At 40.6% G+C, this 144,179-nt stretch overlaps 1 protein-coding gene and 1 non-coding gene across 2 annotated transcripts; one reads left to right on the top strand and one right to left on the bottom strand.

Moving 5' to 3' along the window:
- Window positions 1-34,709: 34,709 nt before the first annotated feature.
- On the top strand, window positions 34,710-89,439 carry STMN2 (stathmin 2). The gene is made up of 5 exons (XM_020891171.2): window positions 34,710-34,819; window positions 63,734-63,829; window positions 68,532-68,704; window positions 79,896-80,087; window positions 89,197-89,439. The coding sequence occupies exons 1-5, from the start codon at window positions 34,801-34,803 to the stop codon at window positions 89,254-89,256; spliced, it is 540 nt and encodes a 179-aa protein (XP_020746830.1). The 5' UTR covers window positions 34,710-34,800; the 3' UTR covers window positions 89,257-89,439.
- Window positions 89,440-103,639: 14,200 nt separating this feature from the next.
- Window positions 103,640-103,711, bottom strand: TRNAC-ACA (transfer RNA cysteine (anticodon ACA)). The gene has a single exon. It is a non-coding gene; the product is annotated as a tRNA-Cys (tRNA).
- Between the last annotated feature and the right edge of the window lie 40,468 nt (window positions 103,712-144,179).

Raw genomic sequence — 144,179 nt, forward strand, 5'->3', positions numbered from 1 at the left:
CACCAGACTCCTCTGTTCATGGGATTTTCCCAGCAAGAATACTGGGAGTGGGGTACCATTTCCTCCTCCAGGAGATCTTTCCGACCCAGGGATAGAACCCAAGTCTCCTGCATCTCCTGTATTGCCAGGCAGTTTCTTTACCACTGCACCACCTAGGAAGCTATATATACCCCCCAGTATATATAGCATCACAAATAGAGCACAGCTCTGTAGGTCATGAGCAGGCTGGATTTCATGCCCCACTCTTTCAGCCACTGCCCTTATCTATTGAACAGGCTACACAGTAATTGTATGCAGTGGCCTTGAAGGAAGGACTGTAGAGAAATTGGGGTAGGGGGTAGCATAGTGCTAGGTCTCTTCCAAATGCCTGACCATAGATCCCTCTGGAACTTTTTTTTTCCCATTTATTTTTATTAGTTGGAGGCTAGTTACTTTACAGTATTGTAGTGGTTTTTGTCATACATTGACATGAATCGGCCATGGATTTACATGTATTCCCCATCCCGATCCCCCCTCCCACCTCCCTCTCTACCCGATCCCTCTGGGTCTTCCCAGTGCACCAGGCCTGAGCACTTGTCTCATGCACCCAACCTGGGCTGGTGATCTGTTTCACCCTTGATAATATACATGTTTCAATGCTGTTCTCTCAAAACATCCCACCCTCGCCTTCTCCCACAGAGTCCAAAAGTCTGTTCTGTGCATCTGTGTCTCTTTTTCTGTTTTGCATATAGGGTTATCATTACCATCTTTCTAAATTCCATATATATATGTATTAGTATACTGTAATGGTCTTTATCTTTCTGGTTTACTTCACTCTGTATAATGGGCTCCAGTTTCATCCATCTCATTAGAACTGATTCAAATGAATTCTTTTTAATGGCTGAGTAATATTCCATGGTGTATATGTACCTAATGCAGCTTGTTCTAAGGCTTTCTGCAGTCATCCATGTGATGGCATTGGGTCTGCCCTGAACCTGAGCTGATGCTAGGGCAAATTTCAAAGCTGGCAGGTCTGAGCAGGATGAAAGATGGCAAAAGAGATGCAGAAAGTGAATACAAACAGAAGGAAAGTGAACTGAAAATTAAATTATAGAAGATGGTAGTAACGGTGTCAAGAAGAAATACAGATGTAATGAGGAAAAAAATTCAATTTCAAAAATATTGGGGTTTTATCAAAGAGAGGAGTTTTGCATTGGAGAGATTCAAAATAGAATAAATCTAACCTATACATCAACAAAGCAAGAGACTCACACAAAGAAGACGTCAAACTTCCAAAGATTCAGAGAAGAAAAGAATTGGGAAAAATGTCCTTTTCCTGAAGATTATTTTGCTTTTTTTATAAAGTGGAAATTTTCCTCAGGCTTTCATAGTTCTAAAATTACAGTTTTACTTGTATTTCAATATTCATGAACTAAAATGACTTTAGAGCGAACTCTGTGCATGGTATTAATTACTAAATATATTTTATTTTTCCAAAATAATAACTACTTTTCAAGTACCTACCATATGCTAGGCTAAGAATTTTATAAACATTGCCTCAATTAATCTTTCCACCTCTGGAAAGTAATAATTAATATGCACATTTTATACAGAAGAAAATTAAGATGTCAGGATATCAGATCAAGCTCCAAGGGCCTCCATTCTATTGCATATTGTGAACCATGCTTCCCAGGAGCTACACAACCTGGTCGTGTGCAATAACTTGCCCAAGTCCACCCTTATAACTAGAAGAGGAAGTCTCGTTTCTGCCACTCTTTGTACTGCACCAAAAAGCAAATTTCCACTGCTTCAAAGTTTTAGGAAATTTTGCAATTGTGACTTGAGTAGCAGTTTATAGAGTTACACAATCATTAGGTATTTATTGAACCCTCCCTGTTACTAAGCACAGTATTTGGTGTTCTGCATGTTATTTTCATTTAATCTTCACAGCTTTCTGATGTAGATCCTAGCATTACCCTCATTTCACACACAAGGATACTGAGATGGAAGGTTAATCATCCTGCTCACAATAGTCAGCTGGGAAGTGATGGATTGAAGATTGAACCCAGGTATCCTTGACTCATTGTGCAAAGGTAATCACAACATACTCCTCAGATTGACTTCCCCACAATGGTTAATCTGAAAGTAACTTCCATTTATCTCTTTCCATATAAACTGTCAGGCTATTTTACAATGATTTATCACCACATATCAGATTTTATAGTCACCTCCATACAAACCAGTGGTTGATTAATTAACTAAAATTGGAAGACATTTTGATGATGAAAAGCACTAACTATTCCTATGAATAATAATTAGTATGGGACTGCAACTAAATTATGTATGTCAGTATTGGGAATCAATCAGAGAGGGAGGGTGAGACCTCAGACTCCAGAACTAGGTAAGATGGATTAGTCAGGGCAACACAGATGACTAAAGCAGATATTAGCAGCAAAAAAGCAAACTTACTAGACTGCTAGTATGTGCCAGGCACCACTCGGGACCCTAGAGATACAATGCTGAACAAGATAGAAGCCAACTCTGCCATCAGGGGTCTTACATATCGCTACCATCAGGGGTCTTACAGTCCAGAACAGAGCAGACTTCAGAGGTGGCCCCATCACAAGGGAGCATATCATCAAGGAAATCTTGCTTGGTCAGCAAGCTGACCAGTAGGAAGCAAGTACATGGCCAAGGTGGCTGCGATTTAGGGGCTGCACTCCAGTCCCTGGGAGGGTTGAGATGGTGTGAGGCAAGGCTGCAGTATCAGAAGAGAACGAGGATGGATGAGACTATGTGAGTGGGACTTGGCTACTGAAATAAGGCAGGGACCTGCCCACAGGAAGTCAGCAAAAGCTTGGTGTCTGGAAAAAAATCAGGGCCCGCCCATCAGTGAGGTGAAAGTAAAGTTGGTCTTCAGGACTAGAATTTCATAAATCTTCCTGCAACCTTCTGGAAACAGAAATGATCCCAGAGGCTAAGGTACACATGAGCCTCTGTTTTGTGGTACAGAACTGGAGAGCTTGTGAAAGGAGGACTCCAAATCATCCATCTCCCTCTCCCAGAGGGAGCTTTTTTCTCTCTCAGATGGCTCACAACATTTATGTAGCTGTAATGAGAGATCTAGAGCAGGAAAAGGTAACCCACTCTAGTATTCTTGCCTGGAGAATCCCATGGACAGAGGCGCCTGGCGGGCTACAGCCCATGGGGTTGCAAAGAGTCAGAGGAGGCTCAGTAACTAAACAGCAACAACAAGAGATCACACCACTAAGTCCCAAACCAGAAGCTGCCAAATAGTAGGCTCACATAGGACTTTCCTCCTTCCCTACTTAAGAGATGCTTTTTCTAAGCATCAACTAGAAAGATGGCCCACAAGCTTTCTTGCCCAGTAATTCCACTCAGAAGCAATGATGGTCTTCTTTTCTGCAAGCTGGACTCCCATCTTGAAATGGAGCAGGACCCTGGTACTCCTGGGCATAAAAGTTTTTCTGTGCACACGCTCCCCTCCCCTTCCCATTTTCTTGCTTTCAGGGTAAGCTTCATTCAGCCTCCAGGACTTCCCTTGAGTTCCAATGGGCAATTCAAATAGTTGCTAATTAGGGAAGAGGTGCAGAAACAGGGGAGGAATGATCAAGAAACAATAGTTCTGCCTTGGAGCAAGATTCTGGTTCCCCTCAAGTGATATGTATGAAATGAAATGAAAGTGAAGTGGCTCAGTTGGGTCGACTCTGCGACCCCATGGACTGTAGCCTGGCAGGCTCCCCTGTCCATGGGATTTTCCAGCAAAAATATTGGAGTGGGTTGCCATTTCCCTCTCCAGGGGATCTTCCCGATCCAGGGATCAAACCCAGGTCTCCCGCATTGCAGGCACACTCTACCATCTGAGCCACCAGGGAATCCCATGTGTAATAATACATATCTTTGAGCTGTTTTGAAGGCACTGAAACCCCAACCAGGTGGAAGAAGTTAACAATATGCCGCCCACAAGCAGACGACCCCAGACTGGTTGGAACAAGGAGGTTGATGATGCTGACTCCCACTTACCTCACCACCAACCAATCAGAAGAATGTCCCCGAGCTGAGCACATAGACAGTCTCTTTGGGTCATTTATTATGAAACTCCCAACAAGAACCCCTGGGTCAGGACTCACAGTTTAGAGCACATTAGCCCACTGTAGCCCCCCTTTGCCTGGAAAAGCAATAAGGTTCTTTTTTCTACTTCACCCAAAACTCCACAGATGAGATTTAATTCAGTGTCAGAGTACAAAGGGTGGACTCAGCTTAAGTCTTTGCTCTAAGTGATAAACTTGCTTTAAAAAATGAAGCAGTCCTGGTCTCTGGAGCCTTACCACCAAGAAGGGTGTTAAGAGCTCGACCCCACAGCCCCACAGCCAGAAACATCACCTGCCTGCAATACTGATTTGAAATGAAAATATCTCCTACCATATTAATACACAAGAAATGTCACAGCTATCAGTGATTTCTGGTCTCCAAATGTGAATGAGGGATCCCAAAACTGCAATCCAGCAGATGCCGCCAACCTCCCCCCTTGGTAATTGCTGAGGAGCTCAGGGTATACAGGAATCAGTCATCTGCCACTCCATAAGGTGAACAAGGAAATAGGATTTGGCCCCAGATAGCTGAGGTGCATATTGAAAGGAAAGAATTCAGTGAGCGAAGAGACTTGCATCTTCCCACACAGAGAAGGCTAAATTCCTTAACTTGATACCTGATCATTGTTATTCAGACTGCCTGTTCCCTTTGTTGCAAACTTGTATATAGCCTGACTCCCCCTCCTGCCGCCTTGAAGCAATTTTCTTACAGGTAGCTCAGCTGGTAAAGAAGCTGCCTGCAATGCAGGAGACCCAGGTTCGATTCCTGGGTCAGGAAGATCTCCTGGAGAAGAGTTAAGCTTCCTTCTCCAGTGTTCTTGGGTTTCCCTGGTGCCTCAGACAGTAAACAATCCGCCTGCAATGCAGGGGACCTGGGTTCGATCTCTGGGTTGGGAAGATCTCCTGGATCTTCCCTGGAAACCCACTCCAGTATTCTTGCCTGGAGAATCTCCATGGACAGAGGAGCCTGGTGGGCTGCATCCATGGAGTAGGAAAGAGTCAGACATGACTGAGCAACTAACCATATCACTGAGATGCTATCTCCTGGAATTGGAGTCCTAAACTTTCCCAACTCTCTACTTTCAAGTTGTGACTATATTTTTTAGTCGACACTGATGTGCCATTCAGAAAACTAAGATCATGGCATCCGGTCCCATCACTTCATGGCAAATAGATGGGGAAACAGTGGAAACAGTAGCTGACTTTATTTTTCTGGGCTCCAAAATCACTGCAGATGGTGGCTGCAGCCATGAAATTAAAAGACACTTACTCCTTGGAAGGAAAGTTATGACCAACCTAGACAGCATATTAAAAAGCAGAGACATTACTTTGTCAACGAAGGTCCATCTAGTGGAGACTATGGTTTTTCCAGTAGTCATGTATGGATGTGAGAGCTGGACTCTAAAGAAAGCTGAGCACAGAAGAATTGATGCTTTTGAACTGTGGTGCTGGAGAAGACCTTGGACTACAAGGAGATCCAACCAGTCCATCCTAAAGGAGCTTAGACCTGAATGTTCATTGGAAGGACTGATGTTGAAGTTGAAACTCCAATAGTTTGGCTACCTGATGCGAAGAGCTGACTCATTGGAAAAGACCCTGATTCTGGGAAAGATTGAGGGCAGGAGGAGAAGAGAATGACAGAGGATGAGATGGTTGGATGGCATCACCGACTCAATGGACATGGGTTTGGGTGGACTCCGGGAGTTGGCGATAGACAGGGAAGCCTTGCATGCTGTGGTTCATGGGGTCGCCAAGAGTCAGACATGACTGAGCGACTGAACTGAACCAAACTGATGTGCCCAATATTGCTGAAGAGCTGCATAGCATCACCACAGGGCAGGGCCCAGCCCACACCAGAGAGCTACACTGAGTTGGTGTCCAGCCTATTGGTCTGGGCTCCCAACTCTTCCACAGCTGAGACCCTAGAACCCCACTCCCAGTTCCCTTCAGACCCAGGAGTCCAACACCACATCCTCTCCCCTCAAGATCTAGCAGTCCAGGTCCCCCAGCCCCCTGGCCCCCCAGAACTAGGTGGCAAGGTCCTCAACACCTCCCCACCTTCAACAGAACAGACCTCTCCCCTCGCCTTTCCCTGGGACCAGTCTGCCCCAGGTTCCTGCTCCCTCAGGACCCAGGAGTATGGGGGAAGGCATGGAGCAGGACGCTGTCCTGAAGCAAGAGCTCAAGCCCACTGCCCCTTTTCCCTCCAGGCCTGCCTTCCCACCGCAGTCTCCTCTTCCCTAACAATCAAATGTCCTGGAAGGAAGCTCCCCACCCCCAGTCTCCTTCTATCCCTGAAGGCAGGACTCCAGGCACCTCAGCCTCTCTCAGGACTCATGAGCACACAGCTCCGTCTTCATTCAGTGTTGGTCACCCAATCGTGTCCGACTCTTTGCCAACCCATGAACTGTAGCCCACCAGTCTCCTCTGTCCACGGGATTCTCCAGGCAAGAATACTGGAGTGGGTAGGCATTCCTTTCTCCAGGGGATCTTCCCCACCCGGGGATGGAACCGAAATCTCCTGCTTTGCAGGCAGATTCTTTACTATCTGAGTCACCAAGGAAGCCCGTGTTCATTCAGATAGCTGAAATTCCAGCCTCCAGTTCCATCTCTGCGAATCCAGAATTCTGCCCACTGCCCCCACCCTACCCCCATCGGGGCCACCTCCACCTCCAGAAGTACCTGGTCCAGGCGTCTGGACTAGCTGCAACAGGTTCCCCAGAAGCTGGAGTGGTATGGAAGGGGGAACAGGGGTAAGGGGCCCCCGAGTCCGGGTGCTCTGGGCACCCTAAGCCCGCCAGGCTAGCGCCTTAACAGGACCAACAACAGCCACACTGCCATGCTGGTGATCATCATGCCCTTGATGCCTGCGCTTCATGGCCTCTATTTGATTCCCTTGGGGTCTTAGGTGGAACAGGGGCGGAGACTGAGGATGGGAGGGGTGGGCACCTGTGAGATGCTCATTCTGTAATTCCTCAACTCAAAGTCCCTCTGTGTTTGTCATTCAGTCATGTCCAACTCTTTGTGACCCCATGGACTGTAGCCCACCAGGCTCCTTTGACCATGGGATTGTCCAGGCAAGAATACTGGAGTGGGTTGCCATTTCCAAAGTCCCTAGCCCTATCATTATTCTGCTTGGCTGCTCCTGGCCTCTGTGTGTGTGTGTGTGTGTGTGTGTGTGTGCCTCAGCCTGTTGTCACTCAGTCATGTCCAACTCTTTGTGACCCCATGGACTGTAGCCCACCAGGCTCCTTTGACCATGGGATTGTCCAGGCAAGAATACTGGAGTGGGTTGCCATTTCCAAAGTCCCTAGCCCTATCATTATTCTGCTTGGCTGCTCCTGGCCTCTGTGTGTGTGTGTGTGTGTGTGTGCCTCAGCCTGTTTGGCATTATCTTTGCATTGCATAACTGAGCAGAGCCCTGGCAGCCTTAATGCATTAGCACTTCCGTGTCAGCACACCTGGTCAACAGATGCAGCCTCGTGAACCCCTATCACCTTTGGGTCCATTTTACCTGGCCTGTGGCTGTGCATTGCTGAATTTCCTGGACACTTCTGAGCACATGACCACTGAATGCGCTACTTTGTACTTCTGATTCCTAAATACAACCTGAATCCTAAATACATTTCTTAAAACAACAAAGAAGTGAGGCAGGCCTGACAAAGACGTATACCCAGATGTGCGCTGTCTTGCTTTGCAGAGGGCCTTCCCTAAGACCTACTCAGTTCTCTGATTTGAATTCTCATCAGGAAGTCAGTTTCTTCAAAGGCTCCATTTCAGTCTCTTCCAATTCTGTGATTAGTCCCCTTTCCCGCTACAGAGGAAACAGCCTCTCTGCTTTGACCTTACTCTCCATTCATTTTTCAAATACAATAAGGGAGTAATTCTCCTTCACTGATGCTATGTGTATATCTATAGGCTACAACCTCTGACAGTGAAAGACACAAATTGCATTTATTTGATCCAACAAGTTAGAACTATTATCTTTTGCAAAGAGATGCAATGCTTTTCCAAAACATAGGATTTTAAAATAGGATGTTTAAGCTGTCACTTACCCCATTTTCTTTAAAGGCGTGTCTTCTCAAGAGAGTAATTAGAAGCTCTCAACTCATTTGCATCTAAGCCTGGACCTATACATTGCCAGAGCTGTCAAATATTTCACAATAAGTGTTTGTAAATATTTCCATTTAACATATATATTAAAAGTCTAAGTGACTTTTCCATGAGCACATGGTAAATATTCAAGAGTCAAATAATCTGCATAACCCTGGATGACTTAGCCAATAGCTTCCGAAGTTTTTTCATATTTCCAATTATGTTATGCTTGAAACAGAGCAGTTATGAAGAACTGGCAGTGACATCTCCTGTAAGACGCATGGAGTGTCTATAGTCAGAGTGACTGTACCTCAGATCTCCTGGCTGAGTTCAATGTACCTCACTCAGGTGTCCTATGCTCAAAACCTGTTATCGTTTGTCAATATGTTCCTATCCTTTGAGGAAACTATGCTATATTCTGAATTTTTAATAAATTTTTTCCTATGGAAGCTTTATTGGAGAAATAAATAAGTGACAGCTGAGTTGTCACTTTTTATGACACACTTACAGGCAAAGCACAATTTATAGTCCATCTTAGTCTGTTCAGGCAGCTATAACAGAACACCACAGACTGGGTGGCTTATAAACAACAGAAATTTATTTCCCATGGTTCTGGAGGCTGGGAAGCTCCAGGTCAAGGCGCCAACATGATCACATTCTGATAAAGTTTCTCTTCCTGTTTCTTTCATGATGGCGCCTTCTCACAGCATCCTCACTCGGAGGAAACGGAGGATTTCTCTGAAGCGTTTTATAAGAGCACTGATTTCAATCATAAGGATTCTGCCTCCTGACCTAATCATCTTCCAAAGAACCCACCTCCTAATATCATGGCCTTTGGGAGCTAGGCCCATTTGTTCATTCAACAAATGAATCGGGAGTCGGGGGGCTAGGATACTGAACATGAACTTAAGCAAACTCCTGGAGATGGTGAGGGACAAGGAAGCATGGCATGCTACAGTCCATGGGGTCCCAAAGAGTTGGACACAACTTGGCGATTGAACAACAAGCTAGGATACATTCAGACCACAGCATAGTTCTTTGCAGTCTTCTTGCTAGGCTTTTTTTTTTTTTTTTTAACATTTATTTGGCTGCGCTCGGCCAGTCTTAGTTGCCTGTGGCACACAGAATCTTCAATCTTCATTGCTGTGTTCATTTTGGCATATGGGATCTAGTTCTCTGATGAAGGATTGAACCCAGGCCCCCTGCATTGGGAGCACAGAGCCTCAGCCACTGGACGACCAGGGAAGCTCCTTGCTAGGCTTTTTAATGTCTTTCGTATGTGGACCTCCATATTACCATGAGAGAATTTGAGAGACAACCAGATTTATAGGCTTGGGTAAAATGCAGATTTGTACAAGAAGTTACTTATATTTAAATAGAGAAAGAGCATGGCAGCGAGATAAATTGCTGCTATCCTTAGCGTGGCTAAGGAAATTGAGGCTGTCTCTGGGTAAACCAGGTCTTGAAAATACTGAATCCTTTTCAAGAATGTTCAGTCGGTTACCTTTTTTCTAACTTGGAAATTTTTAAATGAAAATAGATTCTTGAGGACACCCCAAGGTAGACTGAAAGTCTTATTTTTTCCCCTCTAGGCTGATCAAATCCCTCAGGCAAAGCTGGTAAAGAATCAGATAATGTATGTATAGAGGCCATGAAATATCATGCAGAAAAAGCAACCCAGTTTTCTCCTTTATATATTATACTATAAATGATGGGGAAGGGAGATTATCTGTTAAATGATATTAATAATTAAATATCTACCAAGTAATTATGAATATCAGGTACTACTGCTCTTTGAGTTTTACTCTGAATTATCACATTTAATTCTCACACTTTGAGATAGGTACTGTTATCTCAATTTTGCAGATGACTAAACTACATACAATGTGGTTAGGAAGGTAGCTCAAAGTCACAGTTACTATATGATGTTGTCTGGATTTGAACCTAGTCAGTATAGCTCCAGAGGCCAGACTCCTAACCACTAGACCACCTGCTCCTCACTGATAAGGCAGCACACACAGACACCCACATACAAGGTGATTTCTACATGCCCATCACCACGGTCAGGACTTTTACATGTTATCTCACTGTGTCACCATAATGAATGAGGCACAATTTCATTATTTCCTTGTTCTATTTCTGTATATAAATTTCCTAATGGTTTCCTAATGTTTCAGAAATACAAGTTTGAGATGTATTGAATTCCCACTTTTCTAGTAGGTAAGATGAATTATTTAAATTGGGTAAATAATTAGGCATTTTTAAAGAGCAAAAAGTGAAATTGCCCAAAGGAATAAAAAGAGATGAGAATAAACACCTCACAATGAAGGAACTTTCATACCTCCAAAGGTAGTAGAGGAGAGTAACTCAAGACACTAGAAAGATGAAGTTATAGAGGCAGTTTTCATCAGGAAATTAAGGAATAAATACACAACACGGCAAAAGGCTTTGTCATAAACTTCAGAGAAAATAAATCTACAAGTAACTGCATTTACAAGCTCTAAAGTGTGAATATTTTGAAGAAGCAGATTGCTGAATTTCTTTTAAAAATCAGAGACAAACTCAGATGCTGAGTGATAGTCAATGGAAGCCTCGACTTTGCAAATCTAAAGTAATAGTAAAAAATCATCATTCTGTCTTGCTCTTCCATCTCTCTCTCTCACACACACATACACACTCACAACACACACACATTTTCTACTATGTGCACAAGTGAGTGTCAACCTGCTAAGGAGAAGGAAATGAAGGAGCCAAGAGAGACAAAGAGAAAGAGCAGAGATACCACGTAAACCCAAGGGAGGGAGACAGAGCAAGGATGGAGTGGACGAAAATGACTTTCCACTTCCGGTGTGGTGTCTGACTTCACTTCATTACTGTGGTTGCTGTTCAGTTCAGTTCAGTCGGACAAAAAGTCATGTCCGACCCTTTGTGACCCATGAAACTGCAGCACACCAGGCTTCCCTGTCCTTCATTTCTCCCAGAGTTTTCTCAAACTCATGTCCATTGACTTAGTGATGTCAACCAACCATCTCATCCCCTGTCGTTCCCTTCTCCTCCTTCCCTCAATCTTTCCCAGCATCACGGTGTTTTCCCATGAGTCAGCTCTTCACAGCAGGTGGCCAAAAGTTTTGGAGCTTCAGCTTTAGCATCAGTTCTTTCAATGGATAATCAGGGTTGATTTCCTTTAGGATTGACTGGTTTGAGATCAAACCCATCAAACCAGTCAGTCCTCTCACTGGGTCACTGTACCTTTTTAACATATTTCAATTTTTGCTTAAATTAATTTTAGTGGGTTTTGGTAAGTGGCAGGCACCATTCATGAGTCTTAGAATAAGACTACAAAAAACAAAATTATGAACTTTTCTACAGATTGGTCTTAGTACATAAGCATGATGAACAACATTGATTCCACAGGAAATTGTGTACTAGGTCCCTAGTAACCAACTTACGAGGGTTTCCCTGGTGGCTCAGATAGTAAAGAATCTACCTGCAATGCAGGAGACCTGGGTTCCATCCCTGGGTCAGGATGATTCCCCTGGAGAAGGGAATGGCTACCCACTCCAGTATCCTTGCCTGGAGAATCCCAAGGACAGAGGAGCCTGGTGGGCTACAGTCTATGGGATCGAAAAGAGTCAGACACGACTGAGTGACTAACACATACACATACAAGCAACTTATAACATGCAACAATCCCATTAGTCAGCTAAGGAATTTTTATATATCTCTATAACTATGCATATATTAATAGTAATTTCTCAGTTGAACATTTACTATCCCATTTATTCATCCATACACACATAGCTAAATAAATCTTATAATCCACACTCTGTACCACAGAAACTGGTGTCCAGAACTCAAATTCCTGGTCACGACCTCTTCTCATTCTTCCCGAAGATATCACAACAAATTCCTTATATTTTAAGTCTAAAATAAAGTTCTAAATCTAAAATAGTTTTAGATTTCCATATAAAGCATAGTCCTAAGGACATGTGTTTTGAAATCAGACAGACCGGTGTCCAAATCTTAGCTCTGTTACTTTGCACATAGTATTAAACTCTCCTAGCCCATAGATTTCACATCTGTAAAAGGAGGATAATCGTCTCTATCATATAGGATTAACATGAGGGTTAAATAAAATTAAGTAATATATAGATTAAGCCCATCTCTCCTAGTACAAAGTGAGCATTCAAAACTTATTAATGTAAAGTAGTCACATGTATGCACGTGCACACACAGGCTTAGTCTCTTAGTCATGTCTGATTCTTTGCGACCTCACAGACTATATAGCACAACAGGCTCCTCTGTCCATGAGATTCTCCAGGCAAGAATACTGTGGTGGGTTGCCATTCTCTTCTCCAGGGGATCTTCCCGACCCAGGGATTGAGCCCAGGTCTCCTGAATTGCAGGTGGATCCTTTACTGTCTGAGCCATCAAGGAAGCCTATAAAGTGGCTACGCTTTACTATTTGTTGAGCTAAACATCAAAAGAATTAGTTGACTTGGAAGCCCTTGAGAAACAATAAGCTTCTGTGTCCTCTTCTGATGAGAATATATCAGAAAGCGAAAGTAGACAAGTCCTATTTTGTAGCTAAGTAGCCAACTTTATTTTTCTTTCCACTCTAATTCTCATGATTTTATTTCATCCCATGATATGTGGGATATTCTCACTTTTCTCCTCTACCATATTTTAAGGAAGCAAATACAGTAATTCCATGAATACAAATACAACATCAACCTGGGAGATCAGCCAAACTGCAAAAGAAGAGCTGAAAGTGATATTTTTTTTTAATTAAACCTCTAAATCCATCTTACCAAACCTAGGGGGCAGATGTGGCTACAAATGATGTATGAATTGTCATATAGCTCCTCCCCGTAAATAATCCCCTTACAGGACCTGGAAACGACACTGATTGAGATGACATGCTATTTCCCACTTATGGCCATTAACAAAGACACCTCTTTAACAAGCCTCACTTTCACCTCTCTCCCCAGGGCAGCATTTCAGTATACAATGCTAGTCTGGAATTGGCATATGTTCTGAAGGAGAAATTCATTTACCTGCAGCTCTTCCGGAACAACCTCTACATTAAGGAAGCAAGCTCATATCCTTCCTTCAGTTAGCTTCCAGAAATCCGTCCTTCAGTTAGCTTCCTCAGCCTCTGACAAATAAGGAAAAGTTTTTCTAATCATTCAAATGCCAAGCAAGAGGAATAAAATTGATCTTTAATTGACCTTCTTAGTAGAAAATTATAACTACCCTTTCCCAATAATGAAAGTCCTCTTAAACCTTCAAAAGTGGAGGAGGGGTCAATTAAAAGTCAAAAAGTGCAGGCAGAAAGCAAGTCCAGGTGACCACATGATTAGAAGCTATTCCATCTAGCTATTCCATTTCAGGTCCTGGAGCTGACGATTCACCAAAGGGTAGAAACCTCTGCCTAGGTGGGAAAACATTCAGATACAGAAGGAATTCAGTTTCTCTGTTTTCAAAAAGCACCCTGGCCTTGAATATGAAATGCAGAGTTTCTTCTTCACCAGAACCCACAGAATTTATCAACCCTGTGTTTTGCCTTTCACACCAGTAATTTTTTCTTATTTGCATATTGTTCTTAATCACTGAATAACTCAATCAGTCTGTTAGGGCTATTTTGAAAATATGAACAAATAAGATCAATAATAATCAAGGAGTAGGCATAAAATAAATACAATTGTTTTGTCTTCATAGTTTCTTTACATCTTGTTTTTGAAAACTCCAAGTCCACATATATTAATACATCTTTGCAAACGCTTTGGGCTTCCCTGGTGGCTTAGACTGTAAAGAATCTGCCCATAATGCAGGAGGCCAAGGTTCGATCCCTGGGTCAGGAAGATCCTCTTGTTAGGTAGTTGGAATAGGATAAAGGAGTCCACAATGGCGGTGGCTAAAAGACAAGGCATGGAAAAATCCGCAAAAATAGAACCAAGCAAAGTCCAAGGAGACCTCAGGTAAAACAAACAGCACTCCTGGCTAGCCCAATTTACATAAGGCAGGCCCAGGGGGAGGAGAAAAAACATTTAAAAAGAGGAGCCAAAGGGCTGTGGGGGGAGGTCTCTCTCTCTCTTTCTCTCTCTCTCTCCTCTTCGAGTCTTTTGGGTCAGCATGCCCTCACGCCTCAAGGCTGTAGTCCTTTATTTTCTAAATAAAACTGAGCTATAACAGGGAGCAGTAGTGCTGTTCCATCTGACAGCTGTAACACTGGTCCGTCTGAGGGCTGTAACACTTTAATTTTTTGTTGTAATGAGACAGAACCAAGGAAATTACACCTCCTCCACTCCCCCATCCCCCCAACAATCAGAAGGAGGGCATGGCTACCCATTCCAGTATTTTTGCCTGGAGAATCCCATGGACAGAGGAGCCTGGCAGGCTACTACAATTCATGGAGTCACAAAGAGTCAGACACAACTGAAGCAACTTAGCACACATGACACAAATGCATTATATGGAAAAATACATTGAAACAGTCTTTTTGCATATCCATCTCTCTTATTAAACTATAAGCTCCTAATTACAAAGTCCAGGCCTTAAACATCTTTGTAGTAGGGTGTAGGATAACATCTTGGAAATTTTGCTTCTGTTTTTAATCTATTTGCATTTAAATAAGCCAAATTTAAGGATGAGTTTGAGTTGAACTTATTTGAATAGAAGACATATTTTTAAACAGAACACCTAGCTTTGATACCAGAAAAGTTTGTATAAACTTTTGACCCTTAAAAGTATATATGATAAAGGTGGCACTGCAAATTTGTGAGGAAAAGATAGACATTTTTATGTAGTGTTGGAACAAAAGACAAACATTTGGAAAAAGATAAAATTGGATTTTCATTTCACACTCACACCAAATAAATTAAAGATCTAAAATATAAGAATTAATTTTAAAATTATATCATATAGAAATAAAATAAGGATGAACTTCTTTACAATTTGGAAGTTGGGAAAACATTCAAAATTCAGAAATAATAAAAGAAATAATGTTTGCACTAAAATATGAGATTTGTGTTTGACTGCACTAAAATATGAGATTTGTATTGAAAAGATATTGTAAACAATGGCAAAATATATACTAAGAAAACACATATGATTTACAAAAGGATGACAGTTCACAGTACAAAGATATTCTAAAAATTGAAGCAAAACAACCACAACCAGATAGAAACAAGGGCAAAAGATGTGAACAAACAGTACATAGAAGAATGAAACATATGAGTTTATCAACATAATCATAAACCAAATTTTATTATGATATCACTTCTCACCTATAAGACTGGCAAAAATCCAAAAATTTTATCCTATATTCTTTTATTGTGACACAGCAACTCCTTGACAGTGAGAATACAGAAAGAGGTAACACTGATATAAGAGAACTTGGCAGTAACTAGAATTATTTATGCTTTCTTTTTGACTCAGCAATTCCACTTATAGAATGGAAAGAAATGGCAAAATTAAGAATTTTTTATATACAAAACTACTCATTGCAGAATTATTTTTAATACCAAAACATCAATTGTTATCAGACAACTCAAATGGTCATCAGTAGGGACTGATTACATAAATTATGGCAAATTAAATATTACATAGTCTTGAACAGGATTGAAGAAGATTGTATCATACACTGATACACTGATACATAACATACACTGACACGTACACTAATATATTACTAGGTGGAAACTTAAAATGCAGAATAACATAGATGGTATGCTATCTTTTATATAAGAAAATAATTCATATTTATTTGGCAAACTGCATTTGAAGTAAGAATTTGTTATGGTAAACTTGTAATGAGCAACAATTTAAAAAAGAGAGAGAAGGTAGAGGATCAATGAAATTAGAATTGAAGTAAGAGCACTTAAATATGAAAAAAAGTGACAGTATCAATCTAACTGTACATCAAGCTAGAGACACAAGAAAACACCAAAGAAATTGCTTTCCACATTTTTTAAAACTTTTCATATTTAGTTGAGTATATTTTGAAAAGAACATATTTTGAAAAGAAATCTGAACAGTAGTACATTTACTGGTAGTTTTATTTTTAAATTATATATGTATATGTAAATATGTACTTAAATTTGATAGTATTACATAGTAAAATACTTCTTGTAACAGAAAAAGTACAAGTACAAAATCAAAAAAGTTAAATTATTTCAATGTTTGATCTGAATTTGAAAAATCATTATAAACTCCTGATTTTTCCCTACTTTGGAAAATGCAAATTTCCTGGCTCTGTTCACTGAGGAGGCCTAGAACCAACAGAACTGAAGAGGCCTAGACCCAACAGAACCAAATAGAACTGAAGACAGTTAACAACTAGATTATGGTTCCTAAATGCCATTTGCTATTAAAACATCTTAGCAGCTTCAGAGAAATAGCTGATTCTAAATGTGAATCTGGAAACATACAAGATGAAAATTTTACTGTGCCAAAAAGCAAGGAAATTATCAAAGAATCATTTCCAAAAGTCAAGGAGCCAACATGAAGGAGTGGCTACCGGCCAAATTTGAGATGATTTGATTAGTTAATATAACAATGAGCGTAACTGTTCAAAACATATTGAATATAGATGTATTTTAAACAAGTAAATAATAATAAAGTGCAAAAATGAAACTTAGTTAATATATAGCATTTAAAAAATCCCTACTTCATTGTGATATGTATATACAATGGAATAATAGTCAGCCATAAAAAGGGACAAATTTGTGCCAGTTATAGTGAGGTGGATGAACCTAGAGCCTCTTATACAGAGTGAAGTAAACCAAGAAGAGAGAAACAAATATTGTACATGAATGCATATATGTGGAATCTAGAAAAAGGGTACTGATGAACCTATTTGCAGGGCAGGAATAGAGACACAAACAAAGAGAAAGGACTTGTGGACACAGTGAGGAAAAGAGAGGGTAGGACAAATTGAGAAAGTAGCATATATACACTACTGTATATAAACAGATAGTCAGCAGCAAGCAGCTGTACTGTCCAGGGAGCCCAGCTCAGTGCTCTGTGATGACCTAGGGGGGTGGCATGGGGGTCGCGGGGGAGGCTCAAGAAGGCGGGGATACACGTATACTTATAGTGGTTCACAGTGTTGTACAACAGAAACCAGCATGGCATTGTAAAGCAATTGTCCTATAATTAAAAATAAATTTTAAAAAACAAAAAATAAATACTGCAAAAAATTTCAGTTGAAAATTATAGAATTAAGTTCCATCTTGCCTCCACTCTACTAAGTATACTTCAAGGATTCAAAATCTTCCCTCTTAATGAGACAAAGTTCTCTTTTATGGAATAGTGTGGATGAAAGTATAGAACTGTGATATAGAAAGTATGTATGTGTGTGCTCAGTCGCTCATTCGTATCCTGCTCCTTGTGACTCCATGGACTGCAGCCTGCCAGGCTCCTCTGTCCATGGGATTCTCCAGGCAAGAATACTGGAGTGGGTTGCCATGCCCTCCTCAATATAGAAAGTAGAGAATTCTTTAAATGATGTTTTATGACTCCAGTGAAATAACTCATTCAAACATCATCAACAGATGAAATCATTGGATGACAAGGACCTTTACAAGGAGGGATCAGGCTACCACCACCCAAAACCCACTGATCAATCTTAGCATCACAAAAACTTAGACAATCCATGTACCCTAATGTGTTGTGACGTGGGACACACAGCACTATCCCTGAGGAATTCTTACAAAAAGTTTGAGGGAATCATTATGAAGGGAAGGAGGCATTCCTGGCTTAACTATGATGGAGACACCAAAAGCAGATGTCCAGCAGCCATTACCCAGAAATCTACATACCACACACATTCCACAGTCACAGTGTATTTTGAAAATAGCTAAAAATGCCTTCCTGATAACTGCCAGTCAGCTCCAGGGCAGGTAGCCTTTCCTGAGGTCTGCAGTCAAGCAGAAGGAAGGAAATAATAAGGGGGAAAAGTACAAATCAATGAGATATGAAGCAGAAAATACTATAGAGAAAATAAATGAAACCAACAATCAGAATGATTAAGTAAAAAAAAAGGAGCAAAGACACAAATTACCAATGTCAAGAATGAAACATAAAACTTAAATATAAATCCTACAGACTTTATAAGGATAATAAGGGAGTAATATAAACATTCACATCACTTGAAAAACAAAAAGCTCTAATTATTTGTACAACTGAGTAAAGGCACTGACAAGAATATGCAGTTGGAATTGGATTTATTGCTTCTGGGTTGTCTGAAGATTCAGGACCTCCTGAAAAGTCTGAAATTCTCTAATGCATGATTTTTTTCTCCTCTCTTCAGAAAAGAAATAGGAATCCCATAGAAATACACAGAAAGAACCAAATCAAGATATAAAGAAAGCATTTCATGCCAACAACAAAATGTTAGTAAAACTTAAAGTTGAGCTACCCCTTGCTTAGTTCAGAGAAAGAGTAATAATGAAAGAGGAAAAATCCCAATTTTTTCTGAGAATGCAATAAGGTTTTTCCATTGAGTGAGTATGAAGTACTTTCGAAAAAAATATACTGGTATACCTTTGTCCTTTCCAGAGAATATTAATAAGCTAGATTATAAATTCACAGAGTTTGATAGATCTTATTCCGTGATTGGCTTATAAAGGCTCAATTCAGTTCAGTCACACAGTTGTGTCCAACTCAACTCCTGGAGCTTGCTCAAACTCAAGTCCATCGAGTCGGTGATGCCATCAAACCATCTCATCCTCTATCATCCCCTTCAGTCAAATGCTGCTCGAATCTAAATCCAGCTACCTCACTTTCCCTTCTTGGTAAAGGTGAATTCCATGAATATTTAACCATTGTCCAATACTTTATTATATACTTGAAATTTGGTAAGAGATTAGATCTTAAATGTTCTCACCACCATAGAACCAAACTAAAATGACAAACACTTATGACAGGAACGCAATGGAGATGGTCAACACAAACACATAATGGAATCTTAAACAAACTTTACAGGAATTTATAACTCTTCTCGGAAATCATCAGAGGACAGCAATCAGTTTCCAAACACCAAATCTTTTCTTTTTTCATTTATTTTTATTAGTTGGAGGCTAATTACTTTACCAAATTGTAGTGGTTTTTGTCATACACTGACATGAATCAGCCACAGAGTTACATGTATTCCCCATCCCCATCTCCCCCTCCCACCTCCCTCTCCACCCGATCCCTCTAGGTCTTCCCAGTGCATCAGCCCCGAGCACTTGTCTCATGCATCCAACCTGGGCTGGTGATCTGTTTCACCCTTGATAATATACATGTTTCGATGCTGTTCTCTCTAAACATTCCACCCTCGCCTTCTCCCACAGAGTCCAAAAGTCTGTTCTGTACATCTGTGTCTCTTTTTCTGTTTTGCATATAGGGTTATCATTAACATCTTTCTAAATTCCATATATATGCGTTAGTATACTGTATTGGTCTTTATCTTTCTGGCTTACTTCACTCTGTATAATAGGCTCCAGTTTCATCCATCTCATTAGAACTGATTCAAATGAATTCTTTTTACTGGCTGAGTAATATTCCATGGTGTATATGTACCACAGTTTCCTTATCCATTCATCTGCTGATGGACATCTAGGTTGCTTCCATGTCCTGGCTATTATAAACAGTGCTGCGATGAACATTGGAGTGCACGTGTCTCTTTCAGATCTGGTTTCCTCGATGCAAACACCAAATCTTTTCACACCATCTTGTAACTTCCTTGTTCTCCTCACCCAGCTATCCTGATTCAAATAGGGAAGAAAACCACTAGGGAACTAATTAGCTGAAAAAGCCAAATAAATTCCATGCTTACCTTGCAAAAACTCCTGAATCTGTGAGTATCTTGGAATTCATTGCTACCACAGCACTGAGTTTCCTGACTCACAGGTAGAAAGTCTTTCAATAGACTTTCAACTTTATTCAGTATGCAGAGTTGGGTTTTTGATACTACAAAAAAGAAATGGTAATTAAATTATGTGATGCCAGGGAGGTGTTCCCTAACACTTTGTGGTAGTAATCATCTTATATATCAAATCAATAAACTGAACACTAAACTTACACAATTTATACATCAATTATATCTCAACAAACCTGGCAGAAAAAAGAAATCAAAATTAGCAGTTGTTCATAATGAGATCCTGTTGTGACTAATGTTCTCACAGAAGCCCCAATATATTATTTGTTGATGACACTGCTCAAGAATCTATACAAGATTCTTACTCTAAAACAAAACTTGACCTATAAGCCTCAAAGCCCTGGAGAAGTAAAATGAATGAGTGATATTTTTAATTTTTTACATTTTTATATTTTTTAAATCCAAATTCATAGCAAAGAACTATTCAATTAATTTCTGCTCAATTAATTCCTATATACCCTATACCAACATTCACTAATTGTTAACATTTTACACATTGCTTTCTCTCTTTTCTTTAATAATTACTAATGCTGGTCCATTTGAAAGTTAGTTGCAGATATCATGACCCATTATTCTTTAATAATTCTGTGTTTATCCCCTAAGAATAAGAACATTCTTTTACATAACCACAATATAGTCATCACATTTAGAAAACCCGATATTCATATGATATCACAATACAACATATTAATTATCTCCTAATGTGGTGCTAGTGGTAAAGAACCTGCTGCCAATGAAAGAGATGTAAGAAACACATGTTTAATCCCTGGGTAGGGAAAACCCCTTGGAGAGGAAAATGGCAACCCACCCCAGTATTCTTGCCTGGGAAATCCCACAGTCAGAGGAGCCTGGTGAGCTGCAGTCTATGGGGTCACAAAAGAGTCAGACACAGCTTAAAGCGACTACACAGTCGTATGCTAAGCACTCATTCAAGCTCGTGCTCAGTCAGTAAGCACTATTATCAGACAATCAATCCTTCACATATTATTTTCCTGATCCAGAATTCAATCTAGAATCACTTGTTACAATTAGTTGTAGTGTGTCTTTAGTTTCTGTTTAGTTTCCTTAGAGCAGTTTCTCACCTGTGTTTGTCTTTATGACATTAATATTTGTTAAGAATGCAGGTAGTTGTTTTATGAACTCAGGCTTTTTGATGTTTTGTCACAATTAATTTCTCCATGCTTGTCAGGAATACAAAAGTAACCCATGTCGTGTCTTCAGTGCAACACATCAAGAATCACAGGATATTAGTTTATCACATTACTAATGATGTTAACTGGGTTCAGATGGCATCAACAAGGTTTCTCCATGTAAAATTATCGATATTCCCTTTGTACTTAATAAGTGATCTGTGGGGAAATACTCTGATGCAGTTTAGTTATCTGGTCCCCATCACACTTTCACCTCGTGATGTTAGCATTTATTAATGACTCTTGCCTAAATCAATTATCACTATGGTAGTTGCAGATTGGTGATTTTTTTCCCAACTCTATAACACTCTATGGTAAAGAAGAGCTTTTTATTTAATAAGTTCTTATCTAATACTGATATATTTGTGTTGATAAGTGTGTCCCATCAAGAGCCCCTCAAACTGGCTCCAGAGTCCTTTTTACAATGTTCATTTCTTTTTAAAACTTTCTCAGTTTTTGACACAATGAAGTACTTCGGACTCATCTCAAATTTTTTCTGTCCCAGCCGTGGAGTCAACCATATTTCTAAGATCTTCAGAAACCATTACATGGTTTGTTTAACTCTACCTAGAATGTTTGTTCTCTACAATATTGATAAAGTCACGTCCCCTCAATGTGAACCCTTAGGGAATATTTTTGCCCATGTATCTAGATTGCACTCTCATGCTGACTACACGAAAAGGTGAGCTTGACAAGATCATGCTGCACTAGTTCCTTTTAGTGGAGAATTATTTTTCAAAACCAAAATCCAGGTAGTATTACACAGGGATATAATTGCTTCTAAGCTCATTCAGTGGATAGAACGAAGAAATACGGATTTTCATCATAAATGTAGTATATTTCAAATCATGAATTAGTATAAATTCATTTATACTATGAACTCTTATATCCCTAATTCCAATCTGGGGGCTTCCCTGGTGGTTCAGATGGTAAAGAGTCTGCCTGCAATGTGGGAGAATCTTACACCACAGTATTCTTCTCTACCTTCTCTAATTCTGCATTTGTATCTCCTTTTTCCTACAAAGACAAGCCTGACTCCAACAATAGTACATTTAGTTAGCTTTTCAATCTTATTGTATATACAAAGGGATTCCAGGATTTTCACACTCTTACTACACTTAAAAGAAACAGTGTATTCAAAGTTCAAGGTTTGAAGGGTTTTTTTACTTTCTTTGGTGGGAGGGCTTTGGGGGGGAGGGGGAGTTTTGTTGTCTTTAAATTAAAGATATATAATCATATCACTATATTTTAAAGTTTTGGACTAATAGTATTTAAACTCAGAACAGTTAATATGCACAGAAGGGTTTAATCCTCCTTATCCTAAAGTTCTATCCTAGTCTTTTTTTTAAATAGTACCACTATATATTACAATTATTTTTAAGTAGATAAATTGCAAGTTTTAGTTGGAATTTCAATATCAAACTCTCAAAAATTAATAGAGTGAATGTACAGAGAAGTAGAAGTGTATGGAAGACCTATGAACCAGTTCAACCTAATGAAGATTTGTACAATTTTTAAAGCAACAAAGGATTTGTAGAATACGCATTCTGTTTAAGTTCCCATAGACAGTAAATTAGGAGACACTGGGACATATCCAGGGACATAAAACAAGGTGTAAAAATTTTATGGTGTAAAGGTATTGTAGTCATAGAGTCTGTTCTCTTCTCACTGTGGAATTATGTTAAGAGATCAATATCAAAAGGTATTTGGAAATAATCCACATATCTTCAAGTGCAATGTGACATTTACCAAGAGAAATCTTTGACTTAGCCAATGAAATCAATAAAGTTATAAGACTGAAAACCACAGATGATTGCAGAGAAGAACGCATTTAAATGAGAAAATATCTGAATGAGAAATTGATATCAAAGATACTTTAAAAATCTCATGTATTTGGAAATCAAGTGTCCACTTTTAAATGATGGCTGTATCTAAGTGGCAAAAACAAGTAAAATTAGAAAGTATTTTTAATAGACTAAAAATGAAAAGAGAATTTATCAGAATTTTTTGCATGCCTATCCTAGTCTTAATTATGGTATAATCTACTTTACAAAACCCCCCATAAACTCTCACATTTTTGCAGACTATACATCCTGATATTTTCCACTGTTTTTAAAACCTTATATCCTATGTAGAGTCACACCCAATAGGTACAGACTGCTTTTCCTAAAGAGATTCCAGTGAATACACACCTGAGCTGAGCTGAAGTTGCTCAGTCGTGTCTGACTCTTTGTGACCCCATGGACTGTAGACCCCAGGCTCCTCGGCCCATGGGATTTTCCGGGCATGAATACTGGAGTGGGTTGCCATTTCCTTCTCCAGGGGATCTTCCCAACCCAGGGATCAAACCCGGTTCTCCCACATTGTAGGCAGACACTTTACCGTCTGAGCCGCCAGGGAAGCCCAAATACACACCAGCAGGCTTTAATTATTGCACAATGAGTAGACTGAGTTATATAGAGAAAGACAGCAATGAAAGTTAGTCTTAAAACTATATTGAAAGGGACCTTTTCAAGTGTTTCTCATCACTAATGCTGTTCTTAAACTCCCAAACACACAACCCATGGATTTATATTTCTCAACACATATGTACTACGGACCTTGCTGCTAACTCACTTTAGTCGTGTCCGACTCTGTGCGACCCCATCCCTGGGATTCTCCAGGCAAGAACACTGCAGTGGGTTGCCATTTCCTTCTCCAATGCATAAAAGTGAAAAGTGAAAGTGAAGTCGCTCAGTCATGTCTGACTCTTCACGACCCCATGGACTGCAGCCTACCAGGCTCCTCCGTCCACGGGATTTTCCAGGCAAGAGTACTGGAGTGGGGTGCCATTGCCTTCTCCACTAAGGACCTTACGATCTGAATATCCATTCCCATTAGAGATCAAATCGTGGACTCCCTAAAACATCTCCAGAAACAGGAAATTTGCAGAAATAAACAGACAATTGCCACAGCTGCCAACATGGCCAATTGTGGAAACTCTTACCTGGCCCAGACCCTTCTAAAAAGTGTTAACACACATGCTCCAATTGAACTCAAGTGAAGGTCGTTCAGTCCTGTCCAACTCTTTGTGACCCCATGGACTATAACCCACCAGGCAACTCTGTCCATGGAATTCTCCAGGCAAGAATACTGGAGCGGGTAGCCATTCCCTTCTCCAGGGGGTCTTCCCAACCCAGGGATCAAACCCTGGTCTCCTGCATTGCAGGCGGATTCTTTACCAGCTGAGCCACCAGGGAAGAAGTGAACTCTAGGTCTCCCACAGCTACTGCCGTCACAGATATCCAGACCTCAAAGTCACCCACGGGACGTAACAATGCAAGTTATGATTCTACTATTCTGTCAGAAACTAATTCAGAACCATCACATGGCTTGTTTAAATCTACTGAGAATGCTTGTTCTTTGCAATTAGACTAATTGCAATCAAGCAGCAACTGATATGAACTGATTTATCTTTAAATCCTCTTAAAAGTCCCAGGGACAGAGAAGCCTGGCAGACTACAGCGACTTAGCACCTAAACAACAACAACAATATACATCCAAGGGATTACTTTCCCTCTGTAATTAGATGGACCTCAAAAAAGATCTACACTTTGACAAAATCATATTGCCTTTCTTGGGATTCTAAACAAATCCCTCTTCTCATATTTTTGATGTGGAGCTTCACATGGTAACTCATCAGAAAAGATTGAGACACCAGACATCATGAGGATTTCTTCCTCAGACTGAAATGTGTGATCCATGAAAGTGGAATAACTAGTTTTGAGGGGGGGAATAGGCACATGCCTAAACTGATCCATGAGCCTTACACTCCTGGTTGGTTCTAGGCCAATTAAAATCTAAGTACAAATAGTGGGATTCCAAATATTCCTTTTGATAGTTAGGATTCACCTTGCCTTTTCAAGTGAATGATATGCAGGTGCCTAGAAATTACCACAGTGTCACTATGCCAGGCTGACACTCAGCCGATCCTACTCTATCAAAAAGACTGAACCCATTATGGCTCATTCAGGTAACTTTGACCAAATGGAGGACCAAGTTACTCTAATAGAGAAATGGTGCGGTCTTACCTTAACGATAAAGGAGAGTTCAGCAGAAGTCCAGCCAAGAGTTCAGCAGTAGCCATATGACACGCCACTTTCAGTCACAGAACTTCTCAGAAAACTCATAAATAACTAAAATGGCCTTCACTGGTAACTGCCAGTCCCTGATGAAGGCTGCCTTGCTTCAAGGAAAATGTTCCCCCCAATAAATATTAACTAATCACTTTGCCTAAGGGCCAAAAATAATATTTTATTTTCAGATGCTGTGTTTTTTTTTTTTAAATAAACCATTCCTGGGACTTCCCTGGTGAGCCACTGGCTAAGATTCCATGCTCCCAATGTAGGGGACCTTGGTTCAATCTTTGATCAGGGAGTTGACTCCCACATGCCACAACTAATAACTCACAGGCATAAACTATAAGATCAAAGATCCCACATGTTGTAACTAAGACCTGGCTCAGCCAAATAGCGTTGTCTCCATGATTGATCTGCATCACATATGAGTAAATATCATCTATGCTTTTAATTAAACTGAATACATATGAGTTATTCTTTAGCAAGATGATCCTCAATCTAATCAAGACCCAAAAGTTGACTTCCATTTACAGAAAGCTCAGGAAAAAGTTAAGTGACTACATAGCAGCAAAGAGGTATATCCAGAATGGAAAATAGTTCATAGGACAATTAACCCAGTTTCTGTAATAACTCAAAGACTTTCTTAAATGAAGGGAGGGTTGCTCCAGATTAAAAGAGATTTGAGAAACTTGAAACTGAATAGAATGCATGTACCATAGATCCCATTTCAAGCAAATAAACTATAAAAAGGCATTTTCAAAGCAAACATGAAAATGTAATTCTTAGCCGTGTATTACATGTTACCAATAAATCATTACAATTAAGTGTGGTATTAGAATTGCATTTATCTAAAAAAAGGTTCATATGTTTAAGAGAGATATCTACTTAGGTATGCAAGAGAAAATTTAAATGATGTCTATTTTCTCTTAAAGATTCCAACAAAGGTGGAAAAAATAAAGAAAAATAATAGAAGCAAGGAAATTCTGACCATTTTTAACCTGATTGACAGGAGTTCATTAATTGCTCTCTCTTCTTTTGTGTCCATTTGAAATTGTTCATCACAAAAATATTCTTAACTTTGAAATCCTTTTTGAAATCCTTTTTTCCAAAAGAGGACATTTCCTGCATTTTCTAAATAAACTCAAAGAGCAAAACTGTGGGAAATGTTTTTTTCTGCCACAACAGGCACCATTTGCTACCTAAACCTGCACATTTCTCCCTTGTCACTGACCTGAATTCCTGAAAAGTTAGATGTAATTACTTACCTTATGATTGAGGAAGCAGTTGCAAGGGGAACAAAAGGACGACTCCATCAAGACGTAAAAAGATGAGAAAATACAGAATGAGATTCTACTGTCTATATGAGAACTCAAGGTTAATGTTACAGTCAAATTGAATTCTTAATGAAATCACTTTTAAAAATTCTATGTCTATTAATTCAATTCCATCTGATAACAAAGCAGGATGGGGTGGGGGAAGTTCAGAGGATAAGAGAATGAGTTAATAAATGATTAGTGGAAAAGTATCTTTGTCTTTTTGTTTTTTTTTTAATTAAACTTTTCATTTTATATTGGAGTATAGCCAATTAACAATGTTGTGATAGTTTCAGGCAGACAGCAAAGGGACTCAGCCGTGGACAAACTCCCTTCCCATTCAGCCTGCCATATAGCATTGAGCAGAGTTCCCTGTGCTATACAGTAGGACCTTGCAGTTATCGATTTTAAATACAGCAGTGTATACATGTCGATCCCAAACTCCCTAACTATCCCTTCTGGAAAAGTATCTTCAGAAGGCAGTACAGTAAATTGCTTTTTCTTTTCTCTTTCCTAATTCCCCCTCCCCCTCCTTCCAGATGTGATTTAAATAAGACCAAGTTCTTAGGCAACCAAGGTTACCTATATGTATAGTGCAATGCCTATGATGAGGTTTCTATTTAAAAAGTAAAATAAAAATGAGGCCTGTGGGATAAATGGAGTGAGTCATACTTCTCCTAGATTTCTCTTCCAGGCACTTCAATATTGTCTCCGCTGTGTTCTCACTAGTATTGTAAGCTAAAATGCTGAGTGGGATCCCAAGAGGAATCAATTTCCCAGCTTCAGTGGTATTCTACTAATGTTCTCCTTGAACTCAAATTGTAAATCAGCTCACAGAAAGAAGGAAAGCAATACAGTAGTTGCTGTCAAGATAGCAAATAATTTTCAACACTATCAATTTAATGTAAAAATTCAACTTATTAAATTTATATTAAGTCCTTCTTACAATCAAAGTAAACTCATGTCCAAAAAAATTCTATTATAAAATTATCAATAAGACATTAATTTCAATAAGTCGCTTTGCTTCTGGGTAAATTATTCTAATTACTAATATGTGTCAGTCCCATTTGGACATAAAAAAAAATCATAGGTACAAAAAAGGAGATAATAATTAACTAAGCATTCTTCTTTTTCCCTGTTTTGGCCACACCGTGCAGCATGTGAGATCCTAGTTCCCTAACCAGGCGTCAAACCCATGCCCCCTGCACTGGAAGTGCAGAGTTTTCACCACTTGCCAGGCAAGTCCCAGCATTCTCCATTTTCAATAACCAATCTAAGAGGAAAATAATAAGGTATGTTAACTCACCACTGCAGAATCAACTATAACTCACCAAACAATATAGATTTCATTGAATGAAAATATATATTTTCATTAATGAAAAAAATATATATTTTCATTAATAAGGAGCATAAACTCCCTCCTTGGAATGACTTTCCCTTTAAATAAACCATATCGATGGTTCTTTTAAAGGACATCACTACAAACAATAAATGCTGGAGAGGATGTGGAGAAAAGGGAACCCTCTTACCCTGTTGGTGGGGATGTAAGTTGGTATAACCTCTACTGAGAATAGTATAGAAGTCCTTTAAAAAGTTAGAAATAAAGCTCCCATATGACCCAGCAATCCACTTCCTTGGCATATATCTGGAGAAGAACATCATTTGAAAGTATACAAGTACCCCAGTGTTCACTGTGGTACTGTTTACAATAGCGAAGACAGAAAAGCAACCTAAATGTCCACTGACAGATGAATGATAAAGAAGATGTGGTACACGTGTACAATGGAATATTACTCATCACTGAAAGGAATGGAATAATGCCATTTGCTGCAACATGATGGACCTAGAGATTATCATAAAAAAGTATGTTAGAGAAAGACAAACATCATATGATATCACTTATATGCAAAGTCTTAAAAAATTCATATAAATGAAGTAACTTACAAAACAGACTCACAGACTTAGAGAACAAATTTATGGTAACCAGGGGGGAAGGATGAAGGGAGGGATAGACTAGGAGTTGGAAATGATGTAAGCACACTGCTATGTTTAAACAGATAATCAATAAGGACTTACTGTGTAGCACAGGGAACTTTGCTTAATATTTTGTAATAACCAAATAGGAAAAGAACTTGAAAAGGAATATGATGGTGGTTTAGTTGCTAAGTCGTGTCCGACTCTTGTGACCCCATGGACTGTAGCCCGCCGGGTTCCTCTGTTCATGGGATTTCCCAGGCAAGAATACTGGAGTGGATTGCCATTTCCTTCTCCAGGGCATCTTCCTGACCCAGAGAATGAACCCAGGTCTCCTACATTGCAAGCAGGCTCTTTACCAACTAAGCCACCAGGGAAGCCTGGAAAAAAATAGATACATGTATACATATAATTGAATCACTTTGCTGTGCCCCTGAAACTAATATAACATTGTAAACCAACTATACTCCAATATAAAATAAAAAATAAGGGACTTTCCTTGGTGGTCCACTGGTTAAGACTCTGGGCTTTCACTATAAGGGACACAAGTTCAATTCCTGGTCAGGGAACTGGATCCCACATGCTGTAACTAAGAGTTAGATTGCCTCAACTAGAGATTCCACAAGCCATAACTAGGACCCAGTATTGCCAAATAAATAAATAAAAACATTTTTTAAAAAACAAAGCAAAAAATAATAAAGGATGTCAAATCTTTTTCATTTTTCATTAATCTACAAGGATATGGCAAAATCATCAAAATGTTAGCCAATTAACTTTTTTCATATGTTACTATTTTAGGTACATCTCTAGATATTTTCAGCTTTAACTGAATTTCCAACCACCTAAAAAAATTCTATGATTTTTTTCATAAGTTTTCTTTGTAATCAACTGAATTTCAATCAAAATAATTAACTCCATTCTCACAATATTTTTCCTATCTCACTCACTTTTAATAATTACTTTAAGATTCTTTCCCAGACAGCTTATTCTTAGCAGAAAATCACCTGAGTATACTAGATGACATCAGTTAAATATTCCAAAGAAACTGTTCTCTTCAGTTTGGAAAGATATCAACACCTCAGGCCTCCTTGAAGAGATAATACACAATACACCAAAACCCACAGTAATTAAATCTCTGTTAGCATGCCTTTGATTTTCACAACTTCCTCTGACTACTGCTAAAGATTTTAAAAATTACCAAGGATCTTTTATTAACATGAGCTTTATCCCTCTATGTCCATTTGGGAGTGGGGCAGGATATGAATAAAGATACAATAGTAAACAGCTTAGTACCTGCCCCCTAGATGAGCTAAGCAACGAAAGGTGGTTGAAAGCATTGCTACAGCTTCACTGGGTTTAATCATCTTGATTTATTTTCAACAGTGTTGAAAACTGTTATTTCACAAACATTTATTGACTATCTACCCATGCTGCAGTCCATGGGGTCGCAAAGAGTTGGACATAACTGAGTGACCAAACTGAACTGAACATGTGAATCACAAAGCCAAGCACTAAAAGGGATCTAAAGATACACACTCAGTTCAGTTCAGTCACTCAGTCGTGTCCAACTCTTTGTGACCCCATGAATCGCAGCACGCCAGGCCTCCCTGTCCATCACAAACTCCCGGAGTTTACTCAAACTCATGCCCATCGAGTTGGTGATGCCATCCAGCCATCTCATCCTCTGTCGTCCCCTTCTCCTCCTGCCCCCAATCCTTCCCAACATCAGGGTCTTTTCCAATAAGTCAACTCTTCGCATGAGGTGGCCAAAGTACTGGAGTTTCAGCTTCAGCATCAGTCCTTCCAATGAACACCCAGGACTGATCTCCTTTAGGATGGACTGGTTGGATCTCCGTGAAGTCCAAGGGACTCTCAAGAGTCTTCTCCAACACCACAGTTCAAAAGCATCAATTCTTCGGCGCTCAGCTTTCTTCACACTCCAACTCTCACATCCATACATGACTACTGGAAAAACCATAGCGTTGACCAGACAGACCTTTGTTGGCAAAGTAATGTCTCTACCCAGTACTTAACCTTAAAAGTTTAAATGTATTGAAAACTAAAACATAGTAACTGTAACTTATTAAATATCCATGGTAGTTTAGGCAGCTGACATATGGCTACCCTTCAATTTACTCCAAACGCTGTAACATAAGAATTGTTGTCTTTATCTGCATGGCATAGATCTAGTACCTATTGTTTCATTTGGTATCCATCCATCCCCATCTAGGGCTTCCATGGTGGCTCAGTAGTAAAGAACCTGCCTGCCAATGCAGGAGATGCACGTTCAGTCCCTGAGTCAGGAGGATTCCCTGGAGAAGGCAATGGCAATCCACTCCAGTATTCTTGCCTGGGAAATACCATGGACAGAGTAGCCTGGTGGGCTACAGTTCATAGGGTTACAAAAGAGTTGGACATGACTTAGCAACTAAACAACAAAAACATCCCCATCAAAACCATTTGCTTCCAGGAAAACTGATTCTCATCTTCTGACCTCTGAGACCCACTCAGTCTCTTTAGTTAGATGAGCCAACCAATCCCCTTTTATTATCAAAGTCAGTTTGCATTTTTTTTTCCTATTCTTTGCAGCCAAAAGAATTCTAACTGATACACAGGATAACAATCATCCTCCAAAATTAGTAACATTTTCTTAAAGAGATGACAGTTAATTTATTTCATAATTTTTATATATTTTATAATTTTTAGACAATAAGGAGAAAATTAGCTGATTTCAGAATATAAAAGCCTGAAATTTCATTAAATATTTGCTGAATGAATTAGCAGAACAAAAGAGTGAGTAATGACTGAACTAGTGATTATGAGATAATTTCTCTGTTCCTTTTTTGCCCCTATCCTCTCAGGCTATGATGTGTTATGTTAAAACATTATTATGACAGTGTTATGCTAAAAAAAAATACAAAACAATAATTGATGCAACTCGGCTCTTTTAACTTAGTTAAAAGATGATGATGGTCTCCTATCTTTATATTCTACAGTGCTGTGTGCTGCACAGTGCCAAGTCACTTCAGTTGTGTCTGACTCTTTTTGACCCTGTGGACTACAGTCTGCCAGGCTCCTCTGTCCATAGGATTCTCTGGGCAAGAATACTGGAGCAGTTGCCATTTCCTTCTCCAAGGGATCTTCCCAACCCAGGGGTCTAACGCACGTCTCCTGCATTCGAAGGTAGATTCTTTACCACTAGTGCCACCTGGGAAGCCCATATTCTATAGTAAGTCATATTAACCTACTACCTCGCCTGCTTGACATTATTTGAAAATAATACATAACTTTAGGTTAAGTACCTAGCACCTGGAAAGTCAGAAATAGAAAAGATTTACACATTTGACACTTGTCTCTGTGTATATTGACCTCCATCTCACATTCCTACCCATCAGTAGGTAAAGTTCATCAGAGATTGAGAGATTGGACTGTACAATGAGTGTTTTATTTTGTGTTATTGATAGTGATCAAAAGTGCAGTAGATCTTGTTCAGCTGCTAGTGGTCATTGTTAAAGGCATTAACACCATGATTTAGGGACCTTTTCTCCAAGGATTTTAATAATGGGTAGGGATGACACACAGTCTAAGGGGAAAGGGTGTGGTGGAAAGAAGAGAACACTTTAAAGATATTAATCATACAGAGCTACTGAAATCCCTTATCTCATGACTAGTAACTATTTCTCTGAGAAGGAATCAGCTCTCACATTTAAAATGGGAGATGACTATAAAGAAGGAGAAAAAGGTTACTTATTTCCAGACACTGCCAACTTCCATATTGCTCTCTTGCTGTGTCATAGTCACAGACCTGTACAGTGACAGGAAGAATAACTTCTAATCTTCCTGTTCAAAAAATGATTTTATTGATCTCTACTCTATCTTTTATTTTCCTTATGATTCAGCAGGTCAGAACTGCACGTGCTCCTGTAGCTTTCTATCATTCAGCAAGATATCCATAGAGTTAAAAATAGGAGAGGAAGAAATTTATTTCAGCACCAAGGAGAGTACCCTATTAGTTTCAAATGGTGTTATGCATTCAAAACTGCATATTATTCATGAAGGCTAGAAAGAAATTGAAAGGTGGTTTGATAGAAAGCTGCTAAAAACTTATCTCATAAGATAGCTTATGAGAAAAATTCTAACCATTTCTATAAAATTTAAAACTTGCCAAAGTTTTGTACGTGTATCTGATTTCAACAATGCACTAATCTTTTAGCTTTAAAATACAACAGAATTAGAGATTATTTGTCTATTTTTCAAAACCACAGACTCTTGATGGATTTAGGTTTAAGGAAGTTTCAGTGAAGTCACAGAAGAGTTAAATTAACCATAATTAAAAACTCCATGATGCAATGAGAGATTATCATCCTAAGTGAAGTCAGTCAGAAAAACAAAGTAAAAACCATGATAGGAATCCAATGAACCCATCTATGAAACAGAAACAAAATCAGGGACATAGAGAATAAGACTGGTGGTTGCTGAGGGGGAGATGGGTGGGAGAGGGTAGGAGAGAGGGCTTGGGATTAGCAGATGCAAAATGGTATATATAAGGTGGATAAACAACAAGGTCCTACTGTATAGCACAGGGAACTATATTCAATATGCTGTGATAAACCATAAAGAAAATCATATTAAAAATGTATATATATATACATGTGTGTATACATATATAGCTGTATATATATACACACATATAACTGAGTTTCTTTGTTGCACAACAGTAATAAGCCCAACACTGCAATTCAACTATACTTCAATAAATTTAAAAAAAAAAAAAAAAAGGTCCATGAGGTCCATGTGAACAAGTCCTAAAATCTTGCTCACCGCTGTGTCCTCAGAGCTTGGTACATGGTAAATGCTCAATGAATATTCATGGGAGTCAAGTGAGAAAGAATGAATTAATGAATGGCATTCATTTAGTGAGTAGGAAGGAATTAATGAATATCTGGCTCATAATCAAAAGTCACTGTCTGCACGTGGTCTCAGAGGTCCTCACACTGCTCAGCCTGAAACATGGATGCACCTTTCTCTGCCCTGTATCAACAGCGACTCTGGATCTCAGGGAAAAAATCTTGCTCCAGATCACACTTTTCAACTCCACTAAGCTTTCAGTATAAAGGGTTCTCCTTAGAGCCCTGGAAAGGTCACTGAGGTTTCAACCGGTGTAATCCTGTATCTTCAGGGCACCATAGCATCCACCCACCTGTGGCTACTCCAATGCTCAAGTCAGCCCGTCAACCTGGGTCTGCCCTGTTACCCGCTGGACAGGACGTTAACTCGCATCTTCTTCCCAAAGTCCCCATGGAGAGGATGACTACTTGTCCCTACTCCCTAGCAACCCAGCAGCCCTCTCTTGGTGCCAAAAGTAGAAAGCAGCAGGCCTTGCCCTGCTGAGAGATCCCCAGGAGTCCAGGGACATTTAAGTTCAGCTGCTGGGAGACAAATGACAATCGTGCCTTTCTGCTTTAAGTTGTCACCACAGCCAGACATGGGGTCACCCTGAGACTAGAATCTACCAAAGACATGGCCAAAGGTGAAAGAGAAAACAGGAGCAAGTAAAAACAACGTTTAAACAGACTTTTCCAACAGTCAGCATGTTGTGCAGACTTCTCAGGCCTCTGAAACCCTTTCCTTTTTCCTGTGTCTATTTGTGCAATGAAACAAGTGAGATCAAGTCAAGCCTCCTGGCTCCTAGGTAGGTACAGCCCAGTTCTTAGCTCCTAGAAGGATTCTGGGCTAAGGCTCCACTCTACTTGGACTGTACTATCAAGCCCCCAAAATGGGGGGAGCTGCCTGGGAAGGACTGATTTCCATTTCAAACTGCATTCTGGTACTTTGTACTCCAGCACCATTGGCCGATCAATATTTAATGCTTGGAGATTCTGACTCTGCGGGAGTCATGTCAGGGGACCTTGGGAGCCAATCTGCTTGAGCTTCTGAGTGATAATTATTCATGGGCTCCTGCCTCTTGCTCTTTCTCTCGCACGGCCCCACTCTGCAGACTCAGTGCCTTATTCAGTCTTCTCTCTCGCTCTCTGCGCTGCTGTAGCCGGACCCTCCGCCTTCGCCACCGCTCAGCATCTGCACATCCCTACAATGGCTAAAACAGCAATGGGTAAGGCATCGCGCCTCGTTCTTCCTCGGCTCCACCTGAAGCCCACCTCTTACCTTTTCCCGTAGAGCTTGGAAGGCATTCGGAGATATTTTCTAGAAGAAAAGACATTATTGGTAACATAGGAATTGGGAAGGATGGAGGCAGCTCCGGGGTTTGAGGGAGGTTAAAGAGGGGATCTTTGAAAATCTAAAGCTAAGGATATGTTTTTTTTTTTTTAAGGTGGAAGCAGGTAAGTTGCCGTCCCATGGGGAGTGAATGTATTCTGTTTCCATATTTTAAATTAAGGCTTAGCCGTTGGGGGAGGGGGCTACCTCAACTATATGCCTTAAATGGGGTTAAGGGACATTTTGGAAAGTGCTTTGTAACGTCCTTTATTTCTTCTCTAGTTAAAAGATTAAGAAAGTAAGAAAATAGGGAAGAGGAAAGGGGATGGGAGAAAGGAAAAAGAAAAATGTAAAGTCCAAGTGGTCCCATCTAGGCTGTTTGAAAGATGGGTGGAGACGAGGGGAGGCGGGTGAAGAACCGGGCATATTTTATGGTATTGTCTGGTGGCAAAAACCGCTAGTCCTGGGGCGCGGTGTGGGGAGGTAAGGGCGCGGGGCGGGGTTGCGGGGAGACCTACACTCCTTTGTTTTAGGGAGAGGGAGGGGATGGAGAGAGGAAGTCGGGAGGGCAAAGAGGGCGCGGGTGGGCAGCTGCAGGGGCGGGGAAGCGCGCGGTTAGGGAGGGACCGCGGTTTCGCAGGCGCTGGGGTGGGGTTTCTTTGTGTGAAGACGAGCCGTCCCGCGGGGGTGGGGGGAAGGCACCTGCGGCGCGGGGCGCACAATGCGGACTGCCCCACCCTGAGCGAGCCGCGCCGGCGCCCTCCCCCCGCCCCGGGTGCAGCGTCTCCGGCTTAAAGGGGGGCTCGGGTGCGGAGCGCAGCGCGGAGCCCGGAGCCCAGCCCTGGGTAGACAGCGACGCCACGCCCCGCGCCTCGCGCTCCCGACTCCCAGCCTCGGCTTCCGAGCGAGACCTGACCATTGCCCCCGCCCTCCCCACCCTGGCCTCATTGTTCTGTTTGTAGACAGAGAGGAGAAAAGTGGGTTAAACATTTTTCTTTTCAAAACCACATCACCTAGGGTTGATTAGACTTAAACGCGATAGATTCTTCTTTCACGCATTTGATCGGTGGGGGGAAAACCTTTTGGAAGCTAGATATAAGTACACATAATAATACATATACAAAAGAGGTCAAGGTCTTTAACTGAGCCAAGTGATATAACAGTTTTGTAGGTCAAACAGGGCCAAACAACCGCAATTTTCATAGGCTCAGCCGGTATCAAGAGACAGATACCAAACGAGGTTCCGGATCCAAGGCCTCCAACCCCAACCCCTGGGTCTTGCGCCTCCTGGGCCCCTCGGTGGCCCCCGGGGACAGGCAGGGAGGGGCTGGAGCTCGGGCGGCGGCTGGAAGCACCCCTCCCCCGGAGCGGGATGCGGAGAAGGGAAAAGAGGCGAAAGAGGTTTGCTCTGGACCACTCCGCCCTGCCCCACCCTCCCAGGCGGAGCCGGGGAGACCTCCGGCTCAGATTCTTGCCAAAGGGGAGGGGGGCTGGGGAGGGGGGCCCTAGAGCTATCTGCAGTCCTAGAGCCCTCTTTTCCAGCCCGGCCGTCTAGAACAGACAGGACGCCCCTCGATATGCGCAGACTTCGGGCGTTGCTCGGAGTCCGGGCTCGGAGCCGCTCCCAGCCCACCGAGTGTCTCTGCAGAGAGGCCGCCTCGAGCCCCGCCCGGCCACACAAAGGCGCGGCCCCACCCCAGCCGGCCGCGGGGCCGCAGAGGTGACCCCTTCCCAGGAGTGCGGGGGGCGCTTCTCTTGCCCTCCGACAGTCCAGGGAGCCTGAGATTGCTTCCCCCAGCCGAAGCACACGATTCGCGCCCTGTTCAGGTGGAGACCCCTTGGGTGGTCTTGGTGCGAGAGACCCTCGCTCCTGGAGCGAGGGCTCGGCCCCACCCTTCCCAGCTGGGGCGCAGACCCGACAGCGGCTGGCCGGGTGGGGGCGCACTTGGCGAGCAGGCGCGTGGATCGCAGCCAGCCCTGCAGAGCCCCGCGCCGCGCCCTGCGCGCCCCTCCCCGGAGCTGGGCGCTCGCCCCCGCGGGTGCAGCCCAGGAGACCGGTTTCTACGCAGTGTCCTGAACTACCCCAGCTCCCCACAGTCATGCTTCGCCCTCGAGTCGGGAAAGGGTCTGAGAATGGGGGATGGGGGCGATCTGGCTCTGCGCTCTGCACCCCCACCGAGAGGTTTCTGCTGCAGGAGGGCTTCTGCAAACTCATCACCGTCATCAGTATTACTGCTGTTATTTCAAATTATTATTGTTTGATGACTCAGGTGCCATATTTGTTCAAACGGTTTGAATGATCGCATTTCAATGAGGATTAACCCTTGCTGCGCTAGCTTTTCTTCCTCCTATTCCCACCACCCCCTCCCCCAGAAAAGAATGCATTTCTTCTTTAATTATACTTTATAAAACAAGTAAATGTTTGGTTGCTGTAGGGATTTTGTATGTTCACAAGTGAAAGTACTTGCTAAGGGCAGGGCTTGTGTGCCAAAGACTGCTGGAATATTCTCCGCAGAAAATTGTTTGTGGCTACAATATGCATATATAATTGAAATATTATGATATTAGCGCTTGTATTCCTATGTATTATAGGCCATATCTATAAACATTGCAACGTAGGTTATGCACAGAATTTTAATTGTTTCTTTTTTGTTTTCGAAACTCTTCAATTTTGCACAGAAACGTGGGTTGTAAAACGGTAGCCATCGTTCCATTAATAAAAATTCCACCCCAAACACGACAAATGCAAGGGCCCTTTCTGCCATGAGTAAGCAAATCAGGAAAAGAAGTACAACCTCTGCATTATTAAAATAATGGATTTTTGAAATCATTCCAGTTGCAACGCATAATCAATTAATCACCAGGGCGGATGCTTTCTCCTGATTGATTAAACAATTATTGTATTCAGCATGATTGTACTAGGTGCATATAAAACTCCCTGTTATCTTCTCTAATGAAGTGGACACCTTCTAAATGGATACATAAATAACTGGAGGTGGAAAGAGGAGGATTTGGTCAAAATTTCAGGATAAGATGGAAAGAGAAATAGCAGTAGCTTATCATTAAATCTTATATGTATAGTTCATACCAGGCGAGTAAGCTGAGCCTGCAGTAAGCATTACTGACCCAGTGTAGCCAAAGGCAACTAGCTTGTTTAATGATATAAATTAATACATTTGCTGGTGGTTGTCTTACCTGAAAGAAAATAAATTTTTCAGTGATAATTAAGATTGGATGGTTTGGCATATTAAAATCTACAACTTTTAAATTAAAGTTAATTAAAATTAACCATGCTTTTGTGGTGTGACTCACAGATTTGTACTAAATTATCCTAAGGAGAAAAGGAGTGTTTTTATTGTTAGAGCAATTGTCTCTGCCCTTAATCATTAACATTTTGAGCTGAGTTGTATTGTTACATTCAAAATGCGTTTGCTTGCTTTTATATTTTTTAATTATTAATGGATAGATCATGGAATAAGCATTTGACAGATTATGTCTTCCATCAAATAACTCGTTCTCAGTGGTGAAATGCTGCAAAAGGTTACATTTTCCCCTGATTCAGGAAATGTCCTCTCCCAGTGTCATAAAGCCGGTTCATGCAGTGAAATAGTTTTCCTCTCTGTAATTTAGGATCAAAATAATTACTCAATTCTGTGATTATCTAGTTGTAGCTATCAAGCAGAATTTGTAAGCTAAATCTGTAAAATTAAAAATGAAGTGGAAGATAAATCAATTGCATAATTAAATGAGGATTTTTGTCATTGATAAATCCAAACCATTTTTAAGAAAATGCCTGACTTATCAATAACTGTGTTTTTTATTCCAGCCAACTATACATCCTCCCCACCCCAGCCCCACTCCCCCCAGCTCATCGCTCAGAGGCTGGAGGACGCTGGCCTCGGAGCCCAGGGCTACCTTTCTTGGGTGTGGTCACCCCAGGCAGCTGATATTTAACTCCAATTCACTCTAGTTTCCCTTGTGGTCTTAGACAAACACATATTATTCTGTTGTCACACAACCTGTGCCTTATATGAAAAACGCAAGAAATTTTCAAAAAATTTTTAAAAAATACAGAATTAGCCAGCGACCCAGATGTTTCCAGAACCAAGGCTCTTTGCTGGTTCTTTGAACTGGAAAAGCTTGGCGCCTGCATTAACTTTTCACACCACTAGAGGGCAATCATGTTCTCAAAAAAGTAGATTTGCTTATTTAAGCCCTGTTTCAAAAACTTGCTATTTATTATAAAAGCATTCACTTGCTTATTGGATAAGTTAATGCCATGCTTAACCTAGTGAATGAAAAGGGTTTGTGCACTTTTTCAAGGAGACATGAAATGAGCCATCTTAACAATCTGAAAGTAGGTGTTCAGTTCAGGAAGTAGGTATAGGTCCTGGTTAATTCTCTAATGATTTTACTCTTCTAGTATCATTACATTGTTATTGTAATGCTATTTATATTATTTGGGGAGTGGATACATACTAGACAGTGGTCAGTAGTAATATCAAGATTATATAGGTACAGAATGTTTCAATGTTTAAATAAATTAATTAAACAAAAATATTGTTTAGTTATTCATTTATTTAAAATGTGCTCATTGTTGTGGATTCATTTGAATGTCACTCTCCACCTTCAGGGATCTTGCAAGTTAGTGACTAAAGCAGACAGGTGCAATGTGATACTGAGCGAGCTCCACCCCGCAACCCCACCCCCACCCCCCACAATTGGCTGTTCCCTACTTTTTCAGCTTTTTTTCCATTTAAAGGATATCTCTTTTAAATAAATCCAGTGTGATTTCAGCTCGAATATTTAAGTCTAATATTTTGTCAGCTTTCAATAATTATTGAGTACTCCCTTGTAGTAATTTTATTAGTTTAGTAGAAAATTGATGTTAATTTTAATGAAATAAGAAGAAGCAGATAAGCATAAGCTGATTTTTAGGATTATCAAAATTGGATTTTTTTTAAATGTTTGCATTGGTAGGGAATTCTTTTTCTCTTATATTTCATGTAACTATAATCCAACCATAAAATATTTAATTGGTTCATATTACTATGCTCCCAGATTTAATGTGCTTGTGAATTACCCCTGACTTTCATTAAAATGCAAATTTTAATGTGGTATGTCTGGTTGAAGCCAGATATTCTGCATTCCTAACAAGTTCCCAGAAGATGCTGATTCTAACCACCAAATACATTGATTTAAGAAATATAAAACTGTGATATATGTGTACCTTCCACAGTAAGCTCTGACATTATGTCTTAAAATTTTCAAGTCTATGGCAATCTTTACAAAATATTTCACCTCCAATCTCATACACTTAGGGATTTTATTCCTCTGGGAGTTATGTGTTCTGTGCCATCATTTTCTTTTAATTGGACTTTTAAAATATATTCGGATTGCAGGATTCAGCAGAAGACCGTCAGGAGAATGTGGAAGTAAGAATTTGTGCATGTGTGTGTACCTCTCTGTGTATAAGAATGGAAGGTGACTTGTGGTACAGCTAAGAAGGATGACAAATCAATAATGCTCATTCCTGTCATTCCCAAAACAATATGCAGAAAAAAAATTTCAATTCAGAACCTTTTACTTGTGGAATGTAGTGCAAAAGTCTGTAACCCCATTTACCACATTGACTAATTCACTGTCAGTACTCCACACACTAAAGAAATGAACAAAGAGGATCTAGCAGCACTGAAATTGTCTCAATGCAGCCTGCATTTATCACCAAACTATCTAAGAGCATTTCTTCCTGGATACCATATTAGCAAATTATTAATAATCTTTTGAGTATGGATAGATATTTGAAAACAAATTATGTGTGTGTTATCTGCCCATGTAAACTAGTAAGGGACTTTGGTACTGACTTTCTAAAAAGGTGACCTAGAGGTAAAGAAATGTGCCATCAAGGAATATCATCAAAGATACCCCATGTCAATCCTTCTACACAGTGGGTTGCTGACCATGCAAACATTACCACATCTCTGGAAATGCTACCCTGATACTATGCATGAAATACTATGCATAGAAATGATACTACGCATGAAATATCTCAGATTTTAGCTTTACTATTTCCCAAATAGAACATTAAAAATATGGTCTCAAAATAAAGCTGACCAGAGATATAGTACAAGATACTGTCTTTCTCCATGAAATTGGAGTAAGCCTCAAGGTTATCCATTCCTTTGTTCCTCCTGTCATTTCAGGGTCTCTCAAAAGCGAGGAAACTTTCAATTTTTGCAACTCATAGTACATTTCAGAAGGAAGAAGACAGCATTATTAAAGTAATATGTGCTTTAAACATTTAATCCTAGCAGTCTTGATAGCTGTATGTGTGCTTCATCAGGACATAACAAAAAAATCTGAACTAGTGGCTCTTGAAGACTGAGCCAAAAAAAACTTCCTGCTTGGTCCTTCAATCAATAGTTTTCCCATGATACTGGTTGTTTCCAAGAGTCATTCTTCTGGCATAGAAGTAAATTTCAGAGTGTCTCTAAGAAATTACCTTAGTCTATTGATTTCATCCTTACATAGCATATGTAACATGCTGGCCACTATGCACTTCACACATTTCACTATCCAGGCATCCTCAAAAGTCAGTACCATTACAGATGAGGAAACTGAGGCCCAGGGAAGAGGAATGACTTTCCCGAGGCCACATAGTTACTCAGACCCGGAATTCAAACCCGGGTGTTCTGGCTCCAGAATCTTCATCTTTAATGAGTAACCTTACCTGTCAGAGGTTTTCTCATCATGGGGTTTGAACCAGTGATGCCACCATTTTGTTTAACAGGCCCAATGGTCTCATCCTTTGTGAGCACAGAAGCACCTTGAAGATGAAACACCTTCAAATTAATGACTCGTTATAATAGCTAACCTGGGGCTTATTACAGTAATTGCCACGATTCAGGCTTTTGGAGAAAGAGAGCTATGAGACCATGGGGGCTGTAACACATGAAACCACCTGGCTTTCTGAAGGCTCAGCTAAGAGCGCAGCAGGGAGTTCTCATGTGGACACAGTGATTTTTTTTCTGGAAAAAAAATCTTAATCTAATCAGTATCATCCTGGTTGACACATTTCAAATGCACTCTCAGCTGTCTCCATAGGCCCTATAAGTATAATTTTAATATTTTGTATTATAAAATAAGTCTAGAGCTAAAAGAGAGATACAGCAGTGGTATCCACATTTAGTATAACCATTAGACATTACTTGAAGACTTCTCCATCCTGTTATCTCAAAAGCAGGCAGGCAGGCAGGAATGATCTCTGAGAAGGTTCTGAATCCCCTGTGAGACATTTTTAATTATCTTTTAATAAAAGAATCAGGTCTTGTCATTTGTCAAGGAGACATTTGCAGTAGTAAAATCTGTGTTTATATAGCCCATTTTTATTAGTCGTGATTAAAGATAACAATTTGTGTTCATTTGTTCTTGCAAAACACTTTTATGTGAATGTAAAGGTTAATTAATGCATCTCAGCAAACAATTTGCTAGTCATCTTGAAATATAGCTTCTCGAGGAATTGTTCTTAAGAAAAGAAGCCACACACTATACCATAAAACCATAACCAAAATTTTAAGGTTTTTCTCATTTGTAATTTTGTTGACCTGCAGTTTAAAATATTTAATACTTTGAAAAATTATAAGATTCCAAAAATTTGTTTTTATGACCAAAAATAGATAGTTATAGTTCTTATACAGTACATTAAATGTAATGCTTTCCGGAATTGATTTTTTAAATTATAAAGTGGTGGCTATAAGAATGCTTATTTAGCAGTTATTCTTCTGGAATAATTGTACTCTGGATGTCAGATTGTTTATCATTCGTTAGCACAAGTAATTAGTATAATAATAAATCATCAGTGATATGAATCTGTCAATCTTTTGGTTGTATGTCTATATCAGTATAAAAAGAAATTGATGAAATTCATCTAGACTTAGTTCCACAAATACTTGTACAAGAAAGTATTTTAAAGTTTAGATTTTCATTCTACTCCCTATCTTGGAAGATTTTTTTTCCCTTTAACAGCAACAATAATGGAGCCAATTTTGTTCCACTGAACAAAACTGATTACAGTAAGCCTAATAACAGTCTTTCAGTTTGGGCTTTCTAGTAAATAGAAGCCTAACTCACATGATAAAGTTCAATCTATAAAGTACTGACTGTTTCAGAACTGAGATGAGAAGATGAGAATATCATATCAAGATGTTACCTCTTAACAGTTCTAGACTCTAACGAGGAGGGGCACCGATCATGTCAAGCAATTGGAGGGAGGCTATGCAGCTGCCTTGGAACCCTGCTTCAGAACATTCAGGCTTGTCTTTACTACTCCTGGTTCTTTTCTTTCCTAACACACTAATGTCTACCGTTATTTAAGTCTCAGCTTTATCTGAGCAGTGTCAGTTAGCATCCTTCTCGCTGTAGTTGTTCAAACATGTGAAACATCACGAGTGGATTCTAGTCTTTTGATGTCCAGGTTACATGATCCAAGACTCCTGTCACTTTAAAAATCATCTGTTCATTCTACTTCTGACCTACTTTTTCCTTTTAGAATTAAAAAAAGAAGCAGATAAACATAGAAGATTGAAAATGTTCAAAAGAAGAATTAGCATGACCTATCAATATGGGACCTTGCGGTTCTCAGAAGATATTCCCAAGCTCCATCCTTTTTAACTTGCAAATAGTCCCTATGAAATGAGCATAACATACAGGTTACTCTGTTTAAAAATGCTCAAAAGATTTACTTAAGCAAGTTTACATATGATAAGTTTTAGAGATAGAGACAGAACACATTGCACTATATATGTAATAGTATATATAGCATATATATCTGGCATATATAATATACATATCTTTATTATACATATTTATATGTCTAAATAAAGATATGAATATATCTTTATTAGACCTTTATGTACATATCTCTTTATTAGAACACAGGTCTAGTAAAAATACACATCTTTATTAGACCTGTATATGATTTTACTGATATATGAAATCTACAAAACAAAATAGAAATTCATAGATAGGTGAGGGGGTGCAGGATTGGGCAAAATAGGTGAGAAACATTAAGTACAAATTTTCAGTTATAAAATAAACAAGGCACAAGGATATAATGTACAGCATAGGTAATATAGTCAATAATATTGTAATAACTTTGTTGTACATGATGACAGATGGTAACTAAACTTATTGTGGGAATCATTTTATAATGTATAAAAATATTGAATCAATATGTTGTTCACCTGACATTAATATAATATTAAAGTCAATTATACTTCAAAAAAAGATGTAGATATCTAATATACATTGTATATCTTAATATTATATGTATTAGGTAGAATTAGATATGATATCTATGATATATATCATATATATTACATCTATATAAGATATATTATGATAATATATGATTAAATAAGCTAATAAAGTTTAGCACTTTCTCCTGTCCAATAATGAAATATGCACAAGTGAAGAAAGGCAGGTATTGAGTGGGTTTGCTTTCAGTCTAAAGTTATTAATGGTTAATGGCATTAATTGAAATAGATTCAAGCACCCACTCCATTCTGAAACCTATGCTAGGTGTTGTGAAAATATAAATAATCATGGTCCTCACCCTTGCAGAATTTAGTCTTTTGAAGAAAACAGACCCCTGAACATACAAAAAAAAACAATAACCAGTAATAATAGCTTATAACTATAAATAGAAGCGTCCACCATTTTAACAATTTTACTATACTACCCTGCAATATTATTACAAGACAGTACATGATACACTAAGACCATCAATTAGGAAGCACAGAGATCCACCCAAAAGCTGTTAAGACACTTCTGGCAGATCAGAAGTGGATATGGGGGTTAGATGGGCATAGCTTTAAATCTTGCCCCATCTATTCACTATCTGATAATCTTTGAGTGAATTATCATCTCTATACTGCCATTTTCCCAATTATATCACACAATATATCTCAGGGAAAAATAATACCACCTAAGTTACGGCTGTTGTCAGACAGAAAAAGGCAAATACTGTATGATATCAGTTATATGTGAAATCTAAAAAAAGTACAAATGATAAATGATATTTTTTGCATATATGCAAAACAGAAACAAACTCAGACATAGAAGGCAAGGTCATCGTTACCAAAGGAGAAAGGGGAGAGTGCAGGGACAAATTAGGGATATGGGATGAACAGATATAAATGACTGTGTATAAAATAGGTAAGCAACAAGGATATACTGTACAGCACAAGGGATTATAGCCATTATCTTATAACCTGTAATGGAGCATAATATGAAAAAATACTGAATCCCTATACTGGACACCCGAAACTATTGCAATGTTGGAAATCAGCTATACTTTGATTTTTAGAAAATCACATGGTTGTTGAGAGGATTAAGTAAACAATTCAGTATTAAGCACTTCATAATCCAGATCCACCACAGGCTTCCCTGGTGGCTTGCCCAGACAGTAAAGAATCTACCTGCAATGCTAGAGACCTGAGTTCGATCCCCTAGAGAAGGGAATGGCTACACATTCCAGCATTCTTGCCTGGAGAATTCCATGGACAGAGGAGCCTGGCAGGCCACAGTCCACGGGGTTGCAGAGAATCGGACACGACTAAATGACTTTCACTTCCCAATCCAAATAGTAATCCCCTTCCCTGACACCTTAAATGGATGATGAAAACAGTAAACAAAAATATTAATTTAAACAACTAAATTCTTTTACTTTGTAAATTTTACATATAATAACAAATCTACTAGAATTACTTGGAATTTAGGAAATGATCATTACTCAATAGTTCTTTGTGGTAGAGGGAGAACTGATAACAATATTTATGAAAAAGATGCCAATATCATATATCTCTAAGATAAATCCATTCCAGGAAATGCCAGAATCAAAAGTATTGGGTTGGCCAAAAAGTTCATCCAGGTTTTCCCATAAGATGTTAGAGAAAACCTGAGCAAACTTTTTGGCCAATCCAGTACATTTCTTTTGAATTTATTTCTCATCTCATGTTTCCCTGTTATATTTCATATCTCATCCTCCTTCAAATATACATATAGCATCAATAAAACTAACCCTCTTGCCTACCTAGTAAGGCTCATCAACATAAATTATCATATTCAGCAGAAATAAAAACTGATTCCAGAAACATTAAAATGTAGAGGTCTTCACTGAATTTTCTTGGAGAGCAGTTTCTTGTTCTTAAAAAGGCTATTAACCTATCAGTTTGGGGGGAAATCATATCACGTTCCACACTCAGACACAGACACAGAGTCTCTTGTTCTTAAAGTCTTATCAGCCCATCAATTTTATCCAAATCTGACATCACTTGACTCTTTCATAATCTCTCTTTCCTGTTTCTTCAATTTCCACCCTACCTGGAACTCTCCTGCTGTCTTCCATTTTCAACACCCATCCTTCAGCTAGATCTCTTCTTTCAGGAATAACCAAATATTTCTTATCTGGACCAATTTAGCCTTCCTACTCTCCACCCATTAGTAAATAAGCACAACAAAAATAACTAGAGCCAACAGTAAAAACAGAATACTCCTTAGATAACTGGTAGGGAAAAAGATACAGAAATGTACAGTTTAGTATTGTTCTCCAAGTCATTCATGAAAATGATACCTTTCCAATCAGTAGCTTTCCAAGTGCTGATCAGTAAAACACTGTAAAATATTAGTGGAATGTTATTATTTAAATAATTAAGATAAATAAGTAAGATTAGCATTCATCTGACATCTGATGTTATAGAGACTTAAGGGATCATAATTGACTACTGACTTAAAGGGGCACTATTTTGTTTTGCCTCCAAACCATCAATTCATAGAAATATATGGTACATAAACCTGGAATTATATTTATGACATAATTGCAGGCATATTAATAGAAATATGTTTACACTTACAAGTGTAGTATAGTCCTTTTACAAATTAGATACTGTTGATGATTACCATATACATATAAAAATACCCCATATTGTTCACATTTATAGGCCATAAAATGCAGATGATAAAATATACTCCTACCTTCTCATAAACAAGAAATAATGACAAAGGAGGAGCTTTATATGAAAGCATCAATACAATTTAAACACTCGCGAGGTCATAATATATTACACTGAGTAGAAAAGTTCAGCTGTAAAGAAAATGTAGATATTCTCTCACCTTAAAAAGTCAGTTCCAAATGCTTAACCAAAACACGAAAGTACAGAGAAAAGACCTATATCTCTTCCATTAACAGAACACTTGGTTTTAAAAAGAGCTTAGTAGTAGAACAAATAAAAGAAAATGCAATTCAGTATCTAGGATGAAAATTTTTTATAAGCTCAGCATTAACATTGAAGAAATATTGAATCAAGCTGCTTTGAAAAAATTGGATTCCATCTGCTGTAATTTTTCTTAAAATGAATTTTTTTAAGCACACGCAGTAGCAGTCTGTATTGGTTTTGAGTTGCAGGAAGCTACATTCCAACATATGCAAGAGAAGAGTCACAGAAAAATGTAACTTGGGAGAGAACAGTGAATTTTATGACCTGCTTGCAGAGCTGAAAAGAATGAACGCATACCCACTTTTGCTGCTGTGGGTTTGTTGAGGTTTCCCTGGTGTCTCAGATGGTAAAGAATCTGCCTGCAATTCAAGAGGCGTGGATTCAGTCTCTGGGTCATGTAGATCCGCTGAAGAAGGAAATGGCAGCACATTCCAGTATTCTTGCCTGGAGAGTTCCATGGACAGAGGAGACTGGCAGGCTACAATCCATGGGGTTGCAAAGAGTTGGACATGACTGAGTGACTGACGCACTTACACACATTCATTGTCAGTAAAAGAACTGCAAAAAAATATATAAATTGGGAGAGAGCAATGAATTTTATGACTTGCTTACATAGCTGAAAAGAATAAATGCCTACCCACTTTTGCTGCTACTGACAACAAATAGCCAATATTTTATCACTTTTGATAAATTTTAGAAGTGAACGCTGAATACATGGAATAAGGACCAGTCAGCTAAGTCAAATTAGATTTCTCAGAACTGCTTCTGAAAAAGAGTTTGGTCTCCTAGAAGCAAAAAGAAGTAAGCAGGCTTTGCAAATCAACTTCACATCTAGCTTTCCTTGATCTTTCTTCCTGTGAACTCGACAGGTTTACCATCTAGCAATGCGCTTGGCAATTAGCCACATTCTGACTCATAGCACCTTCTTGTGGTCATCATATTCCTTGTCACTTACTGTCTCCCTACTATGCAGAAACCAGTGACGTGTCACATACCCCCTCTGCCCTTTTCCTATTTCATTTTTATGGCAACTTTTAAACAAGTTTCATTATCCCTGCTTGACAAGGAAGGAAAGGAGAAGCCCCAGGAAGTTCTGTAACTTTGTGGAAGTCACACACATTGTTCAGGACAGAGGCAGGTTTCAGGTCTCAAGCTCTGTCTATTTGCTCCAACTGCCTTGCCAAGAAAGGTTGTTGACTTCGTGTTTTGCTACAGACATTATTTGTCTTATATGCTACTATACTAAGGGTTTCTTTTAGGCCAGAACCACATTTCATGTACCTCATCTCCCCTACCGCAGCCTCGTGGCTGGCAGTAATAATACTGTTGGCTAATGTGCATTGAGTATTTAGTGTGCTGAGTGTAGTGAAACTGTGCCAAATACCTTAAGATTATTACCATCCCCATTTCATAGGTGAGCAAAGGAGGGAGGGCAAGTCACCCACAGCTAGTAGGTGCTCGGGCTAGGATTTGAAACAAATCAATCTGACCCTGGAACCTGCGTGGGCAGCACAGCCTACAGCCTCCCTTGGATACAGCCGGGGCTCCATCTGTGTTCAGTAATTATGAGATATGGATGAAGAGAAGTCTCAGAATTACAAGAAGAAAGATGCCACAGCATTTCACTGTAGCCACACTCTGCAGGACTTCAAAAGTCAAAAAATAAAGAATAAGTTAGGATTAATCTTTATAACAACATCTTGTACTAGTTAGCACTTTGGTTTCACAAAACATCATTTAATTCGGTCTCTACAGTGATATCCTATCCTACCCCTATTTTTTGGATTAACTCATATTTAGAAGGTTTAATATATTTGTTAAAGTCAGAGAGATCCTGAACTAGAGCATAAGTCTTGAGTTCTTGCTCACATTTTTTCTATTATGCCAAGGTAATATTTATTCATCTTTAGTCAGTATTATGGGCTTCCCTGGTGGCTCAGCTGGTAAAGAGTCTGCCTGCAATGCAGGAGACCCAGGTTCAATCCCTGGGTTGGGAAGATCCCCTGGAGAAGGAAATGGCAACCCACTCCAGTATTCTTGCCTGGAAAATCCTGTGGAGTGGAGCCTGGCAGTCAGTTCTCCAGACCAGAATACTGGAGTGGGTTGCCATTCTCTTCTCCAGGGGATCTTCCCAACCCCGGGATCGAACCAGGGTCTCCCACACTGCAGGCAGATTCTTTACCAGCTGAGCCACTGGGGAAGCCCAGAAAAGCAATGGAACCCATAAATGAATGCAGAGGAAACATTTACCTACCTCTTTTTTTCTCCTTACATAGAGGGACGTGATTACCAGCTGTGAAGCTGACCTTATGAAAGACAGGCTGAGCGGGTTGCTTAAATTTTGCCTGGAAACTGAGCAATTATTGTGTTACTAACTAGCACCATTTGAAACTATCGCCATAGTTACAGCTGTGGGATAAGGGCCAAGTGACAGAAGCAGGCCACTGCAAAGCACAGCAATTCCTGTCTGTAGCATAAAAGGAAGTTAGTAAATTTACTGGAGAGAATCAGTGAGCTCAGTCTGGGTCCAACATCTGGGCTCTTAACCCCCCACTCTTCACCTTTTCTCTGTGGGGAAGCCAGCTGAGCCACAGAGAGATTGGTGGAGGGGGACAGGGGAACGGTGGGGGGGGGGGGGGGGGCTGGTGTCATTTGCAGCTGGTGGCAGCTCCTCCCTGCTCAGCCACCAAAAGGTTAGCATTTATAGAACACTAACTGCCACATCCCTGGAGGAGGAAATGGCAACCCACTCCAGTATTCTTGCCCGGAAAGTCCCAAGGTCAGAGGAGCCTGGCGGGCTACAGTCTGTAGAGTTGCAAAGAGTCGGACACACAACTGAGCAATTGAGCGCAACTGCCGCACACAACTCTACATCCACACATTAAATAAGACACCTTCTCTCACCCTCAGAACCTTAAATATGGTAGGGAAGAAATGATTAACAGCAAACACAACAGTAGAGGAATAACGCTAAGCTTTATGAAACAAGCCAGGAATATGCCTATGGCTTTCAAAGGAGAAGAGACTGAAAGCCCCTTGCAATGGAAACCATCCAGTTTGAGTCCCTCCAGTGTTTCGATGTCACAACCATTAGAGCCTTTTCAGAATTTTCACCTTAACCTAGTGTTCAGATCCTCTGTCCTGCTCTATATATTATTACTTGAGCACTTCTTTGAACTTGTGAATAATATCCCAAACCACAAGTACACTTTTTTATGAATGTGTTTAGGCTGAGCAAATCTAGAGAGAACAGAACATAAAGGAAATCCCATATTGTGCCTATAAGTATTATATTTTACCAAGCTGTGATTTTTAAAATAATATCAGCAATTTATTATGCCAAATTTCAATTCATATTTATCTATACAGGTCAAACACTTGATACCATTTTGCCTTCAGGTTTTTAATTAGGAATGTTTATGACCAAGTCAAGGGCTACTTGCTACATAAAGAAAATAAGATGCTTGTTTATTCCGATCTCACTCAACCAGTTATAATGATATGTAATCTTTCTCATATCTTAGGAATGAGTATTATGAACTCAAAAAGAACTCCAGATGACATCCAAAACTTTACATTTTATGCATCACCTAGTCTGCCTCATTGTGAAAATAGGTACATATTTAAAGCCAAAAATTGATCTTCCATGTAGTGTGGGGTAAAGTTGTTTGCTCAAATAGTTAGACAATTTGAAATTCAAACCATCAGTAGCTTTATGAATCACATTATATATAACATTTGTGTCTATCATGTAAATATTTATTATTAAATATAAAGTTTTGGTAAGAGGAAAATTTACAAAGCAAAAATATAAAGAGAAAGTTTTCCTTTTCTTTAAAAATGTAATAGCTTAAAATAATTTGTTTAAAAGAAGGTAGATAATGGAAACCCTTAGTGGAGAAAACACAAAAGAATTAATCAGCATGTAATGAGAAAGCTAATCCATTTAAAGACAAAATTGCTAAATTTGTAGAATCATACAATTCCAGAGCTTGGGAATACTAACTATCAATGAGAAGAAAAAAAAAAAATCCAGAGAAATTAAATAGCTTGTCCAAAGTCTTAACATAAAAATCTTAAGTTCTGAGACAACTTCAAAGTTCTGCTCTCCCTTCCAGTTCTGAGATGCTATGGCTAGTGATTCCAATTGCATTAAACAAAATGCAGACCTAATAATATTTATGTTGATGATCTTAAAGTAAGTTTTTGAGAAATAGTGCTCACCAATTCAAGTCAACCAGATTTCATAGAAGCAGAAAAACAATGCATAGCCAGAACATAATAATGTTTTGTTACATTATTTCCTCAGTAATAATATATTTCCTCAAAGTATGAACAAACTCCTGATCACTCAGTTATTTTTATTTGTATCTTATAGGTTAAATGTGTTGTGAAATCCACCCTTAAGAGAACATACAATTACTTTTTAAACATTTCTGGACTTTTCATGACATATATTGCTTATTTCAAATAATCAAAACCCAAATTTCAGTATCTTTAGCCTTTCTGTAGACATTTGCTTTATTACCAAAAAAAAGGGCAAAAGGATGTTTTGTCACGCAAAGAACAATTACTTAACAAAGCTACGGTTATCTTAGTATAAGCATATAAAACTTTTGTGCCACTGAAAATGACCATTTCTTAGAAGAGCTTTTATTTCCAGAAGAAACAAAAAGATGTGAAAGAAAGAAAACTTAGAAAACTTCTCTTGGACCACGTTCCCTTTTATATTTTGATCTTGTTTGTAACAGTCATGACCCAAAATTGACTGGGGAATTCAGAAGCTTCTGACATTTTACTTACTTGCTTTTTATATTGCTTTTCATCCCTTACAGAAAATTATACTTACATAAGTTCAAGTATATGATGGAAAGAATCCTATTTCAGAAAATGAGTCTTTACATGGTAAAGCTTGAGGAAGTAGCATTTGATTTTCAAAACAGAAAGCAATTTCCATGGCATATTTAGGTTAACCTCAAAATTCCTTCCACACTGTTTAGCTGCCTCGAAAATGGATGCTGAAGGTAATCACCCAGTGGAAGCTGTAGCATTAAGAGGCTTCACATTCATTTCAAATGCTCTGGTACTTAAATCCATTCCCAGAGGTATTCAAGAAGAGTATCACTCAATTATTGTCTTTTAATATTGGTAGGAGTTCTAAATTTTGATAATGTGTCTATTTTCTGTTTTTCTTTAAATATATATTTGTTTGTTCTATTCTCTATGACACAAAATGACTGTAGGACATATTACTTAAGTGTGACTAACAAGGTCACAAGATTTGTTTTCACTCGGGAAGAAATTTGCCTGACTGCCCAGTTTTTGTTCCCTACTCCAGTTACCTAGGCATTTAATACACAGTTTCTTAATGGTTGACTAGAATAGAACTCTGAGAAACTTGCTTTGAAAATCCACCTTTTAGAGCACTAGTGAGTAAATGTTACATACATTGAGACTCTAGAATTCTCCTTAAGTTTTGAGAAGCAAGCAAAATACCGGCTCCTATATGAGGCTTTTTTGGCCTTTTCCTGAAATATTGTCTATTAATCATTTATATACCATTCATTTCTGAAGAAAAATTTTAAGGAGACTGCTATAAATACAGTTTGTATACTACCCAGATAGGAATTCTAGTCAATGGAAACTTATTAAGTATTATTAAACAATACCAGTAAGTTAAATGCATCTTTTATTCTCAGTTGATGCTAGTAACTGTTACAAGTAGTAAGGACTTTTTAAGATCCACTCAAAACTAAAACAACAATATGGAACTCTTCAAATGCATAGAAACATTCCACCATTCCAAGGGAGTAGAGGTTTGTGTGAAAACTTCAAGAACTATGCTTTCAACTTCTAGCAAATTTTCAGATTGGTAGAGGAATTAAATCAGGATATAACTAACAGGGGATTTCCCAGGTGGCTCATGGCAATCCACTCCAGTATTCTTGCCTGGAGAATCCCATGGAAAGGGGAGCCTAGCAGGCTATAGTCCATAGGGTCGCAAAGAGTCAGACATGACTGAAGCGACCGAGCGCATGTGCGCGCACACACACACACAAAACTAATAGGAATTGCCCCACAAATTATTGCAGAATCCCTGCTTAATCAGATTGTTTTCTTTTTAATGTTCTGTATAAATTAGCATATTCCATTATCTGAAGATAGGCAACTCCATCTTGTAATGACAAAGAGGACTCCCTTTGAATTCATTGTATCTTCAGCATCTAAATCACTGATCAAGAGAAAAGTCAACTGGCCTATTAAGTGAGATAAAGTTATGTGAATCTTATATTAGCTTTTTTTGTCTCTCACTTGTCAGAAAAGTCTTGAATTTTTCATTTCTGAAAGTTCTTGCTTGCACTGAGACTATAATAGGAAATTCACCATATATGCAATTTTATACTTCCTTTTGCAATTCAGAAACATGAATCATAGTCAGACTTATTTCTAAAATCCATGGGAAGGGGAACCCAGAGCTTATTTTCTAGAGAAAGGCTACATGTTACAACAAAAAGAATAAAGAAACCAATATCCTCCTCATTGACGACCACAACATTTTTGATTCTAGAATTTATACCATAGTCAGTCTGCATAAGAAGTATGAGTTTTGCTGAATTAAGAATGGGTACAAAGTATTTTTCTACTCTCAGTCAAAAGTTTAAAAGTAATAGGACAAGATTTACATGAGTTGGGTGTCACATTTAGCCATTTTGGAGACACAATTTAGAGAACATCATGGCAACTCCTGAAGGGCCCTTCCCTGGTGTCTCAGATGGTAAGGAATCTGCCTGCAATGCAGGAGACCCAGGTTTGATCCCTGGGTCAGGAAGATCCTCTGCAGAGGGGTATGGCAACCCACTCCAATATTCTTGCCTGGAGAATTCCATGGACAGTGGAGCCTGGTGGGTTACAGTCCATGGGGTTGCAAAGAGTCAGACACAGCTGAGCGACTAACACTTTCTGGTTTAGGAGATCACAGGGAAGAGGAGGGGAAAAGGGAGGAAAAAACCCATTGCTCTATGAGAACTTCACTCAGTCACATGAACAGACTCTCTGTTCTTTCACTCTGGTTTTCCCTCATTTTAGTCCCAACCAATTTAGCTATCATCCTAGGCTTGTGACTACTGCTGAAGACTTAAGAAAAATATATCCTTTGATACCTAAAATTAGGCTTGGTAATAAAATCTTGACTTGCAGACAAAATAAAGTGCTTCCATTACTCTTGTGTAAACCACAGTGTAGTTTGGGCTCCATGTAAGACTACAAGAATTTCTTTCATCACGGGAAAAGATAAAAGAATAGCACCCTGCATGGTTAAATTCTCATTAAACTCAGCAGACGTTTGACTTGGAAGTAAGAGTAAGGTAAAGTTCCAAGTTGATACAATTTACTGCTTTTATTACAGTTTTGACCCCAGGGACTGATTCAGGTCACCCAGTTTCTTTTCCTTGTTACAACTGTTTGACCAGTTATCAATGGAATTGAAATTTAAGAGTCTCATATGCTTCTGTAAAATCCAATGATGCGTTGTACAGCTTTGACCTTCTTAAATGTCCCTTGATTTGATTTGATGTCTATTCCTACAGAAAAAAATATGCTTCCTTGGCTGATCAAAATATTAACCTTTCAAAACCTCTGTGACTATTATAGCTTAGGAGATCATAATTCTTATGGGGAGATGTGCATGGAATAAATACCAGCTGAATCCATATTTATTCTAAGCCAATTAGCATTACATCATCATGGCAGAAATATCTAGAACATTACCTCATATCAGAGATCTTCTGGGGTGTTAAAATAGATCTTGAAAAATCTGAGATTTCTTTTTCATGTAAATGTTAAGTTCTCAATTATGTATTCATCAAGCAAAGTTTTTTTAGGGCCCAGATAGAAGCCAATATAGTATGCAAATGTTTTAAATAAAGTCATTTTCATGCATTTCATCCTTCAAGAGGAAAATCAGTGATGGGGCTCTTGAAAGTATTTCTAAATGGGATGATAAATTTGACTTTTAGAAAATAATCTGATCTGAGGTTCTAGGACCCCAAAACAATCAGACTACCAAACGCAACACACACACATGCACACACACACAATATATAGCTAAAATCAAGTTAAAGTGAGCAGCAGGAGCTTAATTTATGACATGAATAAAGCATCAAAAAAAGAGCTTATAGGTAACTGATTCTCACCTATTTGAAGACTTAGAAAATAGGAGAGCTAGAGAGGAAGACAGTTAGGAGATCAGTGGTAGAGTGTGGGTTCAGTGTTTAATGATTGTGGGTATAAATCTTGAGTCTTTTTAGAACTGATTAGCTGAGGACCTTGTTTCTCCCTTTATGTCACTGAAACTGTGTCACCAGCACCCAGAGTATTACCAAGAATATCCTCAACTGTCACCCCCATTTTCCAGATTCTAAAGATTCCCCTACCTGGAAATGCTAGGCTTCTTTCCCCCAAAGAAAGAGGTGCTTTTAATTTACTGTTTATATGTAACAAATTGCAAAGCTTCAAATGTCAATGAGATCTCTTAGAAACCAATGAAAATATACTTGTTGTGAAACCAGTGCTAGGGAACTATATCCTACATTCTGTATATCATCTACCTTGGCCCTTTACTTTCTGCCTAGAGACCTTTCAAAAGAAGAAATTTAGGTTGACTCCAAGTTGTGTATTTTAGGACTTGCAAAAAAAAAAAAAAACCCTCTGCTGGACTAAGATGATCACAGGAAAAACGTGAGAAAGGAAGGTGCTGACAGACCCTGAGCTTCCTTCATCAGGGCCCCTGAAACACAAGTCCATAGCCAAGTGGTCAATGCCCTGAATGTCTGCTCACAGAGATGTTAAGAACACTGTTCTGTGGGGACACAGACAAGCAGCCCATTCAGCGATGATGAAGTATTTCCTCCCAAAACAGTATATAAGTGATATTTCCAGAGCATTCCATAGCTGTCTTTCATGTGTTAATAGAAGGTCTAATACATATCACTTTTTTTTTATACTCAGCATTAGCCAAAACTGAGGAGTCAAATAAAATTTTTCTCAGAATGAGCAAGCAAATGATATTTTTGTGATACTGCTGATTCCAAGTCAAATAACAAAGTGGGTATGAGAAGTCATATTGCTGGCCACTCCCACACAAGCCAGGTGAAATACAAAACTGAGCATTTTTTAAAAACTCATTTTTAATTATTTGGACCTTTCAAAAACAATGCAGTATACTGCCATGAATAATATACATCATTTTCTTGTTGAAACAATATGTATAAAATTAAGATGTATTTGAAAGTTTAAGCAAAGGGTTAGAGTCTGATATATATTTAGAAGAATGGGAGAAACAATTTTACACATATATAATATAAATGTTATGTGTTCCCAACACAGGGATTGAACCCAGGTCTCCTGCATTGCAGGCAGATTCTTTACCATCTGCTTCCTTGGTGGCTCAGATGGTAAAGAATCTGCCTGCAGTGAGGGAGACCCAGGTTTGATTCCTGGGTCAGGAAGATCCCCTGGAGAAGGAAATGGCAACCCATTCCAGTATTCTTGCCTAGGAAATCCCATGGACAGAAGAGTCAGCAGGCTACAGTCCATGGGGTCAGAAAGAGTCAGACATGACTGAAGCGACTTAGCATACACATTGCTATTATTCAGAGTTCATTGTAGCCACTTGGAAAAAATGGAAAAACTATGTGTTCATACACCATTAGGTTAAGTGGATATTGCTCTAAAATCATTATACATCGTGTGGGTTGAATTTTAAATGAATTTACTAGAGAAATACACTTACTTCAAAACATTAATAGTTAATAGCAAATGCAGCCAACAATGAAAACTATTATATGAAATTACCTGCCTCCGCCCACATCCTTACAAGCATGCACACTCTGTTTGGTGTTGAGTATAGTGAAAAGATTAATATATGCTGACTTCCAAAAACCAATGAAGGAAATGATTGTCAATTCAAAGGGTGAAATTTCAATAGTGAAATCTTAATAACATGTTTCTAATAGCATTTGCACTTGCTTGGATTTGTTTTATTGGCAATAAAAAAGTTTACCCAAATTATATATATTTCAGTACTTCAACCCATGGTCTGTTTTCTGCAAAGCCAACTTATCTTACTGGACTCAGTTTTAGCAACACTGTCTCTGGAAAGCTTCCCTTGGCTACCCAGCCATGAGGCTCTCTCACCTTCTTCCATCTACCCTTGACTCCAAATTTCTATCAATTCACCTTTCATAAAATCCCTTGCATCTTCTCTTTCCTTTTCCTCTGCATTCAGTTCAGTTCAGTTCCTCTGCATTACCATTTCCCAAAGTCACACTGCATTCTCTACTGAACTTTATTCAGTTGTTTCTTAACTTTATTCAATGTGTCTCCTGGTGTCTTTCGTGAATAAAATGGCCAAATAGATCTAAGAAGAGCCTTTATCAGGTAATTCCACTTTCAAAATGTTCAACGGCTACGTATTGCTAGGATGACTTGGAACAGACAAATTTTCCAACCGTGAAAGAGGATGTCATTAATGGGCTTAAACCAGGGTGATACAGGCAAACCAAAACTTACCGAAAATCAAACCAATGCCAACTCTGTGCTTCTCAAACTTTCTCACATAAATATTCCTAAAGTAAAAGTGAAGTCACTTAGTTGTGTCCAACTCTGTGCTACCCCATGGACAGTAGCCTGCACCAGGCTCCTCCATCCATGGAATTTTCTCGGCAAGAGTACTGGAGTGGGTTGCCATTTCCTTCTCCAGGGAATCTTCCCAACCCAGGCATCGAACCCAGGTCTCCTGCATTGCAGACAGACTTGTTTCTTAACTTTATTCAGTGCGTCTCCTTGTGTCTTTCCTCAATAAAATGGCCAAATAGATCTAAGGAGAGCTTTTCCGTCTGAGCCACAAGGGAAGTAGATATTCCTAATGGTGGGATCAAATTCTCACGTTCAAATTTATTTTTAATTTACACATTTAAAATTCTTAAAATACTAACATTTTAGTATATATTCATGTTTGTGTTAATATAAACATAATGGTTTAAGTCACAAGCATCCTTTTACATGAGCAAAAATTCAAAACATCCTACCGAAAATCCTGGCACACAACTGACCTCAAAGAAGACTTCCTATCAGGGCACAACTTCTAACACCCCTTTGTGGCAGAGTCTTTGAGACGCCATTCACAAAGATTAGGAAGTGAAAGATGCTCCCTGGAATGAGCTGAGTCATTCTTCCTTAAGTGAACTCACTGTTCCACCCATAAAAGTTTCCCATATGGTCTCTTTAGAAGACCATTTCCATGTCAACAATAATAAATTTGCCTTCTCTCTTCTTTGCCTCCCTCTTCTCTACTCAGGCTTACAGTTACAGTCCACTTGGCTCTGGCCGCCATATATTGGATTGGTCAAAAAGTTCATTTGAGAACTTGTTATGGAAAAACCCAAATAAGCTTTTTGGTGAACCCAATAAAATACAAGATAATCAGTTAAAGTTGAATTTCAGAAAAGCATAGAATGGCTTTCAGTATGTCCCATGCAATATTTGGATTAAAACTTAACTAGATGTTGGTATTTTTATTTGCTTTAAATCCGGCAACTCTAACTATAACGTCACTCCTGACCACCCTCTCCACAAACCCAGGACTTGGAGGTTCTGCTGAATTTCTAGCATGACTCACCTGTGCCTCTATTTGACACTTAGCTTATTTTGCATGTGTTTCTATCAGTTTTTAGCTTCCCTGGCGGCTCACATGGAAAGAATCTGCCTGCAATGAAGGAGACCAGGGTTCGATCCCTGGGTTGGGAAGATCCTCTGGAAAAGGGAATGGCAACCCACTCCAGTATTCTTGTCTAGAGAATTCCATGGACAGAGGAGCCTGGTGGGCTACAGTCCATGGGGTCGCAAAGAGTCAGATATGACTGAGCAACTAACACATTCAGTTTCACACTATCGCTTTTTACATCTGTGTACTTCACTTCCCTGACTTGAAAGCTCCTTAAGAATGAGGACACATATATTATATCTCTTTGTAATTTCATAATGCCTCACAGAAACTGTTGACCGTGGATAGTGACCATAAACACTTTTTAATTGAGAGACATTCAAAATCAATGAACAAAATAGCCAACAGTGATTCACAAAGCAACTGCCTTCTGTTCCATTCAGGACTATGCTGTAAATTAGTTTATAAATGAGTAAGATGTAACATTTGCCTTTAGAGAGCTTAGTTTAGTAAACAAAAAGTACACATCAAAAGTAGTAATGAGGGAGTCTTGTTCAGTTGCTAAGTCATCTCCGACTCTTTGCAACCCCATGGACTATAGCCCACCAGCATCCTCTGTCCAAAGGATTCCCCAGGCAAAGATACTGGAATGGGTTGCCATTTCCTCCCTGAGGGGATCTCTCTGACCCAGGGATCAAACCCAGTGTCTTTTATGTCTCCTGCATTGGTAGGCAGGTTATTTACCACTAGCACCACCTTGAAAGCCCAGAGTTTGCTCTAATTATGTCCACTGAGTCAGAGATGCCATCTTTATCTCATTCTCTACCACCCCATTCTCCTGCCTTCAATCTTTCCCAGCATCAGGGTCTTTTCCACTGAGTCAGCTTTTTGCATCAGGTGGCCAAAGTACTGGAGCTTCAGCTTCAGCATCAGTCCTTCCAGTGAAGGAGCCTAAGCAGTATATAATCAAGTAGAACAATATAATAAAGATTAGGTATTACAGCCTACTAAGGACAATAGGAGATCAATGTGGATAGCAGCCCTGAGAGAGGGAAACAGTGAGGAGCAGGGATCTGAGTTGAGATTCAGATCTTGGGAAGAATGTAGATGAGAGGAGAGGATTAGAAAGGGCAGTGTCACCTGGGGAAAGTGGGTAATGGAGCCAGGGAGGAAGGGACCCTTCTTCACAGTCTGCCTTTGCTACTTGGCAACCATCAGAATTTGCTTGGGCTGTGGTTTCAACTGGCGTTAAGGGATTCCCTAGGATTCAGAGCAGAGAAGGCAATGGCACCCCACTCCAGTACTCTTGCCTGGAAAATCCCATGGACGGAGAAGTCTGGTGGGCTGCAGTCCATGGGTTTGCAAAGAGTTGGACACAACTGAACGATTTCACTTTCATGCATTGGAGAAGGAAATGGCAGCCCACTCCAGTGATCTTGCCTGGAGAATCCCAGGGATGGAGGAGCCTGGTGGGCTGCCGTCTATGGAGTCACCCAGAGTCGGACACGACTGGAGCGACTTAGCAGCAGCAGGATTCAGAGCAACTATAGGAGTGAAACTCTACGCCATATTTATGGCTAGACAGAGTCAATCATGCCATATAGAGTCACAGGTCCTGATTTTTAGAAATAATCGAAGTGCACTGTCATGTGTAAAACAGATAGCTAGTGGGAACCTACTATATACAGCAGGGAGCTCATCGGTGCTCTGTGATGACCTAGATGGGGGTGAGAGGGAGGACCAAAAGGGAGGGGATATCTGTATAGATATAGCTGATTCACTTAATTTTACAGTAGAAACTAGCAACATTTTAAAGCTACTATACCCCAGAGAAAAAGAAGGATGCTAAGAAATCACCCACAAACTGGGGCTGTCCCCAGACCACCTAAGAGAACAAAGAACAAATGTTTCTATCAGTCACAGTTATACATTACACATGGGCACCAAACGTATTGGTTCCTGACAACGTGTACACCCATATCAAGTACAGTTAGAGCAGTGAGTGACCTTACTGAAAATTAGTGAATTGCATTTCCATGGAACTAAGGACTGATGGTGAGGAGTATTTTCTTTTGCAGAAAATCTTTTTCTTCTACACCTTTAATCTGTTACCACTATAAGAAAGAAAGTCTTTTTTTTTTAATTTGAAGTATAGTTGATTTGCAATATTTGTTAGTTTCAGGTATACAACAATGTGATTCCATTATATTTTTTTCACATTACTTTCCATTAGAGATTATTATAAGATATTGAATATTGTTCCCTGTGCCATTCAGCAAAGCCTTGTTGCTTATCTATCGTAGGTGTAGTAGTTTGTACCTGTTAATCCCATACTTATAATTTACACCTGCCCCCAATTCCTTTCCACTCTGGTAACTGTAAGTTTGTTTTCTATGCCTATGAGACTGTTTCTGTTTTATATATAGATTCATTTGTATTATTTTTTAAGTTCTACATATAAGTGATATCATATAATATTTGTCTTTCTCTGACTTAGTTTGATACTCTCTAGGTCCTTCTATGTTGCTGAAAATGGCAATATATCATTCTTTTTTATTATATATATAATATATATTATCAGAATAATGTAGTACATATATATATATAGTTGATGGGAACTTGGGTTGTTTCTATGCCTTGGCTATTATGAATAGTGTGGCTATGAACTTTGGGAGGCATATATCTTTCCAATTAGAGTTTTCATCTTTTCCAAATATATGCCCAGGAGAGGGATTGCTGGATCATATGGTAGTTCTTTTTTTTTTTTTTTTTTTTTTTAAGGAAACTCCATACATACCGTTTTCTACAGTGGCTGCTCTAGTTTACATCCCCACCAACAATGTAGGAGGGTTCCCTTTCCTAGACAAAATATCTTTTATTTTGGTTTTGGATTGTCCTTCCTTAATAAGGTTGATATCTTTAATATGTACTTCTAATACATGCTTAATTTTGCAAAGTATTTCAGATACCATATAGCATCCTCTTACTAAAAGACTTACAAACTACAAAGCTTTGCTGTTTGGTTTTAATCAGCTCATGGAATTACACACATTGAACCTCAGAATGTTCTCATGTGATATTTTGATTCACACTGAACATCCATGTGAAGATTGGCTTGAACCTTTATAAGGGACATAATTTTATTAACTAAATAGACACATAAGACAAAGAAATACAGTTTCAGCCTTCTAAAATTCCGAAGGCATTCAATAAAATCTCTGAGAATGGGTATTAGCAGAGCTGTTTTGGTACAAGGCAAATTGTGTTGCTTATTTTAAGGAAATAAGCTAAACAGGGAAGGAGATTCTCTTAGAGAGAGGCTCAAGGTATGTTAGTTTGAACCATATGCAACATGGCAATATTTGACCTTTGTATGCAGTTCACAGGATTTCCCTGGTGACTCAGATGGTAAAGAATCACCTGCAATGCAGGAGATCCAGGTTCGATCCCTGGTTTGGGGAGATCCCCCGGAGAAGGGAATGGCTACCCACTCCAGTATTCTTGCCTGGACAATTTCACAAGCATGTCCAGCCCTCTTAACATACTAAAGCTCATCTTGAAAGTAGAGCTAGAAACCTCTTAGCAATTTTAAGACCTTGATTTACTACATTTTATCAAGACCCCAACATGGTCACTAGTCATATATGACTTCAGCCTCTGTGGTCCATTTCTTTTGCAAAATTGATGGTAAGGTGAGTGGACAGTTGACTAAATGATCTCTTAGAACCTTCCCAACCTAAATTTGTGTATCTCTAAAGCATCCAGATATTGAATCTATTTCCTTCTGACTAACCACAGATGCGCCTGGCAATAATGCCCAAACAATCTTCTGCTAGTTCTCACCTTCCCAAGGCACTCGTTTCCCATGGGATGCATAACCATCAGAAGACCCTGCCAAGAGGCACTAGGTCCCTGTGAAGTTCAATATGTTAGGACCTCACCATCTGTTTATATGTTCTCATAAGTTAGTGAACAAAATCTCTCTATGACTCTTCTTTCATTTTCCTTAATTGATTATTCTTGAGAATTAAGAATCAACAAAGGTTAGAGAATCCCACCTCCTTATCCCCGTCTGTTGTCTCAGTGATGGCCAACAGTGATAAGAGGCCCCCATGGTCACCTAGGCAGAAGGCTTCTTGAGAGGAAAAGGGGAAAATGAAATATCGGTTGGGAGGGGTTAAGGAGGAAGGAGGTCTGAATCCCTGCAGCTGCTTGGCATCCAAACTGAGTGTGCAGAGAGGAAGGGAGATCCTTATCAGATCTCCGGTCCAAGTTTGTTGTTGTTTGGAAAGAGGAAGATAAATGAAACTGCACTTGGGGATGTAGAGAAGGCAGCACACTGGTCCCTGGAAGATGTATTTGTGTATCAGTTATCCTGATGAGTTCTCTGCCTCTTCCCAAATGAATGTGGCCATTCAGATTTAACAAAACATACCTCCTAAAACTGACTTACATACAACAGACATGTGCACACATGTATATAATGAACCTATCTCTCTATTTCGTCTGTTTCCGTTTCCTCCATATCTTTCCTGTCTCTCCCTCCTACCTTGCTGGATCTCAATTCCTTCTACCTTCCTTTCTTTCTCTAGCTCCCTTCCCCTCACTTCTTACCTAACCTGCAGTAATTTGCATTTTATGTCCTCTGTAATAAGAAATATGCACCCCAGAGTTCTGTTTCCATCAAATTTGTGAAAGAGAGTCCCTGCCAACTTTCATTCTACAAGAGGCTATAACAATGATTCAGGTGAAATGAAGCATTCAGAGGAAATTCAGGAAATGAGACATGCTAATCTTGAGCTGTTTGTTTCAGCCTACAAGGAAAAAATGAAGGAACTGTCCATGCTGTCCTTGATCTGCTCTTGCTTCTACCCGGAACCTCGCAACATCAACATCTATACTTACGATGGTGAGTTGCCTACAAAATGCCCCCGCTGGCTGAACCAGCCTAAAAAGCTTGGATGTGGTTGGATGTGGTTGCTTCTCTCTCACAGCTCCTCATATAATGAAATCAATATTTTGTAGATCTTGCTATTGACTTGCCGGGTCTAGCTAATGGGTCTTATTGATTGCTATTTGCTGAAAACAGTATGAGTTTGATGCTAATAACAGCACACTAATGTCTTTTAAGAAAGATGGCTGAGCTGTTATTAGCCATCTTATCCAGCATATCAACATCCACAATATGTTCAAAGCTTCTCTTTGCAAATAACATAATACACTAAGCTATAATTAGAGAAGATCACAGTTTGCAAGAAAATGCTTTATAGTTAGAAAACTCAGAAAAGAAAATCAGCCATCAACAGTTTATGCTTTAATGTAGTCTTTATAAAGGTTTCTCAGGTGGCACTCATGCCAATGCAGGAGACATAAGAGACATGGGTTTGATTTCTGGGTTGGGAAAATCCCCTGGAGAAGGACATGGCAACTCACTCCAGTATTATTACCTGGAGTATTATTGCTCCTCTGGCCATGGAAATCCCGTGGACAGAGGAGCCTTGTGGTCTACAGTCCACGGCATTGCAAAGAGTCAGACACGACAGAAACAACTTAGTACACACAGTCTTTATAAAATCCCCATATTTTCTGTATGCATCTCAACAACCTAATACGTTTCAGTAATAAAACTGACTTATGACTGAAGTTCAGATAAAGAGGATTTTAAATGAAAATCCTGAATGATTGACATAGCTGTGAACCTTATTTTGCAGTGAAAACCTTTTGGTTTGATTTATCCTGGTTCATTCTGCTTAGTTTGATGACCATCCTGGTTCTGCCACTATCTGCCTGACCTTGGGCAGGTGACTCAGATCCTTTGAGCTTTATTTAACTCTAGTATCTTCCTACCAGTGTTTTTGTGGAGTTTAAATAATTTAATGCAAGTTTGTGGCATTTAAATGATTTCACGTTTAGCACAGAGCCTGTCCTCTTGTAAGCATTCAGAATGGTAGTCATTATTATCAAGAATACCATCTTCACTTGATGTGATGTATATGTGCTCAGTGCAGTCATGTCCCACTCTTTGTGACCCCATGGACCATAGCCCATCAGGCTCCTCTGTCCATGGGATTTCCCAGGCAAGAATACTGGAGTGGGCTGCCATTTCCTTTTCCAGGGGATCTTCCTGATCCAGGGATCAAACCCACGTCTCTTGCATCTCCTGCATTAGCAGACTAGCACCACCCGGGAAACCCATCTTCACTTAATTCTGTCCACTTATCAAAATGTTTGGTGCTGTTATATGTGTAGTAAAAATGAGGGATGTTTGGCTACCTGTTTGGCTCATGACAATTTTTTCTTTTCCATGTGTGTAAGGAAATACATTACAGGTAAGGTGAAGGGATCTATGGCAGTTAACTGCTTCTCTGCCTTTAAAATATTCCAAGACTCAAAGGAGTTTTTCTTCCAAATTGATTCTATCATGGCATAACCATAATGAATATGAATGAACTGTTTCACAAAGGAATGCCTTTCATGAAAATAAGATTCAGTTTCCAACCAAAATTCTCATTAGAATGCAGGCCCATGCTTACTTTGTATAAGTTCATACAGTCAACAAATACACTGGACTGCTCTTCTGAGACACTAATGGGTCACCATGTGTTGTCACTGAGGCTTCAATGATGACTATGGCTCAGGAAGGCACCAGTGACAAATACAGCTAACGCCTCTTCCAGGCACTCATGGCCTTGGAGAGGAGAATTACAACATGCAGATAGCCAGTGAGTGGAGCACAGTGCGGTTAAGACAGAGGTTATACAAATTTACTGGTAGGACACAGAAGATAGTGATGGTGTCTGCCTTCTTAGGAACTGGAGAGGGGGAAATGAAAATCAGAAGTTGTGTATAACCTGAGTCTTAGAAGTCAGAAAGACAATTTACCATAGCTCATGCACTATTTCCTTAAAGAATTGGTAGAGAATTTCAAATTCCCAAAGTCTTTAACCTTGTCTTGTGTTTCTGTATTGGATAATATTTATTGTAGACAACATTATAACAAGCATTTACTGGAGACCAACATTATAATAAGAATTAATACTAATAGTAATAATTGCTTACATTTATAAAGCCTGTGCTTTACGTTTAGTATCCTTTATAAATCTTTTTGGAACAGGTTCACAATTTATTTATTTTAACTGCTATGTTGAAGTAACATACAAACGTCTGCACATATTTAATGTATGTAATTTGATTAATTTGGACAAGTATCCTTTATCTTTTAATTTCACCATGGTCTTGTGAGAAAGGTGCTTTTCATCTGCATCCTTTAGATGAGGAAATGAAAACTTAAGGAAGTGAATTCATCTTCCCAGTATCACATGCTTACTAGTAAGAAGGGCTTACTACTAGTAGTAGTAGTGTTAGTCACTCAGTCTTGTCCAACTCTTTGCAATCCCACAGACTGTAGCCTGCCAGGCTCCTCTGTCCATGGGATTCTCTAAGCAAGAATACTGGAGTGGACTGCCATTCCCTTCTCCAGAGGATCTTCCTGACCCAGGGATCGCTATATGGATGCAAATTCAGGCAGTTCTGATTTTGGAGTCTCTAACTCTATCCATTTAAAATCCCATCACTTTATCAAACAGTGATTTTTGTTTGCCGCTGTTCTCTTGAAGTCCTTTTCCATAAGTTTACATATTTTTTATAGAATTGTACTTAAAGTATAAATACAAATTTGGATGCCTTCACAAAGATTTTGAATATTTTTATAATTGTGAAAAAACCCACATCATTTTTATTATACTTATTGAATTGACTTTGTCTATATGAGCACACTTCCCAGGTGGTGCTTGTGGTAGAGACATGCCTTCCAATGCAGAAGATGCAGGAGATGCAGGTTCAATCCCTGGATCAAGAAGATCCCCTGGAGAAGGAAATGGCAACCCACTCCAGTAATTTTGCCTGGAAAATCCCGTGGACAGAGGAGCCTGGTGGGCTACAGTCCATGGGGTCACAAAGAGATGATTAGCGACTGAGCACACACATATGATCTGTTAACATTCATAGATGTAAATAAGTTCAGCTCCTGTTCACCTGGGGTCACTCTAGACCACAATCTCAAAATACACTCATCAGATTGCTAAAAGAATTAAAGGAAGCTAATAGTCACATCAAGAGAAGTGATATTTCTTCTTTGCTCTGCTCTAGTTAGAACTTGCCTGGAAACCTGGCCAGCTTGGTTGCCACAATTCTCAAGGGACATTAATAAGTTAGCAAGCCCTGTGAGGTTAGGGAGTGATGTAGCAATAAGGATCTAAAAACAGTATCATTTGGGGGCACTGAGGATGTTTTAACCTGGGGAAAAAATTGAAATGGGAGATCATAGCTATTTTCAAATACTTGAAAGATGGTGATGCACAACAGAGACTAGCCTAAATTTGGGTGGGTTCAGAGGACAGAACAAGAAATAGGGGGCTGAAATGAGAGGGGTGCAGTCTGGGGATGAAAATCAAAAACACTCATCTAAAAAAAAGAGAGTTGTCTAATAAGCTTTTAAAAATCAGTATATTTCCCTAAGCTGTGAGCTGTGTAATTGCACTAATGTCCTAGGAGATGCTAGCTGTCACTCTATTTTATTTTATAAATTATATTTTTATATTTTAAATCATATTTAAGACATTTAGACATTAAGACATTTATTTTCAGGTTTTTTCCCTTTGAATTATTATGCATATTATGCAGTTATTGAATGTAGATATTGTTTAAAAGTACAGAGTGTATAAATTAGATAACCACCACAATGCCTCTTCCCCCACCAGCTCAAATCTACAGCTGGGGAGTGATGAAGGCATTCTAAGTAGCAACCAAGTACAAACAAAGGCATTACTGTGGGACTCCGCCTTACTGTCTTCATTAGACTGTAAGCACCTTGAAGACAGGGGCTCCCATCACAGTGTCCTCCCCAGGGCTGGCATTGTGCTACTTGATGACTCAGATCAGCAGACGCACTAGAAGGCAAAACAGGAACCAGCAGAAAACCTTGCACGTTAGTCTTGGAATGGGTTGAATATGGTGCTGGCCAAAATGTTTGTTCTGCATTTTCAGTAACATCTTACAGAAAATCCCAAACAAACTTTTTGGCCAACCCAGTATTTCCAGCCATTCAGGGAGCTACATTGGCTGTAACCAGCTCCTGTGATTCCCAACCATAGGATTAGGAGTGAGAACTGGAGGACTTTGCTATTTTCCTCATTAATTAGTATGCAAACGTTTCCAACTATGGTGGTTTCCAAAAAAAATAAATAAACCTTAATCTGTGCTACTTGATTTTCACATGAGGCTCATGTTTATTCAAGAGGAAAATAAAGCTGAATCTAAAATTGAGTCAGGCTAACTGTTTTCTGGGCATGCCTACCATGATTTAATTCCCTATGGACATTGTGGAATTTCCTAACACTGTAAATATTAATTCAGTTAAAATAGATCCATAAATATACTAAAGAAAGAGGTCTTATATGTTCAAAACAAGGTAGAGCAAATGATCACATGTAGCATTTTATTCATCTTCATCAGAATAACAAGGCTACTTTAAATCGCCAGAGTGCAAATTATTTAAGTAAATGTGTGCCTGTGTTCAGTAGGCTTAACCTTCTCAAATATTCATCTCTCAGATATGGAAGTGAAGCAAATCAACAAGCGTGCCTCCGGCCAGGCTTTTGAGCTGATCTTAAAACCACCATCTCCCATCTCAGAAGCTCCACGAACTTTAGCTTCTCCCAAGAAGAAAGACCTGTCCCTGGAGGAGATCCAGAAAAAACTGGAGGCTGCAGAGGAAAGAAGAAAGGTAAGTTTTCCATAGGTCTTTTTGTTTGTGTTTTAAATTATGAAAGCATAATAACACATTTATAGGAGACTCGGGAAATAGAGGGCTTCCCTGGTGGCTCAGGCAGTTAAGAATCTGCCTGCAATGCAGGAGACCCAGGTTCAATCCCTGGGTCAAGAAGATCCCCTGGAGAAGGGCATGGCTGCCTGCTCCAGTATTCTTGCCTGGGAAATCTCATGGACAGAGGAACCTGGAGGTTTATAGGCTGTTGGATCACAAAGTGTTGGACACGACTGAGTGAACTTATTTAACACTGGAAAATACAGAACAAAGTTACATGTAGTTCTGCTATCTATTGCAATCACTTTTTAAGTAGATAAATTAAGATTTAGTTGGAGCTTCAATATCCACAGGTTTTTATATTCTGCTCTCCCTTCTTGCCTTCCCTCTCTACTCTTCTCTTTCCCTTCCCCGCCCCCTCCCTTTTTCACACACACACACACACACACACACACACACACACACACACACTTCTAGCAGAAGCTCCAAGAGACAGTGATGCCTGAACCTGCACTATTCCAACACATGTAGGTCTTCTAGACATAGATCCAGACTGATTCAAGTAAAATCTGCTGCTTTGAGGGTAGTTAAAACCAAAGGTCTCAGACACCGAATTTCAATGCTTTAGTGCCCTTTTCCTATCTTGGGTCCCTTTTGATAAAAGCCTCCCTGCCTTAGCCTATCCTCACTGTCAGGAAAGCACAGCCTTAGATAAGGTGCCTCCAGGGGTTGCATGGGGCGAGGGGCCAAAGTGGTGAGCCCTCCCTCTTGGAGTCTGTGTGGTGGATGGTTTTCCTCAGAAACAAAACGTACCAGATACCCCCGCTGAGATGTTTCCTGCCCAGAAATGCTGTTCACCCCAGGGGCTTGCCCCTGTCCCCTAGGCTAGGACAGCCCCTGTCCTTGAAGTTGGTTCATCCTAGATCAGTACCCTCTCTGGAATCTATGAGTATCTTCTTGCACTCATATCTAAGCCTTGATGGCATTTTTTCTCTTTTTTCCATTGGTCTTTATTTGTATCCAAGAGCTTTTTCTTACAGAACTAAATCTTTAATTTTCCACAATCAGCTGAATAAAAAAAGCCAAGGGTATTAAAAATGGAAGACATTGAGAAACCCCAAGGACTATGTACATAGAGACGGAAATTATGCTTGAATATGGGTGGACCAGTTTTGTGATTATGGAAGTCCATCCCATCAAGATGCTCTTGATTAATTCAAATGAAATTACTATGTTGTACTTTTCACTGACTTTTCATGGTACATTTTTAGAACCACATCACTAAGAATATGGTACATTCATGACCTTATGATGTGACTGGGAATGGCATTTATAATAATTTTAAATTTCATTTAGATGTTTGTAAAAAGTCAGCCAATAAATTAAACACTTCTGTGTTGGATACCTACAAAGCAAATGAAGATAGCACTTTTCCTAAAACCTGAATTCTCTAACAGGGAGTGCAGAGCAAATCCAAATGTTGTGTGTGTGTTTGTGTGCTTATATATACCTACATATACACACAATCACACAAATGCACACACCTGTGCATGCGTGCTAAGTCGCTTCAGTTGTATCAGACCCTTTGAGACTCTATGGACTATAAGCCATCCGGGCTCCTCTGTCCATGGAGTTCTCCAGGCAGGAGTATGGAGTGGGTTGCCATATATCATCAAATAATAAGACTTAAAGATTGTAAATCCTTGATTAAATTGACTGAACCCAAAACTACTTTTTGTCTTAACCTTTATAGTTGGAAAGTCTTCCTATATTGCATCAATCCTGATCACAATTTCAGTTTTTACTCCTGAAGTTCTCTTAACATCCAATGAGTATTTTACATATTATTTATCGTATTTGACCAATTGCTGTTGTTATACAGCTGGATTTCAAAAGGAGGAAACTAAGCTACTAACCCAAATGTATATATACAGGAAGTTGTTTTAGAAAAATTTATCAGATTTTTTGCTGTCATTTATAACTTTGTTCTCACAGTAAAACTGAATTAAAGTATTGAGTTGCAGTCCTTCAAGTCTGTCTCCAACAGATATTAATAACTAACTACAGTAGTAGAGAACATGTTACAGTAAAGTTAATTTAAAGTTCTCCAAAGCATTGGCACCTTACAGGTAACAGGTATAGTTATAGGATATAGGTTGAAATATAGGGATGCTGTGACTTGATTAGAATTCAAAGTCACTCACTGAGCTGAAATTGAAAATTAGAGATGAAAATTCAACATCATGGTTTAAGGTGTTGCTGGCATATTTAATTAGAAGGAAAATATTAAAAGAAAAATAACACAGAGATGACCAAAATTAACTGGATATTCTCATAAAATTCCCTGAGTTAAGTAATTACTGATTATGGTAAAATTCATGTACCCTGATGATAATAAATTATCAACACTTTTACATTTAAATAATTAAATTGAACTAGAAATTGGCTGAGTGACTAGAAGACATCTACAAATGTAATCTTTCAGCATTGTGACACCCAGGAAAAATGTTCTTTGGAACCCTTTAAACATCAGTATTCCTTCACATTTCTGCTCTTATTAAAATTTGCAAGTAAAAAAATTATTATATAGATCATATCCTGGTAATGGAAATTAGAAGAAAATGTAACTAATAAACAGAAAGTGCCAACTTAAGAAATCACTAATTGATTTTTTTTTCTATTGGGTTGTGCTCACTTAATTAGCACTCATTTGAAGAACTTCTAATTCTCTTCAAAAAGCAAGTGCATATATCTCAGTAACTAAGATCAAACATATAACCAAACACCAACTAGCCAAAGCAGAAGAGAGTATGGGACTAAAAACCAGCTTGATCCAGGAGATTGATATTTCTTTTTACATTTTTCTTTTCTTTCTGCAACTAATTGGTTTCAATATCAAGGAATTTTTGTTTCAGTCAGTCCCAAATTATTTTTCTCACAAATCAGCAACTCCAGCAGAAAGAGAGCTTTCCTTATAGTTCTAACAAAAGTTATAGAACTGAGTCTCAGTGACCTGTCTTGGGTCACATGCCCAACCCAATAAGGTGGTACTAAATAATGGAGGACAGAGGGGAATTGTAGTTCTGTGGTGAAAAGTGCTCTTCATATGAGGTGGTCAGAAAAGGCCTCTTGAATATGAGAACATTTGAAAGGAACCATGAAGGGAGTGAGGGAGAACATTTGATAAAAGGCAGGAAGGTAAGGAATAGACCACATGACTCTTCTCTGGGGGCAGAATTTGAAGTAAAGAGAAGAGCAAGTGCAAAGGTTCTGAGGTAGCAATCTGCTAGGACTGTTCTGGAAATAACACAGAGGACAGAATGCAGAGCAGAAGGAGCAAGGGGAGATGGTAGAAATTGAGGTCAGAAGGTAGCATTTTTAAAGACTGACTTCAAATGAAAAAGGAGGTCATTAGAAAGATAAAAACCAGTTCATTCCTTGTGAATCACAGCATCTTTACAAAGAAATGTCTATTTTTAAAACCTGAGTGACTAGAAAAATAGTTTTAGATAAATAGAGAAGACATGAAAGCATTCTAGATGTAAAGAATGGTTCCAGAACTAAGGATACCCAGAGGTGAGAGTGCAGAACGTCTGTTTTCAGGGCAGTGGGTAGACCTAATAGTTTGAGCTAGTGGACTTGGGTTAGGAGTCGGAGAGTAGTGAGGTGAGATTGTGGAGGGCCTTGAATGCCAAGTTAGGTGCTCAAACTCCATTGTATCTGAGAAATGAGGAGTCACTGAAAGCTTTCAAAAATACACAGATGTCCAACCAGCTAGTGACCAGCAACATTTGTTTTGCCCTAGTTCATTTCCCTTCGTGCAAGCTAAAAGTTTGTAAAGATTCCACCGGCCAAACAGGACGTTTAAATAGGTATTAAACAATTTCTTTTGTCATGGTTATGATCAAAGCGATCTATCAGTTCAGTTCAGTCACTCAGTCATGTCCGACTCTTCGTGACCCCATGAACTGCAGCACGCCAGGCTTCCTTGTCCATCAACAATTCCCAGAGCTTGCTCAAACTTATGTCCATCGAGTCGGTGATGCCATCCAACCATCTCATCCTCTGTTGTCCCCTTCTCCTCCTGCCTTCAATCTATAACTACCAATTAATATTACTGAATATCATAAAATAAGCATTAACTCACTACACTGACATAATTCTATCTCAAAGTAAATATAGACACAAAGGTGAAATATGATTTTTGATATGGCCTTTAAAACAAAAAGGCTATGAGACCTCTCTCCCTCCACTGGGCTTCCTTGGTGGCTCAGATAGTAAAGAATCTGCCTGCAGGAGACCCAGATTTGATCCCTGGGTGGAGAAGATCTCCAACCCACTCCAATAATCTTGCCTGGAAAATCCCATGGACAAAGGAGCCTGGAAAGTTATAGTCCATGGGGTCACGAAGAGTTGGACACGACTGATCTATTAACATTGATCCTCAATGGTACTCCCCCTCCATTGGTACTCTTGAAAGATTTGCTCCTGGGACCTGAGTCAAGGGATCGCATCTGGGAAGCGGTGACCTAGGCTGTGCTTCTGGAGACTGCTGGATTTAGAGCTGGAGGGCTGCCTCTGGGGCATCTCCCTGTGGGCTTAAATTCACTTTGTGTTCAATGCTTTGGCAGTTTCCCCAACTCCTCCCTCCATCTGTTGATAATATGGCAGCACTGACCATCTGGACACTACACTAAACACTCCTTCCATCAGGTTCCTCTGAACCAGAATTAATGCTCCATTGGTGAGCTGATAGAAGGTTATTATAAAGGGAAGAAGTCCTTTTCCTGATTTTTTTCTTCCTTCTTTGATTATCTCTGAGAATCAGTCTTCATCTCCATCAGACCACATTACCTCACGAAGTCAACATAAAGCTCATTATTTGAAGTTAAATATTCCATCCAGCAGCTTACCCACATGGATGAAATGATATGAACACTTCAGTCATCCATCCATCCATCCATTTATTTATTTACACAGCAAACATTTATTTAGTGAAAGGCAACAGAGCTAGGTCAACCTTATGTCCCAGTTGGCCCAGGACAACTCCAGCTTATTCCTGCTGTGCAGACATCAATATTATCTCAGTTGCATAAGGATCTCAATTTAAACAATAAATTACATGATTATTGTAAGCCAAGCATAGTGTTTAAGAATATCTTTAAAAACATCATGGTTAAGAACACATGGTTAAGAGAATGCCTTTGATCAAAGCCTGGTTTCACCACCTACTAGTTGTGTGACCTTGGGCAAGTCACTAACCTCTCTCTGTTTTATTTTGTCCATCTGTAAAATGAGACTAACAATAGGACCTACATTCTGGAGTTACTGTGTGATTTAGAAGAGTTACTCCACATAAAGGCATATCACAAGCACTGTGAAAGTGTGAGATACTTTTGTGTAAAAACATATCTAGTTCCAGCCTCACAGAGATGACAATCTAGTAAGCTCATGATTTTATAAATTTTCTCATTTACACAGATATTGAAATGTTACATAAATTTCGTGAATATTTTTAAACATTATAAAACACCAGTTATCAAGCTATAAGAACAGTTTGAAAGGTAAACATATATAAATAGTTCAGCCTAACTAAAAGTAGCTTGAAAAAGATTAATATCATAAAAAAATGATGAACATTTAAGGAATTGGATGACATTATAAAATCTCATGACAACATAGATTAAATTACAAAGAATGCTTCTCAGCCACTCCAGTAAGCTATAACTGGCACACCAACGATATCGGCATTATCAACTCCAAAGTCACTGAACCTCTGAAAGAAAGTCGTGTTGCTTATTCTTAATAATATGGCCTCAAAGTGGATCATTTGTCACCAAATCTGATAGGCTTGCCTCTTCTGTCTGTGGGCATCTCACCTTGCAGACAGCAATTCAAGTCGAAGTCACAAAAAGAGGGGGTGCTTTGTATAGCAATGGATTGTGAGTCAAAGGATTAGATTATTCACAATTCAACATTTAGGAAGCATTCTTCTCTTTAGAGAACATGACACGTGGCCTACAGACTCTTCATGCATGTTATCCCCTCCATGTAGAGTGCCCCCCTCCCCACCTTCTGTGATTCTTTTCCTGGGAGTTAACCACAGTGGATGCATTGCAGAGTCTGGCAGAGGGCTCATTCTAAAGGTCTTTGGATTTTAATCATTTCAAATTTCATCTGATACATCTGATTCTTCAACACAAAGTGAATAATAAACTCTTGTTTTACATAATTATATTCAATCATCATATTTAACCAGGCTTTATTTGTGACTTTAGCTGGGTTAGTACTGTTTTTTCATTGTTAATAGGAAAGCAAATAATTAGATGCACATCTTCTAACCTACCAGCACAAACGCACTTAAGAACTAGGAGATCTAATGTCTGATAAATGGTTCTGGAAGGCAAGGAATAGTAATATAGCTCAATGATGCAAGGGAACAGGAACATAATGAGTTAGAATATGTTTACTTCAGAACATTAGAGATAGACACTAGCATTCTCTAAACTATAGCCTTAAATCTCCTCTGTGTACACAAAGTAAAATGAGTTTTATTATACCACTTAACTCAAATTTATCTTTCATTTCATTTATGTAGTAATTAAATGCTTATACTCAGTAATATAAGAAATGGTAATGAACCTCTTTGGAAAATTATATAGTTAAAGTGTTCCTAAATGTACAATAACTCTGCTCACTATCTCATTATTTTTCCCTTCACATACCTCTCTTGTAATTATTTCAGTGGTACCGAGTTCAGTGTGAGGAAGTTTATGCCTTGAATAGGCCGTTCATCATTAACGAGCCTCCACTATTACAATAGCAATACGGAGACCATCCGTCCCTTCATCTCCCAGAATGTCATGCTGCATGTCTTAGTTCTATAAATACTTTGCCTTGACATTTGCATTATACCAGCTGATCATTATCATGCCCTCATTTTCTATTTCCAAATTTCTATGACCTTCAACATTAGGTACATGCTACTCAGAAATGTTTCTCCAGGGTCAGATCTTTTTTCCTTAAGCAATTTATTTTTAACAACTTTCAACAAATCCCACTTCTCCAGCTTCCCCATCAGGCAATCAAGATTCCTTTCTGCTAATGTGCTCAAGCGAGAAATGAAACAAGAATACCCACTCAACTAGGGCTTCCCAGGGGCACCAGTGGTAAACAGCCCACCTGCCAATGCAGGAGACATGAGACGTGGGTTCGATCCCTGGGCTGGGAAGATGGGTTGCCATTCCTTCCTCCACGAGGAATGGCAACCCATTCCAGTATTCTTGCCTAGTGAATCCCCATGGACAGAGGAGCCTGGTGGGGTATAGTCCATAGGGTTGCAAAGAGTGGGACATGACTGAAGTGACCGAGCACGCACACACACACTCAACCATGTAGCAAAATCCTCACTTCTACTGAAATTAAGGAAAATGCTTCCACTTCTGTGTACTCGGTCCTCACACACATTTCATGTCATGTTTTAGGGCAGTTCTCTGGACTAAATGCTTGTTTTCTCCTTGATAGAAATATTAGGATCAGAACCAGCAAGGCTGTGACTGAGAGATTAAGCTTTATTCATGAGAGAAGCTATTTATCCCCAGGAGTAAAGTTAGAGAAGTTATAGGCAGTGATATCTGAATGCCGGGCTTTGTAAGAAGGAAGAATTATGACTTTCTGCAGCAATGCAGTTCTAGAAATCTTAGAAACTGAGCTTGAGGCCCTCAGGTCTGTTAGCTCCGTGGAAGAATTTAAGAGTTGAGTATTTACGAGGAAGGATCAAAATAGGGAGGAAGACATTTTCTCAGTGAGGAATTCTCTCCGTAATCATCTCATCCTATATTTGAAACACATATAATTATGAGGTCCTACGAACACCTCAGCGGAGGCAATGGTGGCTATAACAACCCCTCCAAGGGCGTCAGGAACGGCCCCACAGAAGTGAGCCGGCCTGAAGGGTCGCCTGGCCCAGCTTGGCAGGTCTCCATTTAGCAGCGGCCTCACATGAGAACGCTCTATTCCACCTTCTGTTGCTGCTTCACCCCATTAATTGAACTAAAGAAACGCACTTGACGCCTAGGCTGGGCAATCTCATTTAGCCCCAAGGACTGCAAAAGCACTAACACTGTTAATGGAGGCATTTCAGACTGAGCCAAATGCCACACTCCTCTCAGGGCAATAAGCCTCCCTCCATTACTGTTCATGGGCCCCGTGGGAAAGCGTGTTCACACAGACCAAATGTGTCCCATTCCGGTAACAGAGTTGAAGAGGAATGTGTTGCTGTACTAGCCTTTTAATGCCAAAGCCTTCCCTTCTCCATCCTATTCCCCCGCTGTCTCCTGGCTGCTTTAACTCTTTCATAATAGAAAAGTAGAAGTGCAACTATAAACCTCAACCTACAATGCAATTTTTCCAAGTTCCAAATTTAAGCATCTGAAATTTAAAAATGACACAATTGCCTCTTGATAACTGTTTATGGTAACTCTCTCTGTGAGAAATGGACACAAAGTCCAGGTAGACCCTCTCTGGGCAGCGCTGGAAGCTCTGATCTATGGGAGGAGGTGGAGGGGAAAGGGACTTACTAACTCACTGAGCAGAAGGTTCACATATCTACTGCCTTCAGCAGCCTTGGCTGATAGACTTTGTTGTCAGAGAAAACAATCTAAAAGCACTGCTGTGGCAGATTTTGAAAAGTTAAGCTTTATTTTGCTTTATCGTGATTGATTTGGTTTCCTTTGGTTTCCTGAAGCTGCCACATGGTTTTCTGCCCCATACAAGAGAAATGTGAGGCCCTAAACTTATCTCTAATTCTTGGATACATCGCACCCTAGTTTTGTGATAACCCAGACTTCTTTCCCTCTACAAGATTTTCCGGACTGGAGGTTATATAGATTGAATGAACTTTCTAAAATGAAAAATCCAAGTCATTTCCTCTCACTTTTTTGTGGTGTTTCCTTAACTGTGACAATTCCTATCAACGCAGCCCCGTTCAGCATACTGCAGACAAAGGAGTCAGGGAAGGGCTGACTGGCACCGTGAGGACGCTGACTCCACTAACTGGTGATAACCAAGGGAATTCGAACAAATATCCTGCACGTGTGAGATGACCGAGATTCTACCTTTGAGTTTAGTTGTAGCAGGAAGCTCAGCTGCCATCAGCTCCAGTCACAAGTGTGTTTTGAGTTTTACTTTCAATAATAATGGCTGCCATGTGCTCGGCACTAACTTACTCGATATGAGACACTGTGCTGAATACTTTGCAAACACTATTTCATTTGATGCTGGCAAAGAGTCCTATGAAATAGGTACTATCTTTACCAGTGTGCAAAAATAATAATAATAATAATCCCATGAAGACTTTTCTCAGAGAGAAACTTGAAACACACACGTTTAGCCAGTCTCCCTTGCCCTTGCCCCATGTCACAATTCAGTAATCCTGGTGGCAAGAGATAAGCAAAATCAATGCAGGATGTTTTACCAGTAGTCCCACCTAGAGGCAGGAGGATGAATAAACTAGAAAATATTTTTTGTTTCTTCCAGAAGGGTTCCATTAGATCTTGAATTTCTATTCATATTTTTATCACTTTTCATATTAGATTTTTGCAAGCTGTAACAAAGAAAGAATGAAATTGGGTCTACTGAAGATGTCAATGAAACTACTATGGGGTTACAACAAAAAGAAGGGGGGCTAGTCCCAAAACTGTCTGTTTAATCTCCAGTGAGTCACTAGATATATTCCTGGTAAATGTCAGAATAAACACATCCACAGAGACTCCTAAGGTTATATGATTTTACTATTCCTGTAGAATTTTATCTAAAGAGAAGTTTCTTCCCCTCTCAGACTTCAAATTTTTTATACATCAAGATCTCTCCAGTAAGGTCCCACAACCACTCCCATCAACTGAAATATCTATTAATGTTTTTAATGGTAATCAGTACTTAGCCCATGGAATATTTTTGATCTACCATTGTTTAGATATTCACATGTACAATTATTCCTATGAAGGCTCACCTCAGAGGACCAGCTGATCCCAAGGAATTATCCCAGAATGATGGATGTGTAATAATTTAATCTTAAACCTGGATAGTTCAGTCTTGGGTAAGGCTTCTCTTAGCTGCTTGATTGTGGAGGAAAGATGAATGTGGAAAGATGTTAATATATCCAGGGCAACCAACACAGGACTTAAACACGGGCCTGACACCAAAGCCCATGCCAGTGTGTTTTTCAAAAAGTAGACTGAACTGCCCGTGTTACAATCATAGGGGATGCTTATCAAAAATATAGATCCCTGGGTCTCACCAAAGAACCACAGAGTTAGAATCTCGCGGTGGATACTAGGCCTCTTTATTTACCAAGCATCCCTGTGATTGTTAACATACAGAACCATTCCACTTCCTGATGCTGCAGGAGAATAACAGTGCACAGAATATGGGGAGTGTGTGGGAATGGGGTGCACAGGGATCTGATGATTCTTCTGTAATCCCTGAGCAATCTCAGGGTTTCAAAGATGACCCGCGTCGCCTTGGCGCATTCAAGACGGGTCCATAACAGGACTTTCTGTTATCTGTGGTCACGTGGCCATGAAGTTTGCAGTATTCACAAGTCTCCAAAGACAATATGGCGCAGGGGAGGAAAGGGTGGAGGTAGGCATGGAATAAAAAAGAAAGTGAATTTGACAATTTTATTGGAGAAAGTTAAAGGCTCGTTGCAGGGTGGAGCCTGCAACTGATCAAAAACAGTGAGGCAGGGAAAAGATGGGAACTTGCCCCAATCCTTGCCTAGTTTCCTCGGGCTTTCATGAATGTTGTCATCCACTGATTGATTACTGTATTCCCTGTTGTATAAATGCTTAGCAGCAGCTCATTAAAACAAAACAAGAACTCTTCCAGCAGGGTTAAATGCTTCTTTAAAAGTCTGTCCAAAAGATTCACAGCTGAAAATGCAGCTCACCACTTTTCCCAACTCACATATTCTATAGAAAACTCAAAGGCATGAAGATGAGAAGGGAAGTGACAATAACGCTCAAGGCTAGAAGTACTATTCATTTGAAAAGAATGCTCTTTTCAATCAGTGGACCGTTGTTCCGCCAGGTTTCTGTCTGGGTGGTTCTGAGATGGCTGTGATGGTTCTGAGGTGGATGTCTCTCTCCCCCAGTCTCAGGAGGCTCAGGTGCTGAAACAACTGGCGGAGAAGCGGGAACATGAGCGAGAGGTCCTCCAGAAGGCTTTGGAGGAGAACAACAACTTCAGCAAGATGGCGGAGGAGAAGCTGATCCTGAAGATGGAACAAATCAAGGAAAACCGTGAGGCGAATCTAGCTGCTATTATTGAACGTCTGCAGGAAAAGGTAATCGTAACAGAGAACCAAGCAGATGCACACTCATATGCAACACACAGCGAGTGAATTCTCAGATACCTGGCAGCAGAGACTTAATCAAACTGCTGCAGGTGCGGAAGGCACCTAACCCCATAGGCAGGGTCTCCCGCTCTGCAGTGTGGTTGAGGAATATAAGTGTCTTACAGCTGGAATTCTCTCAGGTTTTCCAGTACTGAATAAACTGAGGGAGGCTGATCACTGCTTTTCAAATGTATAAAAGGCTTCAGTACAAATCTTTGAAACTCACCTACTGGAAAAATATTAAATTGGAAATGTTAACTATTTCATATAAACAATAATACATAATAATATGATGAATATTTTAAATAATAATATTATTATAAAAATAATAATATAAAATAATGTATTTAATATTTTTTCTAATGTTTAATTAATATATAATATTAAATATGTAGCTTATGGTCAATATATATTTGGACATGTTTCCCTACATTTGGAAAAATATATTTGTCAAAAGAGGACAGAATATGTATGAATAGTGGAAAGCCCATGTAGGAAAATCTATGTGGAAAACTGGGCTTCCCTTGTGGCTCAGTTGGTAAAGAATCCACCTGCAATGTGGAGACCTGGGTTGGATCCCTCGGTTGGGAAGATCCCCTGGAGGAGGGAAAGGCTACTCACTCCAGTATTCTGGTCTGAAGAATTCCATGGGAGCGATAGTCCATGGGGTCGCAAAGAGTTGGACACGACTGAGCGACTTTCAAAAAAAAAAAAAAAAAAACATGGAAAACTAGTAGAGAAAGTTCATTACCTACAGACTGGCACCCTGGTACTTTTCTTCTCATCAGTCTGAATATATGATTGCCATCCCCATGAGTCAGGATGAGCAGTACTGAAGAGCTTCTGGAAATTGTTCTCTTAGAACTATAATATCTTTTATTCAGGATAATTGTGAATCAACTTTCATCTCTCATCCTAGGCCCTAAAAAAATAAAATAAAATGGCATTGCTAGGAATGGGGCATGCTGATCTTATCCAGGATTGGCGATTAGACCTCTGATCTCCAGTGCAAGATTTATCTCACTCCACGACAATCCAGGAGCATTACTGTTTTTTTAAAATTACACACACTCAAACACCCAGCACATCCTTCTTGATTTCAATTGTAAAAGAGGTCATAAAATTTGCATATTTAACTAGTATTTCCAGAAGTGTTGATTTTTAATGGGCAATTTATTTTTCTCTGCGTATTTATCTTCACCCACCCACCCCCTTCCACCAGCTCCTTTTTCTCTCTTACCACTCTCACCCAGAATCAGGCTCCTCCATACATACATACGTATGTTCATATATATATGCAAGAATACATACAATTTGTCCTATAAATATTAAGCCCATGGAATTCTTAATATTTACATCAAGCTGCAGAATCTCCATAGGTGGGACTCAAGCAACCATATATTTTTTAACTCTCCAGATGATTCTAGTACAAAGCCAGGTCTGAGAACTAGTGGTTTGTAGTCTGTTCTGATATGAATCTCAGCTGACAGCTGTCTATCTTGTGCTGAATTATGCAGCTCACATCATCTGTAGGGCCACATTTTCCCTTATTCCACAGCTAGTGACACTTTTCAAATCTAATAGAACCTCTGACCAGTGACAGCCAAGATCTGTTATCTTCTCAGTAAAGTGGAGATACTCCTTAGAGAATACCAAATTTACTCCCATTTGATGTATTTTAAATACACTGTTTTTTGTTTGCATATGGTGTATATGTTTGTATATACTAAAACTACTTTCATTATGGCCAAAAGCTAGCCTTTTGTCTGAATGAAATTACTACAGTGAAGTTAGAATTAAAAAGAGGGTCAATAATAATACTGAAAGTGTATGAAACTACCAAAATAACATAAGCTCTTCTGGAATCTCCCACATCAAAAGATGGTCATTACTGAAATGGCACCTCTTAGTAAGTTGTCATGAAGTGACCACACTAAGTGCCTTTTATACATTTTAATTCCCCACCGTTTTGACAGTCTTCCCTGGCCCTACCAATTAGCCAAGAGACATGATAAAATTCCACATGAGGTTTTGCAACAATCTGCCTCCCACCCAGCCTTCAGCCCCCTCCTCCTTAGTGAAGTGAGCTGAGTATATAAACAGAGCCTGTCCCTCGGGGTGACTACAATGGTGTCCTCCGTGTTATTCGCTCATGAATTCCCACAAACCTCTCAGAGTCCCAGCCACGTTAGCTCAGAGCCTTTATGAAGCTCATGTTCAATTGCTCAGTTGTGTCCGACTCTTTGCAACTCCATGGACTGTAGCCTGCCAGGCTCCTCTGTCCATGGGATTTTCCAAGCAAGAATATTGGAGTGGGTTTCCATTTCCCTCTCCAGGTGATCTTCCTGAGCAAGGGATCCAACTCATGTCTCTTGCATCTCCTGCATTGGCAGGAGGATTATTTACCACTAGGGAAGCCCCTCAAAGCCTTTAGCTGAAAGCCTAAAACAAAAGCAGTTCGAGTTGCACCTTAGAACCTCCTGAAGAGCTCTTTTAAATGAGAGCTTCTGATGTAATCATCTGGGGCAGAACCCAGAGATCAGCATTATTTTCAAAGCTTACCAGAAGACACTGGTTGGATGGCATCACCAATTCAATGGACATGAGCAAACTCTGGGAGACAGTGAAAGACAGGGAAGCCTGGCCTGCTGCAATCCATGGGGTCGCAAAGAGTCAGGCATGACTTAGCATCTGAACAACAAAGTAGACACTTGCATTTAGCCAGAGTTAAGAAACTCTGAGTTAAAGGCTTCTTAAATGTTTTATTTTGTTGTCATAAGTTATCTTGAAATATTTTCATCTTTGTTCCATAAAAGTGTTCTTTCTTCCTTCAAAGAATAATGTTACACTCTTTTTTATATATATTACTATTTGTTTATCGAATAAATGAGCAACCATAAAAATATAAAAGCACCAACATGTAAGTAATATGTAGGGAAATACTGTGTCTATATGGTTCACCACTGAACACACAGCACCTAGACTGTTGCTTGACACAGAGGAAGAACTGCACAAATATTTTTGAATACATACATACACATCAATGCATACATACATAATTTAGCTCATGTTCCCTCTTCTCTCATTGTTCTTTTCCCAGGATTCCTCCTGCCTCCCATAATTTCCACTATCTCCTGTATGAGAACTTACCCTCATGACTATTAATCATTAGGTTAAGAATTATTAATGATAATAAATGTAGTTGTAATGATGCTACATTTACCAAACACATATTATGACACATATTAGCTTTGTGCTCAGTACAGTTTTGAATGTTACTCTCCTTCTAAGTTTCCATCTCTCTTTCCTTAGCACTACATCTTAACACTCCCACTTATACAGAAAAGAGTCAAATGAGGAGGCTGTGGACAAAAAGATATTTGTGCCACAAAGACCTACAGTAGGCTGATAAGTTTTTGTCACTCAAATTGATATAAACAGTCATGCCCAGGACACAATAATGTTACCTGGGGATTATGACAAACACTGAGGTGAAATTGAAAATGTTCTTATTTGAATTTCTATTTCTAAAAAAGAGGGAGAGGGGGAACACCATGCAGAGAGGATAAGAGACTCTTTTTCCCTCACCCAACACTTCTTTCTTCCCCTCATGCACTAGACTACATCCCTCAGAAAGTTCACCGTTTGACACATTAGGCACCATGAGTAGTAGCAGATTTGTTATCAAACCCAACCAGGAACTGAAGTGAATAGTTAATCATGAAAAATCAGTTAAGGCAGGTCTAATCATTTTAACAATACATATATTCATTAAGACTTCCTCGATGGCTCAGCGATAAAGAATCTGCCTGCAATGGAAGAGATGTGGGTTCAACCCATGGATCTGGAAGATCCCCTGGAAAGGAAATAGCAACCCACTTCAGCATTCTTGCCTGGGAAATCCCATGGACAGAGGAGCCTGACAGGCTACAGTCCATGGGGTTGCAAAAGAGTCGGACATGACTTAGCAACTAAATAACACAACGTAGATGATAGCTAGATTTAGGAGATAGGATGAGGAACATGGAGGGAATGGGGAATACTAACTAACCTAGCAGGTCATTTAAGAGGATTTCTAATGAATCTTGTTGAAATCTTCTCTTAAACCAATTTGTAAAATGTCTTGGTTTCAAAATTTTACTGAGTCATTCACTAGCCAATGCCAAGATCTCCCAGCCTGAAACTTTGTAACAAATACTGAAGGAGTTTTAGGTGTTTAGGAGTGACAGAAAAAAAAAAAGAAAAGAAAACAGACTTCCTTGACAACTACTACACCTTATTCAACCACAAAGTACAGAAATTAAACAGTTTCAATGTAATTGATACTTTCACCTCCAACAATGGATGAAAGGTCAAGTGAAAGCATTATAGTTACTATTTTAGTGATAATAGTGTTACTCATATGACTTAGTTTAAAAAGATAAAAAGTTTTTTAAGAGAGTAAGATTCTTTGATACTTTATCTCAGAGATAATTTTGATAACAGATAACTGTTAGGTAGAGATTTCAACCATTATCAATTTCCATTTATTGTAACCTTTCATCCTTCTTATCTGATATTTGGGTTTTGGTGGGGGGGGGGGTTGTCATTCTGACTCACAAGTGACATCTGTGTAACTATTTCCTACGAAATATGTCTGATAAATGAATCATGAAAGGAAAAAGCATTAAAACAATCCTTCATTGATTTCTCATTGTAAACCAGGTATTTGGCACATACTATGGAATTTAATTCCAGAAGGAAATCCTGTAATCATCCCCATTTCACATCTAAGGAACCCGGTCCTTAGAGAAATCAAGCCATTTAGTCAAGATCACAAAGCTAAGGACATCGGAGTCTGAACAAATCTCTCTGACTCCGAACGTTTATGCTAAGTTAAAACTGTAACTTGTGCCAACTCTGCACAGTAAGCAGACTGGCAGCAGCATTGGAAGTTTATAGTGCTCCCAGCATCATCTTCAAGAATGAAAATACTTTCCTTCACTCCTGACTCACTCCTGACCCCTCTTAGTTATTATTAAAGAGAAGGATTCTGATGATATCTCGTCTTGCAGTTAAATATTCACATAATAGGATTTCATGGATTCTAATTGATACACTAGGTCATCTAGTTCAAGTGCTTGTTTAAATTTGATAACTAGAAAGGAAAAGGGATATTAAAAGGTTAAAAAAAAAAAAGAACAACCAAAAAAACCCCCAAACCTCACATTTCTTAGCTTCCAGTACAGAAATCTCTCTAATCATATTTTCTCCACAGAATCAGAATGTTTCCTAAAATTACCTTTTACACATTTTTCATATCAAAGGAATAGTTGCATTCCATGGTAAAAACACTATTATATTGATGAGAGGGAGGGGATAAACTGCAGAGAACATTGTAATTTTAGATCTGTTTCAGTCTGTCTAACCCAGTGCGTGTCTGACAATGCCTGGCAAGTATGACAAGCTCAATAATGAAATGAATATTATCAAAGAATAGACTTGACCTTTTGATGAGCTTTCTCAGAGTATCACAGTTGCCTAAGTAACCTCTGATTTAAGGTCTTCTGACAATTACCAAATGGGTATATCTTTCCCTTTCTCCTTTGCCTTTAGCTTCTCTTCTTTTCTCAGCTATTTGTAAGGCTTCCTCAGACAACCATTTTGCCTTTTTGCATTTCTTTTTCTTGGGGATAGTCTTGATTACTGCCTCCTGTATAATGACAGAAATCTTTATCAGATCTAATCCCCTGAATCTATTTGTCACTTCCACTGTATAATCATAAGGGATTTGATTTAGGTCATACCTGAATGGTCTAGTGGTTTTCCCTACTTTCTTCAGTTTAAGTCTGAATTTGGCAATAAGGAGTCCATGATCTGAGCCACAGTCAGCTCCTGGTCTTGTCCTTGCTGACTGTATAGAGCTTCTCCATCTTTGGCTACAAAGAATATAATCAATCTGATTTCAGTATTGATCATATGGTGATGTTCATGTGTAGAGTCCTCTCTTGTGCTATTGGAAGAGGCTGTTTGCTATGACCAGTGCATTCTCTTGGTAAAACTTTGTTGGCCTTTGCCCTGCTTCATTTTGTACTCCAAGACCAAATTTGCCTGTTACTCCAGGTATCTCTTGAACTTCCTACTTTTGCATTCCAGTCTCCTGTGATGAAAAGGACATCTTTTGGGGGTGTTAGTTCTAGAAGGTCTTGTAGACAATTACCGACATTTTGCTGATTGAAAAAAACAGACTATGCTGAAAATGACAAGCCCACTGCATATCTCTATTTGATTCTCCCATATTTTTACATGGAATTGCATTACAATTTTAAGTATATATTTGATGATTTGAATATAAAATTTTCAAATAACAGACTTACTAAAATACCTGAAAATAAACAGTATTTTTCCTAGGAGCACAGCATTTAAATTTCCTGTCTTTCTTTTTTATTTTTTCAGTTCACAGATTATATTTGTTCTCTCCTATGGCAAAATCTATCTTTTTACAACTAATTTTTTAAGTTGAGTAAGAAGTGTGCTCCAAAGTAGCCTAATAATACTAATTATAATCTTTCCTGCTATATTATAAATTTGGGTTTACATGAATCTTTAGACTTGAAGCTGGTTTTTTCCCTAGCATAGTGATGGTCTGGGCTTTTTCTCAATTTTTGTCAGAACTGAGCTCTTACTAATTAGTTTCTTCCTGCATGAGGAAAAGACTTTACAGCATCTTTTTCCTCATCAAAGCAGAACAAAAAGAAGGAAGAGTCAGCTGCATCCATGCTAATTCCCCCGTGACATTTCCAAACAGGACATGATTTCTCTATGCATGCTTTTTTCCCCTTCTCTGCATGGCTTTTGAATGCAGACAAAAAGCTCATTTAAACCAATTACATAAAATTGCTTTTAAACTCTTTCTCTAGAATCAACTTGCTGCTTACTGTAACTCTGTATTTTTGAAGGAAGTGTATGGCTATATATATATGCCTTTTTCTCCCAGAACCTACATTTGAAAAGACACATTTTTTCCACAAAACTATGAAATTTTCTCTGCGCACTCACACTAAGACTACATAGCGGTGGTTGAGGGGTGGGGTTGGCTGCAGAGTCAGGCTCTCTGAGTTTAAGTCTCAGCTCTGATGCTTGTTGGTTATGTGTTCTTGGGCAAGTGACTTAGTCTTTTTGTGCCTCAATTTCTTCATCTGTACAATGGGAGCCATAATAGAGTCTCCATCACAGGACTGTTGTGACAATCAAGGGAATTAATACAGGTAAAATCTGTGCTTATACAGAACTGTACACATGTTAAGTGACTAGTAAATGCTGAGTATTAGAAAGAATCTATAAGCAAAGACTTCTTGAGATCAATAGAGCTTAATGATAAGATTTACTTTATGGCTGGTCAACTAAATCCCTAAACTAAAGGAATTTGTAGAGCTACAAGAAATTTCTGGAGCTACAGGGGGGAAATAGCAATATAAATAATATTCTAAATAGAAAATAAATAATAATAATTATTATCATTTTAAATTTTAATTTAATAAATATTTAGCTCCTATAATAGGCAAGGGGCTAAATTAAAATTGAAAAATACTAATTATTATCACCATTTATTTTTCTGTTTAGAATATTAGTTATACCTACCAACACTTAGTTAGCCCCTATAATGCACAAGGGGCTTCCCCAGTGGCTCAGTGATAAAGAATCCCCCTGCCAATGCAGGAGATGTGGGTTCAATCCCTGTTTCAAGAAGATTCCCTGGAGAAGGAAATGGCAATGCACTCCAGTATTCTTGCCTGCAAAATCTCATGGACAGAGGAGCCTGGTGGGCTACAGTCCTCAGGATCCCAAAAGAGTCAGACATAACTTAGAAAATAAACAATAATAGGTAAAATAATGTGCTCAGAAGAATGATGTACTAAAAATAGCATTCCACTAAAAATAGCATTGCCTATCAACTCTCTCCTCAGAAAGTTTAATAAGTTTAGTAGCTCAGTTTCTCATGTAAACAAACATTCATTGATCATATACTATATGCAAAACACTCTGCTGGGCCCTGCAAGTGGAACAAAACTGAAAAAATACAGCCCTGGCCTTAGCATTTGCTAGCCCTGGCCCGCCAGCAGCAATGCCCAAAGTACAGGTTAGAATAAAATGGCTGCCCCATGAAAGAGAAGATTTATGCACATTTACAAATGAGAAGTGAGATAGTTTTCAGTCTCATGAAAATCTTCATGAAGAAAGAGACAACCACTACAGGGATTTAAAGAGTCTTCTCCTGACGGATGGAGATGAAAGACTAGGAATCTCAACAATTTGAAAATCTCATGACAATTCCATTAAACTAAAAGATCAAGTAGGTGTAGGTAAAGGGTAGAGGGTAAGGTTGGAGAGATCATTTGGAGGACTCAAGTTTTGAAAGACTGATTAGAAGTTAAGAATTTAGGAAGCATACATAGGGTCTTCTTCCTACATCTCATCCTCCCAAAGTGTCCATTGTCAATTATAAATCCCTTAAAGTGTTAGAGAAAAGGAAAAAGACCGTCAAAAATAATAGAGAAAACAGTGTGCTATTTTATTGCTATTCTGATGATTTATACAGTAGTCCTAATAGTCAAAATTCTCTTAACCATATGATCGTTTTGTCATTATTTTAATAAACACAATGGCAAATTTTTTAAAAGACAGAGGAGACTGTATGGTATTTTATTGCTGTTCTCTAGATTTAGACAGTCCTGAGAGTCAAAATTCTCTCAATCAAAAAAGAAAAAAATGAAAAAATTGTCTTAATCATGTGATCTTTTGATCACTGTTTTAATCAAATACAGGGATAGTTTTTTTATAGACACTATTAGTCTTCCATGGTCTTCTGTGACAAGATGCTTACTGGGTTCCATGTTTTACTTTCTTGTGAAATGAGAACGTTGTCTCCTAAAGGTAGGCACTAAATGGGAAGGAGCTGAGGTTGGGGGAGGAGGAGCTACTTTCTGTCAAGCGCATAGTATGTAAATTAGTGGGCGGGCTCTCCTTCTCTGTGGACCCGCAAGGCCGTGACGTCTCTCCTCCCTCCCGTGTTTTTCAGGAGAGGCATGCGGCGGAGGTGCGCAGGAACAAGGAGCTGCAGGTCGAACTGTCTGGCTGAAGCGACGGAGGGTATGGCACGCCCCACCATTAGTAAATCCCCCTGCCTATATTATAATGGATCATGCGATATCAGTATGGGAAATGTATGACATGGTTTAAAAAGAACTCATTATAAAAAACAAAAAACAGAATCAAAAATAAAAAAAAAAATCAATGCGGTCTCTTTGCAGAATGTTTTGCTTGATGTTTAAAAAATACCTTGGATCTTATTTTGTAAATACTTACATTTTTGTTAAAAAATACAAGTATTGCATTATGCAAGTTATTTCATAATCGTACATGCCCTGTAACAGGCTTTCGATGTTGTGTCTTTCCACTCAAATGAATTTGCTAGGTCTGTTCTTTTGGAAGCTCCCCACGTCTGACTCCATTCCCTGCCCTTTACATTCCAACAGAGAAATGAGGTCAGTAGACAGTCTTTGGTGCTAGAAACCCACCATTGCCTAATGACCTAGACAGCTTGGTAATCTTTGGACTTGACTGAGGCCATACTAAGATCACAGGTATTATAACTCTGCACAAACCACCACATTTGTTCGCTCATAATCTACTAACTGCCTAGAAACTACAAAACCAGGCTAAGTAACACCACTACTCGTAGCATTTACTTTTGCTTCTACTGGATTATGTGCTACAAGTGTGCTTTGGCTTTAGAAAGGGATGGATGAAAAAGACAGATCTGAGATCAATCTGGGTAGAAGCAAAAAGCTGAACCTTTTAAAGCACTGAACACAGATCCCAACCCAAATGGTTCAAGCAGCCGTGAAATCGCTTTTCATGAAGTGGGCTTAATTCTCTAGTTTAAGTTCTTTTGATGGAATGAATTAATGTGTCAGGTGGCTTATTTGTGGATGCCATGATTGATGATGTTCATTTTAAGCTCTTACCTATAGTACAAGTACATGATGCTACTGAATATTTTTCCACTTGGAAACTGTGAGCTGGTTGTTGCATTCAAACACACACACAAACACAATCAAAAACACTGCGGATTTTCACTTAAGCTGGTCTTTCTTCCCCAGTGTGAGGCAATCCTGCCTATTAAAAAAAAAAAAAATTTACTCCATCTGTGAGGGCTGATGCAGTCTAGGGGGCTAGGCAGGGCGTTTGTGCCAACTAAGAGAATCACCAAATACCCACCGTGAGTACCTATCGCAGTTTTGAAGTCGTTTCTCCCCCAACTCCCAACTCCTGAAGGTTGCTGCCTGCATATTTACTCTTCATTAGTGCTATTTTCCTGTATGTCATTGTGAGCAAGCTGTGATTAATAAAGAATTGGAGTTCTGTGAACTAATACAGGTTTGGTCTGTTCTCTTGCCCCTCTCTGTGTCTGACCCTGGAGTTCAGATTTTACAAGTGTGGCTGTTGGATTAGACAGTCTCAGAAACAGACAATAATTAGAGTTTGGAGGAAACCAGGGCCCCTGCTGATTCACTTCCCTTCTAGAGCAGCAGGAAGCGTCACTTTTCTCTCTCCTCCTGACAGCCCAACCCAGCGGGAGAAGTCTTCAATCTGTTCCCCTTGAAAACAGTCAAGATTGAAGGAGACACCACGGTTTCAGACCAGTAAGTCTCTCAAAGCGCTTGGAAGTTTCCTGGAACAGCCTCACATTCTCCCACGCAGCCACTGGACACCTTCCGCAGCCTGTTAAGATGCAATTTCCCCACCATACTGCTGAATTTTGCACTGCCAATAAACACTGCACACACGGACACAGCAGGGGGTCTGTCAGTGACCCAGATGGATCCTGCAGGGCCAAAGGAACCACATCCAGTTTTAGCAGAAAATCATAAATAATTGAAACCACACAGACTTATGAATAAGCAAACTGGGCTGTCATCCATAGGAGTGCTAACAAGCCAAGTTTAAGGTGGAGGCCACCTGGTCCCTATCTTGAATATCCTTTATTTGTGGGAATCTAATACAGCAACCATTGATATCCATCCTTAAAAACATGAATTCCATGACCTTCCTTTGAAATCAATCAGAGCTTCTGATGAGCAGAAAATAAGCTGTATTTTCACAGTGATACTTTTCCCTTCTTTATTTACTCTTTTTTTTATTAAAATACAGTTTGATCTAAAAATAAATAAAAAATAAAATACAGTTTGATCTACAATAGTATGTTAGTTTCAGGTGTACTACATAAAGGCTTGACATTTGCATACATTATAAAATGATCACCACAGAAAGTCTAGTAACCATCTGTCCCCATACAAAGTTATTACAGTATTATTGATTGTATTCTTTGTGCTATATGTTACATCCTTGTGGTTTATTTGTTTTCTAACTAGAGGTTTGTACCTCTTAATCCTCTTTACCTATTTCACACACCCCCAACTTCCTCCCCTCCAGCAAGCACTCACTTGTTTTCTGTATCTATGAGTTCTCACAGTGATTTTTATTTCAGTTTGGAAAACATTACTTGAAGGGCTTCCACTGGGCCAGAGCCTGTGATTAAGCCCTGGGAATATGAAAATAAATCACTGCGAGACGCATAGTCTCATAACTTGTTTTAGCCCAGAAGTGCTCAGTCCTCGAAACATATTGAGGGAAAGCATAATCCCATCAGTTCTCTGAAGCTTTCTGAAATATTAGAAATGATCAACAAACTCCTGGTGCTACTTAGTCTGTGGTGCCTAAACTGGAGCTGCCAACCAGTCTGCTGCCTAGTCTCAAAGATGAAGAAACTAAGGCCCTAAGAGGGAGAAGTGATTTTGCTCCAGGTCCCAACATCCACTTCTCACAATTAAACTCCTTACTAGTAAATAGCTCATCAGCAGACCATCCCCAAATCTCACCACAGCGGAGCAGACAGGTTATTTCTATGGACTTCCCTAGACAAGTGGTCCTCATTTTAGCTTCATTTATGCTTCAGAGTCATATCTGGAGGGTTTGTTTAAAAGAAAAGCAGGTGAGCTTCTGATTCCTGGAATCTGTAGAAGCCTGGGGATGTGCACTCTCTCATGGTCTCAGGTGACACTAATGTTCCTTGTCTGCACACCCACTTGAGAAGCCCAAGACAAACAATGAAATGGACCTGGGGAGTGGAGATTCTTGGTGGCAGCCACACTGAGAGCATCTATTTCAGTCAGGGCATGTTCCATTGGGGAGTGGGGTGGCCATGAAATGAAACATTCGATCCCATTCAAAAAAGTGGGAGTGGAACACAAAGGAATCCAAGAAGAAGAAAAAATGAACAACTACACTTGCAAAATACTAAAACGAGAAAGCAAGCACCCAGGGGCTGGAGTAGGGTTAAGAGACAAGTGAGGTCAGGGAACCAATGGTCTTGTGTCTCTCATACAACATATGGTTTCAGTAGGGTTTCCTGGTGTCTCAGACAGTAAAGAGTATGCCTGTAGTGCAGAGACCCAGGTTCAATCCCTGGGTCGAGAAGATCCCCTGGAGGAGGGCATGGCAACCCACTCCATCTTGCCTGGAGAATCCCCATGGATAGAGGAGCCTGGGAGGCTACAGTCCATGAAATCGCTAATTGTTGGACATGACTGAGCTACTAACACACACTGAAATACCTGGAGATGCTCCTGTCCCTTTAAGAGATGAACTAAGAGCTCTGTAGAGATGGTGCCATTTTGTGAAATATGCACAGTTTATTTGCCTGATTTTTTTTTTTCATGGAGTCTTGATTTCCTCAGGACTACATTTAAATTGTGCATACGACTTTGAAATGTTCTTTAAAGAAAACTCACATAATCCCATTGATTTGAAGGTTCACCCTCCTCGCATCTCTTCTAGTCTCAATAATGTGTGAAACAGTAGAGGACTGGTAAATGTGATTCTCCTCCCTGGATCAGGCGCCATCAGACTTTACAACATTTCAGAGGAGAAGGCAAAGGTAAAAGTGTGCTGATCATCATACTCCACCCCTGCCACCACTCCTCCCACTGAAGGAGAGAATGAGAAGGGGGAGACGTGCCACCCTTGACTTGAGCAATTAAAGGATCATTCCCAGGATATGACGAAACAATCGTCCTTGATTTCTAATCAGGCAATTTGCTGAAAACTACTAAGGCAAACATGGATGCTAAAGCAAAACTAACATCCCCAAGCTCCCCCAAATCATCTCAGATCATCTTCGATTTTTCACGTCCCCACCACACACCTCCAAATGATCAAGTAGCACTGATTGACCTCCAAGTTGCTCCTCTTTCCTTGCACTTCGACTTCCATGACCACTGCCCTAATCTGGATACTATTAGACTCTTAAAGCAACCAACTAATAAGTCTCTTTTGCTCCAATCTATAGCCTCCTCTACACTCTGATCAAATCTCTCCCATAATCCACTACCTCCTCCCCTTTATCATCAGGATAAAATCTGCATTTCTGTAAGTGTCATTAAAGTGTTCTCACCATTCCTTTCTTTTCTCAAGTACGTTACTCTCCTAAGACATCAAATTATTCATCCTGGCATACCAATGACATGCAATTTCTGGCCTCTGTGCATAGGCTGTACTCTGTCTAGAATCATCTTCCCTACAACATGAGTCTGCAGAGGCTAGATTGATCTGTGATTAAAAAAAAAAAAAATCCTTCAAATATCAGTGAAATAAAACCACAAAGATTTATTTACTACTCCAGCTGTACAAATTCAACGCGGGTCATGGAGGATGCTTCTCTGCTGTATTCCTCACTTTGGTGCCAAAGACCTGTGGGGTGACCCATATCTGGAATGTTACTTAAACACGTCAACTCACACACTGGTTCTCTTAAAGCTTCCACCCAGAAGTAGAACAAGTTATTGATCAAAGTAAGTGATGGTGTGGCATGTGAGTGCTCAGTCGTGTCTGACTCTGCAACCCCGTAGACTGTAAACCACCAGGCTCCTCTATTCATGGAATTTTCCTGGCAAGAAATACTGAAATGGGCTGCCATCTCCTTCTCTGGGGATCTTCCCGACCCAGGGATCAAGCCTTCATCTCGTGTCTCCTGCATTGGCAGGTAGACTCTTTATCACTTGCTCTACCAAGTAAGTGATACAACCACATTTAATGCCAAAGAGCAGGAAAGTGTCATTCCATCATAAGCTCAGAAGGAAAGCCAGCACCAATGACTATCACCAAGTAGCACATTCACTCTTCTCCCTTCATGTTAACACATTCACTCTGTCCCTAAGATGTAAAATCCCTAAGTCACATTTGGCCATGACATCAAGCTCAATGTCCATTGTGATGCACAGTACCCTCTCCAACAGATGTGGACATGAGCCCTCTTGACCAGAGACAAATAAATTAAAAAGACAGCTTATCTCCCCTAACACAGTCAATATACAATGGTGAAATGGGGACAGATAATCAATAATAAACAAGCTTGTTCAAAGGGGAAACAATAGGGAACACATGGCATTCACTGATGGTAGAAATTCTGGTGTGCTATTGACCAGCCATTGAGAGGCTCCTCTGTCCTTGAGGATAGGGAACACTCCTTGCTTCTATCTTGCTCCCAGAGAGGAGCTTCCCAGTCCATGGCTCTGCTCTGTCACCTAAGCAGATCTTTCTGTTCCTTCATTCTCCTTGGGGCATTCCAACCTCCGTGGAATCTAAGCAGCTCCTAGCCAGCCTACTGCCCACCAAAACTGTAGATCCAAGAGTCATTACAATTTTACTGATCATACCCCCTAGCAAGAAACAGCATACTATAAAGGGTAAATGACATATATTTAATGAAGATTCTCTTTTTATGAGGATGTGGACAGATTAAAAGAAATCAACAAAGGGTGGTGAAGGACCTTGGGTGTACCACCAGAGAGAAGCCATTTCCATCCTAAGACTAGAGACGGTTGTAGCTATAGAAGAAGCCTGTCTGATTAGGGCCTTTGACCTTGAAGAGAAGAATTCAGCCTCTAACAAATGCAGCCCAGCAAGGAAGGATCCATAGAATAGATATCTTGGCATCTTTCTTCTCTTAACTCTTCAAACTGTAGCCAAAGACTTGCAGTGGTCAAATCCAATGAGAAACCAGAGGGCAAGGGAGCCCAGGAGATGCATTGCATAGAAGTCAGCCTCTGGAGCTGAGCAGAGTGCAGAAAGATGGAAAGAGAATCAGGAGGGGTGAGCAGAGGCAATGGCCACCTGCAGTCCAGACCACAGTCAGAATCAGAGAATAGTGCTAATGACAAGTAGGATACCTTCCATTTGTTTGTCATTAGTGCTATTCACTAAATCTTTTTGGCTTCTTTCCTTCTGGGATTGATTCCACTTCCCTGACACTTCTAGTGAGGTGTGGTTGTGTGACTTGCTCTGCTCAGTGTAATATGTGCTGGAGTAACTTGTGCCTATTCCAGGCAGAAACCTTAAAATTAAAGTCACAATTCACCATGCCTGGTTTCCCCCTCCTCCGGTGACCTGGAAGAAGATAAAGCAGAGCACAGCTCCCATCTGTGAGAGACACATATCAGGAGTGGGCTTAGCTCTTTTTATTTTATGACCCTTTAACTTTGAGATTACTTGTTATTCACTAATAAATAGTATTGAATTGAAATTCTTTTCACAATCACATAACACATCTCTTAGCCAGGCACATCATCCCTTGTCCAAAATTGAAGGTTTCAACCACTTTCAAGTCACTCACATATTTTCAAATCATTTGAATCCTAAATGTCAAAGAAACCAATTAAGCTGTGATATTGGGAAGCAAACGTGACCTAACCTACTGAACTATTTATCTCAAATACTGAAAGGCAAATTGAATTTCTTCATTGGTTTATTTTGAGCTGTAGTCACCTGCATTGTTTTAAAAGATAACAAAGTAAAAGTTCAAAACCTTATATGATACACAACATTGTAAAGCAATTATACTCCAATTAAAAAAATCCTTGTATGAATTCTGGCATGCAAAAAGCTTCATATGCATGCATATACCAACTACCTCTAAAAGTTATAATTTCCTAACCCACATGGAACAACAGACTGGTTCCAAATTGGGAAAGGACTACATTAAGGCTGTATATTGTCACCCTGCTTATTTAACCTATATGCAGAGTACATCATGCGAAATGCTGGACTAGATGAAGCACAAGCTGGAATCAAGATTGCCAGGAGAAATATCAATAACCTCAGATATGTAGATGACACCACCTTTATGGCAGATGATACCACCTTCACCCTTGTGAAGAAAAAGTGAAGAGCCTCTTGATGAAAGTGAAAGAGGAGAGTGAAAAAGTTGGCTAAAAACTCACTATTCAGAAAATTAAGATTGTGGCATCTGGTCCCATCCCTTCATGGCAAATAGATGGGGAAACAGTGGAAACAGTGACAGACTTTAGTTTGGAGGAGCTCCAAAATCACTGCAGATGGTGACTACAGCCATGAAATTAAAAGACACTTGATTCTTAGAAGAAAAGTTATGACAAACCTAGACAGCATATTAAAAAGCAGAGACATTACTTTGCCAACAAAGATCCATTTAGTCAAAGCTGTGGTTTTTCCAGTAGTCATGTGTGGATGTGAGACTTGGACTATAAAGAAAGCTGAGCACCGAAGAATTGACGCTTTTGAGGTGGTGTTGGAGAAGACTCTTGAGGGTCCCTTGGACTGCAAGGAGATCCAACCAGTCCATCCTAAAGGAAATCAGTCCTGAATGTTCGTTGGAAGGACTGACGCTGAAGCTGAAACTCCAGTACTTTGATCACTTGATGTGAAGAACTGACTCATTTGAAAAGACCCTGATGCTGGGCAAGATTGAAGGCAAGAGGAGAAGGAGATGACAGAGGATGAGATGGTTGGATGGTATCACCAACTCAATGGACATGAGTTTGAGTAAACTCCAGGAGTTGATGATGACAGGGAGGCCTGGCATGCTGCAGTCCATGGGGTTGCAAAGAGTTGGACACGACTGAGCAACTGAACTGAACTGAACCCACATAGTTCCATGACTGAGGCTTCAGCAGACCCTTTTGTGTATGAAAGGAAGGAGTAAGTTTTACTAATCTACCATGAGCTTGGAATATTGTGTAGGATTCCATTTCAAGCAATGGGGACTTCAAGAAAGTCTTTTCAAATCTGCTTGCAATATACATGTTACCTCATATTTATTGTATTTAATGCCAATTAAATAAATGTATCAATTCAGTTCTGTAGTATACAAGACAGACACTGAGGGAGACTACATGTTACATGCAAAAGCACACACACTCATTTAAATCATTCCCTCTCCCTCTTTTTTTGAGTGACATTCAACTCCTGTCTCCTCACCTTCCACCATCCAGCAGGACCATCTTATACAGAAGGGCAAGGGTGTGATGGATATTCTAGAGATCAAACCTTAATCCAACAGGGCCTCTCTACTAACTTTCAGGTCTCTGAAGGAAAAAACCCAAATGCTAATCTGCTATCTTATTCCCATCCTGTTGTTTTATTTTTTTTCCTACCCACCTTAGCCAAGCTTCCAGAGCCTGTTTCTCTTTCGACACCTCCCATGTACCATTTAACCCACCCACCTACCTTCTGCTCTCACCTCTCCAGTGAAACTGCTTTCACCACTACGTATACCCCACTCACTGCTAAACCAGATAGAAACTCCCAGTCAGGCCATATCCTACTCAGGATCAGCTCCAGGCCCTTCCTTTCCTACAGATCCTGCTTAAACACTTTACACCTCTACAGGCTGGTAAGCCACCTCCCCTATGTCCTCCCCGAGTAGCCTGTGCAAAATAGTGTAGTGGTCAAGGGCATGGGATCCAAGGATTAAGGTTCCAGGCTCACTTATCCTGGGCAAGTTGCTTAAGTGCTTTACTTTAAATGTCCTCACCGGTAAGCTGGGGATGATACAATAGTCAGCACCTACGCTTGATCGAATCACTGTCCTCAACTCTTCACTCTCACCTGGTGACTGCAGGAACTCTCACTGAAGGAGGCAGAGGATATCCCCCACCCGCTGATGCTGGGCTTGACCATGCATCAGACCTTGACCAGTGGAGTACTAATAGATTTGCCGTGAGTGAGGGCTTTAATATGTCCTGGAAGAACTGCTATAAATGGGAGAACACGGAGACACGTGAGCAGACCTGAATCCTGTCAGAAGCCTGGAGCTAAGTCCAGCTGACCAATAGTCTAAAGCAGAAAAAAAAAAATGCAAGGGAAGTAAATATTTATGGTCATTAGCCACCGAGGTTTGAAATGGTTTATAACAGCATTATTATGAGATGATTAACACAGTGTCTGAGAAGACTGCTGACAAGATTAAATAAACCAATGTTAAGGATCTTTACAGTGTATCTAGTGCTTACTGAATATTCTTTAATTATTAATAACATATGTCCCATTGTAATTTCTGTTTGCTTAGCTGTTTCTCTCATTTAACCATAAGCTCCTCCAAGGAGGAGAATCTCTATTTTATTGCTAAATCCCTAGTATTTAGCAAGGATTCGATACACATACACACAAACACACACACACACACACTTTTGGTGGGTTAATGAATGAGTGAACAAATGAATCAAAGAATTCAAATGAGGAAAATCCTTACCACAATGCTTGGCATACATCAGCACTTAATATGAGTTCCCATCTTCTTTCCTTCCGCCATGGTCTAACAGTTTCTTCTTGGTTTCAAATTATTTGAGCATGAAATTAAGCTTTAGGTATACAAAAGACCATTTTAGATGATCAGAAAAATAAACCTCTGCAGAAAAGGGAAAACTTTTAAACACCAGATGGTGCAAGTGGTAAAGAGCCCTCCTGCCAACGCAGGAGACATAAGAGACTAGGGTTTGATCCCTGGGTCTGGAAGATCCCCTGGAGGCAGGCATGGCAACCCACTCCAGTATTCTTGCCTGGAGAATCCCCATAGACAGAGGAACGTGGTGGACTACAGTCCATAGGGTCGCAAAGAGTCAGACTCGACTGAAGGGACTTAGCACGCACATAGAGGAAAACGGAATAAAATCACTCACAGGCAACTCCTTGATAGGAGTTTAATGGCAACACTTTTAGCAACTGGCACCAGTGAAACCAACACTAGTCCCAACAGGTCACACCACGTAGGCTTTTGATTCTGTTTGCTAGTCATGCCACTTCGGTCAGCAGCTCATCCCGGGCTCTGAAGCCTGAAGCTACCATTTGTTCCTGAGGAAATGGAGTCTAACTGAACTGAACTCTCCTCCAAAATGGGAAAGTCCAGCACCGGCACAGTTCTCAGGGTTTGGTAACAAAAAGAAAAAAAATCCCTGGCGTTTCTGTGCTGAGTACTGTAGGAGCATTGTCTCCTTTAAGCTTTAAATTCCCCAAGTAAACAATGTCTTTCCCAGTGGAAAGTCCCAGTGGAAACAATGTCTTTCCCTCTCTCCCCTGAGGATTCTGCTTCCCCTGTAGGCTTCTCAAGGACTATGCTCTTGTTTTCCACTTTCAGATCATTCTAACTCCTCCCTAAAACACCCACACTTGCATTTCATGGGCATGTGTGCTAAGTCACTTCAGCTGTGTCTGACTCTTTGAGACCTCATGGACTGTAGCCTGCCAGACTCCTTTGTCCATGGGATTCTCCAGGCAAGAATACTGGAGAAGGTTTCCATGCCCTCTACCCAGGGATCAAACCTGGGTCTCTTATGTCTCCTGCACTGGCAGGCAGGTTCTTTACCACCAGCGCCACCTGGGAAGCCCCCTTGCATCTCATGTCACCAGACTATTTAACCTCTTATCTTCATTGCTAGGTTTCACTACTAACCCCCAGGTGGCATTTCCCTCATTTCCTGGATCACTGTTGCTCTCTTCAACTCTACTTCCGTGTTAATGGTAATGTCCTTCCAGATGAAGTTCCCACATTCTGCTGAGTTCCTTGACCTTCCCTCCTCTAGTGATCTTGCTCCTCACTCAGTCTACTGGATATTTCCTAGACCTCATCAATAATCATATTATTATCAGTTATCATCAATAATCATCATCCCCCCATTATCCCCATTCTACCATCCCACTCTTTGATCACCACCTCCTATCTTTCCAGTCAAATCCCTTTGGTACCTGAACTCCTATCTTTCACTCATTCTGAGACTCCAGATCCTTGATGGAAACTTTCCATGTTCCTTACCTTCCTTAGTCATCCCTTCCCTCCTTACCAGCTTATTTTCCATGGACAATTATTGCAATCTCTACCTTACACCTCCCTACAGCTCCCTCCCTTAATATCTTGTTCTCAGTTGGCCAGACTCACATGCTAGCTAAATTAATTCTATCTAGTCCATGCTTGGACCCACGTAGATGAACACAGCTGTAGATACCACACAGCTATTCTCACTGGTCTTTCTTTAAATTCATGAACACGAACCCCAAGTGAGCCCTTAATTTTCCCCCAAAATCACACTTTATTTCTCCTGCTTTATTCTTTTCTTTTAATTGGAGTATAATTGCTTTACAATGTTGTGTTACTTTCTGCCTTACAACAAACTGAATCAACTATACATATATCTGGGCTTTCCAGGCGGCACTAGTGGTAAAGAATCTGCTTGCCAATGCAGGAGACACAGGAAAGCCAGGTTCAATCCCAGGGTTGGGAAGATCCCTGGAAAAGGACAAGGCAACCCACTCTAGTATTCTTGCCTGGAGAATTCCATGGACAGAGGAGCCTGACAGGCTATAGTTCATAGGGTCACGAAGAGCCAGACATGACTTGAAGCTACTTCGCATGCACACACGCATATGTATATATATATATACATATATATCTCCCTTCTCTCTTGGACCTCCCTCCTACCCATCCCCGCCACCAGCCCACCCATCTAGGTCAACACAGAGCACCAAGATGAGCAACCTGTGCTATTCAGCAAGTTCCTACTAGGTATCTGTTTTAAGCACAGTAGTTTATTGTTCTTATACTCTCTCAAACCACCTGAAAATTCAAATACCTCCTCTTACCTGTCCTCACACTTAGCTTATAAGTCTCCTTCACTGAGCAGATGAAATAATTGTACGATCATTTCCACACACTCCCACTAACACCTCACTCCACCTTCCACACTTCCACTCGGCCGTCCTGTCTGTTACTACAGGTGAGCTGTTCAAAGGCAGCCCTTCCATCTGTGCTCTAGATCCCACCTCCTCTCACCAGCTCAGACAGATCGCTCCAGGTATTCTCTCCTCTCCCTCCTAGTTCATCATGTTTTTCTTTCTACAGTTTCAACATTCAAATGGCCTATTATTTCTCCCACTAAAAACTAATTTTTATTGATTTTGTTCCCACTAGCTATTGACATTTCCCTCTTGCAGCAAAATTCCTAAGGGTCCCCTCACTACCCTGTGTCTCCTCTTCTCTCATGAACCTTCTCCAATAAGGTTTTTACCTCCATTCTACTACATCTACACTGTTCTGGTCAGGTTATCAGTGATCTCCAGGTGCCAGATGCAAAATGGTAAATACTCAACCTTCATCTTATCTGACCTATTACTTGACATAACTGATGACTCTCTCTGCCATGACATCTTTCTTCACTTTGCATTTGCCGCCCTAAGTTATTTTGGCTTTCCTCGTATCTCAGTGTTGCTGCTTCTCCATCTCCTTTGTGGGACCCTCTGCTTCTATCCAACGTCTAGGTGTTGGAGCCCCCCCAGGGATCAGTCCCTGGACAGATCTACTTCTCACTATTACTCCCTTGGTGTTCTGTACCAGTCTCAAAACCTACAACCTACAGCAAGCAGCTTAACCCATCTCCCTCTGTTTATTCAGATATAATTTGGAGATGATAATAGTACCAACCTCATTAAGGTATTATGAAAATTAAAAAGGATTAGCAACTTCAAAGTAAAGTAAAAGTGTTAGTTGCTCAGTCATGTCTGACTCTTCACGACCCCATGGACTGTAGCCTCCAGGTTCCTCTGTCCTTAGAATCCTCTAGGCTAGAACACTAGAGTGGGTAGCCGTTCCCTTTTCCAGGGGATCATCTTCCTGACCCAGGGACCAAACTCAAGTCTCTTGCAATGCAGGCAGGTTTTTTAACCATCTGAGCCACCAGGGAAACCTAACCTCTAGGAAGTAGTATATACTATTTATAAAGTATCAGTTACTTTGGTTATTTTTATCTAGAAGTTATTGAAATGCAAACTTTTCTATCATGAACTTTAAACTCATCACAAAGAGCTATTTGATAGACATTTTATATTTATACCTGAACCACTTTGATTGTTATATGTTTTATTATAGATTTAGTTCTGAAACACCTCTCTGCCGGCAATGAAGGATTATATTTACATATACATGCATGATCAGTCACATCTGACTCTTTCTGACCCCATGGGCTATAGACCACCAGGCTCCTTTATCCATGGGATTCTCCAGGCAAGAATACTTGAGTGGGTAGCCATGCCCCCCTCCAGGGGATCTTCCTGACCTAGGGATCGAACCCATGTCTCCTGCATTGCAGATGGATTCTTTATCCACTGAGCCACCTGGGAAGTCATATTTACATATACAAATATCTATGGTGATTTTTGGGACAGAGTAGGGTATCAGTTCAGTTGAGTTGCTCAGTCATGTCTGACTCTGCGATCCCATGGACTGCAGCACGCCAGTCTTCCCTGTCTGTCACCAACCCCCAGAGCTTGCTCAACCTCACGTCCATCAAGTCAGTGATGCCATCCAACCATCTCATCCTCTGATGTCCCCTTCTCCTCCTGTCTTCAGTCTTTCCCAGCATCAGGGTCTTTTCTAATGAGTCAGTTCTTCACATCAGGTGGCCAAAGTGCTGGAGCTTCAGTTTCAGCATCTGTTCTTCCAATGAGTACTCAGGATTGATTTCCCTTGGGATTGACTGGTCTGATCTCCTTGCTGTCCAAGGAACCCTCAAGAGTCTTCTCCAACACCACAGTTCAAAAACATCAATTCTTTGGTGCTCAGCTTTCTTTATGGTCCAACTCTCACATCCATACATGACGACTGGAAAAACCATAGCTTTGACTAGACGGACCTTTGCTGGCAAAGTAATGTCTCTGATTTCTAATATGCTATCTAGGTTGATCATAGCTATTCTTACAAGGAGCAAGTGTCTTTTAATTTCATGGCTTCAGTCACCATCTGCAGTGACTTTGGAGCCCAAGAAGATAAAGTCTGTCACTGTTTCCACTGTTTCCCCATCTATTTGCCATGAAGTGATAGAACTGGATGTCTTGATCTTAATTTTTTGAATGTTGAGTTTCAAGCCAGCTTTTTCACTCTCCTCTTTCACCTTCATCAAAAGGCTCTTTAGTTCCTCTTTGATTTCTGTCATAAGCGTGGTGTCATCTGCATATCTGAAAGAAAGAAAAAAGAAAGAAGTCTCTCAGTCATGTCTGACTCTTTGCGACCCTATGGACTGCAGCCTACCAGACTCCTCCGTCTATGGGATTTTCCAGGTGAGAATACTGAAGTGGGTTGCCATTTCCTTCTCCAGGAGATCTTCCCAATCCAGGGATTGAACCTGGGTCTCCTGCATTGTAGGCAGACACTTTACCATCTGAGCCACCAGGGAAGTCTGAGGTTATCAATATTTCTCCCGGCAATCTTGATTCCAGCTTGTGCTTCATCCAGCCCAGCGTTTTGCATGATGTACTCTGAATATAAGTTACATAAGCAGGGTGACAGTATACAGCCTTGACGTACTCCTTTCCCATTTTTGAACAGTCTGTTGTATAGAATAGGGTATAAATAAATATATTTCCACCAACAATTATTGCAGCCACAAAGCCCAAACATATTAGTAAAATAAACAATCTGCTGAAGGAACACAACATTTAACCCAACAATAAGAAACACATATAAATTAAAGCAGTTGTCAACAATTTTCTGTCTGTAATTTATTTACTCATTAACAAACACTCATGTAGCCACAATATTTTGCCTATAAGCCCTTTTTATTATATACTGGGAGATGAACAGTTAACTACTAAATTAAACAGTATTAAAAATAATAAGAAGCAACAAAATGACTCAAAGATTTCCCCTAGAGTTTAACATTTGAGTAATACCTCTCTGGGAAACTTTTAATGTTGTTGAATTAATATGAAATTGATGGTTATGGAAGAAAGAAACATCATTTCTAGTCCAGAGCTATAAATCAAACCTAATTATATATTATCACAAAAGGAGTGGAAAAATTTATTGTTGTTGTTGTTGTTGTTTAGTCAGTAAGTCATGAAAACTCTTTTGTGATCCCATAGACTAGCCTTCCAGGCTCTTCTGTCCATGAGATTATCCAGGTAAGAATAGTGGAGCAAGTTGCCATTTTCTTCCCCAAAGGATCTTCCCAACCCAGGGAGAGAGCTCGTGTCTCCTGCACTGACAACATGAGCAATTGTAGAATGCCTATTATAGAAAGTCTATTACAAAATCACATGCAACCTTCTTGTTAAACTAGTTTTTATTCTTTTGTCTAGGGTTTCAATTTTGTAAAATGGTGTGTGCGCATGCTCAGTCACTCAGCCATGTCCAACTCTTTACGATCTTATGGACTGTAGCTTGCCAGGCTCCTCTGTCCGTGGGGTTTTCTAGGTGAGAATACTGGAATAAGTTGCCATTTTCTCTTCCAGGGGAACTTCCCCACCCAGGGGTGAAACCTGCATCTCCTGCACTGGATTCTTTTTCACTGAGCCACCTAGGAAGAACTTTGTGAAATGGTCTAAGCGCAAATGCAAGAGAAGAGGAAGAAAAAAAGTGTAAGAATAGGACATTCTTTGCAAAGAAAAAACCTTACTCACCTCTAATCTGTTCTATGTACTATAGTCAAGGTGGAAATTCATAAAATTGATATTTGATTGGGTCACTTCTCCACTTAAAATATTTTGATGGCCTCTCATTGCCTTTAAGTTATTCCAAATGCCCTAGTATAATTTACAAACCTTTGGCCTCACTGCTTTCATCGCTTATCATTACAACCCTATAATCTATGTGACAATCTTAGTTTCTTTATTTTCTGGAAAATACCATAACTCTCTCTCCCCAACATTTAATAGAGTGCCTGGTTTATAACAGAAGCCCCCAAACATTTGTGGAGTGAGAAAAAAATGAAAGAAAATGGATGAAACAAAGGGAATGATTTGATTCATTTCCTCTTTTCACAGTTCAGTGCAGAAACCTGACTAATGACATTTTAAATTCTGGAGGGTAAAAAAACAAAACAAAACTCAGAAGCAAAGGTAATCTCAAGGGATTAACAAACTGATTTTTCAGACATTGGACAGGTCTGCACATAATGTATCAGAACAGATTGTTGTGTTATGAATCTAGGGTAACACTTTGAATAGACATATTTCAAAAATTATTTCTTAATTACAATTCTAAAAGCAAAGGGTGGTTTCCTCTAATTGGAGCAACAGCACAAATGGTTTAAAGAACAATTATTTTTAAGAAAACATAGTTAAGAAGTCAGCAGTTAGAGAAAGATGGAGTAATGGATGCACTCATTTCTCATTGTTTTTGCCCAAAATTTGTGAAATGGCATAAAAGGTAATTAAGATAAAGTAATTCCATTGCAATAATGGAAAATAGAAGTGCTAAAAATGGATCAGAAATTTTCAGCAATCTTTGAAAAACAGAGACGAGTTGGACTCAGATCTGTAGAGAAATTCAGCTAGAGGAAGGCATGTATTTCAAAGATAGGTACAGCTGAGGGGAGCATCAAGTCCAGAGTCAAGAGGTAACAGGTGCCAGGCAACCAGGCATCAGGGTGTTTAGTTCAGAGTGTATGGAGAAGCTTCCTAGGTGGCTCAGATGGTAAAGAATCTGCCTGCAATGCAAGAGACCCATGTCCAGTCTTTAGGTTGGGAAGATCCTGTGGAGAATGAATGACTACCCACTCAGTATTCTTGCCTGGAGAATTCCATGGACAGAGGAGCCTGGCAGGCTACAGTTGCAAAGAGTTGGACATGATTGAGTGACTAACACTTTCACTTTCTCTTTCACCTTGAGCATCTAGACCAGCTGACTTCTTTCCCTTTTCCAGGCTTTAGTAAGCTTTAGGCAGCAAGTCATCTACGTATTCAAATGAAAGCAATGAGTGTAAGCCCTAAGGATATAGAGGCAAAAAACATTTTTTTAATAGAAGAAAGTGGAAATACAGCATACCAAAACTTATCAGATGAACCAAAAGCATTTCTAAGAAATTTACAAAATTGACAAAACTTTACCTAAACTTACCAAGAAAAAATGGAAGAGGAGTCAACTAAATAAAATTATAAACAAAAGAGGAACCATTACAACTGATACACAATAAATATGACAGATCGTAAGAGACTACTATGAATAATTTATATCCTAACAAATTGGACAAGCTAGAAAAAAATGGATAAATTTTGAGAAACATATGACCTATCAAGTCTGAATCATGAGGAAAAGAAAATCTGAGCCGATCAATAACAAATAAGGATTGACTCAGTAATCTAAACCTTCCAACAAAGAAAAGCTTGGGACCAGATGGCTTCACTGGCAAATTCTACTAAACATCTAAAGAAGAATTAATAAAAATTCTACTCAAGCTCTTCCCCCAAAAAAATTAAAGAGGAAGAAACACACTCATTTTACTATCTAAAGCAATCTACCAATTTAATACAGTTCCAATGACATTTTCAATATTCCAATGACATTTTCCCAGAAACAGAACAAATAGCCCTAAAATTTGTATGGAACCACACAAGACCCTGAATAGCCAGGGTAATTATGGAAAAAATAACAAAGCTGAAGGCATCATATCTCCTGATTTCAAGTTATATCACAAAGCTGTTATAATCAAAACAATATGCTACTGGCATAAAAACAAACCAATGGAACAGGAAAACAGTCCAGAAACAACCCCATGTACATATGGTCAGTTAATTTATGACAAAGGAGTCAATAACATAAAATGAGGAAAGCATAGTATTTTCAATAATAGATATTGGGGAAACTGGACAACCACATGCAAAAGGGTGAAAATGGATCTTAACTTACACCAAAAGTCAACTCAAAATAGATTAAAAACTTGAACATAAAACTGCTAGAAGAAAATATCAAAGGTAAGCTCATTGGCATCAGCCTTGGCAATGATTTTTTTATTTGACAACAAAAGAAAGGACAGAAGGAAGATGGATTGAAGACTCCAAAATTCATCTCAGAGCTCTTCTGGATTACTTGGGTGAGTGGGAGCAATTTGTATAGGAAATAAGGAAAAAAATAATAATAGAAGAAAATTTCCTAGCACTACAGGGCTTCCCACATGGCAATAGTGGTAAAGAATCTGCCTGCCAATGCAGGAGACGCAAGAGACACAGGTTCTGTCTCTAGGTCAGGAAGATCCCCTCGGGGAGGAAATGGCAACCCACTCCAGTATCCTCACCTGGAAGATTCCATGGGCGGAGGAGCCTGGCGGCTACAGTCCGTAGGGTTACAAAGGAGTTGGACACGACCGAACAGCTGAGCACAAAGCAGCTTGAGTCAAAAGACGGAAGGAACCAAGTGCTAAAGGCTAAATACAAAAAGACTGCGCCCACACAAATGCTGAAACCGTAAACATCCATCCCTTCAAATTGCCAACAGAGTCACAAATAACTTACCTACAGAGGAGTGAAAATCCAACTGCCTCTGGCCCCCTGTTGGCAACCCTGAATGCTAAAAGACAAAGGAGAAATATCTATAAAGTCTTGAGGAAATAATGTCAGGTTCTATATCTATCAAATGACCAACCAAATGCAAAGGCAAACTCAAGATATTTTCATTCATGTAAGAACCCATAAAAGGTATTGCCCTATTTCTGAGAAAATCACTCAAGGATATACTCTGTCAACATAAGGAGCCAGTAAGATTTAGCTCTTCTAAATTATTGTTGACGAATATGTTTGGTATTGTCTAACATCATTTAGTGTCGTCCTCACCCCTCTGTGCTTTCCCCAGGAACTACAAGCCTGTGAACTATACTACTATCTTCTTTGCCAGCAGAATCCTGGTACTCTATAGATTCTGTCAATAAGTCCTTGCATTCGATTTGGAAGGTGGAAGGGAAGTTGAAGTCATTCTTTCCCCCTGGAATTGGCAGTGGATGTGTGGGCTTTCCTGGTGGCTCGGTGCTAAAGAACTTGCCTGCCAATGTGGGAGACTTAAGAGACATGGGTTTGATCCCTGGGTCAGGAAGATCCCTTGGAGGAGGAAATGGCAACCCACTCCAGTATTCTTGCCTGGGGAACCCCATGGACAGAGGGGACTGGCAGGTTACAGTTCATGGGGTTCCAGACTTGGACATGACTGAAGTGACTTAGCAATCACACACACGTGGGCTTAAGCAAATGTGCAGTAATCGTGTTTTTGTAGCAGTCACACTTGTGACTTCTGTAGTAGTCACATTTCTCTGACAATACCTTACTTCAGAACAACTGTAACCATGGACACTGGCCTTTCCGGTCATCTCCCACCTCCTGGGTAATGACAAAGATTTCTTAATTTTCTCTTCCACACAGCTAAAGTGCCTCTGACTTTCACTCTTACAGCCCTTCCAAAGCTCTGGGGAACACCAAATTCCCTTCAATCTCTTTCTGTTTGACATAATTAAAATGGTTTCTGATTGAATTTTTACCAATAATGCCCATTTCAAAACCATTTGGAACTTTTCAGAAAATGCTATCCAAAAAAAGTATTATTTAAAAAAAGAAACTCTCTGGAGTTCAAATCAAGCTTCTTTCCAAGCCTCTTATCAGACTCCTACACTATCTTATCATTAAAGAATTCACTAAATTTGAGAATACAGGAAACCTCAGTAAGAACAGATGATTCTTTAAACTTTTACAAAATCTAAAACTCTTGTAAATTGTTGCACTTGACTCTTAAATTTTCAGATCTTCCAGAAACTGCAATAAATTCTAGAAAGTTCTTTCCATGCAATGGAACTTACTCTCAAGTAATATATTTATTAGAAGACCCATGAATTTCAGTTAGTTTCTGCAAAGGGAAAAACATTGAGAGAAAACTTCTACAAAATGGATTTTATTCTGTCTATAAGTTTAAGGCAATATCCTACACTATGAATAAGCCAAAACACCATGTTCCATGGTGGCACATCCAGAAGAAAGCTTCAAAACTTTAAAGTAGGGGTCAACTTCTAGAAGTCAAACCCAGATTTCAGGGGGTTCTCCTCATTCATCTCACAGTTGAAACATTACGAAATGTAGGTTGGTGGTGGTTTAGTCGCTAAGTCATGTCCTACTCTTGCAACCCCATGGACTGTAGCCTGCCAGGCTCTTCTGTCCATGGGATTTCCCAGGCAAGAATATTGGAGTGGATTGCCATAAGCAAATCAATGGTCTCCATCTTTAAATGGCATATACAACAAAGGCACTACAGAATGTGCAGAACACCACCAAACTGAGAACTAGGGTAGAACGTGATTAATTCAACTGGCCCGGTGCCTGGAGCATGATAAACGTGGAATGAAACTTTGCACAGTCTGTAGTTGCAACGGATTCTGCTCGCTATTTCTCTGGTAACGAGCCCTACAGTTCACTGATTCACTCAGCAAACGTTCGCTGAAGATCTGGCATGGAGTTTACACAATCTGAGAAAACTGTCGCATGACTTCCCCGCTTTTGCTCCTTCTTCTACACGCAGACCTGTGCCCATTCTCTCCGGTTATTTTCTACTTGCATTAATCATCCTCATGATTGTCCTTCTCTTACTCCTTGTTCTTACTGATTCGTGTTTGCATTCAATATTTAGAGAGTGATTCCTGCACATCAAGCCCTGTGTATACAAATGAATAGAACCTGGTCCTCAGCTGTAAGGCCATCCAGATGATAATCTGCCTAAAAAACAAATGTAGAAACTTCCCTAGTGGTCCAGTGGTTAAGACTCTACACTTTCACTGCAGGGGATGTAGATTTGATCCCTGTAGGGAATGAAAATCGGCATGCCTTGTGATCTGGCAAATAATAATAATAATAATAAAAGTTATTTTAAAAAGTAAAAACAGATGTAGCTATCTCATGATCTGACAATGGCTGTCAGTGGCCCCCCGGCCCCTGATGGTGCTACCCGTGGTGCCTCTGAAATGACTGAACTGAAAACCACAACTCACAGAGCTGTGGTTCTTCTTCAGCCTCGTGCTTTCGCTCAGGTGGATCTCTCTGCTTGCTTAACTGCCTCCCCCTGCAGCTCACATGTCCACTGTTTTCTTAGGAACCTATCTGGAACACATCCTCCCCATGTTGGCTGGCTCTCCTCTCAGCTTCTATAACTCTGTTTGCTTCTATCAACAATTATCAGGACTTCCCTGACAGTCCAGTGGTTAAAACTCTGCACTTCCACTGCAGGGGACCTGGTTCGGTCCTTGGTAGGGGAACTAAGATCCTATGTTCTGCACCATGTAGCCAGAAAGACAAACAAACAAAAACAATCAACACATTGCAATTAAAATGATTTCTTCCAGTTTTATCCATTCACTCCATTACTGATGGACTATTAAGTTCCAGATACTTGGCTAGCTGCTAACTGCACAATACTGAGTAAAACAGATGGGATTCTTGTTTCCATGGATCTCCATGATTGTGAGGGGATATTGACAACAAATAAGTAAAAACATACATATATACAATCATACAACTTGGGGAAATGGCCATGAAAACGATGAGGTTCATATTCTGTAAGAATAAAAGGATACATAAGATAAAGTTGTCCAAATATTCTTATCAGAGGCGGTAACAATTGCCCGACACATAGTAGATGCTCAATAAATGTTCCTTAACCTTCAAAACTGTGTTTGGCAAAGTTACATTGGAATTAGAAAAGTTATAAATGTTTATATATAAAAATAAAAACTACAACAAGTTATGATGGTGTAAATAACATGGTGTAGTAGCGAGAACAATAGAGAAAGAAGTTGCAAGTGTGTGAGAGGGAGGAGAGACAGAGAGGAGTCCTCAGATCCCTCAGGCTAGGATGTATTATGTTTCCCTTTTGGGGTGTATTTTTGTTTCTGGAGAAAATGTGAGATCATTTTAGACCACCAGAGGGCAGTATCTGACCACGTGTGACAACTCTTCTGACCCAGACACTCATTTTGTATGGGACCTGCTGGGTCTGTCTCATTTATTAAAATATAAAGGGAGTGGACATAAAATGCTATTCATCCCTTTCACATTACTAATAAAATATATAATCATCAAGGATGACAAATATTGTAATTGGATTAAAATGTATTAAAACGGAAGAAAAAAGAGGCATTTCATATTCATAATTCTATAATTACCCTTATCTAATGGAACAAATCTCTACTTCCTAATCATTTATAATTTTCATCACTCCACACTAGGTCACAGCAGGTATTAATATCAGGTGAGAAGGAATGTTCCGGTGTCTATTCCGCGTTGATGTTGTTCAAGCACTTCCAAGGCATGCTTCCTTCATGCCGAATAGTCTGGTTTAGCCTCATCATGACTCATTGAGGTAGATGAGAAGCAATTATCATTTTTGCTTGGCAGATAAGGAAGCGCAGAGGAGGGCTCTGCTGGTTGAGGCAGAATAGAAAAGGGCGACCCAAGTCCGACAGGCTGCCCAGAATTCACTCCACTCACTGCCAGCCAGGATGAACAGGCCCTGGAGCGCCGCCATCTCCTGGCAGAAGTCAATGGCCAGGTGCTTTCAAGAGTGTTGTCTGAGACACCAAGAGATGTTATTCCTGTCAGGGCACATCAGAGCCCTTGTAAAGAGCTCAGAGCCCCTGCTTGGCCCAGTGAAGGTTGTCCCAGAAGTCTCAGCAACCTCTTCACTAGGCAGCATTCATGGGAAAGACCACATACTGTTTCAGGAAATAAAAAGCCACAGAGTTGGCAAGCAATAATGCAGGCTTTGCTACCTGCTTATTCAATTAATAGGCACACATTAAACATCAGGGCTTCCCTGGTGGCTCAGCAGTAAAGAATCCCCCTGCAATGTAGGAGACCCTGGTTCGATCCCTAGGTTGGGAAGATCCCCTGGAGAAGGAAATGGCAACCCACTCCAGTATTCTTGCCTGGAGGATCCCATGGACAGAGGAGCCTGGTGGGCCACAGTCCATAGGGTCACAAACAGTTGGACACAACTTGGCTACTGAGCATGTTTGCATGTATGCATATTTAACAGCACTGCATGAATCACTGTGGGGATAGCAAGGTGTAAAATATTGTCCTTACCCTGAAGGAACTTAGATCTAATTATAAGAGCATGGCATGTATGCACAAAAACATTTGTTAATAACAATATAAAGATTCTATTTCTGTATGGTGAAGTTCAATGGAGATTGTCAATACATATTTGTTGGTCATCAACTAAGATCCAAACACGTATGAGGTACAGGAGTATATATAAAAGGCACTGTGCTTGCCCTTGCAGATTTTTCACTCTAGGTGTAAAGAGTATGATTCGTTCTATTTATTAATTTAAAAAATATTTATTTGGCTGTGCCAGCTCTTCAATCTTTGTTGCAGCATGTGGGATCTTTAGTTATGGCATGCAAATTCTTAAAAAGTGGGAGTGAGGGGTCCCATTCACCATTCTTTTTAAAAATATTTTTATTTATTTATCTGGTGGTGCCAGGTCTTAGTTGTGGCTTGAGAGATCTAGCTCCCTGACCAGTGGCTGAACTCAGACCCCCTGCATTGGAAGCATAGAGTCTTAGCCACTGGACTACCATGGAAGTCCCTCTGTTTATTAATTTATTTAATGAACGTTAATGGACCACCTATAACATATGAAACATTGTGTTAAACAAGAAGAATATGAATAACCCACAGTCCCACTCATGAGGAACTCAGGCTGGTAGGGGATGTAGACCTGTAAACACACAGTTTACTTTCAGTGTAGTGTATGTATCTGTGTAGTAATAGATGTACTTGTTATTACTTTGAAGATTGAACTATTTGTAGATAGATAAGTATCTACACATACCTATAATTATTGATAAATAAACAGATAAATAGTAGATAGATTAGACAAATATATAATGCTTAAGATGAGTGTGAGAACATCACCAAAATGGTGGCATTTAAGGAGAGTCTTGGAAGTGTTTTCCAAATAGACTCATGAATGAAGGGTCTTCCAGGTAGAAGGAAATAAGTGTACAAAGGCACAGACTTAGGAAATGGCATGGTGGCTCTTTAATGAGCAGAAGTCAAGGTAAAACTGAACTATGATGGGAGGTGAGAATGGTAGTGGGGGCAGAAGGGAAGGAGAGTTCAGTTTCACACAATAGAAATCCTGGCTTGCAGCCATAAAAGAAAAACCACAAGAAAATGAATGGGAGGAATAGAGGATAAAGATTTCAGGTTAAGTATGTTGAGTTCAAGGTGTATGTGAACCAGCTAGTGGAGATGACCCATAAATAGTTGAAAGCTAAGGTGGCCATAGGATACTTCTTGGGAAAGGTACTAGATTAATTTAGATCCAAAAGAATCAGTAGAGTTTGTGGAAGAGGGGTAGGGAAGAGGGAAAGAGCTGGGGAATGAAAGACCTTCCAAGTAAAGAAATATTCTTAATGAATATTAAAAGGTAGGAGCAAGATAGTATATGAGACCACCCTGAACAAAGCAAAGGGGAAGAAAAAAGCTGGTGTTTCACTGACAGAAAGAATCCATCTGTCTGTGAATCCAATCACAGACAGAAAGGTCATGCTAAAATTGGGCCCTGAGGAAGAGTATCCTGATGATAAGGTGAAATACATGGTTTAGAGAATCTGGATCAAAGTGGCAAATGGCAGGTTAGGAAATTTTTCAATGCATGAAGAATATGAGAGTATGTCATTTAACTTAAGAAAGTAAAATGAAAAAAAAAAAGAAAGTAAAATGCAGAACCTCCAAACTTTAATACCCAAAGTAGAGATTCCTGGTGGAAAAGAGAGGTTGATATAATACTATATGCTAGGTACTGTTCTAAGCACATTACGTATATCAATATATTTCATCTTCCCAGCAACCAAATTGGGTGTTTATTGTTATTGTCATGTTATGGATGAGGAAACAGACATAGAAACTTCTAGTAACTTGATAAAGTTCATACAGCCAGCTGGTGATGGGGCAGGGGTCTCGCTACACAGCTATTTCACTACCTCGCCTCCCAAGTACTGTAGGTGATCTGACTTGGTCCCTTGCCTTGAGCCCACCCACTATGACTGGCATGCTGATTCCAGGGGAGCTGGGCTCTATCCCTTTGCTGTGCTGATGCAAGCCAACCCCTATAAAAGTCTTTACTAAATCAGAAGGGAGAATAGAGTGAAAATGCAGAACAAGTGCTCAGAAAAGTAATCTCACTTGTGAAACACAAGTTTCCAATCCTTTTCTAACTAGCTTGCCCTCATCCTCATGATTTTCTCTGACCACCACACTCACTCCAAGAGCTGATAGCTCTGTGTACCACTCGCCTGAGATCCGCACCTTTTAATTTGCTCTACCTGGTAAAAGCGTCTTTAAAACAACATGATACAGAGCAATTACCAAGACATTAACTTAGAGTTCTCTGTTAGAGGAGCTCCTTCCCCATTTCCACAGATTGATGTGGTCCACCTGTTCCCCAGGTAACTGACATCACATGAGACTTCATTCTACCAGTGAGATTTCTTGTCCAGAACCCCTGTGCCTGCAACCTTCACCCTGAAGTGTGTCTTCACTCTTCCAAGATCATTTTCTGATACATGACACCAAATATTGCGTCCAGATGGGAAGAATAACCTGCCTGTAAAAAAGTACTTCCTCACAAAGTGACAGGTGTTAGATGGAGGGAGGGGGGAATTTGGGCATACAGAGGGAAAGATTGGCTTTGACAGAGCTAAGATCAGTGCTTTTCTATAAGACTTGAAGCTGAACCCCAAGGTTCAAGTCCAGATGACAGAGAACTAATTATACTGAGACATTCAGGAAAGTTGGTGTGAAGAACTGGTTTGGAGAGTTAAAACAAAGAATGTGTTCTTACCCAAGTTGTCTGGGAGGTGAGGGAGAGCAATCCAAGTAGAGATGTTTATTGGGCAACTGAATGCCTAAGGCTAGAGATAGAGACAAGAATGTCATCAGTGGGAAGGTGAGAAATGACAAAGAATTAATAGGTGTTCCAAATTCTGAAGGAGAGACCTTCAGAATCTCCTGATCTGAGATTCTACCTAAGGGGGCAGAATTCATAGCTAGGGGCAAAATGAAGAAGGATTAGGGAGAGAGAGGATGGAGGAGGAAGAAAAAAGAAGGAAATAAGTGAAAAAGGAATCATCAGAAGAATGGAAAAAAAAACAGAGATACTGCAGGATCATAGAACCACAATAGATAAGAGAAAGTGAAAGTGTTAGTGACTGTCATGTCATGTCCAACTCTTTAAGACTCCATGGACTGTAGCCTGCCAGGCTCCTCTGTCCATGGGATTCTCCAGGCAAGAATACTGGAGTGGGTTGTCATTTCCTCCTCTAGGGGGCCTTCCTGACCCAGGAATCGAACCAGGGTCTCCTGCACTGCAGGCAAATTCTTTACCATCTGAGCCACCAGGGTGATTCTTTACCATCTGAGTCCCAGGGAAGTAGAGTGATTACTTTAAAAACCTCTGTGGCAAGAGACACCATAATAAGAGCAGAAGGAAAACAACGACTATGAGAAAACATCTGAACTACATATGGCAGATGAATTAACTTCAATACAAAAGGAATCTTCCATAGAAAAAGTGCAAATGCGTGAATGGTAATTTCACAGAAATGGAACTGAAAGTGTATTTATCAAAAATATATATTTATATTTATCAAAAGTATATTTATCAATATACTGGATGGGTGAAGTATATATTCAGCCCAGACAGGGAAGCATGGCATGCTGCAGTCCATGGGATCGAAAAGAGTCGGACACAACTGAGCGACTGAACTGATTCATCCATAACCAAGAAAATGCACATGAAAGCCCATCAGAAATGTGATTATAGAAATTCCCTGATGGTCCAGTGGTTGGGACTCCATGCTTTCACCACTGAGGGTGCAGGTTCAATTGCTGGTCAATGAACTAAGGGCCCACAAGCCGCGACTGTGAACAACAACAAAATTTAAAAAAAAGAAATGCTGATGGCATCCATACTGGCCAGGAGTTCACCATGGAGTCACGTTTTATCACTTATTTTAGGTAGAGGTGTGAACTGAAACAATCTTTTTGACAAACATCTGACACCATTCATAAATTTCCAAAGGCATTTGAAAATTTGTCATTTATCATTTTGGCCCCATGACACCCCTTTTGAAAACCTATCACATAAAAGTGAAAGCATTGATATATTTAAAGATCCTTGAATTTGATTGTGTGTTTTTTTGCATCATTTTTGATGAGAGGAGAGACTTGAAAAATTGAATCTAGGTAAATAGGAAAATAACTGAATAAATGATGCCATATTCAGACCATGAAATATTGTATATCCCATATTCCATTAAAAAGAATATAAACATTTAAATGAATACGCTATGTATTAAAGCAAAATGCAAGTTGCGGAGCAATATTTATTGTGTGACCCCCTTCCTGTATAAAGGCGGTAAACCTCTATTCACGCACATACAGTTGAACGCATTTGCTCAAGTTCAATGATTGCAAGGGAAGCATAAACAATAACTTGCTAATTTTGGTTACTGGAATGGGATGAGAGCAGAGGGAATGGAAATTAATTAACTTTTTCTTTATATGATTTCTGGGTAGAGTTTGATCTGTTACAATGTACATGTGTCTTAAGGGTTTGGGGGAGTGGGGTTGTTCTTTTTGTAAAATACAAATGAATAATTGTAAGCATGAAGAACTGAAAAGTAACAGAAGCCGCATTCTTCTAGAAGACTGAACGTGGAGACAAAGCCCTAGACAAGTTCTTTGCGAAAACACTTCACTCAGGAAAGCGAAGGTCAGCGGGTGACTAAGAAGAATCTGGAAGAATCCTGATTACCAAGAAATGCAAAGGAAGTGAGTAGTAAATAAATAAATTCCTACAGAATGTTCATGCTCCCAAGTGGGTTACTATTTAATAAGTATATGTTTCTGTTTGTATGATGTTTTCCATTTTAAAAATAAACACAAGCAATCTTTTTTTTTTTTTAATGAAAGCTCTTTCTGGTGTATTATTCCATTTGGCATTCACAGAAACCCTGTTCTGTCATAAATATTGCATCTCCATTTGACACAGAGAGCTGAATCTCAGAGGGCCAAGTGACTTTTCCAGGATCACACAGCTATTAAGATGCCCCACTAGCTGGGCAATCAGATCTCCTGGATCAAATCTTTTTATTTTATTCAGCAAAAGCCCCAAACTGTAAAGGTTCTTCCTGGATTCCAAGGGAAGTAAGCTGGCTAAAGAGAGCTTACTCTCATTGCCAGATGGAAAATATGAGGGAAACCCACTCCACATCAAAATCTGTCTTGCTGGACCCAAGCTGGAGACAAAAGGCTGGAACCAAGAAAGCAGCCTGTTGGAAGTATGTATTCTTGTCACAAGCTCTCCACGACCTTGAGAAAGTAACTTCACCCCTGTGTCTCAGTTTCTCTCCTTTTAAATAGGATATCCCACCTTCCTCCCAAGAAAAGGCAAGCTGAGATCAATGAGGCTTTGTCTGCAATTGCTTTGAACTTGTTGGTAGAAATTACTGCACGCGTTACCACTTCCTTAGAAGTGGTTCCCAGAGAACTCGCTCAGGAAGGAGATTTATAGTACGGCCTTCCACCCTCACTCACCTCAAGGTGAGAAAGAGCCTGCTAAGTGTATCTAAGGGACTAAATATAAATTGAAACCACACCTGCTGAAAGCTGCAGGGCTGCCAGGAGCTGTGAGGAAAACCCGATATCTTTAGTAGTCACTGTTTGTATGAAAGAATGTGACAAACCTCAGGCAAGGCCAAAGGGGACCCACCCTAACCCAAGAAAACCATGAGTGTGTGTGCACGTGTAAAATCCAGCCACACAGATAGGAATCCAGTTCCACTTGGAAAAACTGAGTTTGCCTTTCACTGCTTCTAGAAAACACATTCTAACACCCTCAACACAGTTTCTTGGGGTTATTGACAAGCTAAGAATGAGTCAATAGCCATATATGCATGGGCAGGTGGTGAGCAGGGATGCATTTGCGTGCCAGGACAAGAATCACAAGCTCTTTCCTCAGTTCAGAGGAGCCCCAGGTGTCAGACTCACAATTATTCTTCTCAACCTCTGAATTCTCCACAGAAGTTGCTTCCCACTCCTACCCATTGCCTCTCAGTTACCAGTATCATTGGCTTTCTGTGGTAGCTTAGTGGTAAAGAATCTGCCTGCAATGCAAGAGACCCAAGTTCGATCCCTGGGTCAGGAAGAGTCCCTCTAGAAGGGAATGGCAACCCACTCCAGTATCCTTGCCTGGAGAATTCCAAGGACAGAGGAACCTGGTGGGCTACAGTTCAGAGGGTCCCAAAGAGTTGGACACGACTGAGGACTGAGCAACTAACATTTTCACTTTAACTACCTGTATCATAGAATCAGTGTCAGGTTTCAACTTGGAAACCTGGCTAAAGTTAGAGACTGTAACAGTCATTAATCCAGTTTGAAACTTACCCAGTTAATTAAAAATAGGAAACTATATCAGGGGAAAGCAGGGAGACATTGGTAAAAGGTTACAGATTTTCATCTCTAAGGTGAATAAAGTTTGAGGCATGCTGACTATAGGAAAGAAAGAGAGAAAGAGAGAGAAGGAAGGAAGGAGGGAAGGATAAGAGGAAAAGAGGGGACAGAGAAGGAAGAGGGGGGAAGAAAAAGAGTCAATGAATCTAGATTCTTGGTGGAATGGAGGCCATGGGGCCTTCCTAGTGCCAAAGACAAAACACAGCCTGGGGAAAATGAGGAGCTGCCCTGGCACGTTGCATTTAAAATCTGAAGAACCTTGTTGGTGTGGTTGTTGTTCAGTTGCTAAGTCGAGTCTGACTCTTTGCGACCCCATGGACTGTAGCCCACCAGGCTCCTCTGTTCATGGATTCTCCAGGCAAGAATACTGGGGTGGGTTGCCATTTCCTTCTTCAGGGGAATCTTCTCAATCCAGAGATCAAACCTGAGTCTCCTGCATTGGCAGATAGAATCTTTACCACTGAACCACCAGGGGAGCCCTGAAAAACCAGAGCTGGGCCTAAAGAACAATCTGGAAATGAGCATAGCAAGCTCTTCAAACAACTTTTGTGAAAATTCAACTGTCCCTGGGCCAGTCCTGGCACAGGCCACAGATGGGCCATCAATCAGCACTTCACTCTGCCCCCCAGGACCCCTGACAACGTGCATATCCCCTGGTTGACACAGGCTCTGTTTTCCTAAAATGAAAATGTCCAAGCCACATTAATCCTGCAGATAAAGAAAGGAAAAAAGCCAAAGGACTCAGGCATAGGACTGAGATCACTGGGGGAAACACTGTAGATTTCAAGAAGATCTGATTTTATTGCCAGTGTTCAAATCCTTAGAGCGCTCCTGAAATGTACAAGATCTCCAGAGGAAAACCTGCAGGAATGAAAGCACTTTTATTGCCAAAATTGAATCCCCTAGCTATTCTGACTCTTCTTACAGAAAGCTCTCATGCAGAGCACCAAACTTTGCAGTTGCCACCTGAGCATATGAGAAGACATCAAAGCCTTGCTAAATAGCCCAAGGTCACCCCTTCCTCTCTCCTCTAGGGGTCAGAGAGTCAGAGTCCTAAAAGTCAGTCAACATTTTAAAACTTTCTTTGGAGATACTGATCTCAAATGATTAGAGGTCCAAACAGCAGAAGCGAAGAGATCCTAATACGTGCTTGGCTGCTGGTAAGCTGTTTCCAAAATAATTTCAGTAGCCCATTGTCTTCATACTGAATTCCTGATTTCACGTCACTTGGCAGGAGGCAAGTCTCTGCTTCCACAACCGTCCCTTCTGTGTTACTCAGTTCCTGTTAGTATCAAATCTATCCCCTTAGTCATTTAAGAATCTCATACATTTGTTCAAATCACTCTTTCATTTTATAGAAATTTTAGTTCAAAGGCCTGTGAACCTGTGGTACCAATACCACCTTATGTTAGTTTCTCTATATGTTCACCAGAGAACATCGAGAGTTCTAATCATGAGAAGGAACCCCAGCCCTTATTTGTCAGTTAATTAGCAGATGCTGGGACAGTGGAGAGGAACTGTTCAAGGGTAAGAGCAAGATTTAAACTCAGCCTGCATTCTACCTTCTAGGGGTTAAGTGACTTCCTCTGCTCCTGATCATGTGTGCCTTCTTTTTTCCTTCGCTGACTCTCCTCCACAATCTAACATCTCATGGACCGCAGCGACTTAGACATTCTCCAAGGACTTTCAGACACTGGCCTGGAGTAACCCAGAGCTCCCTCGAGGCAGGGGAACTGGGCTGCAAGGACCGTCCTGGCCTTGCCTTTAATCAAACCAGATGACACAAATTCCACCGGTCTTGCCCTCATCCTTGTAATCATCTTGGGAGTTTTCCCAGACTGTTGGGCAGAAGTATTCCATCACAGAGTTCAGTGTCGGAGATTTGTTTAAAATACCGTCTGGGTTCCTCCTGAAGTTTCTAGGCAGAAGGAGAATTAGGCACGTGGGAATGTAGTCTGATGGAAGAGCTGCTCGTAGCGAGAGGGTTTATAGGAGACTTTCTGTTACTTGCTGCCTCCTCTTTATCACCATCACTAAGATAATTCTGTCAACTTTTCTGTAACATTCTGTCTCTTTCCAGTAACTCATGGATACAAAAATCATAAAGATGGGAGAGATGGCAAGAGTGCATTTGTCTAATATGCTCCCAGCTCTCTTCTCAGCACTGTAACCTATTTCTTTTTAAGGAAGAAAGCATAGAAGGAAAGGAGAGAAAGAGGAAGAAATGGAAATGCTTAAATAAAATGTACATAGTTGGAGATATTCTAATGTATAACTTCTAAGAGTTAGGAAGGTCATAAAATATCACCTCAAAGAAATATCTCTTGTACCTATGTCTCCTCTACCGTTTTTCTGGCAGAGGGCTGGAGGGGTGGGGGGCATAGCCTATGTGTGATGCTGTGCTGCGTGCTAAGGCATTTCAGTTGTGTCTGACTCTTTGTGATCCCATGGACCGTAGCTCACCAGGCTCCTCTGTCCATGGGATTATCCAGGCAAGAATAGTGGAGTGGGTTGTCATGCCTTTCTCCATGGAATTTTCCAACCCAGGGATCGAACCCATCTCTTGTCTCCTGCATTTGCAGGCAGATTCTTTACAACTAGCACCATCTGGGAAGCCCCTGTGTGATGCCACTGAAGGGAAAAAACACCTTCAGACACTGCCCATTCCATCCATGCTAACACAGTCCAGCATTTCACAAGGGCAAGACTCTGAGGACCAGTTTGGACTATCCCACTCCAGGTATAATACCATCTTCAGGCTGCAACCTGACTTCCCCATATTCTAAGGCAAGTACAAGTGACCCTGCTCTGTCTTAAATAATTGCAGTGTATTTCTGAATCAGCAACTCTGACTTCTTCCTTGATATTTCTCAACTGAGCTATGCATGATGCTCTATATTTCTACTCAAAACACATTCCCTAGTTTCTTAAAGTAGTAGTAGCCACCTCATGGACTTTTCATAAGAACTAAATCAAAGGACTTCCCTGGCGGTCCAGTGGTTAAGACTTTGCTTCCCAGTGTAGGAGGTACGGCCTAAGAGCTAAGAACCCACATGCCTCATAACCAAAACACAAACAAACAAACATAAAGCAGAAGCAATGCTGCAACAAATTCAATAAAGATTTTTAAATGGTCCACATAAAAAAAAAAACTAAATTAAACATAAGCATAATATCACTAGAGTATTGCCCAGTACATAGAAAGACCTTGATCAGTATCAGCTATTACGAACATTATTATTCATGGACATTTCCCTCTTTATTCCACTCACACGAGTCTCTTTTGAAGATGGGAAATATGGATGTAAACTGTGACCCTGAAATTGTAGGTGCACTGGTACCTAAATGATGCTGAGAGGAGGACTGGCCCTTTCTCCTCCTTGAGGCACTGCATTCAAAAGAACCCTGCTCCTTCCCACAGGAAGGTCAAGTGACACACGTGGGTCTCACTGACTTCGTTGTTGTTGTTGTTGTTGTTGTTGTTGTTGTTGTTGTTGTGCTGAGTCTTTGTTGCTGTGCTCAGGTTTTTCTAGTTGCAGCGAGCAGGGGCTACTCTCTAGTTGCAATGCACAGGCTTGTAATTGTGATCATTTTCTTGCTGATGACACAGGCTCTAGGCACACCGGCTTCAGTAGCTGTGGCTCTCGGGCTCTAGAGCAAAGCTCAGTAGTTGTGGCGGAGGGCTTAGTTGCACCATGGCATGTGAAATCTTCCTGGATCAAGCATTGAACTCACATGCCCTGCATTGGCAGGTGGATTCTTAACCACTGGACCACCAGGGAAGTCCCTCATTGGCTTCTTCTTATCATGGTGACTACTTTGACATTTGTGACCTTGTCCTTGTTCCTAGAACTTGATATATTTACTTCGAATTATTTTCCTTGAAAATAAACAAAAACCATCTTCACATAGCTTTTATTTATTGGCTTAAGTCCTTCACTAGTATTTGTTACTCGTTCAATTTAGCATAACCTCAAAGTTGTGAGGTACTGGCTATATCCTTTTTTAAGTTCAAAAGATGCTCGTTGGGGTAAATATGCATGAAGGCATATGTAGAAATATTGAATTCGAATGTATGCATCAGTGGCAGGTGATTGATTGCATGCTGAGTGCACGGCACTGTTGTGGGAAAACACGACTGATACTTAACAAATATTGATTGATTCCTGACATGGGCAAGTTATTTGGGGGAGGTTTTTTTTGTGGAAAAAAATGTAATTGTATAGGGAAAGATGATTTTTTATTGAAAATAAATATATTTAAGATGCATAATAACAGATATTTGCTATAAAGAATCATCTGAGGTATGTCTCCATCAATCACCAACAACGGCAAATATCCTCATCATAAGCTCACAGCAGATATCGATAATTGATCATGGCTCAGCCAAGATGAGGGGCTTCCCTGGTGGCTCAGACTGTAAAGAACCTGCCTGCAATGCAGGAGACACAGGAGACTCAGGTTCGATCCCTGGGTTGGGAAGATCCCTTGGAGAAGGGAAAGGCAACCCACTCCAGTATCCTTGCCTGGAGAATTCCATGGACAAAGGAGCCTGATAGACTACAGTCCGTGGGGTCACAAAGTCAGACATGACTGAGCGACTAAAACTTTCATTTTCACTTTCAGCCAAGATGAAGCCCTGGAATCCTCTTCAACATAGCCAATTTATATCAATCTATCAGAACTCAACAAGTCATTCATGTATTCAACAAATATTTGTCAAGTATCTCCTAGATGCCAGACATTGTAATGGGTGCTAGGCTATGACAGTGAATAATACAGGATATGGTCCCTTCCCTCCTACAAGGTTAGTGTGATGAGGCTGGCATTTAATACAAAAGATTGTTCTATTCTTGACTTAGCCTACCCACATGCTGTTATACCTTCTCCCTTGAAAAGATAAGACGATTTCCCTGGTGGTCCAGAGGCTAAGACTCTGTGGTCACAATGCAGGGGGCCCAGGTTCAATCCCTGGTCAGGGAACGAGATCCTGCATCCCACAAGTAACAGTTGGATGCTGCAACTAAAAGAACCTATATGCCACAACAAAGACCCAGTGCAGCCAAATAAATAAATAGTCTTTTTTTTTTTTAAGATACAAGATAAGTGAAGGGAAACAGACACAAATATTCTTTGTTGATTCAAGGTCCCCAGGACTTGAACTTCAGGGTAAAACAGACTGATGAAAAAAGCATATTCTAGATTATATTGATATACTAGAAAGAGGATGTATTAGTCAAGATCTCTTTGGCTACGAGTTAACAGAACATCTGATACAAACTCATTTTAAATAGTAAAGAAGTTCATTGCCTCACTATGTCAGAGACTGAACTGTCTCCCAATATCCCATAACCATATAATCCCATGATTGCTTGAGCATCTGGCCACCCAGAATAAAAACTACTTTCCCAGATTCCCACACACTAAGTTTTAGCCAGCAAGATATAAGCCAAAGTGTTTTTGGCAGCCTCTAAGAATCTTCCCCAAGAGACAGATACTTGGCCTTCTTAAGCCTTCCTCCTTCTAGCCTCCTGGAAAATGGATGCCTCTATCTTAGACCTTAAGGGTAAGGCTCATATCCTAGAGATAGAGGACTGATGATCTGGAAGGACCTGAGCCACTGAGGACTTCATAGAATGGAGGTTTCCACATTAGCCCTGACCTGCTTTCCTACACTTTTCTGTGACAAAGAAATATCTGTCCTGTTTAAGTTATTGTTACTTTAGATCTGCATGACTCACCATAAAACTTGACCCTAATGATTCATTCCTATAATGGGAAGTCTTGCAGTAGGGTAGGCTTCAGGAATGGTGTGATCTAGTGGTTCTAGCTCCGTTCTTCTGTGATACCCTTGGCCTCCGCTCTCTTCCATGATGGAGATTCGTCTCAAGCTGGTAATGATATATATAGGTGCACTGGTTCTGGACCTCACATAGGCACATGATGAAAATCTAGGGAGGGAGAAAGTCGTTTCTAGAAGTTTTCCCAAAAGAGAGATAAAGAATATACCAAGAAGTCCCTAACAGACCTCTCCTCTTGTGAAAGCTAAAGTGTTAGTCACTCAGTCATGTCTGACTCCGTGCTACCCATGGACTGTAGCCCACCAGGCTCCCCTGTTCATGGATTCTCCAGGCAAGAATACTGGAGTGGGTTGTCATGCCTTCCTCCAAGGGATCTTCCCCACCCAGGGATCGAATTTGGGTCTTCTGCACTGCAGACAGATTCTTCACCATCTGAGCCACCAGGGAAGGCCCCTCTTGTACTTTGGCCTGAATTGAATCCTGAAACAATCCCTGGAAATTGGACAAAGGTTCCTACACACTTAGACCAAATAGAGCCACCTGCCCCCAGAACTGGGGGTATGCCAAGCTTCCTCCAGGCTGGGTGCATGAACAGGTAAGAGAGTCGAACAAAACTGAAACTGGGTTAGGAAGGAGGAAAAGCAATGTTCTGGCTACTTATGGCTCTTAGCAAACCACCCAAAACTATGCCTTGTTTACGATCTTGATAGCAATCACATTTAGCTTACAAGTCTGCAATTTGAGCAGGACTTAGGGCCAGGGAGGACATTTCTCTGCTCCCTGTGGCATCATCTAGGGGAGGGGACTGCTTACAGGTCACTACAGGGTCCTCAGCACCTCTCTCTGTCTCCATGTAGTCGCTGCGTGGTCTCCCTGGCAGGGCAGCTTCCAAGTCACTGGATCTCTTCAGAGCAGCTCCAGGCTCTGAAGGCACGTGTCCCAAGAAAGGAGATGCTGTGTCGCCTTTTCTAACTTAACCTCACTTCTGTCTCATTCTATTTGTACAAGAAGTCACAAAGGCCCACTCAGGTTCAAGAGGAAGGAACATAAATTCCACCTCTCGATAGTTCCATGGCTAGACTCTGGAAGACTATACGAGATTGGGATGATTGTTGTGACTTATTTTGGAGAATGCAGTCTGCTACAAAGTGAATGGGAATTAAGCTACCAATTACAGCCACCACCAGGAGATCTGTCCTACCCTCAGACATTCACTTCCTTGCTGTGCAAAGGCATCGTGATTTCAGACAAAGTGGGCGAGTGCTACAGCAGTTCAAATGCAGAAGATTACATTTTTGATGGCAGGATATGCCAAATAAGCATCACTAGTAGTGGACCATGAAGAATGGGGATGGTAGGTAAAGAGAAAAATGTGGGCCAGGGGGTTCCAGTGAAAGAACAGTCAGTCAGTCCTGAGACACAGGAAAGTACAAAAGCCAACATGGACAAAAAGCACAGGGACCTATACTCAGTATTTTGTAATAACCTATGAGAGAAAAGAATCTGAAAAAAAAATCTATATCTATCTATTTATCTATCTATATATGTGTATGTGTATGTGTGTAAATATGGGCTTCTCAGGAGGCTCAGTGGTAAAGAATCCACCTCCCAACAAGCTGGAGACACAGGTTTGATCCTTGGGTCAGGAAGATCCCATGTAGAAGGAAATGTCAACCTACTCCAGTATTCTTGCCTGGGAAATCCCATGGACAGAGGAATCTAGCCAGCTATGGTCCATGTGGTCAAAAAAGAGTCACACATGATTTAGTGACTAAACAACAGCAACAAATATGTGTGTGTGTGTGTATATATATATATATATATATATATAGAACCAATTCACTTTGTTGGGCACCTGAAACTAACACAATATTGTAAATCAACTTTATTATTATTATTAAAGTGCACAAGTAAGGACATTCCAGAATAAGGGATCAGGTAAGTAAACCCAGAGGAACAGGAACCTAAGCAGTCTATCCTTCATGTCTTCTATTCACCAAGATGTATGATAATACTTTCTTAGGGCGCCCCTTTAAAACTGTTGGGCAAATAATTTAAACAAGCAAGTTGAATGACAGGCGGGCAGGCAGACAGAGACACAGCCAGTTGGGTGAAAGAGACAGAGAGCACAGACATGGCAGGTGCCCTGTTGGAAGCTGCCAGTTTGCAGGGTTGACCCAAATGGCTGACGACACTCACTGCTGCGGCCTGATGACCTTCATGCCGACTTCCTGTAAATGAAAGGACGGATTTTTAAACCACCAGGTGCTCTCAACCTGTTTCACACAGAAAATGATTCTATTTCTCAGCAACCTAGCTGTGGGGGGTTTAAGGCCAGAGGTGGCCTGCTCGGTCCAGGAGCCCTGGTCACGCTAAGAACCGAGAAGAGCAATAACCCATACTACCAACAAGGTGGTTTAGATTTAGAAGGTGGCCTGGCCTGAGCGTGATCTCTGCTCAGCAGTGGGTGTCGGCCCTGGCTGCATATTTGGATCCGCTAGAGAAGTTTCACAAAATTACAGAGGCAAAAGTCTCCCCCCAGACTCCATTTAATCGATCTTGGGTTCCAGGCTTCCCAGGTGGTGCTGGTGGTAAAGAATCCACCAATGCAAGAGACATAAGAGATGCAGGTTCGATCCCTGGGTAGGGAAGATCCCCTGGAGAAGGGTATGGCAGCCCACTCCAGTATTCTTGACTGGAGAATCCTATGGACAGAGGAGCCTGGTGAGCTACAGTCCATAGGGTCACAAAGACTCGGACATGGCTGAAGCGACTTAGCATGCACACCACCTGAACAACGGGACCTTTCTTATTCTCCCCATGTGATTAAAAATCCTTGTTTTACCACTCAAACTCCCCAGCACTGACCCTGAGAAAATAAGAGTCTGAAAGGCTTAGGTGCTCAGAGTTCATCTTGACCAGTGGCGTCTCTCCCTTGTAGAGCTCACGTTCAGCCACTCAGTCATGTCCAGCTCTTTGCGATCCCATGGACTGTAACCCTCGGTACTCCTCTGCCCGTGGGATTGTCCAGGCAAGAATACTGGAGTGGGTTGCCATTTCCTCCTCCAGGGAATCTTCCCCACCCAGGGGCTGAATCCACATCTTCTGCATTGGCAGGTGGATTCTTTACCTCTGAGTCACGTGGGAAGCCCCTTGTAGTAGTGTTTAAAAATTTTTCTACAGGTGAATCAGGAGGAGGAATGGTGGTACTTATATATGTATTGTGTGAACCCTCCAACTATGTAGAAGCAATTGATGATTTTATTTCCAATCCAGATGTGTGAGATTCCCAGGCACAACTCCTTGTGGTCTGGCATTTCTAATGGGAAGAGATATCTTTGTTATTAAATACTGAGGAATTTGACCCTAAAAATCCAGACTTTTCTACAAATTGGTCTCTGCCTGTGACAAAACAGCAAAAATATACTGGCCTTTGACCTATGATTTCCACTGAGTCTGCAGTATACTTTTTATTGTTAATTGAAGGGTTGGCAGGATTTAAGCAGTCTTAGTAGCAGAAGCACATGGGAATATTCCTACCATGGATTAGACTCTAGTTCACCAGTTCAATCATATCATGAGTTAAGAAATGCTGTCTAGGGCCACATCAGCCACCAATCAATCATGAATTCTCCATAGTTACTTCAGGGATGTCCAAATCAATGCCGAGGGACTCAGAGACAATGTCTCAGAGCTGTGGGGTCAGAGCTACTACCTGGGTGGCTTGGAGACTAAATGGAAGCAGGGTATGTAAGAGCATGAGTCTAAATCTCAGCTGAGGAATGAGGCAGGAATCAGGAAGTACATTCAGGAAACTGTGATGACCATGATCCTTGAGCCTGGCTGGACATACTTTCTAAGTGGATGTTGCCAATTCTTGACTCACCTGGGCCAGCACCAGCCAGCCAGCACCAGACATTTTCCACTGCAGACTGTCATCCCTGCAGTCCTGGGGCAACAAGCTAATGGCAAACCAGATTCAAACATCACCCAGTGGGTGCCCATCTCTTGCAGACATTGATTCTGACTGTCTGATCCCATGGTTTCACCTTCCCCCTCACAGTCAGGAGTTGGACTCCATGGACATTTCTGCCTGGAGACCCCTTCCACTCTCAGGCAGCCATCCTGCCCTCTTCTCCAGCTCAGAATTACCCGTGTCTAGAAAGTGCTGTTCCGCGTGGCTCTTGCTAGGGCTATCCTCTGCTACATCCACCTGTCCCGGTTCACCCCTCTGGATGTGTTGAGAAAAGTGAAGGTGTTAGCCGCTCAGTCACATCTGACTCCTTGAGACCCCATGGACTGTAGCCCGCCAGGCTCCTCTGTCCATGGAATTCTCCAATCAACAATACTGGAGTGAGTAGCCATTTCCTTCTCCAGGGCATCTTCCAGACCCAAGGATTAAACCTGAATGTCCTTCACTGCAGGCAGATAATCTTTAGGGTCCAGGCCCTGACCATCCCTCACCTGAGCTGCAGGTCTTGCATTTTTTGTTTGTGGTTTGCTTACGTTTTTGGTTTGGGGCAGTTGTCCTGATTGCCTTTCCAGCTTTTCTTTGTTTCAAATCATGTTGTGCCTGGATCACATGAGCTATCAAAACTTGGGGAACTTTCACTCTCTGCAGCATCCATGCCTCAGGCAGGAACTGCCCCCAAGCCCACTTGTCCCAGTGAGGAGGCTGTGAACCTCACTGCAAGAGCCAGACATTCAGACTCGCTGAAGCAAAGCTGACACTCAGCAAAGTGGAGGGATGTGGAGCCAGGCCAGGTCAGTAGATTTCAAGTGAAAAGCTCCCTCTGGGGGGAAATGGACTAACCCCTGAATCATACCCCCTCCTGGCTGAACATCCTGCACAAAGCCCACTTCATTACTCAAACCCACCATGAACACTTGATTGCGATCACACCTGTCAGCCCCACACCTGTCCCCTGGTCCCCAGCATTGCTGCAGAAGAGTCCCTTCAAACCTCACGCAATGGCTAGATTATAGATGAGGCCTGGCAGAGTGGGTGATCTCTCCACAACTAGCTCACGAGTCATGACTACATGTTTTACATAAAATTAGATTGACAAAACAACAGATTCTCAATATTGTAAGTCACTTATAAGCCAATAAATTTTTTAAATTTTTTTAAAATAAAAAAAAATTTTTAAAGACCTGACATCTAAATGTACGCTGTGATTCTAAGCTGAGGACAGTGGCTGAAGTTTAAATGGGGTCTGAAGATTCAATGTTGGTGATGCTTTGGTGATAATTTCTTGATTTCAATGGTTGCATTATAGTTGTATAATAAAAGGTCCTTCTTTGTAAGGAAGATACATCACAGTATTCCTGGGTAATAGGATGTCAGGTTGGGAACTTGTCCTAAAAGATTCAGGACAACAAAAAGATTCTTGTATTGTTACCTCCAAAAAACAAACAAAAACATCAGATTCAAAAAGCCATCAAATTTGACTCAGATATTAATCTTAAGCCAGACTAAAGGCAACATGACACAGAGTAAAGGGTATGGCCTTCAGAGCCCCAAGACCAGGAATCAAATTCTGGCCTTAAAATGTGAATTTGCCACTGAATCCCTCGAACCTCAATTCTCTACTCTGTAAAATGGAGGATTCAAATGATGCCTAGTTAGAAAGTGAGGTGGGTATTGGGATGTGGAGAAAATAACTGGGGCTTTACAGTCAAGTGACCTTGGATTCAAAAGCTGTATCTTCCTTGACTCCAGATTGGCAATCTATATCTAACTGATACAAGCCCCTTCAAAACATAACCACGTATAAAATAGGGAGCCAATGGGAAGCTGCCATGTAGCCCAAGGGACTCAGGTCGGTGCTCTGTGGCGACCGAGAGGGATGGGATGGAGGAGGGTGGGAGAGAGGCTCAGGAGGGGGGGATGTGTGTATTCTTATACAGCAGAAACAAACACGACATTGTAAAGCAATAACATTCCAATAAAAATCAAGCAATTTTTAAAAGCCACAAATATAAACTCCTAATTGACCAAAATTATTTTAAAAGAAAAATGTTAGTTCATCTCCAGTGTTCCACATAGGCGTCTCTGAAAAAGAGTCCTCAAGTCTCTGGGTTTAACCAGCCCCTTGGCAAGTAACAGGCAACCTGGTGATTGAGGAGTGCCCACGGGCACATAGCATCTCCGCTACACCTCTCAAAGCAGCACTCACATGCTGTTGTTCAGTCACTAAGCTGTGTCTGACTCTTCGCAGCCCCTGGACTGTAGACTGCCAGGCTCCTCTGTCCTTGGAATGCTCCAGGCAAGAATATTGGAGTGGGTTGCCATTTCCTTCTCCAGGGGATCTTCCTGGACCAGGGGTTGAACCCGCGTCTCCTGCATTGGCAGGCGGATTCTTCATCAGGCAGTTCTTCATTGCCACCAGGGTAGCAAGCTGAAGACAACTTCAGAGCGAGTGCAAATGCATCAGCCTCCAACCAGAACCTATAAGCACAGACGGCCCATGGCTTCTCCTCCTCCCTGGGTGCCGGGCAGCTCAGTCACGTGTGACTCTGATCCCCCACCCGACTCCCCAGAAAGCTCCACATTTCCCAGGTGAAGCTCAGCTGGGTGTTGCTGGCATCTAGTCAGAGCCAAGTTTATCTCTGCTTTTGTCCCCAGAAGTTCAAAGGGGTCATGGTCACTGAGGGCGGTAATGAAGGTGGCTGCCTGTTGGAGATAGCGGCTCTGAGGGGACACCTTTGCAAGGCTCAGGGAAACAGGACCTTCTGCACTAGTAATTAACAGTCATTATTAATGGCATAGTTCAGAACTTGAACTGCAAGCTCTTGATGATGCCTTTAAAGTCAGAATCCATGGGTCAAGTTTCTAACTTAGCCATTCACTAGTCATTGACACTCTCAGCTCTAGTTTCCTCATCTGCACGGTGCAGTTTTAGCATCATTAAGTTTTGTTACATTAAAATGACAACAGTTGGAGCATTCTCATTCCAATATTAAATTAATCTAAGGGCCAATATGCTGTAGACCAAAGAGTCGGAGCTTTGAAACTACAGGATAAGAATAAAGCTCTTAGCCATTCTGAGTATCTGTTTCCGCCTCATTAAAATGGGAGATGGCCAGTCCAGGGGTGCTGAGTCAGCAGTCCTGGGCTCAGAACCCAGGACTTGTACTGAGAGAGGTGTTTGCGAACAAATCAGGCAGTCTCACTGAACCTCAGTCTTCTTCACTCTTTAGTGAAACTAATATTGCCTATTTTGCCTGTAATTGTAATTTCTAAATGCAATAATGAATGCATGCAAGGAATCTTCTAGGGAATTCCCTGATAGTCCAGTGATCAGGACTTTTCACATTCACTGCCGAGAGTGCAGGTTCAATCCCTATTCAGGGAACTAAGATCCCCATAGGCCAAGGGGCACAGCCAAAAAGAAAAGAATCTTCTAGAGGGATGCCTAGCATATAAGAGACACTTAAAAAAAGAATGAGCTTCCAAGGTTGCTCAGTGGTAAAGAATCCACCTGCCAATGTAGGAGATGCAGATTCGATCTCTGGGTCAAGAAGATCCCTTAGAGAAGGCAACCCACTCCAGTGTTCTTGCCTGGGAAATACCATGAACAGAGGAGCCTGGTGGGCTACAATCCATGGGGTCACAAAGAGTCAGACATGACTTAGCGACTAAACAACAACAACAATAAAAAGAATAAAATGGAAACTATTATTATCATAATATGTCAATGCCTTATAATTGTGTGAAAAGTTATGCATATATCAGTTATTTTTAATTTAATCTCTTTTCCTAACAATGTCTAAGGATACTGAGAAGTGTCTAAATTATTACCTTAAAAAAGTAAATAAATTTAGCTATGGTCAGAACACTATAATTCAAATAAAATATTTGGGTAATCAGGAGCTTGGGCTTGAAATCAGGTTGCTTGAGCTATATCCCAGCTGTGTGACCTAGACAGGTCACTTAACCTCCCTGTGCTTCTCTAAAATGAGATGACAATTGCAGCTGTCTCCTGCAATTAATTGTGAGAATTAAATAACTTTAATAAGTTGAAATACGAGAAGTCTTTAGAAATTTTCTAACTCATTAGTAAATGTTCAGTAGATGCCGACTATTTAATTGCTATGTGCCAATGGCTATGTTAATGGTTTGGTAAAATCACAGATCACTATGCCTATATAATTCTTCTCATGAATGATTCATAATCTACAGAGAAAATCAGGCATTATAAACTAGCCTTTGGGTTTCCCCAGTGACACATGCAACTTTGAAAAAGCTCTTTCTTGACACTTTCTTGTCATCTGCTAGAAATTTTTCAAAATAAATATGCAGTAATTATTCATGGAAAGAATAACCCCAGGTTTGTGCAGTATACAGCCTCAACAACTGTACATGGGGATCCTATTGTTCTGGACATAAAAAAAAATGTGTGAGTATATATATGCAATGTGTGTGTGCACAAACACACATTTTATTAGTAACAGAATAAAAAACCAGGTGAAAGAGGATGGGCTGGAGAGAGTAAAGGAAGGCTATATGAACAGAAGAGAGTGAGAAGTTGGGCCAGGAAAGAAATGGTGTGAAAGCAGTAAGAAATGTGTGATTATCTCTCAAACTATGGGTGCCTTTCCCAATAAAGTCACCTGAAGTGTGTTGAAATCAGGTTATTGGGCCTTATCCCAGAATTCCTGAAGCAGGCTCTCTGGGGGTAAATTCTGGGACTCTATTTTTTTTTTTTTTCCTTGCACCTCGAACAATCTTTATATTCAATAAAAGTTTGAAAACCACTACTGCAGATAGGAGGAAGCTATCCTAAATTCTGAACTGGAGGAAGACCCGTGAATAAGTTCATTTTAGCTGACACTTCCCTCCCAGTGGATGGAAGGGAAATTTTACATGACAGAAAGTGAACCAGTGGGTTCAGGGGGCCCTTCTCTGTGTCATGGAAACAATGTGCAGACCCCAGGAGCCAAGAGTTAGAAAAAACTGGCCAACTCCAGGGGATAGGAAAGTAAAAGGAAACTGGAAATGACATACCTGTGCATCAAAGACAAGAGGGCTGAGTCAACTTTTGTTTGCCACACCAAAGAATGTACACAGCAGTTAAAAAGAACAGGCCATATATAAAAGATCTCCAGGAAGTGAATTGAAAATTGCAAGTCACCAAACAAAACCTATAGTCTGATCTTCGTTTTTGTAAAGCAAACAAAAATACTTACACACAAAGCAATGTCCCCATAACCCATATATGTGTGCATTGTTGTTTAGTTGCTCAGTTGTGTCTGACTTTTGTGACCCCATGGTCTGTAGCCCACCAGTCTCCTCTGTCCATGAGATTTCCCAGGCAAGAATACTGGAGGAGGTTGCCACCTCCTTCTCCAAGGGATCTTCCCAACCTATGGATCAAGACCTCATCTCCTGCATTGGCAGGTGGGTTTTTTACCACTGAGCCTCCAGGGAAGCAGACATGCATATAAATGTACATAAACATGTAGCCAAGGTTCTTGAATGGATCCTCAATGCACTGATAATAGCAGTGATCTTGGAACAGGTTAGGCTTGAGAAAAGTAGTCAAGGGAGACAGGCTCATGGTGTCATTTTATTTTTATAAGGAGAATGTATTCATGTATTACCAAGCAATTAATTTTGTGAAGAGATTACAAACTAAAACAGAGTTGACTTTGAAAACAACACTGCTCCTCTTCCCAATTTTGCTTCCAAGGCAACATCAACCAAGCACCCCTATGTGTGTCTCCACCCAACCAGACCCAAGATGGAGACCTGGTAGGACTAAGCTCAGGCCTTCTGCCTCTCAATAAACCAGGGAAGGCTGAAGCTACTAATCTGAATAACACATGACATAGAGAATTCCGAACCATTCCATCTGATTCTACACAAGATTGTCCCCATAAGCAGCCTGAAATCATCCTCATTTACCAAGGTTCAGTTGTTGCTGGGCAACTTGGCACAAAGGATTTCCTTGCATCAAAAGCTTTCTGGTTTAAAAAAAAAAAAAAGAGTGTATGACCATTCTACCAAGGTAATAAAGAATGAAAAGTCCAAGTGTGCATTTTTCCCCTCATATGTTTTATATTCTCTCTCTAGTATGTTGGAACTGGAAGCCTGTTCTGCCAGGAATTGTTTGTGAAGTAGGTCTTCCGTTGGGATTTTCACTGAGGGATATAGCAGCTAAATAGCAAGGCAACACTTAATTTTCCATTCACAGCCATCATTAATTAATGGGCTACTTCTTACAAATGCCTGGAATCCACCCAGGAAAACCTGTTGAAGTCACACACAAGAAACTGCCTACAAGCCAAACCTTATTGCTAAATTGAATTAAGGATTTTATGTGTCATTTTTTGAAAAATAAGCTGCATGACACATTTATCAAACCAGAAACTGCAGAAATACTTAAGGTTTGGATCTTCAGCTATTGAGACTAGTATACATCTTGATTCTATAGGGGTAGGTTTTCCACTGAGAGATTGCAGAATGCAATATTTAAGGTAATTCTGTGTGCTGCAGTCCATGGGGTCGCAAAGAGTTGGACGTGACTGAGTGACTGAACTGGACTGGGTTATTATAAAATGGGTCAGCGAATGGTCTATAGCCAGTTTTTCTGTGATACCCAAGGCACAGTTGTTATGTCCAACAAGCTCCCAGAGGTGACTCTGAACTCAGCATGTCACTCATTACTCTTAGAACTGCCAGCATTGTTGTGTCCTCTTCTTTTGCCTCTGCACTAGATTACTTACAACAAAACAGAACAAAATAACCCTTTAAACAAGAAGGCATCTGTGTTTTCCATTTTAAGTGCCCTCAGTCCATAGTTATTATGGGTTTTATACATGAATATCAATCAGCCCAATACCCATGAAATACAATCCAATGCATTTAAATACGCAAAAGCGTATTACAGATGGTACACTACTAATCAAAAAAGGAACAGTGGAAATTGAATTATCCAGGGTTTGGGTTCAGATGCAGCAGAGCTGAGTTCTTTAAAAGCAAGATCCACTTAGTTGAAAAGACTGTGGACTTAACACTCAATAAAAGTTTTGAATCAACTGCTAAATAATATATGAAAAAAAACTCCAGAACGGTTTAAGTAACTGGGTACAAAAAGATGTTTGAAAATAGGGCCACTGAGAGATAAAGTGGGCTTCTCCATTCAAGAACTCATGAGAATTGTGATCCTCCTTACAAAAGGCATTTCTTTAGTAAATTAGCCATAAGGCCAGAGAGTATGGTTACAGAGATGGGAGACAGAGAGATATCCTCTATTCTTATTTTAAAGCCCTTTTTCCAGAAAATATGTTGCTAAGCAACAGTTATTAATTTGTATAATATCTATCTGAAGATGGAAACGGCAACCCACTCCAGTATTCTTACTTGGGAAATCCCATGCCCAGAGGAACCTAGCAGGCTACAGTCCATGGGGTCAAAAAAGAGTCAGACATGACAGCAACTAAACCACCAGCACCATCATAATAACTATCATAAAGCATCTACTTTGTACATGCTGAAGACACAACTGTATATCAAATGTGACTCCTACCATCAAGGATTTTATTGTCTAGTAAGACAAAAAGAGATAAGTGGAGTGCTGAGGCAGGAGGATCACAATAAACTGTGGAAAATTCCGAAAGAGATGGGAATACCAGACCACCTGACCTACCTCTTAAGAAACCTGTATGCAGGTCAGGAAGCAACAGTTAGAACTGGACATGGAACAACAGACTGGTTCCAAATAGGAAAAGGAGTACATCAAGGCTGTATATTGTCACCCTGCTTATTTAACTTATAAGCAGAGTACATCATGAGAAATGCTGGGCTGGAGGAAGCACAACCTGGAATCAAGATTGCCAGGAGAAATATCAATAACCTCAGATATGCAGATGACACCACCCTTATGGCAGAGAGTGAAAAAGAACTAAAGAGCCTCTTGATGAAAGTGAAAGAGGAGAGTGAAAAAGTTGGCTTAAAGTGCAACATTCAGATCACTAAGATCATGGCATCCAGTCCCATCACTTCATGGCAAATAGATGGGGAAACAGTGGACACAGTGGCCGACTTTATTTTTCTGGGCTCCAAAATTACTGCAGATGGTGATTGCAGCCATGAAATTAAAAAATGCTTACTCCTTGGAAGGAAAGTTATGACCAACCTAGACAGCATATTAAAAAGCAGAGACATTACTTTGCCCACAAAGGTCCGTCTAGTCAAGGCGATGATTTTCCCAGTGGTCATATTTGGATGTGAGAGTTGGACTATAAAGAAGGCTGAGTGCAGAAGAATTGATGCTTTTGAATTGTGGTGTTGGGGAAGACTCCTGAGAGTCGCTTGGACTGCAAGGAGATCCAACCAGTCCATCCTAAAGGAGATCAGTCCTGGGTGTTCATTGGAAGGACTGATGTTGAAGTTGAAACTCCAGTACTTTGGCCACCTCATGCGAAGAGCTGACTCATTTGGAAAGACCCTGATGCTGGGAAATATTGAGGGCAGGAGGAGAAGGGGATGACGGAGGATGAGATGGTTGGATGGCATCAACGACTCAATGGACATGGGTTTGGGCGGACTCCAGGAGTTGGTGATGGAAAGGGAGGCCTGGTGTGCTGAGGCTCATGGGGTCGCAAAGAGTCGGACATGATTGAGCGATTGAACTGAACTGAAGGCAGGAGGAGCACTGCTTACTATAATAGGGTCCTATGAGCAGACAACTGAAGAGCAGCCCATCAGTTAGTAAGTATCAACATCAACTACAAGTATCAGAAAAACCAAGCTTATGGTGATTTAACACATAGCAAGAAGACTGGAGGTAAGCAGTGCCTTGTAGCTCTACCTCAAGCCTTGCTTTTCACTAAATGACCACACCTGACTGCAGCTTGAAGAGCCAACCGGCAGCCTATTAAGTGGCCTGGTGTAGAACTCTGCCCACAGAGGCACATCTATGGGATCAGAGCTGGTCAACCCAACGAGTCTCACCCCACTGGAGATTTTTAATGTGATCCATGCAAAGAAGGCTTCCCAGGTGGCTCAGTGGGTGAAGAATCTGCCTGCAATGCAGGAGACACAGGAGTTGTGAATTTGATCCCTGGGTCGAGAAGATCTCCTGGAGGAGGACATGGCAACACACTCAAGTATTCTTGCCTGGAGAATCCCATGGACAAAGGAGCCTGACATGGGGTCACAAAGAGTCAGACATGGCTGAAGTGACTGGGCACGCACACATGTTTGTAAAGGGAACCAGCAGACCATAGTGTGGTAAAGTTCTAGGAGGAAAGTAGCAGTATAAAATTTTTGATTGGTATAGAAGAACCTGTTCTAGCATTCTTTTCTTAAGTGGGTCATGATGCCATTTATGTATTCCAACAAATGATGAACAAATTTTATTTTTGTGTCAATATATAAGTCTTGGAACTAAATCCTTGTCTTGGAACTAAATCCTTGCCAACCATTAGGTGAAATGATGATGATGAAAAACAATTAGATGCCTATTTTTAAATGTTCCACATTCAGTTAGGGAATATGGAAGCAAAATCTTGAAGACTGGTGTTCAAATTGAAAAGCTATGACCCAAGAAACAATGTAGGGAAGCTGATAAGCAGAACACTCATCAACAGCACACAACAATAGAAACCAAAGCAAGCTTTATTCAGTGTGAGAAGGTCACATGTGGCAAAGTTTCAAGTGGTGAAGAAGGGCAGAAAGGCATCAGGACTCTCCAATGCATAACAATCTCAGTTTCTGCAGGATTTCCAGGTGTCTACCAGCTGCCATCCTACTTCCCATATTTTTCCATGAGTGATTGTCCTCATTCAAGGTTTTCAAGACTTTAGTTATAACTGTATCACCTTAATAACTGTTTCCCTGTGAGCTGCCACCAGGATAATTACTTACTATTGCTTCCAATATCAACTCATTTTTAAAATTTTAGATTTATACTAAGGAATCACACCCCTAAAGTATGTGATATGATGTGTTAATTCTTTTTTTCCTAGTATATAACAAAACTTTTAAAAGTCCCCTATTGTGCCAATTAAGCACATTCAAATCCCAGCTCAACCAGCTTCATGGCTTTTAATCCAAGTCATTGAAACTTCTAAGCTTGTTTCCTCCTCTAGAAATATGAGAGTGATGATCCCAATTCTTAGAGTTCTGAGCTACACAAGTCAGGTATCTAATAGAATGCCCAGTATTCAGCAAATATTTAATATAAACGATCATTTACACAACTCATACTATCCATAGGATAAAAAATAAAACAACTTGCTGCGGACCAAACACTGAAGAGCAAATAGCTAACCTAGTAAAATCAGCAGAACGTGAATGAAACTTAAGCAAAGACAGGATGGAGATCCTACCCAATTTCTTTAGGAACATGTGAGTTTTGAATCAGTCATGGTGAAAAGTAAAATAACTGACACAGGGCCAGAAGTTTGGCAGTGATTTCAGCCTTCAACACAGGCATCTGCATGTATGTATTTCCGTGTGTGTGCACGTGTGTGTGTTGTTAATTTAGTAATCCCTTGGCTGAAAGTAATCCATCCCTTCACAGATTTGCACAGGTGGCTTCAACACCGACCTTCCTTTCTCTGTTTTCCTCAGAAATAACCTGGACTTCCTGGCTCTGCTCTCCTCTCCCTACATCACCAGAGCCTGGACAAGCTTCCTCTGACTGAGAAGGTAGGAGAATCCACTGAACCAGACTAATACCATTTTAATGGATCCACCAGAGCCGAGAGCTAGACTCACTAACTAACGAAATGGTGGACAACCGTGCCCCCTCTCCCAGGTTGGGGGTGGCGGTGGTTAGACTCCACACACAGCCAGCTCTCTTTAGCTCACCACATCTTTCAGCTCCAGACCTCCTGAGATCCCAGTCAGCAGACTCCTGTGTCTCATTCTACCCATGAAACCCCCAACAGCTGAGCCATGATGAATTTTCCATGCCTCACCCTGGGGTGTGTGAGCACATAATGCCAAAGTATCTGAAATCTTCTGGATTCATTAAAATAGTTGTGTTACTGGGATCTCCTCACTCTGCTCCCCAGTGTCCAGTACTCTGGTTCCCCACACCCCACTGTCCCCAAAATTCACAACCGGGATAGACCCCATTAATAAAGTCATGCCTAGCTGTCTGCTGGTGGTCTGGAAACAATAAGATTGTATTTAATTCCCACTTGTGCCTGGTTTTATCTTCAGTAGAACCATAGCCTTGCTACCTCCCACATTAGCATCCCTCTGAGGCCATAAAAGATGTGATAGAGGCCAAAGTTATGCTTTCCCACAGGGTCTGAAATTGCCATATTTCTCAGAAAGCTGTATATTTTTATCCAGAACTGATTTAAAACACTCCGAAAGAGAACTTTTTTTTAAAAAAAAGTATGATCAGAAAAGTAGAAGTCAGAACAACTAAATGTCCTTTACTTGGTAACTTGGTACTTCTTGGGAAAGAGATATTGGGTGGGAAAAGAAAAAAAATCCCTGGGCCTCAGAAGATAGCAGCATGAAAGGAATACATTTTTATTATCAGAGATGTTAGAAGACAGTGGGCAAAAGTCTTCTAGCTGATCTTCTGACAAAGAAGCTCAGCACATCAGTCAGCCACTTAAGACTTCAAGGCCTGCCAAGCACGGCTTGTGATCAGACAAGGAAAACAGCATCACGCTTAAGAGCTTCAGTTCTGGAATCAAGTAGATTCAGAGATCATTTTTCTGGGCTCTATGGTGAGTGGTCCACCTGGCTCTCCCACGTACTAACTGTATGACTTGGGATAAATAATATCTTAAATCTCAGTGTCTATCTCTGTAAAACAAGGCTAATTACATCTCTTTGATAGGCCTGCAGTGAATTTAAACAAGATAATATTGTATGAATAATAGGGTAGGACAACAAACATTTATAAGGGCCCATGAAGAGCACTTGAGCTTCCCAGGGGGTTCAGTGGTAAAGAATCTGCCTGCCAATGCCAAAGACATAGATTTGACCTCTGGGTGGGAGACCCCCTGAAGAAGGAACTCGTAACCCACTCTAGTATTCCTGCCTGGGAAATCCCATGGACAGAGAAACCTGGCAGGTTACAGTCCACGGGATCGTGAAAGAGTTGGACAGGACTGAGCCACAAACAGCAAGAAGAAGCAGCACTTAAAAACGGATGGATGGTTGAAAAGGAAATGGGCACTGCCTTCAAACAGCACACAGCCTAATGAAGAAGAAAAAGGGCAAACTGATTGCAATAGAACACAGCACCTGCCCTAACTGAGGTTGGATAGACTGTTCCAGGGTCGGAGAACAGGGACATTGTCCTGGTGGAGCCGGAACACAGACACTGCCAGTCTGATCCCTGGCCTTCTGCTCTTCATCATCACATCCAATGGTGGCAAAATGCCATGATCATCATTCTAGCTCCCAGCCTTATGACATGACAAGATTCAGCATTCAGTTGGCCACTTTCTGTAAGCCTGGTGGACCCACTGAAACCAGTAAACCTCACCCCCCCGCCATGCCTATCAGAAAATAGCTTCTCCCTCAAAGGACTTTGGTCACTTCATTTATTTTCTCTAGGACCTTTGAGTCCACCCTACATCACTCATTCAGCTGTGCACAAAGTCTTCCATCAGAATCTTTTCATAAGGATGGAAATGTCAAAATCAATTTCCTGGAGAAGAAACAAAAATGGATTTTTTTTCCCTTAAATGGTCTTGATAGCAAAATTTATGAGAGAAATACATCCTGAGGGATTGGATGGAAGGCTCATTGAAAGAGCCATTTTCATCTGGACCAGGGAAAGCCCTAGAGAGGAAACTGTACTGAGACCCAGAGGGCAGACTATATGTTGGAATTTTTCTTTGTTTCCAACAGCTACAGTTGGCTTTTTTGTTTATTTGCAAAGTGCTGGTTGTGTCTCAGGGGTAGTGAGTTGGCAAAGCGTTTTACGTGGGAAAACCAAAAAAGTCAGTGTCACAGGAAGAGGTTGGCATGTCCCACTGCAGATAGCTCAGTGAAAAGCGAGGGGTGTCCAGGGGCCAAGGACATTTGGAGAGACCCAGCGCCCTGCTAAGCTGTCTAGAGCTTCCATCTACAAGGGCTGCTAAAATCTTATGGGAATATATCTGAAGGCATGGCCCACTGTACCCCAGATCATCACCCAGACTCACTGCAGAATGGTCAAAAAGTAAGCTGGTTCCTCTGCCCCAGAAGAGATAAGGCTCTGAAGTAAACATTAGAAATAGTTCTCTCCTATCCTGTCCCTGCACCCACAAATAAGTTTTGAAGAGAATTTAAAGATGGTCAGCCTGAAGGATGCCAAGTCTCTATCCTGCCCTGCCCCCATCCAGTTGGTCCAGAAACACAGACAATTCTCCCCCAAGTATCCGGATAAAGTGACTGAGCCTACCGTGGGGACAGTTCAGGTGATCCCTCGGGTCTTTAAACTGGAGTGATAACCACAGTGTTCGGGGCACCAGGGCCCACTGACCACCGGAACCCAGCAGCTCGGCGGGCTGTGTGTGGGAGGCCGGTCAGGGCTCCAGCTGAGTGACAGCTCCAAGGACGCCGCAAGGCAAGCCCCAGTCAGAAGCGGGTGATGACAGTGGCGGCTCCGGATTTCACTTGAGGAAGGGCTCCAGGGCAGCCATTTGGTTGGAAGAGGACTAGAAAAGCTGAGCGCGTAAGCACTTGACCCAAGACTGAGAAAACAGCAGTCATCCACATCCAAAAGTATAAGGGCTGTGGAGATTTGGGAGGATAGCTAGAGCCTCTCGAATCACACATTGCAAGCCACTCGGACACGCAGAATGGAGAAATTTCCTGGAACAGAACTCCCAAAGGTCACTGCACTAAGGTCCCAAGGAGAATTAGAAACCGGGATTCACAGTGGGGGGATAGGATCAGGCTGCCAAAGTCAGCTGCAAGATGTCCTGTCCAACAGGCCAGAGGCAGAGGAATGGGAGTGAGCTAGGCCTGGGGTCTAGGGCCCTTTGTTGCCATGCTGCAATGCTTGCTCAAGCAACAAAATGCAAAAAAACTATATAGGACTAAAAATCATTGCATGCCTGTGCAGTTAGAGGCTTCCCTGACGGCTCAGTGGGTAAAGAATCCGCCTGCAATGCAGGAGACAGAGAAGATGCAGGTTCAACTCCTGGGTCGGGAAGATCCCCTGGAGGAGGGCATGGCAACCCACTCTAGTATTCTTGCCTGGAGAATCCCATGAGCAGAGGAGCCTGGCGGGCTACAGCCCAAAGGATCACAAAGAGTCGGACATGATTGAGTGTCTAAGCACCCATGGACGCACACATGTGCAGTTGGAGCAAATTCTGGACAAAAGATACAAAGAGATCAAAAACCCAACTGCCACTTCTGAGGAGCCTGGAGTAAAAACAGGGTGTGGGAAGTAAAAACAGCGTACTTGGGCATGCCCACGGCACATCACACCACCAAAGGGGTAGGCAAATCACCTAAGCCACCCAGTAGCCTGGACAGACCCCTACCCTCACCCCATATAAGGACAAGTTTGCTCCCCCTTGGAGAGCAAGCAAGCAAGAGAAGGTGGTGCTTTTTTTTCTCGTTCCTCCTGCTGCAGCAGGAGCCCCAGTAAAGCCTTGCCTGAATTTCTTGTCTGGCATCTGATCAATTTCTACTGATTAAGGAAGCCAGGAACCCTGGTCTGTAACAGGACGGCCTGCGGTAACACCCCCACCCAGACAATTCAGGAACCCAGTGGTCAGCAGATGGACAAGCATCCTGGGTGAGCGGGCAGTGAGGATGTCTGGATGGGGTGTGGAGGGGAGTTGGGGGCGGCCTGACCCTGTGGAGAGGCAGTGCTGGGCTGTGCTTAATTGTTTCCTGCCTCCAGCCCACACTGGTCTGGGAAGGAGGCAGGGCCCGGCTGCAGGTGGGAGAGCTGCGCATGTGGCCAGCTGTGCTGTGACAGAGCTGGAGGAGGCTGAGTCAGGGGAAACGCCAGGGAAGGTTGGGGAGGGCGGTTGGGAACCTGCTGAGAAGAATCTGTGAATGTTCTGGGGAAGGAGACAGATCTCACTCCATGTGCGGCAGAAACTTCCTTCCTTCTTTCTTTCTATTCCTTCCTCTCTCTTCCCTTGAAGGCAAGCAGCCAGAGGCAGGATGAGCTGTCTCAAGGAAGAAGAAATAAAAGCAGCTTTTAAATGACTGGAGGTCACATCCTGTGCGAAACAACAACAAGAAGAAAGAACACAACATTACCTCTCCTGCAGAGACCGGGCTGCCGTCATCTCTGGCCAAAGGAGTAGCCGGAAGACTTGAGGACGTCTTTATAGCCTTGGGCTGAATTGTGGCACCACAAATCTCCCTTCCTCACTTCTTTTTTTCTTTTTAATTAAAAACAATTTTTTTTAATTGGAGGATAATTGCTTTACAGTGTTGTGTGTGCTATACAATGATGTGACTCAGCCACAGGTATACATATATCCCCTCCGTCTTGAGCCTCCCTCCCACCCCACCCCCAATATCCCACCCTTCCAAGTCATCACAGAGCACCAGGCTAAGCCACTTCCCATTAGCTAGCTATTTTACACATGTGTGTGCTTAGTCGCTCAGTCGTGTGACCCCATGGAC

The sequence above is a fragment of the Odocoileus virginianus genome, chromosome 15, assembly GCF_023699985.2.
Source record: "Odocoileus virginianus isolate 20LAN1187 ecotype Illinois chromosome 15, Ovbor_1.2, whole genome shotgun sequence".
Classification (NCBI taxonomy): Eukaryota; Metazoa; Chordata; class Mammalia; order Artiodactyla; family Cervidae; genus Odocoileus; species Odocoileus virginianus.

Bases quoted from the DNA above. Each gene is read 5' to 3' on its own strand.
- STMN2 (XM_020891171.2), top strand. The intron at 68,705-79,895 runs GTAAGTTTTCCA...TCTCTCCCCCAG, and splicing joins CTGCAGAGGAAAGAAGAAAG to TCTCAGGAGGCTCAGGTGCT. The intron at 80,088-89,196 runs GTAATCGTAACA...CGTGTTTTTCAG, and splicing joins TTGAACGTCTGCAGGAAAAG to GAGAGGCATGCGGCGGAGGT.